The sequence below is a fragment of the Oncorhynchus mykiss genome, chromosome 4 (genome assembly GCF_057628025.1).
Source record: "Oncorhynchus mykiss isolate SJ-2025 chromosome 4, ASM5762802v1, whole genome shotgun sequence".
NCBI classification, from domain to species: Eukaryota; Metazoa; Chordata; class Actinopteri; order Salmoniformes; family Salmonidae; genus Oncorhynchus; species Oncorhynchus mykiss.
In genome coordinates, this window is record NC_143025.1 from 65,661,473 (window position 1) to 65,778,720 (window position 117,248).

Here is a 117,248-nt window from a genome sequence, read left to right on the forward strand (position 1 = left end):
CAAGTCCTTAGCAGAAATGGTCAATTAGGCCGACACAGATACACTGCGTTTATAAATTGCATGCATGCGTTTGTGTGTGGGTCTGCATGTGTGAATGTTTACTTTGCCACTCTCGACAGTCACACTATCACCCACTCAGTGAGAATCTGGATGGTAGCAGGTGTTATAGGAAAGCTGGGTTTGGTTTGACTTCAGCGGCCATAAACCCTTGGGACATGCAGGCTGATGGCCAAATGGAAGCAGCCCACAGACAGAACGTGGTGACTGTGGAAACCAGCCTAACATGGCCTTATTATTCCCAGCCTGTGTGTTGTTGCAGGCAGCAGCAGCAGCAGCAACATTGAGGGCAGTGTGAGATGAGATCAGCATACTCCATCTCCTTAACAACACCACCCTGATGTTCTGTCTCAAGGCGATGAGGCTGATGAACATGGAGGAGACACACACCACACATGAAGCGATGAATGGCGAAATCGTTTTTTTTTTCACCCCCAAATGACATTCCTCATCCGGTGGGATATGAGAACAGCCTGGTACTACACCTGGTTTGACAGCTTGGTTACTACTCACATATCTGTGGTTCTGTTTCTCTCTCCTCTCGTCATCACCAGCTTGTGACGTCATTAATAACACTGTGTGTATGCACACCCACAGCAATTAGCCCAGAGTTGTCACATCTGCACATCTCAGGAATAATAACCTTGTTTACTTTGCGACTGTAGTGTATTTCATGCAACTGGATGTTTTGAGCAGCAGCAGGATCTCCCTGCCCTGAGGGAAACCTTCCTCCCCCATTGAAAGCTCCCAAAGAGATGGAAGGCGGGTAGCCAAGTACCTCATCTCCTCCACGGAGTTGAGCAGAGACTAGAGTTTTTTTTAAAGGACTCCTTTGAGTCGCTATGCGTTGCTACTTAAACATTGGCATTTAAATCCTTACTGTGTACATACGTTTGTCTTCTGTTGTTGCGTGCCTTTCTATGTGTACTGAAATCCATACTTTTTAATAAAACGTTAATCAAATACATCCACCGACTGTTTCCTTGTTGAGATTCAATTGGCACATGCGCATTCGTACCCAGTTGCCATCTTAGAGTAACGGCAATGAGGAAACAGTCAATAGTTGTATTTGATTAACATTTTTTTTTTAAAGTACGGATCTCAGCAAACACGAGGCACGCACAAACAGAGGACAAACATAGGTACACGGTAAGGGTTTAAGAACGTACATTTTTTACGTTAATTTAAAAAATATCTCGTCTGCTCTCAACTCCGTGGAGAAGTTGTGGTACTTGGCATGAAGGAGGGTGAAAACCGGCAGCGTTTTACATCCTGACATCGTTTATATGGCTCCTTTGAACTGGTTTTTATAATAAAGAAAAGGGTGCAGGTGCCCGAAAAATGTACTATCATGTACTAAATGTACTATCACTAGTAATGTAGAGGTCTTAATTGACGGTGTACCATCTCAACACAGGGACACATAAAGACTATTACTAAGCATGTTGGAGTGTAACTATAACGTTATGTGGCTGACATCAGCAGTCTTTTGGGGTGCCCACTGACTGTAAATTAGCCCAACCCTGGGTCACCTTTCTCAGCACTGGTCAGGAGGAGAGAGAGAGTGAGAGAGATGGTGTACCATGCCGGCCAGATAGTTGTATTCATGCGAAATTATCACTGACTATAGATTTTTGGCCTTCGAAAGGGGTCTTTTTGCCAAATCGAGAGCTCGGGACTACGTTTCCATCTGCAAATCGAGAGCTTGGAACTTTTCGTTTCTATCTGCAAAAAGCTTTAAAGTTCCAAACCCTCATTCTTTTGAATGATGTCAGCAATTTGAGCTTGTGTTATTTTAAAACAACACAAATGGGGTATTTAGAGTACAATATAGGTAGAGAACATTGAAGAGAACAAGGCTATGTCAATAACTACACTTTGACAAAAATGCAAATAGAACCTTATGATCCCAATCTCTTGAATTGTATTTGGAGTTGCTGTTTTATTGGAGCCTTTGGTGTGATGGACTGGCTGTGATCGAGCAGGCAGCACCCGAGGGGGCTATGGTTGAAATCCCAGTTGAGTCACTATTGATATTCCCTTGGCTCCGAGGACAGGATTTTATGGATTACTCCTGTGAACGAGACCTGCATAGCGAGGTAACAACATTAGAGTGAGACAAGCATGAGGCACATGAATTATTCTGGGTAAGCGTCACCTGAAGAACAAGAATAAAGAATACATCAAACCAAAGAATAGATCGTCGCACTCACCCATTTGAATGTGATCTGAGCTTAGTCGTTCTACCTGTAGCCGTTAGAAATATCCTGTCAGGCGTACATCAAGTGAATGTGCACTTTGTATTCTGAGCATGACTTGATAAAAGCCCCTGCCGTGGACATAATACACTGCACGGCCAGTCAGCTATCCAATTCATCCCAAGGTGTTTGATGGGGTTGAGGTTAGGACTCTGTGTAGGTCAGTCAAGTTCTTACACACAAATCTTGACAAACCATTTCTGTATGGACCTTGCTTTGTGCATGGGGGCACTGTCATGCTCAAACAGGAAAGGGCCTTCCCCAAATTGGTGCCACAAAGTTGGAAGCACAGAATGTCATTTAACAGTTCTAGTGCTGACATTGCTTCCAGAGGCAGTTTGGAACTCAGTAGTGAGTATTGCAATCGAGGACAGATGATTTTTAGGTGCTACGCGCTGTTCTGTGAGCTTGTGTGGCCTACCACTTTGCGGCTGAGCCATTGTTGTTCCTAGAGGTTTCTACTTAAGTGATAATGCCCTCGAAGCTGGTATTGCTAGGCAAACCGTGCCAATATATCCTACAAACACCGGTTTCGAGGGCATTATCACGGGTTACCAACATATTTAAATAATGATTTACATATTAATTTATTCATACTATTTCCTCCTTCCACAAGAATTAGTCCCGACACAAATCTAGGGTTGTTACCCAAGCCGGCTGGTTGTTCGTTCTATAGGTTGACAGAGACGCAACCCAGTCATTCAGTCTTTTTGTTCTGTATCTATGGATGCGACCCAGTTGTTCATTCTAAATGCTCTTATCTGGCATAGAAAATGTGCTCACTCGTCAGGACACTGTTGTTCAGAGGAGCTAGCCAACAACACATCTAACAACACAATTCAAAATGAAGCTGGAAAGACTGCAAACTAGCTGCACTTCGTTTAGTTTGATCTTTTTTGAATGTACATTTCTTTATATATCTCCAAAAAAATGATGCCAGCTGATTCATGATTTCGACTGTCTGAGAAACGCTGCCGCCTGTCTGTCTCGTTCCAACTCGTTCATTACTATGGGACAGCTGGAGATTGAATTTGAATATTGAAACAATGTTGCAAATGTCGGAGAGACAGACAGCAAAGTTTATACAAATCTCCGCTGTTGAAAAATAAATGTTAGTCTAAAGAAATGTGAGATAATGTCTAGATGCTTTGTATAGTGGAAATCAAGTTTATAAATTGCCTGGCTGGGCTGATGAGACAGTGGATTGCGCAGTCAGATGAAACAGAGTAAATAGGCATTTTAACATCATAGATTTAGCCTGTGGTAGCTTGTGGAATATACACCGGCTGGAATGTGGTTTTACCAATCAGCATTCAGGATTAGACCCAACCGTTGTATAATTCACAATAACAGCACTTACAGTTGACCGTGGTAGCTTTAGTAGGGCAGAAATTTGACGAACTGACTTGTCGGAAAGGTGGCATCCTATGACGGTGCCACTTTCAAAGTCTCCAAGCTCTTCAGTAAGGCCATTCTACTGACAATGTTTGTCTATGGAGATTGCATGACTGTGTGCCTGATTTTATACACCTGTCAGCAAAGGGTGTGGCTGAAATAGCCGAATGACCTAATTTGACGATGTGTCCACATACTTTTGTATATATAGTGTATGTTTACCATATGTTGAGCTCCAGCCTGAGGACCTGTAGGGCACAGTCTTCAAAAAGGCCTGTACATTGAAAGATATTGGAAAGAATTGTCATAAAGCAGAAAATGCATCAGCCCACATTTTATAACCCTCTCAATCTGATTGTTGAAAGTGTTTACATTCTGGCAAACTCCATCAAATCAGCTTGCTTTTCAAACAAAGGCCTACTTCCCCTTGGTTTTATTTGCAGAGTGTTATGTGATACACAGTCATTTCTACAGAATGATTACAGTAGATCCATAGCCTTATTGTTGTCTGAGAGCGCAGTTGGCCCTTTGTGTTTTCAGATATTATCCCTGTAGCGCTAAGCTTGGTTGTTGTTTTCTTGCAGCGTGAATCCAGATGGCCACTTAAAGCTGACAGGACAAAATAATGATTTGGTTTGACATAGCCAAACTGTGGCCCAACACATTTGGAGCATTTTTGTGTGTGTCTGCTATGTTAATGCACAACAACATCATTAGATGTCATTGTGGTGTCAATTGTAAATCAACAGTTGCTTTTGTATCACCTTGTCTTTACCCCTTTCTCTACAATGGTCATTTAACGTGAGTAGTTCCTGCACTTGAGGCCTGCTGCCATTAAGTATTAATGACTACATTAGCAGCAGAGCTCCAGATGCCATTTTACTTGATCAGTTAGGTGTTTCTAACATTATGCTTCATCCACACAAACTCAGAAAAGCGAATGAATGTGGAAGTAAACAGTGCTTACAATTTAAACAGCCGTAGAAGGTAATGTGTCTCTTTCTAGCTGCCATTAGATGTCGTTTTCTTTCCCTTGAAGACTCGTGAGTATCTCATTGCTGGGGCTTCGCACAATGCTAGGTTAGTAATAACACGCTGATCAACAGAAGGACTTTTAGTGCCTTACATATTTATGTGACGATGGCAAGCTCTTTGCTTTGTCCTTTAACGATCGCATCTCAGAGTAAATTCCATGCATCTTGACAGAAAGCACCGAAATGATGCAATGCCTTTATTGTACCGTCCAGATCTAAACACATCTCAGTGCCTTTCGCTACTTGTATTCGCTTGATCTCAAATGTTCAGGTAGCCTATTGGTTCTGTCGCTCATCAGTCATTGAGGGGTTTGCTTGTAAAGTAGCTCCGGGCTAATATAATTCTCAGTTCTATATTATTAGCCTGATATGCCACTCAAAATCATTCATTGAGAGGTTTGCTCGTAAAGTAATTTCAAGATCAGTTCATACACCATTTTATTATTAGCCTCACTTCTAGCTTTTCATTTTTGGGGGGGGGCTTACTGCTATCTTTCCATGTTTGCAATGTTTGCATCTGTCACGCCCTGACCTGAGTATTCTTTGTTTTCTTTACATATTTTGGTTAGGTCAGGGTGTGACGAGGGTGGTATGTGTGTTTTTGTCTCATCTAGGGTTTTGTATGTCTATGTGTGTGTTCCTAGTCTAGGCATATTGTAGGTCTATGGTGGCCTGGATTGGTTCCCAATCAGAGGCAGCTGTTTATCGTTGTCTCTGATTGGGGAACCTATTTAGGTTGCCATTTTCCAGTTTGGGTTTGTGGTTTATTCTTTATGTGATGTTGCATGTTTGCACGCAATTGTGATAGCGGTCACGGTCGTCGTGTTATTTTGTTTAGTGTACTTTGTGGTTTTTCGTCTTTCATTAGAAAGATGTATTCACATCAGGCTGCGCTTTGGTCTCCTCACTACGACGATCGTGACAGCATCATCCATAGCTTTCATGAATTTCTTTAAAATTCCAGCTTCTACAAAACTCATGTATGGCAGTTTATATTATACTATGCTCTAACACTGATTGAGCTGTGAAACTAATGACCTAGATAGACTTGCGTGATCTCTGTAGGCAAGAAGTCATACCAAAAGGCTATACAGTTGGGGTCTATCACTACCAGTACATTATTTATAGTTCTCAAATGTTTTTTTAACACTTGAGGTTTTGTGTTGTAATAATGCCCTAAAGGTGTCATAGTAGATCTGTAAGAAAGGCAGGGACTGTGACCGTCTGCGTGTGCCATGACACGCTCTGCAGGGTGAGGGTTTTTCCCCCTGATTGCACACAATTTCATCAGCAGCCCTCTCTGTTTTATCCCACTGGAAGCTGCCTGTGCTGTGCTGCCAATGTAATGACTGTTACTAGTTATGGAGGGAAAACAACATTCCGTTTTATTTGTCTCGTCTGAATGCCTGCACATCCTAATCAAAAGAAAGAATGTCGTGAAGATCACAAAAGTAGATGTATTTCCATCTCTTTGTATAAAGCTCATAGGATACTCAGGGTTGGGTAGGTTACTTTCTAAATGCAATCCGCTACAGTTACTACACTGTACGAAAATATAAACGCAACATGTGAAGTGTTGGTTTCATGAGCTGAAATAAAAGATCCCAGAAATGTTTACAAATTTGTTTACATCCCTGTTAGTGAGCATTTCTCCTTTGCCTAGATATCACCTGCCATCCACCTGACAGGTGTGGAATATCAAGAAGCTGATTATAAATTATGATCATTACACAGGTGCACCTTGTACTGGGGACAATAAAAGGCCACTCTAAAATGTGCAGTTTTGTCACAGAACACAATGCCACTGATATCTCAAGTTTCGGGGGCACATGCAATTGGCATGCTGACTACAGGAATGTCTACCAGAGCTGTTGCCAGAACATTGTATGTTAATTTCTCTACCATAAGCCAACTCCAACGTCATTTTAGAGAATTTGGCAGTACATCCGACCTGCCTCACAGATGCAGACCACGTGTATAACGCCATGTGAGTGGTTTGCTGTTGTTAACACTGTTTACTGAGTGACCCATGGTGGCGGTGGGGTTATGGTATGGGCAGGCATAAGATAAGGGCAACAAACACAATTGCACAGAGATACTGTGATGAGGTCCTGAGGCCTATTGTTGTGCCATTTATCTGCCGCCATCACCTCATATTTCAGCATGATAATTCACAGCTCCATGTCGCAAGGATCTGTTCACAATTCCTGAAAGCTCAAAATGTCCCAGTTCTTCCATGGCCTGCATACTCACCAGACATGTCACCCTTTGAGCGCGTTTGGGATGCTCTGGATTAACGTGTATGACAGTGCGCTCCAATTCCCGCCAATATCCAGCAATTTCACAAAGCCTTGGAAGAGAAGTGGGACAATATACCATAGGCCACAATAAACAGCCTGATCAACTCTATGCGAAGGAGATGTGTCACGAGGATTTGTAGAAAATGCATCAACCTACATTTTATAACCCACTCATTCTGATTGTTGAAAGTGTTTATATTCTGGCAAACTCATACTCAAACATCCAATCAGCTTGCTTTTCAAACAAAGGCCAACTGGTCATATTTGCAGAGTGTTGTGTGATGCACAGTCATTTCTGCTGAATTAATGATTCGATCCATAGCCAGAAATGTGACAAACTGACTTGTTGGAAAGGTGAGGTCCTACGACTGTGCCACGTTGAAAGTCACTGAGCTTTTCAGTGAGGCCATTCTACTGCTAACGTTTGTCTATGGAGATTGCATGGCGATGTGCTCAATTTTATACACCTGCAATAGCCGAATCCATGAATTTGAAGGCGTGTACACATACTTTTGTATACATAGGATAAAATGGGATCAAATCTAATCTTTGTATATATAGTGTATCTGTGACCAACATATGCATATCTGTATTCACAGTCATATGAAATCCATAGATTAGAGCATCATTTATTTATTTCAATTGACTGATTTCTTTATATGAACTGTAACTCAGTAAAATCTTTGAAATTGTTGCATGTTGCATTTATATTTTTGTTTAGTATAGTAACCTGTCAACTTGTTTGCAGCAACGTAACTTTTGGATGACCTAAACTCAGTACTGTAGGCTACTAATATCCTCAGATGAAATGTGTCTTTTCAGCCCTTTATGTGGGTTCAGGGATTAGTCAGCAGTCCAACTGCTTTAGCTTGTCAGAAAGGCTTCTCAGCAGAGGTGTGTGGTTTCCGAGAAAGGAGGGTGGTGAAAATGCATTGAATTTCTTCCACTGAGGTCAACTGCATTACATTTTAAACATGCAATATTCTTCCTTGTGTGGGATTTAAAGGACAAAATCAAACAGCAGCATCAATTTTCATGGATTTCTGTGGTGATTTTGATTCATGTTTTGAGAGGTTCATGAATCTGAGATTCATACAATGTAGGTGGTTATATTCCAGCAATCACATCAGATATGCTTTGGCTTTACAGTTGTAAAGATAATCCAGGAATAATTGGAATAACCATGCCAAAGGCAGGCCTTGGTGGCTGCCAGGTGCCAGTCTGTTGACTAGGTACCTAGTAAGTGGGCAGTGACTGACCAGACTGGCTGGCACCCAGATAAGAATATGGGCACAGCTCTTGACAGGTAATGCTGGGAAGCAGTGGTGGTCTTTATCTTGTATTCCATGTTCACAAAGGTAAACACAAGGTAAACATGGCACTTTGGCTGCATCCACTTTGGCTGCTATCAGTCTGGCACCAAGGCCAGGCTAATAGAGGTCTGTAGGCCAGATGAACAGCTCCTGCCTGTGGCCATTTTCCTCCACTGTCAGTGACGTGACGTCTCTGTCTGCCAGTCCCAGGCCAGCAGATGGATACGGCAGTGCAGGAGAGCAGTGCTGATGCCCCCTCTGCTACCCTACTCGATGACAGCACAGGTCTGTTGGAGGGGGTCACGCCCCCAGCCTAAAAAGGCAAAGCAGAATGCAGCTGGTGCGGCTAGCTCTAAGAATAACCCAGGCAGGCAGGGCAGAATAGCCTGGGTTAAGGTTACCTTGAAGCCTCTGTCCCGTCCTAAGCTTCCTGATCTACACCAATCATGGGCAGGGGAAACTTTTAGGCTGGATCCCGAACTCTCCACTGGCCGGCCCTGGAACTTTTCCCCTCGACTTTTTGCTCTCTTCCTGGACATTAACTGAACCTCTTCAGAGATCCTGAGACTGTGACCCTTTGAATTATTTTAAATTGTGATTCTTTAGGGGGGATTTAACATCCAGTCCAGACACCAGGTGTAATATATTTAGGGTCTCTTTGCATGGTCCCATCCTCTCCTTGACGATCAGGACTCAAACAGGATTAGCCCTGAGGCGCTGCATGTATATTTTTCAACACAACTCTGTTGCTGAAATTACATTTTCAAAACTGCCATGACTGAGGGAGTCGAAGGTACAGTATCTACACAAGTCTAAGTATGTCTTTACATTTTACTTCCTTATTATAGGTCATTTCATTTGTCATTTTAAATGTTTAAAAACGTGACATAGTTCCGCAGACGATTTAGAAGCTTCTGAAAAATAGTGGATATCATGATAGCATAATTGGCTATTTGCTATGCAGCCTTGAAACACTTGTGACGTCAGCACGGCTTAAAGTATCTAGCACTTCACGTGCACAATCCACGTCCATCATCACTGTTACAACCGAGAAAAGTTGACGTTATCTTACTTTTGGGAATCAAACTTAATGATTCTGTCTGATGTACCTTGTTTTGCCTCAGTCTTACACATCAGTTCCAATAAGAAGGGCTTGATTTGAACCAACTTGAGCCTGGGTGTAAAACTTCTATTCAACAGCAATTCAAATAGACCTAGAAATGAATCAGAGTATATATTGAGGGCACCCAGGAGAGGATAAGATCATATCAGTGTTTTGTTGGCTGACTCTATCAGACTGTATTACTGGCTCTCAATTACGGTCCTGAGATTAGTTGTCATGGAGAACTACTTAGGGTTCCCATGACAGGGACGTCAACTTCAGGCAGCAAGAGGTCAGGAGAGAGGTAAAGTAGATGTGTTGAAGCGTACATTCTTTTTTTTCTTTCTTTTTTTTTTCTTTCTTTTTTTTCCAACACATTTGCGTGATGCATTCCATCACTATCCCCACTCCACTACTCCTGGATTCCAGGATAATACAACTCTGTAAATGCCATTACTGTAACCCTGGCAAACACACTCAAATGCACATACAATAACACCGTATGTCATATTGTATTTTGTTGAATCAAAGTGAGAAGAAGCAGGGCATATGGTGTTTGCCTGCAGAGCCTCTTGAGTCAGCATATTGAGGGGACATGGGGGCCCATAATCCCCCATTGCTGACAACAGGGTGCAGGCCATGGCGAAGAGATCCAACAGGTGGCCTGAGCCATGCTGGGCGAATACACACATGCACTTATTCTCTTTCTGTCTTTCTTTTTTCTCTCTCTTTCACACTCACGACATACATACATTCATAAACATGCAACACAAAAATCAAGGGGTTTGGAACAGCATTTCAGTCAGATACTATCTCTGTCAGGGGCCGGCTAATAAAACACACCAGAGACCCGTGCCACCAGCAACAGCTTGTCTGGTTTGCACCGACCTGATTTCACAGTATAAAAGCAGCAGATAATGTTTTAGAGACTGAACACTGCATTCTAACTATTGCACCTTCACAAGAATCAATGGCTTATTCTGACCTAGTCTGCCACATTCTGGTAAATCGATGAGCAGCCTTGTAAAATGAATTCCGCACATAAAGGTCATATGCTGTGTTTGTAAGGAAGCATGGCCAGCCCATCTCTCTCCATTTAACATCAAATCAAATTGCCACGCTACAGAGATTTATATTCATTTAGAGAGAGAGCTCTTTGATGGCCAAGTCAAAAGATCACAGAGACAACACAATCCACACAAAAAAAGTATATGGATTCCTTTGACACTGTGTACCATACAGTGTAGTACCTTCAGTGTATAGCTATTCCCCTGTCAAAAACTTGTCTCAGTGCAGTCTATTCATGAACTAACCCTTCACTGGGCCTTTATGGTTGGTTCAGCATCAGGCCAACAACCTATCCTTTGTCCTTTCTTCCAGCGCAATCCTTCACCACAACCATGGTCATTGAGAGCAAAAATGGAGAGGCAGGACACCCCCCAGCCAGGGTGACCAAGAGGACCGCGACTGACGACCTGTACACCACCTTCAGTTCACCTATGGCCTGGATCCTGGTCGTAGCCCTGGTCGTCACCTGGTCTTGTGTGGCCATCATCATGTTTGACCTGATGGACTACAAGGGCCTCACAGGTAAGTCCTGAACCTTTCCTTTCCTCCTATACTGTTCCTACCACCATGCATTGGGATGTTACTGATCTGTGTTAGGGTTACGTTTTTGCTTTTTACCTGATACATCATAGGCCTCTGTAGGTTAGAGCTAGGCTTCCTTTTTCCTTGTTTGGGCTCATTAGAATGCAAATGGGCAGTAGTTTTTATGATGCCTCATGCGTTGAGTAATCTTGGTCATTTAGACTCTGGTTTTTAATGATGTGGATATAGATTTGATCCCATTTTATACTATTTATACAAAAGTATGTGGACACCCCTTCAAATGAGTGGATTCAGCTATTTCAGCCACACCCGTTGCTGACAGGTGTATAAAATTGAGCACACAGCCATGCAATCTCCATAAACAAGCTTTGGCAGTAGAATGTCCTTTACTGAAGATATCAGAGACTTTCAACTTGGCATCATCATAGGATGCCACATTTCCAACAAGTCAGTTCGTCAAATTTCTGCCCTGCTAGAGCTGACCCGGTCAACTGTAAGTGCTGTTATTGTGAAGTGGAAAGGTATAGGAGCAACTATAGCTCAGCTGCAAAGTGGTAGGCCACACAAGCTCACAGAACGGGACCACAGAGTGCTAAAAATCGTCTGTCCTCGGTTGCAACACTCACTACCGAGTACCAAACTGCCTCTGCAAGCAATGTCAGCACACAAACAGTTTGTTGGGAGCTTCATGAAATGGGTTTCCATGGCCGAGCAGCCGCACACATGCCTAAGATCACCATGCGCAATGCCAAACGTCAGCTGGAGTGGTGTAAAGCTGGCCGCCATTGGACTCTGGAGCAGTGGAAACACGTTCTCTGGAGTGATGAATCACGCTTCACCATCTGGCAGTCCAACAGACGAATCTGGGTTTGGCGGATGCCAGGAGAATGCTACCTGCTCCAATGCATAGTGTCAACTGTAAAGTTTGGTGGAGTAGGAATTATGGTCTGGGGCTGTTTTTTATGGTTCGTGCTAGTTCGAGTGAAGGGAAATCACTACAGCATACAATGACATTCCAGACGATTCTGTGCTTCCAACTTTGTGGCAACAGTTTGAGGAAGGCCCTTTCCTGTTTCAGCATGACAATGCCCGAGTACACAAACCGAGGTCCATACAGAAATGGTTCATCGAGATTGGTGTGGGAAAACTTGACTGGCCTGCACAGAGCCCTGACCTCAACCCCATCGAACCCCTTTAGAATGAATTAGAACGCCGACTGCGAGCCAGGCCTAATCGCCCAACATCAGTTCCTAACCTCACTAATGCTCTTGTGACTGAATGGAAGCAAGTCCCTGCAGCAATGTTCCAACATCTAGTGAAAAGCTTTCCCAGAAGAGTGGAGGCTGTTATAGCAGCAAAGGAGGAGGACAACTCCCTAACAATGCCCATGATTCTAAAATGAGATGTTCGATGAGCAGGTGTCCACATACTTTTTGTCATGTAGTGTAAATAGTCCCTCTTCTAAGGTTTGTTTAATAATTTAGCCTTAACCTTTAGCTTGGGTGAAACAAGTTCATAGATAATGGCTAAAACAGGCGACAAAGGAATGCAGTGAGCTCAGTGAAAGCGATAAGGCCCAGTAGCTTGTTGTTTTCAGGCTGCCACTACTTTATCCAACGGCGTGTGGGCTCTCAGGGTAGCCAGGAGCTCATTGTCTGGTTACTAATAGTACTGACAGTGACAAAGATAGATAGGGCATAGCATTGCAGTTTACTGGGCCTAGGCCCTATCTGCAGCAGTTGCTGAGAGGGTTTGGCAGAATTAGCCATGCCTCTCTCCCAGTCAAACAGCTTTGAGTCAAATAGCCAAATAGATTTACTGGTAGATTAGTTTTGAGATGCATTGCTTCAGTCAGTAGAGATGTTATTGTATCACAGAATTATGATTGATATAGTTCATTACAACTGTTGCAGATGTAATGGTGAAAATCTCTGTAGAGGGAATGTGTAATGTATTGTATTCTTTAAAGTTGTTTTCAGTGTGATATTGTGGTTTAAAAATAAAGTTGTACAATGACAATTTTCAGTGTTTGAGAGTTTGCTGTTTGCCGATCAGTACGTGCGAGAAATTGTCATTGGTGTACATGGATTCTTTCTCCATTTTCATGTCATATGCCATTCACATTTCATTTCATGTCAAAGGTCTTCCATGTGAGACCTTGCACATACATTTTTGAAGCAAACTTCAAAAGTGGGCCACCATTGTCACGTACTGTAGATCCGATTAACTCACAAGTCACGATAGTTGTTGAAGGCTGACGTACTCTGGGGGCGGAGTCTAGTCTACCAACCCAAAGCCATTCTAGCCTTCACTGAAATCACATGCACCTCACTCCCTTCATTTATTCACTAGAGTTCCGTAGCGACGTTCACTCTCTCATTTCTAATCTAGTTTCCTCCTCTTTTCACCCTGTCCATCCCCATGTGCCATCCTGTTCCCATCCAATAAAAAGATCATACATTATACTGTGACGACCCCTGTTTGCCACCTGGTAAAGACTCTCTGCCTGCAGTGTAGTGCTCATACCCATCTGTGTGTTCGCTTCCGCTCTGCTACTAACAACCTGCATGCTTTAATTGCTGACAGGGAGCAATTGTCACACACTCCAGTCAGTGTTGTGGTGGCTTGATGCTACGCAATAATGGATTCATGTACACATGGTCCATCAAGTGTTGATTCTGGTTCATTCAAGGCTGCACAGGTTACATCTGGTACTAAGTGAGTCTGTACACCTTTTTCACACTAGTAGATTATCGCAATTGAAGTGGACTATTTTGCCTAATAAAACTCACAGTAATACAGAGATAGTGTCTCCGTTCTGATGCCAACCATAATTATACATACGTTCATAAAGTCAACCATAATCTCCCTATGTGAATAGTTTAGGGCTATAGCTTCCATGAGAAATCATTCACTGAACTGACTCATTTCTGCTTTGTGATTGGAAAGGTATACAGCCTATTTAGTAGTCACTTGATGTGTCATTTAACTAGCTACTATTTACCTTTTTTGTTTGTTTGTAGCTTAACAAAACATACTATAATAACGCTGTAGTGTGTAACGCCATAGTGTGTAACATTAAAGCAACATTCATTACAAGAAATGCATTTATATGTGTGTGCGTGTGTGTGTGTGTGTGTGTGTGTGTGTCCATGTGTGTCTTCAGTCATTACTTGATGTCCAGTGAAATGTGTTTAGTGTATGAAGTGCTCATTTGTGATGAATATGCTGTAGCTAACTGTACTATTTTAAATTGGCTGTAGCATTTCCTGCAGCAGCCAATTTCATTTGACCAATTATAACATAACCAGAAAGCTTTAGAATGTATTGAGGCTGTATCACAGGAGGTACTAGAAGGTTTTGTGCCAGGTTAAGCTGTAAAGAATGGCGCAACAATTTGAGTGTTGCATGTTTTTTGTGCCCTTTACATAATTGAGCAAAATAGGCCACCACGATTATAGGAAAAATAACCATTACATTCACCTGAAATCAGTGCTTGACTTGGACTGAAATAGGTGCCGGTACTCATTTTGGGTGCTGGTACCGTTTATATTTAGTTGCAGGAATTCCTCAATATTTTTTAGATAATATTCGATAAGAGGTGCAAGAACTCAAGCAGAAGAACATTTGAGGTGCCAGTACTCAGTTCAGTTGAGCTTCTGCCCAAGTCAAGTACTGCCTGAAATCACTATTATATTACTGTCAAGTGGTCAGGCGTGAGCTTTTTAGTCTGATTTATTTGACAGTGTTATTTAACCTTATTCCCTGGCAACATGATCCCAATTAATTGTGTGCCAATCGCTCCCATGCATCCGGCCTATGTTAACTTTAGTTGCCTTTCCCGTCTCAATTTATACACAATTGCCTTGATGCTAACATCAATAATGGCACATTGAGAGCATATCAGCTTGTGTTGGTGTTATTAACTGTGTGGTATTGAGTAATAACTCCTTCTGGCCATGGAGAATGCCTTTCTCTTTGATTGAGTTCTGCTTTTGAGAAGGATACACCAATCTGATGTGCTTTAATATTTATAATTTAATATTCTATGTTGCAGATAAGCCTGCAAGGAGAGATATAGATTTCCTCTACAATGCATACTACTGAGCATTGAATGTGGCCAATACCGAAGGTCATCTACGGAGGAATGACCTCCTGACCTCCTGAACCATTCCACATGGAATCATGGGAAGGAGTTGACGCTGTGGCCATTTCTATCAAAGCCTCTCAGCCGAGTCATAACAATACAAGAGTCTTTATTAGGTGTAGAAGTCAGACTGTAGCTAAACTATACCCTTAACCAATGTATTAAACAGTAGACATATTAATTGATAGCAAAAGTACTGGGGTCACGCATCCCTAAATTAGATTAGGGAAAGGGGGGTTATGGTTAGCTAAGAATATACCAGGGGATACTGTATGGCACCAGGACAACACATGTGGAATGGGAGGGTGAATCACCACACAAAACCATGGCACCATGGATAAACCCTTGAAAGGAAAAACAGGAGCTATGTACATATTAATAAATTACTAGATTTCCAAAAAAGAACAAACACGCACAGTATAATGTAAATACCCATATGATATAAATCTTATATACGGAAATGGCCTATGAAGCCACAATCTTTAAGGACAATGTGTAATCTGCACCACAGTAAATGTATGTAGCCAACATGTATCTTGAAAATAAGTTAATTATCTATCAGGTATCAATCTGTTCCAATCGAAAGGGTTGGTAAAATTGGTTTGTAAGACCACACAGTAATAGCAAAAGGAAGTCTCATGTTCTTGCTTTTTAAGAATCGGGTAGCTATGTATAGCACTAGGTCCTCTGTAGCGGTGTCACTCTGTCTCTCTCTATGAGGGATGGCTGTGGAGCTGGACGCCCTTTCTTAGACTGGTCCTCTCTGTTCGTTTGAACCCCTCGCTGTCAGAGAGGAGACTGCCAGAGACAGTGGAATTTATGGGAATAGCTAGAGTACCTGTCAGTCACCATTTCAAATATTTATAGTACTGGACCCAAGTGGATATACAACATGGAGTTTTGGAATTTGTATTATTAAATGTTTTGTATTTTTGTAGACAGTGGTTAGTGACAGCAGATGTCTTATTTCATCCCCATGTCATCCCCACGCCCATTAAATACTTTACTTTTTGAACACATAAAGATGTACAGTAACAGGGGAAATGCTAAATGATTTCACCAAGGTCACAAACTAATAGATGTGTGAAGCAGAAGGCTGTCTGCCCTGAGAAATTGGAAAATTAGAAATTACGAACCTGCCCATTACACAACCATTTAGTTGGACAGCAAATGGGTATTAAAATTGCACTTTTAATAAGATGCAATTTTTCCCACCATGACATTTCAATAAAGGGCGACACTGTGAAAATTAAATACTAAACCAACATTTTGGAACAATGGGCAAGAGTCCTGGCTGTGAGGAAATGGAATTCCCCTTGATGTGCACTGCAAAGCCTGGGAGGCGTCCAATTGGAGTTGAATCAATTCTATTGCCATGCCTCCATTGCTTCCCGTTAGAGAGAGGGGGGTAGAGGGAGAGGGGGAGAGAGAGGCAGGGGAGGATAGGGAGCGTGAAAGGGAGGAGAATGAGAGAGAGAGGGAGGAGAGGGAGCGAGAGAGAGGGAAAACAGTGCTTTCATTAGGTCCTTCAACTTCCTGCTAAAGAGGGACACCTGCAAACTGGAGCCTGACGGACGTAGTGTCAGAGACCTCCTGAATACAGGAATGAATGTGTTGCCAGGTGACATGGTGCTAGTTATACTGCCACCCACACTTCACCGGTTTCTCTAAACTAAACCCTCCAAAGTGTTTTGGAACAATCCACATTGCCTTTCCGTAATGAGGGACTTAGTTTGGAGGGTTGATTCCATTTCCACTCCCAAGTCCCTTGCCTTCTTTACCACTTCTTTCAGGTTAATATGTAATTTATTTCTGTGGATTTAGTTGCAGTCTCCATGCCAGGAATCAGTGTAGATAGACTACAATGTGAGGGGTTCAAATGCACAAGCATTGAGGGATATATTTTTTCTGCTTTATGACGTAGGTTGAAGTGCCATTCAAACAAATGCCACTGAATTAATCAGTATTCATTAGTATTCCTAGTTGGAGTCAATTTCACATTGTTACTCAATGCCATGAATTTTGATGTACTACTTCAAATCACAGTATTATGTTATTGCACGTAATGTTTTGGAACAAATTAACCAAGTCAATGAGAATACATTTCAAATAAAAACAGGCCAAGCACAGAGGAAGAACTGTTGTTATAGCAGATTCAATAAAGAGTGAAAGACATACTGCGTTTGCTATGGTTACAGTACAGCATGTTGCTGTTCTGTCCTGTTTCTCACTCCTATTGCACTATGGGTGTTTACTGTTCGTATGTTGATGTGTTCTCTACACTGCGGCCGATCTTTGTTTCCATTGTGATGAACGTCTATGTGATGACGTTGAATTCTTCTGTCACCATACGGTGGTTGTGAATCGTGAGTAAATTGTGTCTCTGTGCCATTGTTTCTTGTGGTAAGACTGTCCAGTACTTCCTCCCAGAATGCATCACTCTGGAGTCTGTTCTCCCCGCATTGATCATGTGCATGTGATGGAGACTGTTCACTGTCCCTGTCCCTGTGCCACTGCTTATATGTACCTCTCCTCCTAACAGGGGTCTCCCCACCTCCCGCTGTCAGGAAAGTAATTAAGGATGCAGGAAGGTCTAGAGGCAAGCCATTACACTATGCTTTCAACTTTGTCGTGCCGATTAGAGGCCTCTGAGGCCCTTAGTGAGTTTGGATTGACATACTGTAGCAACTAACTTTAAAGGAGAAGATAAAACTAATGAATTTAAAAGGAAAGATAATACAATTGATTATAAGCGACTAATATAGCAAGTAATCAGTCCGTTAACTCATGTTATGACAAATACCTTTGGATACATTTGAAATAAGCCTTTAGATATTGTCTTTAGCTGAGACATCTAATTGTTTTTCCGAATTGCATAGACAATTAATTCCCACGTGAATATTTTCAATTCCAAGAACCAAAATGTTCCTTTTGTTGAATTTGGCTACATCAACCGTGTTTCCTTAACCCACTCAGTCTGATTCAACACGACTATGGATTAAATAACTAACAATCACTCTCTTCTGAATATCGGTGATACTGCTTTGATAAATCGTCACTGAAGAGCACTAAAGAGTCTAAAGTGCAATCTCTAAAGACCAGTCAGTCATATTCTGCTGAGAGTCACTAACGCAGTGCTGGGGTACACTCCGCTGGCAGTGGTGTCTGACATGTCCTGTAGTGTGTTGCATGTTTACCTGTCATGAATGCCTATTGCCTTCTGTATGTCTCTGCCTCCGACGAAATGGGAATGTCTGTCTCACGCCGTTTGCCTGCACTGCACAGCAGAAAGCCGTAAAGAATGGCGCAACAGATGGTGGTCTACACCGTATACTCCAGCAGACATTTGAAGTTACCCATTGGACCATGGATGGACAGAGGATATGTTATACTACATCACATTGGTTCTAGTTGATTAGTTCCAAGCTATAGTTAATAGCCATGTACACAGTCATCTTCATATCTGTAGTCTATATTGCTGAATTTGTTTCTGGGTATAAATTAATTTGCTGTGATCTGCCTTTGTTCTCATATTGTTCTCTAAGTGCAGAACATTTGAACGGTGTGCAGTATAATTGCATTTGAAAGATTAAGGACAGTATATTGTCAAATGACTGTTTTTATCGTGTATAATATAATGCGGTGGTAATTCATGAGGTATTCCTTAAGTCTTTTAGTCCAGGTTTAAGTGTGTGTAAATGCATGCTGGCTATATTGTGCTATTAAATCTTGGCTCACACAGCCTGTTCACCACACTCTCAGGAAGCATTCAGCATATCAGCTCGGACCCCATGAAAGTGGTGAACGAGGCGGTGGAGGAGTCCACTGACTGGGGCAAACTGCTTCTGACCTTTGTCTCCAGCCTGGTAGCACCCGAGGAGGAGGAAATCGAAGGTATATTTTCACAAGTTGTCTCTTGAGCTACCCTAATAATAGATGAAACAACAGCAACAACAGTAACATAACAAACGAACCACCAGGGTATTTCAAGAAGAGAAAAAGGGCTGACCTGCTGTGACTTGACCAGTCACCTGGCAGGTCATGCCACATTCAACGTCAAGCCGTTTGATTTATTCCATTTCACTTCCACCATTTCACCTCTATAGGTTCACATATTCAGTTAATGGCTCGGCTGTAACAATTCAGCCCTTAAGTCTGTATGGCTTAGGGTGCGATGCAGGATAAGTCTGGCAGATTGAGAACCTGTGAACCATAGCCGAGCTTCTTTCCAAGGCTAGCTTGTGGTTTAATAAACACTCAACACACGACTGTGTGTACCACACATATCAACCCGACACTGTTTATCATATCTCATAGTAGATGATGTATTGCAATATTAAACACAGCACCACGTCCATCTGTCAAAGCTTAGACCAGAAACGTAGGAGGTGACATTCATTCCCAAACCCGAACTCCAAAACTAAAGAACGGGACACTGTTTTCCAGCCTTTCACGCGGAAGAATTTTGAAGCGGAAGAACAAGGCTCTCGACCTGCAGCGTGATACTTTTAACTCCTGTACCACATTTGTGTGTGACTGTTCTAAAAAAAAAATAAAGTCATCCAAAGAAAGCAGAAATCACCTCTCTCTCTCATCAATCCCTTGCTTGTGTCTTTTCACCACCCACTGTGCTCGCCACGCTCACTTTAATGTGCACATCTCATCTCCAAGCTTGCTCCAAACCATCATTATCAACATTATACTCAGCAGTTCATGTTACGTGTCTTTCACAACAACAACAGCTCATGCAGTTTACACCATGTTAGCTAAAGGATATCTGATAGAACCAAGGTGCTAATCTCAATTCCTTAGTTTAGCCTAAGATTCAGCTGGGTATTAAATGCATTTTTACCAGCCCTATTGAAACAGGAAGGCAACTTGACGTCAGGTATTCAATCTCAATGACAACCTAGCAATTTACTTTTATAAGAGGAGCTCTAAGCATACCACAGTGTGGAGGACAACTACTGTACGACAGTCCAGGGACAAACCTCCTGCTAAACAGTAATGATTTGTGGCAGAGGAATGAATGCACAACAGTGTGATGTTTTCAGTCAATTAATCAGCAGCACCACACATACAGTAGGCCTACAGCAGCCTTAACTGAATCACAGGACAGAATATTAATATGGGCAAACAAATGTAACTTACATTTGTTGTGCAGTAAAGGGAACGCATCATTTAGGCACTGATTTGAGTCCCAATGAAGAAACCAGTGTAGTTTTAATATGAACACACGCATGAAGTTAGAGCTGGAGTGAATCAATTAGAACCTACACAGACGGACTAACTTTATACAGGCATCTGCTGCATTAGTGTTGTTTTTATAAATCATACCACATGCCGTTCATTACCAGGATGCACACACACTGTTATTAGGTCACTTCTATAAGGACGTTATTTCAGATGGTAGTATTATGCCGTCTGGGGATCAACAGTACCTCTGGCCTTAGAGCAGTGACCTTCTGCCTAGGCCAATAGAGTGCGTTAAAGTGTAAAAGGTACAAGTAGGTATTGGGTAAAAACATGTATTAGGAAACAGGCACATAATGCACATTTGAGTTCATTAACAATACAAAATGAACATACTGTATTGTATACATTCAGTATGACAGTAGCTCATCATCCAATGGTGTCTGTCAGACAGACTAAAGTGTCTGCGTATCTTAACTGACCACTCTGCATCCCTCCTTGCCTCGGTCACATTACAATCACACACACACACACACACACACACACACGCACGCAAACACACACACGCGCACACACATACGTAACTGTGACCTCTGCTCCCTGTTAAATGATGGAGAGAGTGAGTCTGTGGAGGGGTGGAGGTGCAAGACAAAGGGAGATAATAGAGAAAGAGAGAAAGCAAGAGGGAATGGTCGTCCCCACAATGGCTATGCATAGCTCAGTGGACTAATGCAGAAAGATGCTGACCTGCCTGGCGGTTTGACAGCTGTCTGTGAGTTACAACTCAAAGGGCAGAGACTATTTCGGTCTCATTTTAGAGTAGCTACTCTAAAACAGGCACACTGTCTCACTGTAGCCTAGCCACTCTAACCACTCTCAGGGCACAGTATAGTTTCCAGGTCATGACACCAAAGCAATGCCAACTTCCTAATAGAGAGTCATAGCACTAAATAACAAATTATTAAATAAATGTCATCCCTGGCCTCAGGATAAGCTTTAAAATATTATTTGTTGCTTTAATTTATTTACACAACCTGGAAACTTTATCCCTCAGGCTAATGTGCTTTGAAAGGAGCTATATCTCAAACACATCCCCAAAACATCAAACACACCCTGGAGAACGAACATTTTCCTCTCACCCAACTTCTGAGGGGGAAAAAATTCATCATAGTGTGAATATCTGCTATTCATAGCTCGTGCCGGTTTAGCACAAATGAGGTTGGTGTATTTTCAAATCTCCTTTGAAGAATGGCTGACTAGTCCAATCATTTCACTAAATCCACCTTTGCTCTGAGATGCATAGTAAACCAAATGTAGCCTACTAGCTGTTGTTGCTGTTGTTGTGTAGCCTACAGTACTGCCTTTCATTGAGTTGACTTGTACTCTTTACTGATTTTTAGTGATTTTTAAGAGTGGAGAATAAGCTGCCTGCAGCTGAAGAAAAGCCTTTCTTCCACTCTGATCCACATTCATAATTTATTCTGCCTTCATCAATGTTTTATTAGATCTATTTGGTTGGTTCCTTTCTTAAGCTGACATCTTTTTCGCCCATCTGCTATTTAGGTGAGCTACATCCAGTTAAGAAAAAAGGTTTGTATTCATGCATCTATTCATTTTGCCGTTTACTTATTCATCAATGTATTATAAAAGCCGTCTCCTTCGTGCTCTTTATGCCACAGCTGTTAGGGAAAGGAAAACTCCTCTTTGTCGAGAAACGCTTCCTGGCTATGTGAACGCTAACTCTTCTGCCTGCTACTCTACATCCTGTTTCCTTAATTAAAGGACTGACACAAAGCTACAGGTTATTGTGAGGACGTGGGCTTGGCTTTAGAGTTTAGCAGGCGTCCGCATGACCTGAGATAACAAAATTCACTTATCCGGGCCACTAATGACGCTTTGGAAGTGAAAGCCTTGTTTCTTTCAGCAAGAGCTTACACATGCTGCGTGATTAGTCACTCCAAACCTGCTGCTGAAATGCAGGGTCACTGCATGGAGTCAGACCGACAAGACCTACACCATTTGTAATCTGCTGTACAGACGTAGGATCTTAATTTGATCGCCCAGTTGCAGGAGAACTTTCCTGCAATGCAGGACATTTTAAAACTTGTAGTGTATTTGTGGTTTTAAAAGGCTTCTGAAGTTTGTCATTTCCACTTGGAAATTTCAGACTTGATTTTCAACCCTTTTTCAACTCTTTAGAAGCCCTCACATCGTTGACAAAACGCACAAGCAAAAAAAAATAAAAGATTGACTAATGAAATTATGCGTGTTTTTTGTTTTTTATGACCTCATCAAATTGGAACATTTCAACATTGATTAATGTAGGTTAGCTGTTCCAAGTTTTAGGACTTGAACAGGTGATACAGGCTGAGGTTAATGGGGTAGATTTTGTGGAGTGTGATATTTTATGGGATATTCACCTTGGCACTTAACTGTAAAACCGTCCCAAAAGATATACGATGGTTCGTTGAAGAGGAACAAGCTGAGGCTGAAGGTACCATGGCCATGCTTTCCATGTTTATAGGTAAACATACACCTAGATGTTTACTATATGTAAACTACATTAGCTCTAATGTAGTTCAACTAGAATGACAACGTAGCAAATACACAAACCGGTAAGCACACTCAATGGTTATTTACTCTAATCATGCTATTGCGCAGTGCTAACAAATGGTTTTGTTGTTTTGTGGGTTTGCTAAAAATGCTTACTTTTCCTCCACATAACCATCGTATTAATTTGGCTACTTCCATCCATAGTCCCACGTTGTGTACTTGTCAAGGAAGGTGGATAGTGTTTTAATAATTGTCTTGTGTTCTAAACTCTTGCTGTTGGAATCCCCTTCCGTCCTACCTCATAGCTGCATTCCTACCGTCCAGAAAACAAGGTCTGTGCCCTCCTGTTCTTTATATGATGCTCAGATTGAAAACTCATTTTTCAGGAAATAACATCGGGCATGTGATGATGATTGATACATCTTTTTGATGGGATTGAGGCATTTTGCTGCGTGATGTATGTGGTCATTTGCGCTGTCGCCAGAGCAACTTTTGGGAAATGGGTGCTATCCTGTCAATAATTGCGATGTAATGTGATATTGCTAGCCTGTACCTGTGTGTAACTGCTGGCTCTATTTGTTCCCAGACACCGTAATTATACTCCCAGAAGCTACTCTAGACAACTTGTCCAATAGCCTTAATTCATGATCACTGTAATATATGGTCAGTACATGTCTTCTAGATGTTGATTTTGTTGTAGGAAAAATCAAATAGTACACTAAAATTCAGTGAATACACATTTCAACTGTCGTAGTCGATTGCAGTTGTTAAATAGACCACTACAGTTTCTCTCGGTGTATCTTATTATTTGGTAGTACTATGGTACAAATAGTATTAGTTAAGAACACAGCTAATTTGTGTGAGCATGAATTCACCAATACTGCATCTTGTAAACACATGTTTCAATGTGAATACTGCCCTGCAAACAATAATGAGTATTTAGGACGTCCCTGGGACATTATGAAATGGCCGTCTAAAGTCTTCACGGCGTTTTGTCATGGTCTTGTGGAGGTTTTGTCTAGTTCCCGGCTTGTTCCCAATGATGTTTATGTCCCCAATGATGTTTATAGGATTCTCTTAGAACATTTTGTCATGGTCCCCTGGATGTTTTTATCTACTACCTGGTTGGTTTTGGGGATGTCCTCAAGGACATTTATAGGATTCTCTTAGAACGTTCTGTCATGGTCCCCTGGATGTTTTTATCTACTACCTGGTTGGTTCTGGGGATGTCCTCAAGGACATTTATAGGATTCTCTATAGGATTCTCGTTCTGTCATGGTCCCCTGGATGTTTTTATCTACTACCTGGTTGGTTCTGGGGATGTCTTCAAGGACATTTATAGGATTCTCTATAGGATTCTCGTTCTGTCATGGTCCCCTGGATGTTTTTATCTACTACCTGGTTGGTTCTGGGGATGTCCTCAAGGACATTTATAGGATTCTCTATAGGATTCTCGTTCTGTCATGGTCCCCTGGATGTTTTTATCTACTACCTGGTTGGTTCTGGGGATGTCCTCAAGGACATTTATAGGATTCTCTATAGGATTCTCGTTCTGTCATGGTCCCCTGGATGTTTTTATCTACTACCTGGTTGGTTCTGGGGATGTCCTCAAGGACATTTATAGGATTCTCTATAGGATTCTCATTCTGTCATGGTCCCCGGGAGGTTTTGTGTAGTTCCCGGCTTGATCCGGGGACGTCACCTGATTATTGCAAAGAAACGCTCACACCTTGTTACTGTTTTTACTGTTAACGTCAATGTTTGTAAACAAAGACAATGTCAAGAAAACACTATAAATGTCCACAAATACTATATAGCCTCAAAACATTGTTAAAACCCCCAAAGGTTGATGTCCGTGCCCCTGCGGAAATTAGCATTAGCATTAATTAGCTTTTTTTTTTAAATCCCCATAACAATCCAACAGCTAAAGCTAGAGATATCTGTTTAGTGCAAAACATATATATCTGATCTTTCTTATACCTCTCAGATATAGGACAGACACTTCAGAACAAACTGTTCATATTCTTTGGGGACTATCTGTTGTTCCATGTAGTGAATCAGTTATTCAATGCATTTGTATGGGCTAAAATCAGTAAGGCCATAATATTTATTTTTTGATTCTTCAAACAGTAAGGCCATAATATTTATTTTTTGATTCTTCAAGCAGTAAGGCCATAATATTTGTTTTTGATACTTAAAATTCTAAATGAAATATCAAAATGATCCTTGGCACGACCTTCTTAAAACAATTCCGTATAGCTTAGTAGAACCCCCACCATGGATGGTCAGTCCTTGCATACATAGCTCTGTCTATGAATTTGAGAGTGATGACATTTCTCCAACCCCAACCCTCAGTTCTTTACTAAAACGGGGTTACTGCTGATTGCTGCTTTAATTGTTGACAGGACTTTGTATTGTTTGGTTTTTGTTCTGTTCTGTTCTGTTTGTTTTTTTCTGGTCTGGGGTTTTATATGTTTTGGATTGCTTTTCATACCCAACATCAGCATCATAACCATGAGAGTATTCTCCCTCACTACCACAGAAAATAACAACTCTTCACTGACAGAATTACTCTTTGTGAATTGACCATTTCTGAACTATTATTTTCCTCAAACAAGTCAACATCTGCAAGTATATCTATATTTGCATTTGTCATTTTGTATGGAGGCAGTATTTGACGTGTCCTGCATGGAACACTGTCATTATGTTTACGCCACTGCTGCAATGTACAGTAATGTAGAGAAAGCATTACATTGGCCATGTTTATGATATGAAATAATGATAACGGTAGCACAGCACATACACACTGAGATATTCATGTAGTGTAAACTCACTACTAGGTGTATATGGCTCAGATGAGCAGAGAGCAGCTTGTCAGGTGTAAGCATTATGAGTACACAATAAAGATATTGTGTTAATTGTGTGGCAGTGTGTTGTGTTGTCTTGAAAACAATGAATTATGGGCATTATTGTTATCTTTTTGTTTACGGCCCACTGGACTGAATGTCACTTTTACGCTGTTAATTCTGTAGTTGCAGGGATGTTTGCCGAGGAAAAGGAACCAGTTGCGGAAGTAGAGGAGGAGGAGGAGGAAGAGGAAGATGATGTAGATGAAGTGGAAGATGAGGAAGAGGATGGAGAGGATGAGGATATGGAAGAAGAGGATGAAGATGAGGAAGAAGATGATGAGGATGAGGAAGAGGAGGAAGAAGATGAAGAAGAGGAGGAAGAGGATGAGGAAGCAGCAGCTGAGGCCGAGGTAGATGAGGATGATGATGATGATGATGGTGATGATGGTGAAGCAGATGAAGAGGACTCTGCTGCAGCGACTGAAGAAGATGATGATGAGGACGAAGAGGTGGCTTCGGAGGCTGATGATGAGGAGGGTGATGATGAGGAGGAAGAAGTTCCTACAGAGGCTGATAAAGAGGAGGAGGATGATGAGGAGGAGGAAGAGGCTGCTCCACATGCTGATTATGAGGATGATGAGGAGGAGGAAGAGGCTACTCCACAGGCTGATGATGAGGAGGAGGAAGAGGCTGCTCCAGAGGTGGCTGCTGCCGAGGCTGATGATGAGGAAGAGGAGGAGGAAGAAGCAGCTGCAGCTGATGAGGTGGCAGAGGAAAATGAAGGTGAAGATGAAGCTGCTGCAGAGGTCATTGCTGAGATTGATGAGGATGAGGGCCCCATTCTGATTGATGTTGATGACACAGAGACAGACACTTCTGTTGGAGATATTGGAGAGGAGGATGACACCATAGCTGAAGCTGAAACTGAAGCAATTACAGATGAGGATGCCAGTGATGCTGCTGCTGCTTCCACTGATGATGATGGTGATAATGAAGAGGATGAAAATGCTGTAGCTGGTCCTGCTGCTGCCAGTGATGAAGCCACAGATGATGCTCCTGTTTCGACTGCAGATGATGATGATGATGATGATGATGTTGATGAGGAAGATCATAGCATAGATGTTGACCAAACAGATGATGATACTAAACCCATTGACCTAGAAGATGACGATGATAATCTTGCTGATAGTGAGGATATGGATATCTCAGACACATTAGCTGAGGATACAACTGATGACTCTACAGATTTAGAGGACACTGATGATGACGATGATGGCAAAGTCAGTGAGGACAGTGGTGCCGTCGTTGATGACGATGACAATGACAAAACAGTCGAGGATTCAGGAGAGACTGTTAGAGAAGCCGCAGACATTTCTGATGACACAGAAGACGATGATGATGATGATGTTGATGATGATGAGGTGAAGGATTCAGCTGAAGAGATCGGCAAAGAAGATGACGATGAGAATAATGAGATCATAACCGAAGCCTTTGATAGCTCAGCACCTGAAGAAGATGATCTATCCAAGGATGATGACGATGACGATGATGACATTGATGACCTTCTTTTGACAGGTACTGACCAATAACTTTCATTACAGTGATGTTTCATCATCATGCATAACCCTTCTACCTGTGTAGTAAATGAGAAAGATAATATCATTAATACATTGTTATCAACTAACTGGTCAGAATTCAAACGAGCTGTCTTTTTCACAGGGTACATTATTGATATTACCATTCATGACTAGTACCGGGACTGAAATCTGATATACAATATCGATAAGCGTTAAAATGTCTTAATATTACACACTTTTTACTGATCCATTATATAACAATATGTCTTAAAACAAAAGCTTTCTTAGAGTTACTGTCACATTATACAGCATCGCAAATATATATATATATTTTATCCATGAGTGATGGCTGGTGATTTATCATGGTGTTAGTCCAATAATTAATACATATTGTTCCTGGTATCAAGGCCTTCAATCATATTGATATATTTAGCATTTATTGTTACCTAAAGACTGCCCATGATATTTAAAATTATATTAAATTATGATATTTGACACAGATAATATAAAGAGTGTAAGGAAGCCTCATGATGGAAGGATGGAAGACATATGAATACAGTGATACAATAGTACAATTAATGAGTATAATCATTTTGTTATTGTCAACCACAGTGGCACAGGTAGATACAGTAAAAACAAAATATGATCTTCTGTTCCTCAGTACATAATGACATTTTACATTTCAATGGCAACCACCAAAGAAGATGGTGGTTGCCTGGGTAATCGGATTCTTTCTCTCTCTGTAACAGGGCCTGTGTAGATTGTATTTTTCCCAATATCGGGCTGATTAGCTACCACAACAAAACAGGAATAATTATAACACATTATTGTTTTCGTGACCAGTGGTGTAAAGTACTTAAGTAAAAATACTTCAAAGTACTACTTAAGTAGTTTTGGAGGTATTTTTTACTTTACTATTCATATTTTGAAGAAAATAATGTACTTTTTACTCCATACATTTTTCCTAAGACCCAAAAGTTCTCTTTATATTTTGAGTGCTTAGCAGGACAGGAAAATGGTCTAGTTCACCCACTTATCAAGAGAACATCCCTGGTCATCCCTTCTTTCTCTGATCTGGTGGACTCACTAAACAAACACAAATGCTTCATTTGTAAAGTATGTCTGAGTGTTGGAGTGTGCCCCTGGCTAACCGTAAAAAATGTACAACATAAAAAATAGTGGCGTCTGGTTTGCTTGATATAAGGAATTTGAAATGAGTTCTACTTTTCATACTTAAGTATATTTTAGCAATTACATTTACTTTGACACTTAAAACCAAATACTTTTAGACTCTTACTCAAGTAGTATGTTACTGGGAGACCTTTACTTTAGTCATGTTCTATTAAGGTATCTTTACTTTTACTCAAGTATGACAATGGGTACTTTTCCACCACTGTTTGTGGCACACATTTTTTTTATGTTCTGGTTTAGATAAATCGGAAAGAGTTTTATTTGGACGTATTTCAAGATGATACACAGATTAGGTTTGGCAGCGAACCCACCAAGACATGAGTATTAATTACATCAGGTGAGGAGATGTGTGTGGCCATGCATGTTCTGGGGGTTCTGATAGAAATCCCTGTATTTATGCTGTGTAGATCAGAGGACAGCAGCTGTTGTTGCTCTGTAGGGTTGCCAGCCCACTATCCCTTTAAGGCAGGGGGTACCAGAGTCAGCTTTCATGTGTGAACTTGCCACTTACCAAACTACTGTGGCTAGCTATTTTTTACTCCAGCAGTTGAAGTTGGCGGTGTATTGTAGTAGGTGTTCTAGAAACAATAGTATTTTTTAAATTTATTATAATTCATATATTTGTTTATCATAATTACTCACCACAGGCACATATTTTACTAATATATCCCCGTAGTCTAGCTTTAATTGTTAGTAATAGTGTAATAGTTAGTAATGGTTTAATAGTGTAATAGTTAGTAATAGTTTAATAGTTAGTAATAGTGTAATAGTTGGTAATGGTTTAATAGTGTAATAGTTAGTAATAGTGTAATAGTTAGTAATAGTGTAATAGTTAGTAGTAGTGTAATAGTTAGTAATGGTTTAATAGTGTAATAGTTAGTAATAGTTTAATAGTTAGTAATAGTGTAATAGTTAGTAATGGTTTAATAGTGTAATAGTTAGTAATAGTGTAATAGTTAGTAATAGTGTAATAGTTAGTAATGGTTTAATAGTGTAATAGTTAGTAATAGTGTAATAGTTAGTAATAGTGTAATAGTTAGTAGTAGTGTAATAGTTAACAATAGTGTAATAGTTAGTAATAGTGTAGTAGTTAGTAATAGTTTAATAATTAGTAATGCTTTAATAGTTAGTAAAAGTGTAATAGTTAGTAATAGTTTAATAGTTAGTAATAGTGGAATAGTTTAATAATTAGTAATAGTTTAATAGTTATCAATAGTGTAAGATTAGTAATTGTTTAATAGTTAGTAATAGTGTAATAGTTAGTAATAGTGTAATAGTTAGTAATGGTTTAATAGTGTAATAGTTAGTAATAGTGTAATAGTTAGTAATAGTGTAATAGTTAGTAGTAGTGTAATAGTTAAAAATAGTGTAATAGTTAGTAATAGTGTAATAGTTAGTAATAGTTTAATAATTAGTAATGCTTTAATAGTTAGTAAAAGTGTAATAGTTAGTAATAGTTTAATAGTTAGTAATAGTGTAATAGTTTAATAATTAGTAATAGTTTAATAGTTAGTAATAGTGTAATAGTTAGTAAAAGTGTAATAGTTAGTAATAGTGTAATAGTTTAATAGTGTAATAGTTTAATAATTAGTAATAGTTTAATAGTTATCAATAGTGTAAGATTAGTAATTGTTTAATAGTTTGTAATAGTGTAATAGTTTAATAGTTAGTAATAGTCTAATAGTTACTAATAGTGTAGTAGTTTGTAGTACTATAGCATTAGTATATTACTAATGACGCTGGCTTGAGTAAAGATACTTCATTTCTTCCCTCTTTGTAAAAATGTTGAACCTCGAATTTGCTATCTAAATACTTTTGGCTATACTTAAACGTTGTCATGCAATGTACCAGTGCTCATAGATTAGTCTATTCATATTCAAGCCATCATGATATTTATTGCCAAAAGATGCCATGAAATGCGCCACTTGAGAGGCCCCTGGTTAGATTTTCTAATATGACTTATTGCATGCATTACAGTAACACCGCCCATTGAAGAAAAGTAACCACACCTTCAGAAGAGGCTAAAGAGAGAGAAGTATAGGAGGAAAAGACAGAGGAGATCGCAGATGCAAATGAACCATCGTTTCATGCTTTTCTCACTCGTGGAGGTCAAATGTGTACCAAGTGTTATGTAACCTACTGATGTTAGTAGCATATTATTCCATTGAAAGTCGACATGACCCTTACAAAAGCTGGATAATATCCCCTAACGTTAAGTTTGGTTCTGCATTGATGCATTGAATCCTGGCAAAACTCTTTAGCTCCAGCTGTGAATATATTCTCAGAGATCATCCTTTCAGAAGCACCGGAGGAGGAGGAGGAGGAGGAGACTGAGGAACTATCTGCTGAACCAGAGCTGACAATAGAGGAAGCTCTGGAAGAGAAGGTAGTGGAGGAAGGGACAGCAGAGCCCAAACCTGAGGAGGAGGTAGAACCCATCACTGAATGAGAGGGGTTAGCACCAGTGCCCAAGAGGGAATTACCTAAACCCGAGGAGGTAGAACCTACAGCCGAAAGGTAAATAAAAAGAGAGGGTTGATGTTAGACACGGGATGAGAAGAGATAAGAAATAGGTCGAAGAAGAGAAAAATGTCATGTTCCATAGCAATTTATCTATGTCATGTGTTCAATTAATTGCTGTACAGATATTGAACAGAGTTGACAGCATACAGTCGGCGTGCTTGAATAGAGGGAACGAGGGAGTAGAGTAGGAGGAGCAGGGGGGTGGGAGTGGAGAGAAAGGCTTTAGGCCACTTCTTTGATCTCTCTCCATCTTCTACATTACTCATTCTCCCATCTGTTCTCTTCTATCAATATGAAATATATGTCTGGTGGTTGGCATGTCTGCACAGAAGACTGTGTCACAGGCTGTGCCACTAACTACCTCAGAGACCTGATCAATAACAGTGGTCTGGCTTTGATTTTTTTTTTTTACTTTACCCTTACGGCTTTAGTTCAGCACTCCATCTCTATTCCTGAATCATCTTATGGAGAAAGAAATGCATGGAGAAGGATGTTTACTCTTTTGGTACCTTTACTTTAACAGATTTGCAAAATGGTCAACAACATTCAAACGGGCTAATTAAAATATGACCAAAAAATGATCCCCCTCACAAAGACTTCAATCAAACCTTATTCAGAATGATATAGAAGCTATGCATTCCGTTGAGGTACCTCAGCTTGAAATTCCATATTATCTGACCTGGTAGCAGTGAGAACGATAATAATTTGATATGGTTGAGTTGTGATCAAAGGAATAGTTCTGCTGCTTGATGTGCCATGCTTACACTAAGAGGCTTGGCAGATGTTTTTCCCTCCAGTGATATCGGACCCCATATAGAATGGCCACGGTCACATTTAAACAGAACAGCTGAACCATCCACATCTGCTACAACATATTTGTTTCATTGTGATTTGACATTCAGGACACTCATCACACAGCCAAGATATAATTCCATTCTCAATGTTTGGGGATTGCCATTCCCATTTCTGTTTACATTTGGAGACACGCTGTGAATGAACTGATCTGCAATCGGAGGGAAATGTGATGTGACTGGAATGGAAATGTATAGATTTCTCTGGGTTTCAAGAGTAAAAGAGATGCCCAGATTACCTTGGGTAGCATACGGGAGTGCAACTGGAAATGACAGAGTAGCTCCCACAAAGCTAAAGGTTGTCGTGGCTCTGAGGTATACATCTAAACATCAAATAGGCTGGAGACAATTTCATATGATTGTACAGGAGCCATCGTCATCTAATGGCGATGAACAAGTGTTTGCATGAAAGACCATCATCTTCACTCTCCTATAGTCCCTATCGGGAGGAGGTACACTGCACAGCCAGAGTCCCTGTGGAGAGGCAGGACAGGATCGTCTACAGTATGAGAGGGAAATCATGATGGCCTTTGATGCGAACCCTTGTTCATCGCTATTAGATGATGATATAATGCCATGCCTCTCATTATATTTCAGGTCAATGGTATTGCTTCCTAGAGCTATTTTGAGTGATGTAGTCAAGTATGACGTGTAAGGAGGTCGAATTCTGACTTTTGATGAAGACATTTTTTTGGTTTTCAACAGAGCTTGCTAGCAGACTTCTGTGTTAGCATGACCACATTTGCATTCAGCTAAGCATCTGAATAATTGAAAAGTCGTAGAACGTCATCCATACCACCACAGCGTGTGTTATTGTCCGTGAGTCACAACCACAAGGCCATTCCACAGCAATACGAGCGATTCCACGATAACAGAATGACGCTATGACAGACGAATGACTTAGCTTTATCACTTTTGAATGTATGCCAAACAAAAAAAAACAATGATTGCAAAGTTAAACAAACCATTACAACTCTATGCACGAAGGACGACGTTTGAGAAATTCCACATCAAATTAGACACGTTTACTTGGAAGCACAGTGCAGATGAAACGTTTTGTAACAGAAGGACAGCACAAACAGCACAACCCTGTCCTTCTGTTATCAAACTTTGTGTCTGCACTGCTCTTCAAGTAAATATGTTTTTGTAACATTGTCAGTAGAGTTGTATAGTCTGGGCAATCATTGGTTTTTGTTTGACATACATTTTAAAGCGAAATATTGGAGTATCAGCATCATTCTGTTACCGTGGAATTGTCCATACGCTATTTTAGTGGTTCCCAGACTTGGGATCGGGAACCTATGTGGGGTTCCCTGATATTGAAATGGGGCCCCTTGAGAAAATGTTTTATAATTCTTAAACAAATTAAGAACATAGGTATATCCAACCAAGTCAACTAACTGTATTTTACACTGTTAGACTACACCTGGATGGCAGTATTATGTGTTGAGGCAGCCTGGGGTAGACTTGTATTGAGTAAATATAAACACACAGCGATAACAGGCAAGATAACATATTAATTGGGGTCCCATTATTTTATTTTTTTACATCAATTTGTGGAGCAGAATAAGATGGGGAACCCCTGTCCTATTTCCTCCAAAATGCAGTAGATGGGAATCTAGGTTCTGAATCCATACAGTGGACTTACAGGAGCGCCTGTAGGCTAGCCTGAGAGGAACAACTCCCCTTTGCCCCTGCAACTGTCTTAGAAACATGATATCATAAAACTGGTATGGATTCACTGTCCATTCTGATATGGCAGACACGGGGCTTTGTAAATATGTATTTATTGAATACTGTTCTGTTTATGCACTTGTTGACTTTGTCAGCTGTAGTGTTTGCCTGCACAAAGTTATCTTACATGCATTCCATACATTTAGATAATTTTGTAAACCAATCACTCCGATAGGCTACACAATACTCTTCTAAACTAAGTACAGATGTCCACTTACAGTGTACTGTATGAGTAATTCATTCTCTTCAGAATCCAAGGACACCTTGCCACGACAAAAAGTATTATGTTAAAGGGGAGTGGACACACTAGGATTCAGAACGCCAGCTAACATGTTTAGTATTTGTGGATTGAATAGATCTCTTGCTTAGATTTACTTCCGAAAGTGTTTCCATTCCCCTTTAATGTCTGTGGAACTTTACATTTTTCTTCTGTCTCGTGAAGTGGTTTGACCTTATTTGTCATGTCTTGCAAAAGGCTCTACTTAAACTGGAATGGAAAAAAGTTTCCATCAAATGAGTGTCTATGTAACGGCTGTCGTAGGTGGAAGAAGGAGAGGACCAAGGTGCAGCGTGGAACGTGTTCATGATCTTTTAATTACACTGAACACTAGAACAAAAATAACAACGGAACAAACGACACAGTCCTGTCTGGTACAGAGACAGAGACAGAAAACAACTACCCCCAACTCAAGGGCGAAAACAGGCTGCCTAAGTATGGTTCTCAAACAGAGACAACGATTGACAGCTGCCTCTGATTGGGAACCATACCAGGCCAACCACATAGAAATACAAACATAGAACAAAACATAGAATGCCCACCCCAACTCACGCCCTGACCAATCTAAAATAGAGACATAAAAAAAGGAACTGAAGTCAGGACGTGACAGTCTATTGTACACTAGATGTTCTGTTGTGTTTGTAGCTGGTTGAGAAAGAAGGACAATTTTCCGAACTACAGTTTGCGTAATAACATATATTGTAATATGATAGAAAGGGAAACTAGTATATATAAAAAATAAACAGCAAACAGATACATGAGCATATAGTGTAACGGATCAGTGATCGTGACATGATCTTATAGTTTCATTTGTCCTGTTTTGTCCTACAGCCATTCAGCATTTACCTGTTGATGATGAGGACGTACGCAGTATCTTCTCTAGCACGCTTGTTCAAACTACGAAAGTATAGTTCACAGAAGACAGAAACAAGACCACATGGTTGAGTAGTATTGTTTTGGGGCTAAAATCTTTCCAATGAGATCAGTCTCAATGTCCCCCGAAAGCATCTGAGAAGCAGCTCCAGATTTGATTTCTGTAGCATGATATTTGGATTTACACAAACGGGAAGTATTGCGTTATCCTGAAATTGTATCTCCCAAATGAAACATATGGCCTCAAACGCTATGGTAACCACCATTCTTTTCTCTGTTATCTGCAGCTACAGTGGGGAGAACAAGTATTTGATACACTGCCGATTTTGCAGGTTTCCTTACTTACAAAGCATGTAGAGGTCTGTAATTTTTATCATAGGTACACTTCAACTATGATAGACGGAATCTAAAACAAAAATCCAGAAAATCCCATTGTATGATTTTTAAGTAATGAATTTGCATTTTATTGCATGACATAAGTATTTGATACATCAGAAAAGCAGAACTTAATATTTGGTACAGAAACCTTTGTTTGCAATTACAGAGATCATACGTTCCCTGTAGTTCTTGACCAGGTTTGCACACACTGCAGCAGGGATTTTGGCCCACTCCTCAATACAGACCTTCTCCAGATCCTTCAGGTTTTGGGGCTGTCGCTGGGCAATATTGACTTTCAGCTCCCTCCAAAGATGTTCTATTGGGTTCAGGTCTGGAGACTGGCTAGGACCTTGAGATGCTACTTACGGAGCCACTCCTTAGTTGCCCTGGCTGTGTGTTTCGGGTCGTTGTCATGCTGGAAGACCCAGCCACGACCCATCTTCAATGCTCTTACTGAGGGAAGGAGGTTGTTGGCCAAGATCTTGCGATACATGGCCCCATCCATCCTCCCCTCAATACAGTGCAGTCGTCCTGTCCCCTTTGCAGAAAAGCATCCCGAAAGAATGATATTTCCACCTCCATGCTTCACGGTTGGGATGGTGTTCTTGGGGTTGTACTCATCCTTATTCTTCCTCCAAACACGGCGAGTAGAGTTTAGACCAAAAAGCTCTATTTTTGTCTCATCAGACCACATTACCTTCTCCCATTCCTCATGCATGGTCATTGGCAAACTTCAGACTGGCCTGGACATGCGCTGGCTTGAGCAGGGGGACCTTGCGTGCGCTGCAGGATTTTAATCCATGACGGCGTAGTGTGTTACTAATGGTTTTCTTTGAGACTGTGGTCTCAGCTCTCTTCAGGTCATTGACCAGGTCCTACTGTGTAGTTCTGGGCTGATCCCTCACCTTCCTCATGATCATTGATGCCCCACGAGGTGAGATCTTGCATGGAGCCCCAGACCGAGGGTGATTGACCGTCATCTTGAACTTCTTTCATTTTCTAATAATTGCGCCAACAGTTGTTGCCTTCTCACCAAGCTGCTTGCCTATTGTCCTGTAGCCCATCCCAGCCTTGTGCAGGTCTACAATTTTATCCCTGATGTCCTTACACAGCTCTCTGGTCTTGGCCATTGTGGAGAGGTTGGAGTCTGTTTGATTGAGTGTGTGGACAGGTGTCTTTTATACAGGTAACGAGTTCAAACAGGTGCAGGTCTGTGAGAGCTGAAATTCTTACTGGTTGGTAGGTGATCAAATACTTATGTCATGCAATAAAATGCAAATTAATTAGTTTTGTTTTAGATTCCGTCTCTCACAGTGGAAGTGAACCTATGATACAAATTACAGACCTCTACATGCTTTGTAAGTAGGGAAACCTGCAAAATCGACAGTGTATCAAATGCTTGTTCTCCCCACTGTATGTCATGTGCCACTCTTTTCAGCCAGATAGGTTTGCAGTGAAGATCTCATCTCTCCAGTGAAAGGTTGCCGTTTAATCAAAATGTGTCACATTAATTCTGACAAATTCAAGCAATCCAGATTTCTAATAAAGCTGTCATATTCGCATCCTGTGACTTACTGTCTCCACTTTTCAAATTAATTCCAGTCATAACCTTTTGATTTATGAATGCATAATGTAAACGCTACAGGAGCTCTGACTTTTACAGAAGGAAGCACGCTTATTGTTAGCTCTGAAAAGCACTTGTTTTGGATGAATATTGATTTTCCAAGGAGAAAAGAATCTCCCTCTTGGTTGAATAATTCATTCTATTAATTGTCTGTGATTCACCTACCTTTTCTTTCCCCCTGTTCTTGGAGCGTAGTACGACAGGTCTTTTATGAGGTGATATCTGTGTGACGTAAAGAAAAAGAGCTCCACCTTACGTTTGCATTGATTGATTATTTCGAAGAGGATTTAGTATACCAGACCATTTTGCTGTTTATATATTTATTAGTATTGATCAGTAAATCTACTTCTTTTTCAGAACTAAAGGTCAAGCAAGCTACTCCTCCTCCAGAACAAGGTATATCAGAGCAGCCTGGTCTGTAGTGATCTGAATATAAGTGAAAAAGAAACAATTATAAATAGGGAATTGCACATTTCAATGATCTATTCCGCTCTATGTAGTCTTAAAGCTATGCATTCCATTTTACAGTAGTGTGCCCTTGTATGCATTCGTCCAAGCCCAAAGAGGCCACAAGTGAGCCAACGGAGGGGAAAGGTATTTATATACCGATAATAGATCAATATCTTGCATGGTTATGGAGAAGTAAGAGCCATTCATTACTAACCCCTTTTTATCTTTATCATACCTTTGGCTGACCTTATTCTCATAGTAAGGGCTGTGTTCCCCTATGGACCAGATGCATTTGTATGACAAAATATTGGAGTGATTCTTTCTGCATTGCTTTAGTCTTGAATTCATCTTTGAATGTAGAACTGGCTGTAGAGAGAAGCTTTATAAATGTCAAGAAGTATCCTCTGACATTGAGAGGATCGTATGTGTAGTAGACTCAACATCTCTTTCTGTTTCTGACTTATGAGTCTATTGGCAATACTTAAAACTTTGGTTTGGCGATATCCGTGTTGTAAGTTCCATTTGTGGCTTAAATGGTGTTGTTGACATACTAACTCTCAAGTAATGCGAAGTCCATTGTTACAACTTGCAGTGTTTCTTCCAAACATTCATTTCAAGTTCAGTAATGACAATCCTCAGTGACTTCATATTGCGTTATGGTTGGCGTTTCCTTGGTTTTGCTTCTCAAAGTCGCCATCTAGAGGAAAAGTTTAGATAAGCCATGCATTAGGATGCATTTCACTAACTGACGGTATATCTGTGACATATAGCTAAAAGTGTCAAGAGGGAATTAGCCAGGGAAGGTATGTTCGAGTCACTTTATCCTTCGTGTGGTTAGGAATAGCAGCACAGTAGTGTATCTCTTCTTGCTCCCTACGGAGGGTGTTGGTCCCTGTTGAAGTAAGAGCTTATATAGAAGTAGAGGAACAGGAATGCAAAGTCATTAACAGGCCCAGAGCAGCACTCTCAATATATAACTCTCAATGTGTAACAATGTGTAGGGCAGCTGGTAGCCTAGCGGTTAGAGCGTTGGACCAGTAACCAAAAGATCGCTTGAATGCCCTATGGAAAGTATTGTAAACTGTGATGCATCCATGTATGCTGTAAATTATATGCGGCAGGAACGCTGGTCTCACGTTTTGCATGTTTTTGTAAGCTTTCACTTGAAGTGTTCAGGTGGAGTGTATTTTTGTCTTAATAACATGTTTGTAACTGGAAGTACGTTGAGACCTCAGAGAGCATGGCAGTATTGAAGCTTGCTGCAATAGGCACAATGCTGGCCCCTGCTGTTTGAAAAGAGGCACATCTACATTGGTGATGGATACAGTATGTCTATATCTATACACTGCGTCGATGTGTGTTCTGTTTGATAGCGCTATGCTAGATAGGAACATTATATGAGCATTGCATGATAAAGTATGCACTCTGAGTTGTTGACTTTGTAGGATCTCAAGTGTCCTATTGCTTGTCTGAAACTACCTTTTTCAGAGTAAGATAAAAGGTTAAAGACAATAAAAATGTAACACTGGTCTGTAAACACATTCATATTATATGTGTTAGCTGAGTCCGAACCTAATTTAAAATGTATTAATAATATAATTTTTCAAAACTGAACTTTGTGACATGTTTGACTATACCAATTTTGTCGTCCACAGTTAAAATGGCCACTCCCGAGAGGAAGAGCATGTGTTGTGAAGCTGAGATGTCATGTTGCTTTGAAAGTAGCTTTGAAAGTAGCATAGAGACTAGAGGGGACGGATGAACCAATTCAATCTTAGTGCAAATCTGTTGATCTTTATACTAGTGGAGGGTCTTTCATTCTCTTCCGGTTTGATCAGGTATCTTTTCAAAGTTAAAGATGGAACAAAGATCGAATTGTATATTCTTGATGGTTTATCGGCTTCACTTCTTTGCCACATTTGACATAAGTAGTTAGCTGTTCAATATAATAATGCCAATGATGATCTAAGCTATTTAAATGTTCACACATTTTTCATTTTCATACATTTTTTCAAAATATAATATGGTTTTATTATAAAACAGCAATACATGCCTGAACGTGTTCTCAAAAAACTTGCTTCCATCTTTTGAATGCAACTACAGTGCTAAGCAAGAATGTGGACCGAATGTTCCCTTATGTTTTGTATTCTGCGTTCATTTTCAGAGGCAGAGCCCCCTAAAAAGGAACCAGTAGTGAGAGCTAAGAGAGGTACTATGTGTTTTCTGTACTTTTACTGTGTATTTGAATTGTTGATCATACAGAATATTAGGTAAGGAAGAAACATGATATATGCTCGATATATGAGAAAGAACACCAATGACACGTATTCATGATTGATTTTCCCCTTTTCTGTCATAAAGAGCGTGACATGTGCAGGCCAGTTGACAAGCCAAAAAGGAGAGGTAGGAATCATCGCTGTTTGCAGCTCATTATCACATTTCTGAAATAGCAGATCAAAAATGTCTATGAGATGAACGGCAAGTGATCTTGTGCAATAGCCTACCATATTGCTGCATTTCAACTGAATAACAGGGAAAAGCTGTTTGCAAGTTGTTTGAATAAAACGAAACAAAATGAAACAATTAATAAATATAAATATTCTAAGATCACTTTGTGGCTGAATCTCTGTATCTCCAACTATGTAATTTAACCAGAGGCTGCAAGGAAATTGGAATTAGAAGCGGCGATCAGGAAGAGAGGTAGGACATTCTGAAATACAGTACAAGCCCAAGATGAATGACTTAGCCGTGTATATGTAAACATCTATTCAAATCTTCCTCAATGTCTTTTACACTGCAGAACAGTACATGCTTCTGTGTAGTTCGATGGAGGAAAGGGTATAGTCGATGATTAAAAGGTATTCTTTCTCAGTGCCTCCCACCATTCATCAGTGCTAGTGGGGAGATGAAGGTCTTTAGAGCGGCGGAGGTGGGAAAAGACTTCAAAGTCACCCATCAGATGTAACCCCATTGTACCGTACCGTTTCCCTTTCCCTCCTTTAGAACTAAGACTTAAAAAGGAAGCGAAGGCCACAAAGGAAGGTAACTCAGTCATGCAATAATCACACCGTGGTTTTAACAGTCCTTCTGTAAAGGTACTTGTGTTTGTCCAACACCTCTTTTTTTTATCACATTGCAGAGTCTCAACATGTAGATGCTGGGGTGCCTGCACCTGCACCTGCACCTGCGCCAGGTACATTTGTAGAGATAAAACGTTTAGGTACTGTAGCACTGTGTCATCTTAGGACACATTGCAGCAGTACAAGAGAACATGCAAGAATGAGAGAGAACATACAGTAGATACGAATCGGACCACCTTTTGAGCATGTTGTTTTTCTAACACGTACTTTGATAAAGCATTCTTTCAAGCAAAAGGTTATTGAATACATTAAACATATCGCAACGTATGTAGGTTCTGTATGAATGTGCGTTGTTGTATGTTGCAGTTCCCGCCTGTCAACCCACACCAGTCTACTGGCCATCATCATCTCCTGGCTGGTATTGTAAGTAGACACTTATGCTCTAAAGCACCTCCTGAATATACTGTACAATATCAGTGGTATTTGTTTTTCTGTATACTGTATGTCACTCTTCTATTGCAGTATAATACAGTCCTGTACATGTCCAGGGTAATATATCCTTCTCAAACTTGACTGAAAAGGTGTTGATTCCATTTATCTTCCAGTGCATCATATATTCACAGACAATCCATTTCCACCTACAACTATGACAGGTATTTGGTATTATTTTCATTCTTGCCAATCAGGCATTTCATGTCAACATTAACAATATTTAAATGTGCCTGACATTTTGTTTGCAGAGCTCTGTGTTGTTATTTGGGCGAGGAGTTTCTCTTGACCATGTGACTCAACCAGGAAAACCTCCAGGCCCTAGTTACTAGGGCTGAGTGATATTTGCGTCACAGCCTCTGTTTACTATATGTCCTTACGTCCTTATGGCCTTGTATAGGTTTCTAATGATTATATCTGGGTGAACATTTGAGTAGTGTTAGCAACAACCATTTTGAAAATACTAAAGATTTACATCTTTAAACTGTTCTGTACTATGTTCCTTTATTGGTCTGTCAGCTCCTCGAGTTGCAGTGGCTTTTCCCAGCAGTCTCTTGGTGTTTCCTGGTGCTTCTCACCTCAAAGATCTTGTGTTTACAAAAAAATAAATACATGTAAAAGCCCTTAATTATTTTCAATTACATTCTGTCACATGAATTACTTTTCGTGCACCATATTCTATAACTTCAGTACCATTTAAGTATAGTACATGGTTACCAAGTATGCAATGAAAAGGCATTGTACATAGAAGTCTAACTGATCTGTTGTCTTGCTGTTTAACATTATCTAACGTCCCTGGTTTAGTCCCTAGTTGCTCACCACCTCAGCTACTTTTTTCTCCTTGTCGTCACATACAATTTTAACTAGCGAACCTGTTTGATTTTATCTAGAGTTGTACGTGATACATGATGAGATATGTCATCTGGGTTCCATTTGAATTTGCCACTTCTTTCCATCATCTCCACTGCCCATTCCAACAGCTCATCCAGCTCAGCCATTTTACCAAGCTCCTCCAGCTTATCAAGCTCCTCCAGGTTATCAAGTTTATCAAGCTCCTCCAGTTTATCAAGCTCCTTCAGCTCAACCAGCACCAGCTCAACCAGCACCAGCTCAACCAGCTCAACCAACAACTCCAGTTCTACCGGCTGAACCAGCACCTGCACCAGCACCTGGACCTGCACCAGCTCCTGCACCAGCTCCATTGACTCAAGGTAATTATTATCTCAGAACGTAAACTCTAACTTAGTAGCTGATATTGGAACTAGGTCATCTTTCTCTAAAGGGACAGAGTGCTTGCAAATAATATGAATATTACTTTTCCACAAAGATAGAAACAATGCTTATATTCCCTCCATGTAAATTAAAATACTCATATTCAATTCAATATTTTATTTATTTATTGACCCTTTAGACTGTGCTTGAAAGGAAACTCTTAACAGACTGTTTTTGCATTGAAGAACCACAGGCTCCCAAAGAAAAGGCTGCCTCCACAAAGAAGGGTACGAACATATTGTGTTGATTCAAAGGGATACACTTACATAACTTGTTCATGTCTGATCGGAACACATTCTTCTTCACTCTTAGTTCCAAAGGAAAAGACCAAGGCAGCTGCCTCAAAGACGGGTAAGAGACTCTCTACATACCAAATCATCCTTCACACTAACTGAAAACTGTATATGTTCAGTACTTGTTATGTAAATGAACTCAATGGTAAGAGTTTCAGTGTTAGAAGTTACTTCAGGCAAAGGTAAGATAGCTGCTTATAAGTATTACACCATAGCAGACACACATCGATCAGATTTTCTACTTATATTTTGTCAATCATTCATTTTTTTCCCCAGAGTCTCCTAAAGGAAAAGTTAAGACGCAAGGTAAGAGTTTGTACAATTGAACGGGATCATTGCTTTCTGTATTTAAATACAGTCAGATAGTTTCTATTTCTTTCTTTCATTCTAGAACTTGCGGTGTCCAAAGGGAAGTTCAAACCAGCTGTTGTGAAGAAAGGTAAAGTTTTTGCTCCGTACATTGTTAATAACATGGTGCGTACTTGACTTTTATTTGAAAATGTTGACCATGATATTTTCATTCCAGGAGCTGTTGTCGCTGAAGAAAAGACAAAACCTTCCACGACAAAGAAAGGTACTTCAGCGTAGGTTGTAATATGTATACACAGGCATTTTATATATGTCTACCTTTTAGAGTTGTTCAGTGTGTGAATTTACGTTTTTTTTGGTCTGTGTTCTGAGTTTCAGAGGTTGTTGTTTCCAAAGATAAAGCTAAAACAACAACTGCCAAGAAAGGTAACAAATATATTTAGTTGCCATGGGATTCTCAGAGCAACATTGAGCTGTATGTATACTGTATTTTGAATGGTAAAGCATATTTTATTGTATTTTCCTTTGTCTCAGATCCTGTGGAAAAGGACAAGGACAAAATAACTCCTACAAAGAAAGGTAACATCAACTTAGATCAAGTTATTCCAGTCCACAAATTAACATATGTTCTAAGTGTGGATATATGTATATATTTTTTTAGAGCCTGCAATCTCCAAAGAAAAAGTCAAGGCAACCACTAGCCAGACAACCACACCCTCTACCAAGAAAGGTAATACTGTATTTCACAAATGTTAACCTGAGTAAATGCCCACCATGGGTTGTAGTTAGACACATATTACATGTATTGTTTCTATCAGAACCGTCTGCTGCAAAAGCCAAAGCCAAATGGTCGCTTGTAAAGAATGGAATAGCGCTTCCTACATCCTGCTTGGCTTAATTAACTTGTTCAATCAGGAGCCTTATTATCTTTGTGTTTTATTAGTATGTAATGTAATAAATAATAGAATCTCTGCCCTAGTTGTTTTCGAACCCGAGGCCCCTAAAGAGAAAGCCACTCCAAGAGTCCCCACTATGATAAAAGGTAACCACACAAATGTAGTGGTGCCAATGGCAAAAGCCACCGGAAGAGTTGTCGCTATAAGACCCACGTCTACGAGAAAAGGTAGCCACACAGCAATTGAAATGTTTTTTCACACTAAATACAGATTATTTTCAGTTAGATACAATGAAAATTGGAATCAGGCTGTCTAACTTTGCTCACACTTTTAGGCCCTGCAATGAAGGAGAAGCTAACTCACGCACCTGAAGCAGGCACAGTAAAGTGCATCAGTCCCATCTATTAGGGTGCAGAGCAGAAACTGAGTATTATGTCTTTCACTGTTTTCTCTTTGCATTTTTACTACGTGGTACATTAATAGAAACGTCTTCCCATCAGCAAAAGAGAAACCGAAAGTGGCAGAGAGAAAAAGTAAGAATGAGTTGACTATGCTTCGAGTGGACTTTTGAGGGTTTTTTTTGGAAACAAACAGGTTAACACTTCAAGGGAAGTTACAGGTAGTTGCGAGCAGACACCCATATACTTCCAGTCACGGCGCTAATGTTAGTTAGCACTGGCTGGCGGACTTCATTCATACTGGTGACCAGGACCTACAGCGGTTTAACAGCTCTCTCCCGTTATGTACTCTAGCACCTAATGGTTATGAAACCTACAGGATGACCCATATTAGCAGAGTGGGAGCTTGGTTTTTTACACAATATATAATAATATGTCACTTGCAAAAAATCCTTCAGAAGGATGCTGCAACATCTCTAATACATCCAGTTTTTCCTCCAGTTATCTCTCGATGTTAATAAGATTGTGCTATTCCATTTCCTCTGTTGGTGAATACCGTCATCGCGTGCTCAACCCTCCATCACATTACTATGGCAACCCTTCCCCGGGGCCCACAACATGGATGAGTTTATTTCCTCGCTCAATTATTGTATTGGCTAAACAAGTATGAACAACCTCTGAAATGCAGCATACCGAATAACTGAATACGTGTTCTGCGGAGCATGGAGCGATCAGGTCACGTATGTAGGTTTGAGTCTCTCATACAGGCATCCTGATTGTCTCCACACTCTCCTGAGCAGTTAAATGTAGGGTTCAAATGTTTACCTGGCATTTATTTTTTTTGTCTACCCTCAGCATATGTTCTGCTCCTTCCACCCAATGCCTAATTTCCTCCCTGTATCTAGACCATTACCATAGGATCCCTCTCTGAATTACCTCCCTGTATATCGCCTGCGGTTTGTCTGCATGGTAGAGCAAAGTGCCGATTTACTGACCTGGGTAATGGGTTTGGAAGAACTTCACTCCAGATGTACAGTAATTCCCTTCAAGGACTTGAACCCTAAAATCAAACACAAACAGTGGGACATCTGTGAAAACAAAACAAACATGGTTAACGCTATATGGCTTCGCTGTGTTTTGACTACATTGATGACAGGCATACAGTAGGGTGGAACAGGGTGTCATCTGGGTATTACATATCCTTTTGCATAGCTGATGAATCTATTTTCATTAGAATGAAGGAAGTGATTTCAACGGTTTTTAACTCCCTTGTCTAATTCCAAAGAAAGAACCTGGTAGCTTTGTGAGATTCTCAAAAGCTTGCCTTTAACCCTATAAAAAACACTATTCCATGCGATTTACCCTGGCTTTACCCTGAGGCTGTTTACACCAGCCAAAGACGAATTTAAAAAGTCCCCTTTGCATTCTTTTATAGAGCTTTATGCTGAAACGTATCTTGTAAAGGGTCACATGTTGGTGTTGTTGTAGAATGTAGATAGGCAAAACAGGTAGCTAATGAAGGAACATTTTATCTGTGGTGTTTCTTAGATTGGATTCTTATTGGGGTCAAAACCCAGACTCCTGTTGTATGTCTTGCTGCACTGCAGGCAATCCATTGTACAGCACTGAACCCGATTTATACGTTCCCACACAAGGTTAGGGAAAGAGTATGCGTAGAGTATGCGTAATGTAACATCATCAAAGAGTTTTTTTTAATAAAAGATGGGAATCTATTTGGATTTGTGATATAGATGGACCCGATGACTGCTAAGACCGGCATGTTCCTACCGTTTTTGACGTTTTCACAGATAGATTAGAATACATGTCACTCATATACATCTTTCCTCCTTGCATAAGAAGAAGACAAGGTGAAGGATGTGAAGGCATCAGGCGGTGGGTTCTGTTCATATAAAAGTATTAAAATGCTAGGATCTAGTTTGAATAGATGCTGCTACTGAATTCAAAACGGATTAGATGTTGTAAAAGCTAGCTACCGTAGCAACATCGACGCAGTATACCGTATCTGTTTACACAACTACAAACAGACTCTTCTTTTATCTTCCATTAGAGCGATCAGATATTACAGTCCTTGTTTGACTAAGCCTCATCCTTTAGCTATGGGATATTTGGGATGGGCTGCAGCCTTTCATTGCCAGGCCAACAACACTAGATTCCAGTAATGAACTGAGCTGAGGAAAAGTGGAAATCCGGTATTGACCATGTGAAATGCAGCCTATATCAAAGTGCGGCTGCCAAGACTTTTAATCAATAAACCTGAGGCAAATGGCTCAATTTAATGAATGACCTCAGGTCAACTAGAGTGATCAATCAATAGATTGTGATGCGGCATTGAGTTCTTCCATGCCATTTCAGTCCCTCCTCGACATAAATACGTAAAAGACTAGAATTGTTTACTGCGTGCATAGTTAATTCTCCAACTTTTATTGGCGGTCACGTGTCAACGCAAGGTGCACAGATTGACTTATAGTTGTCATAAAACGCTTTAAACGCTGTTCGTGAATGACTTGTTCAAGTTTCAACTAATTCAAACGCTGTTTACATAATTACAGTTAAATAATACATGTACATGGTGCAAAACCTTTATCTGATCCCGGCATACACCAAAATGCTTGTAAATGTGTCATTGTATTGTTATTGTAAATGTACTTAATGTTTTTTTTTTCTTTCAGCCAAAGCTAAAGCCACACACTCTGTGAAGACGGCCCAGCCCACTAAACCACGTAAGTAAATGTTCAATCCCGAAGCAAGACATCTCCTTTCTTTCGATAAGCAGGTCACTTCCTGTCTTTTGTTTGTTTAGCACGTGAATCCATGTAGGGCTTAATGCATTCCCTATCTTGCCTAAAAGTGGAGCAGCCACAAAGGAGGGGTTTCAAGGGTTTGAATATATCTGTCATGCTAAATAGCACCATCAAATGTGTTGTTTTTTTATTATTCATTGTTTTATTGAGGAGCTCCTTGTCCATGGATCAACCTTGTAAATGTCATATTATAATCACTGGATGCCCTCTTTTTCTCTATTATAGTGTTTTGTAAAGCGGCACATTTTTTATTGAATAGCATGCCACGCATAATGGTATAGCATTATAGTGATAGGTTAACTACATGCCAGCATCAGTTAACTTTCTCATGCTTATTAAACACAAAACACTAGTTGACAAGAAGAAATTGGATCTGTCAAACGCCATGACTTTAGACAAAGGCCCGGCAGAATTACTTTGGCTACTCGACAGCGCAGATCTGTATTGAATAAGCGTTGCATGATTCTCTTTCACATCAATCATTATGTACATTTCCCCGGAACAAACAACACATGAAAAATAAAACCAGTCTCTCGTCACTTGATTAGAGAGGACGTTTATGCATGGCAAAACTGCAATTACAGCCATGTCACTTTGTGTTACAGTTTGAAGAGAAAATGTTTGAGATTATAAGCAGAGTTTGAAGAACAGGTTAACTGGCATTTGTATCTTCTCATAGATAAAGCTGAGAAGGCTGAGAATACTAAAAAGACTGAGAAGGCTGAGAAGACTGAGAAGACTAAGAAGACTGAGAAGGCTGAGAAGACTGAGAAGGCTGAGAAGACTAAAAAGACTGAGAATACTGAGGAGACTGAGAAGACTAAAAAGGCTGAGAAGGCTGAGAATACTGAGGAGACTGAGAAGGCTGAGAAGACTGAGAATGCTGAGAAGTCTGAGAAGACTAAGAAGACTGAGAAGGCTGAGAAGAAATCTGTGAAAGAGTCTCAAGGTATGTTGGCTCAAAGTATCAAATGATACCTTTCCTCAAACAGTTCATACATTATTGATGTATTTTGATGATTTATGTTTGATTCTTTTTTCCTATGATTTCAGAAAAAGAAGTAAAGACCCCTGGTAAAGCAAGTGAGTAAATACCAATGCCTTGTGCCTGTGCTTGATTCAAATGAGAGATACGGATGTAGCATGGTGGTGCTCTGTCTAACCGTCTGATGCATTTACTATTTAGGATTATCTCAGTGTGTGGTCTCAGACTAGTAAAATCCTAATGTAATGCGTAAAACATTTACTGCTACGGTAGTCTGGAAGTGGGAATCATATACATGTGATTTTTTTATGATTTCATATGTACACACCATTTATACAATTGATGTGATGTTGATCATGTGCAAATATGATTTTTATTAATTAGCTACTGTAGCAACAGTTTCCCTTGCGATTTCACATTACAATGATCATATGTTTACCATTTCTAGAGATTGGGGCAGAATCTTCTTTAGCTTCTACTCAGGACTAAGGTAGTAGCTATATATTCCACTCCACTGGTCAACTCAAAAGAGAATAGGATTCTCTCTCTCTACTGTTAATTGCTCTGTGGTGATTTATTGGGAGTAAATTAATCGTGTTGATGATGTGCTATTAAACACTGTTCACGGAGCCAGCATTTAGTTATTGAGAGAGATTATGCCTAGTGAGAAATAGTAATAACACTTACTGGATTTTAAACCAAATGCATTAAAGACATTAGGGGGATGTTCTATTGAGTGAACCAGTGGATTCTTGATATTCTAGTCCCATCCCTTCCTGACCCATCTTCCAAGTCACTCTCTCCTCACGTCCTGTGTGATTTGCCTCACACCGTACCCTGAACCTTAAGCAATACGACATGTACTGTATGTATAATATTATAGCAAAACTGACTGATTTATATATATTTTAAGACCTGCAGCAGTTGCTTTCTTTTAAATAGGGGTTGTAGTCATGCTTGTGTTCCCTGCATGACCTTCCCTCTCTCTACACTTAGGTTATGGTAAACAAACATACAGTACAGGATATGTACCATGTACAGTGCCTTGCGAAAGTATTCGCCCCCCTTGAACTTTGCGACCTTTTGCCACATTTCAGGCTTCAAACATAAAGATATAAAACTGTATTTTTTTGTGAAGAATCAACAACAAGTGGGACACAATCATGAAGTGGAACGACATTTATTGGATATTTCAAACTTTTTTAACAAATCAAAAACTGAAAAATTGGGCGTGCAAAATTATTCAGCCCCCTTAAGTTAATACTTTGTAGCGCCACCTTTTGCTGCGATTACAGCTGTAAGTCGCTTGGGGTATGTCTCTGTCAGTTTTGCACATCGAGAGACTGAATTTTTTTCCCATTCCTCCTTGCAAAACAGCTCGAGCTCAGTGAGGTTGGATGGAGATCATTTGTGAACAGCAGTTTTCAGTTCTTTCCACAGATTCTCGATTGGATTCAGGTCTGGACTTTGACTTGGCCATTCTAACACCTGGATATGTTTATTTTTGAACCATTCCATTGTAGATTTTGCTTTATGTTTTGGATCATTGTCTTGTTGGAAGACAAATCTCCGTCCCAGTCTCAGGTCTTTTGCAGACTCCATCAGGTTTTCTTCCAGAATGGTCCTGTATTTGGCTCCATCCATCTTCCCATCAATTTTAACCATCTTCCCTGTCCCTGCTGAAGAAAAGCAAACCAAACCATGATGCTGCCACCACCATGTTTGACAGTGGGGATGGTGTGTTCAGGGTGATGAGCTGTGTTGCTTTTACGCCAAACATAACGTTTTGCATTGTTGCCAAAAAGTTCAATTTTGGTTTCATCTGACCAGAGCACCTTCTTCCACATGTTTGGTGTGTCTCCCAGGTGGCTTGTGGCAAACTTTAAACGACACTTTTTATGGATATCTTTAAGAAATGGCTTTCTTCTTGCCACTCTTCCATAAAGGCCAGATTTGTGCAATATACGACTGATTGTTGTCCTATGGACAGAGTCTCCCACCTCAGCTGTAGATCTCTGCAGTTCATCCAGAGTGATCATGGGCCTCTTGGCTGCATCTCTGATCAGTCTTCTCCTTGTATGAGCTGAAAGTTTAGAGGGACGGCCAGGTCTTGGTAGATTTGCAGTGGTCTGATACTCCTTCCATTTCAATATTATCGCTTGCACAGTGCTCCTTGGGATGTTTAAAGCTTGGGAAATCTTTTTGTATCCAAATCCGGCTTTAAACTTCTTCACAACAGTATCTCGGACCTGCCTGGTGTGTTCCTTGTTCTTCATGATGCTCTCTGCGCTTTTGACGGACCTCTGAGACTATCACAGTGCAGGTGCATTTATACGGAGACTTGATTACACACAGGTGGATTGTATTTATCATCATTAGTCATTTAGGTCAACATTGGATCATTCAGAGATCCTCACTGAACTTCTGGAGAGAGTTTGCTGCCCTGAAAGTAAAGGGGCTGAATAATTTTGCACGCCCAATTTTTCAGTTTTTGATTTGTTAAAGGGATACTGACAGATTTCGAGATTTAGGTCTTTTTTTTTTACTTACCCAGAGATTAACTCATGAATACCAATATAATCTCTGCATGCAGTTTGGAGATTATTGAAGTTAGCATGCCATGAGTGATGTCATAGTCTTTTAAAAATACCATGACTATACCCGCACACTGTCAAATGCTCATTTGAAATTGATGAACAAAAAAACTGCTCGGCAGTTATTGCAGTACCTTTTTCACTTTTTCTCCCAGTCTTCTCCCCTTTCAGCTTTGCCACCTAGAATTTTTTCAAATGAAATAAGTGTGTCATAAATAATTCTCCAAAGTCATAATGACACAGCCAGATATTCAAATGTGAGTTAGTTCTGAAGATAATGTTGTTGTTTTTTCACCTTTATTTAACCAGGTAGGCCAGTTGAGAACAAACTCTCATTGACAACTGCGACTTGGCCAAGATAAAGCAAAACAGCGCGACACAAACAACAACACAGAGTTACTGTCACAATCGCGCACTCGGACCAACGTGCAGCGTGATCTGGGTTCCACATCTTTATTTCGTGAAACACACAAAAACAATAAAGAAATACGAAATGTGACGACAATGGAGTGCTAACATACAACTAACCATAAACAATATCCCACAAAACACAGGTTGAAACAAGCTACCTAAATTTTTTTAGCCAAAACAGCCAAAACTATGCAGGAGTGGCTTTGGAACAAGTCTCTGAATGTCCTTGAGTGGCCCAGCCAGAGCCCGGACTTGAACCCAGATCGAACATCTCTGGAGTGACCTGAAAATAGCTGTGCAGCGACGCTCCCCATCCAACCTGACAGAGCTTGAAAGGATCTGCAGAGAAGAATGGGAGAAACTCCCCAAATACAGGTGTGCCATACCCAAGAAGACTTGAGGCTGTAATCGCTGCCAAAAGTGCATCAACAAAGTACTAAGTAAAGGGTCTGAATACTTATGTAAATGTCATATTTCCGTTTTTTTATGTGCAAAATAACTGTTTTTGCTTTGTCATTTTGGGGTATTGTGTGTAGATTGATGAGGGGGAAAAACTTTGTCATCCATTTTTGAATAAATGTAACAAATACGTAACAAAATGTGAAAAAAGTCAAGGGGTCTGAATACTTTCCGAATGCACTGTATCTGTTTAAGAGAACAAAGAAAAATATACAGGAAGAGAAACGGTTAGTTGTCACTTCTTCGAGTGTTGTTGAGGGGAGGGGGGACACAAACCACTGTGCTCCCCCGCCCCCTGCTGGTGGCAAAAGGAATTAACAATACCCAAAGGAAATCCTTGGAGGACTCAGGCCCAAATAAGCATGGATTTCAACGATATACAGTCATGGATTAAAACAACAACATCTAAACCATGTTTAATAAATACAATGTGATTCCATAACCTTGTGGGCAGCCACAACTATAGTGTACAAAAATTAACATTCATTCTTAGATAGGTTTTTGTGTGTTTTTAAAACTTATACATCACAAATCATAAACCTACAATAGTCTACGCCATCCCAATCTAATCTCAAAATGATTTGGCAAGTATCATATACAGTAGATACAAGAAACAACGAAGTAATAATATGTTTGCTTAACACTAAATGCAATTAGAAAATCATTTATTCCTACATGTAAAAAACTCAAACGTTTCAATAAATGCATTTAACAAGGCTTATATATGTTATTAAAATATAAGATCATATATTTTAAAATGGGTTTTAAATATATGATGAAATATTAAAAAAAATAATATGTCATGTTCTTTGATATGCAGTGCCAGTCAAAAGTTTGGAGACACCTACTCATTCAAGGGTTTTTCTTTCATTTAACTATGGTAACAGCTCTCCTTCCTGAGGTAATTGCGATGTTAATGCGTTCATCTCATTAGTTAAGAGTATCCAAGGTTCCAGCATTTAGCCACATTTTCCTTATTTGGCAACCGGTGTTGCGCTTTGGATTTATGCTGTGGATTCTCTGTTTTTCTCCCTAAGGACCAAACAATAAACCTGTGTCATATTTGATTCGATTAAAAACATTAAAAACATCTCTTTATAATGGGGAAATGATTCTACTTTCTTCATCCATCACAGTAGTTTTTAAGGTCATTTGTATCATTGAAATTCACAGTCCATTTTTCCCAGTGGACTACTATAGACTTTCTGATCAGAATTCCCCAGGAGAGTGAGCCTTTCTCATGTCAGCACAGCCGCACGCATTCCCTGCATCCCTCTAGTCTCCACAGGGCTGGATAAATCCCATTGGGGTTGAAAGGGTCTGCTTTGAAATTCCCTTAATATTCTCTGTAATGGATACATTAAATCTACAGTAGGGGGAAGAGAGACCCATCACATTGTGTATTTATACAAGGAGAATATATACATTGGGTACCTTGAGATAGTCTTTGTCCTCTCACTCTCATACATGTTCTATCTCTGATTCTCTGTGTTCTTATCCCACGTCAGAAGATTCTCAGACTGAGGAGAGTGCCCCGGACAAGAAGACGTCTGGTAAGATGACTGATGGAGAAAGTTCTGTCCATCATAAAGGGAAACTCCACTCAAAAACAGTCTTTTGGTATTTGTTTCATTAGTCCACTGTTGATACAGTCCCAAAATGTCAGCAGTTTTCAAGATATTGGCCACAGCCTCATGCTTCTTCTTCCTGTTAGCAAACACATGCAAAAATAACAAATCCTTAATTTATTCCTTATTTTTCCTCATTGTACCTTACAGGTCAAACATTCTTGCAGTGTGTTTTTATTGGTGGAAAGAGTGCCCACTACCCTTTGCTACCTTCCACCCCTGGTGTGACCCCTGTGTCGATGAGCCCAGCCATGCAGTCCATGATGATGCAGCAGGTGCAGCAGCAGAAAGCCCGATCAGTGGGACAGTAGACAAGCTCCTCACCCCTATGCTGCTCCCTCATCTCAGTCTGCACTTCAACCTTAACCAGCAGGTGGTGCTGCTTGTATTTACTGCTGGCCCACTGGCTTCTTATTAGAAAACGGATGACAATCAGGAACTAAAGGGGAAGGATGGATGGACAGTACAGTATTATTTATTTTTCTATGACCGGTCGAGCTCCCGTGAGTTTCTAAGCCCCTAATTTCCTTTCCTTTAGTTGTGGCTTTGCTGCTTTTTCAACACTCTTAGAAAAACGGTTACAAAAGGGATCTTTGGCCGTCCCAATAGGAGAACCCTTTTTGGTTCCAGGTAAAACCGTTTTTGGTTCCAAGTAGAAACATTTTGGGTTCCATGTAGGACCCTCTGCGGACAGTGTTCTACATGGAACCCAAAAGGGTTATACTTGGAACCAAAATGGTTCTACCAACAAGGGTTCTTCAAAGGGTTATTCTATGGGGACAGCCGAATAACCCTTTTAGGTTCTAGATTACACTATTTTTTGTAAGAGTGTAGCACTCAGTGTTGAATTCTTTGTGATCTATGTTTTCCTGTATTTCTCTGTGTTCTGATATATTTATTATGAAAGGAGTGTAGGTTATGGATACATCACCTTCAGCAGCAAATGGAATTGATCATTTCTGTACATTTCAACCAAATGCAATGTACACATGCATATCATTTGTATTTTAGCTGAAGTTCAATGTACTGTATATAATGTACATCTTGATGTTACATCTTGTCATTTACGTTTGTCGAATGGTTACGTCACACCATTATTTTTGTTACATCACAACATTCATCAAGTTAATGATTTCAATACTTGTGTGTACATTGATTTTTGGGCCATACATCTATGGCACTCGGATATAAATGGAGTTAGGAGTTTCATTTCATGTTTTGATTCTATTTTGTTGAAGGAAACTCACTGAAAATGCTGTGCAATAACAAATGAACAATGTTACTCACTTTGGCCGAACATGTCCATGTTTGTAGGTTTCTGTTGATGTGTGTCATACCCTGCTAATATTGCACTCTGTGCCTGACCTGTGTCAGAAAATCCTAAACCATATTTTGAGACACTATTGTAGAAGTTGCGCATCAAATCCAGAGTACAAACGATACTGCAAATAAACAATGACCCACTGGGCAAAAACAGGTTGAATGAACGTTGTTTCCACGTAATTTCAACCCCCCAAAAAATCTATGTGAAGATTGTGGAATCGACGTGGGAAACTGATTCGATTAAGTCCTCAACGTAAGGGCATTTCATATTCTTTTCACCCAACTTTTAACCTAAGTCTAATGACATGGTGACATTTGTCGTTGATTTCAAGTTGAATTCACGTTAGTTGACAATTCAACCAAATGTAAATCAAAACTAGACGTTGAACTGACGTCTGTGCCCAGTGGGGAAGATCTTCAGAAAATATATATGTTTTAATTGTGTGGCTTTGTGCATCATAGTTTGGTCAAGAAAGAGGATAGATATTTGTTTTTGCCTAAAAATGGCCCTAATATATATTTTAGATTCAGACATAATATCATTAGTTAATGAAATAAAGTTCAAATGTAGTCCCCCTTACAAAAATGACCAGGAGTTTTCACCTACAGTAAACGTGTCCACTCATTGTCAGACGTTATAAAATATGGTTCACAGGCATGCTAACACCTACTGTATACATCTGCCCAGATCTACATACACACATGAACATGGCCTTATCACTCATCACTTACACTGTGATGTTGTTTTATGTATTGTATGTTTAATGTATTGCTTCCATGTAAATAACTGCATCCGCTTGTATTTTGCTGCTTGGCATGTCGGTAAAGGATTGTGGGATATTGAGTATGGTAGAATTACTCATGGGAGCTCCCGTTGTTAACCAGAAGAACCTCTTTCTGGCTCTCTCTCTCACTCTCGCTCTCGCTCTCTCTTCCTCTGAGGAAGTGTGTGTAATGAGAATGCAACACTAGAGGAGGTCAAGTCAATGACTGTCCACACGTTTTTTTTTTATGACCAACAATGATTATCGTGAGATGGCGTTATGATGTTATCCTGTGATATGTAGGTGTGGGTGACTTCATCATCCTGTCATGTTCCTATCATGGCGCTTGCTTCTATGCGCAGCAGCCCGACTGCTGAAATACAGTGCCCTCCATAATTATTGGGACAGTGAAGCATTTGTTTCTTATTTTGGCTCTGTACTACCACAAGTTTGGATTTTAAATCCAACAGTGACAATGGGGTTAAAGTGCTGACTGAGAGCTTTATTTTGAGGGTATTTTCATCCATATCGGTTGAACCGTTTAAAGATTACAGCACTTTTGTGCATAGTCCCCCCCCCATTTTAGGGGACCAAAAGTATTGGGACAAAGTAGTACAAATGTAAGTATTTTGTCCTATATTCATAGCACGCAAAGACTACATCAAACTTGTGACTCTACAAACTTGTTGGATGCATTTGCTGTTTGTTTGGTTGTGGTTGTGCAGTCCCTTTTATTGTAAATAAGAATAGAAATCACTTATACATCAATGTAAATGGTACCATATGATTACGGATACTTTTTTAATGAATCGTGAAATTGTGAGTGAGTTACAGACAAAGAATTACAAACACAAGAATATCATACCCCCAAGACATGCTAACCTCTCACCATTACCATAACAGTGGAGGTTACAATTTGTGTGCGTCTGTAACTTTCTCACTCATCATTATTCACGATTCATTCAGGATTATCCGTAATATGGCAACATCCACATATTCTCATTCTCAATAAAAGTGACTCCAAAATGACACAATACATTATTTACCATGAATTTCTATTGGGTACAAAATAATCTGAAATTAAAAGCAAATGCATCCAACAAATGTGTAGAGTTACAAACTTCATGTAGTCACTGCGTGCTGTGAATATGGGACCAGATAATTAACTACTTGCAAGTATTTGCTTTACTGTCTCATAACGGAGGGCACTGCATTTTCAAGTAGGTGTACCTTTTTCTGATAATGGTGTTGCTGAGCTGAGTCCAGCATTTAACTGGGCTCAGCTCAGTACGAGACTTGATGTCAGGAGTCCATGTTTCAAAACCATGTGAAAGAAAATATTGGATCTGAGCTTAGATGTCCTCGCTACAACAGAAGGGACGATAAGTACAGTTGACGTCGGAAGTTTACATACACTTAGGTTGGAGTCATTAAAACTTGTTTTTCAACCACTCCAAAAATGTCTTGTTAAAAAACTATAGTTTTGGCAAGTCGGTTAGGACATCTACGTTGTGCATGACACAAGTAAGTTTTCCAACAATTGTTTACAGACAGATTATTTCACTTAGAATTCACTGAATCACAATTCCAGTGGGTCAGAAGTTAAGATACACTAAGTTGACTGCCTTTAAACAGCATGGAAAATTCCAGAAAATTATGTCATGGCTTTAGAAGCTTCTGATAGGCAAATTGACATCATTTGAGTCAATTGTAGGTATACCTGTGGATGTATTTCAAGGCCTACCTTCAAACTCAGTGCCTCTTTGCTTGACATCATGGGAAAATCAAAAGACCTCAGAAAAACAATTGTAGACCTCCACAAGTCTGGTTCATCCTTGGGAGCAATTTCCAAATGCCTGAAAGTACCACGTTCATCTGTACAAACTATAGTACGCAAGTATAAACACCATGGGACCACGCAGCCGTCATACCGCTCAGGAAGGAGACGCGTTCTGTCTCCTAGAGATGAACGTACTTTGGTGTGAAAAGTGCAAATCAATCCCAGAACAACAGCAGAGAAAGTTGTGAAGATGCTGGAGGAAACAGGTACAAAAGTATCTATATCCACAATAAAACGAGTCCTATATCGACATAACCTGAAAGGCCGCTCAGCAAGGAAAAAGCCAGTGCTCCAAAACTGCCGTAAAAAAGCCAGACTACGCTTTGCAACTGCACATGGGGACAAAGACCGTACTTTTTGGAGAAATGTCCTCTGGTCTGATGAAACAAAAATAGAACTGTTTGGCCAAAATGACCATCGTTATGTTTGGAGGAAAAAGGGGGATGCTTGCAAGCCGAAGAACACCATCCCAACCGTGAAGCACGGGGGTGGCAGCATCATGTTGTGCTTTGCTGCAGGAGGGACTGATGCACTTCACAAAATAGATGGCATCATGAGGAAGGAAAATTATGTGGATATATTGAAGCAACATCTCAAGACATCAGTCAGGAGGTTAAAGCTTGATTGCAAATGGGTCTTCCAAATGGACAATGACCCCAAGCATACTTCCAAAGTTGTGGCAAAATGGTGTAAGGACAACAAAGTCAAGGTATTGGAGTGGCCATCACAAAGCCCTGACCTCAATCCCATAGACAGTTTGTGGGCAGAACTGAAAAAGCATGTGCGAGCAAGGAGGCCTACAAACCTGACTCAGTTCCACTAGCTCTGTCAGGAGGAATGGGAAAAATTTACCCAACTTATTGTGGGAAGCTTGTGGAAGGCTACCCGAAACGTTTGACCCAAGTTAAACAATTTAAAGGCCAGGCTACCAAATACTAATTGAGTGTATGTAAACTTCTGACCCACTGGGAATGTGATGAAAGAAACAAAAGGTGAAATAAATAATGATTTCTACTATTATTCTGACATTTCACATTCTTAAAATATAGTGATGATTGTAACTGACCTAAAACAGGGAATTTTAACTAGGATTAAATGTCAGGAATTGTGAAAAACTGAGGTGAAATGTATTTGGCTAAACTTCCAACTTCAACTGTATAGACAATACATGGTGACTTGAGAGCCCATACTGTGAATCCCTGAGCGTAAAGGCTGAGCAATGACTTTGTTTTGACTGTAGCTGTCTCAGCCTGCTGTATGGTATCTATCTACTATCTATCCATACATTTTGCAGTGGTACAGTAAACTGTCTTTTTCCAAGGACACGTGCATCCACAGTCAGCAACAACAGCTCGACAAAGTGTTGAGAAGTAGGCCAGAGAATAAAAGAAACTTGACTTTGAAGTTCCAGAGTTCCATTTCCTGTTCCACCAGAGGAAATGCTGCTGTGTGCTGTGTGTTGTTTTCTGTGGATCTGACTAATGGCTGGGGGCAGAGTCCCCCCACCATGAGATACACTCATCAACGATAAACATCAACAACAACAGCAGTGAATAATATTTTTTCATAATAATAACTATGTCTTACCTTTCTATTCTTGTATTTTTTTGTCAGGGAAACTTGTTTACTGGTGGTGGAAAGTACTTGTTGGTTAACTGCTCTTCATTATGAGCTTGGTCATATCATCATACCTTTCCCAGTCACTAGGTATAACAAAGCAACGACAAAGACAACCATACCGTATGAGGTTTTAATACCTTAAGTTTACTTGATTTACAACAGTGCTGCTGGCACATTTCAGTGAATTTATTCACTTGTGGAATGTCTTGACAGAGTACAGACCTCAGATATACATGATTCATAAGCACTGAGTATGTGCCAATTATGTGAGTTGTAACAATGTCATTTCAAAAACATTATTCAGAATTGAAATATGTTTTGGGTTGTTTTGTTCTTTAAGACGATTCAGTTTTGTTAATTGCCTGTATTATGCATGACTGTTATTTGAACAAAGACAACACATTTTGCAGTTGTTGTCCCTTGTTTTCAGCAACACTCTGGTGCACTACTGTAGGACTTGAAATATTAGCTATTAACAGACCTGTCAGACATCAGTTGAGATACATGTAATGGGTGGATATAGATTGCACTGCTATGAGATGTGAACGCTCTGTTGATTTCCTGACATGCACGGAGGAAAACAAACTCTACACCTTATGTAACAGCAACAATATTAGATATGTTCCCAAATACTAATTTCAATGTATTTTCTTGCCAAATATACACAAGGGACATTTTTTATTTTGGGCTATTCCTTTTTTATAGCCCTTTACCCTGGGTTACCTTGTCAGTGCTCTATTCCTACTTTGTGAGACTATTGCTCAACTTTCTCCCTGCTCTGCTGTAGCTCTGTCCTGCAATTAATCACAACAGGATGTCACTGATATGTTTAATGATACTGTTCTTATGTTGTAGTTTTCGTTTTTGAACAGTTTTAATGAAGTCCAAACTCTTATTTAAACAACAGCACATTATTTATTTTAAATCCCCCCCAAAATATATTTTCAAAGTATGTTGTACATGGAGCATAAACCAACTGGTAATACAGTACTTATATAGCTTTGCAGTATTTATATGAATTCTTATTTTTTCATTTCTTTGTTTTGTTTTCAGAACAATGTTCACTTGGCGTCTTTTTTTGTCAACCTTGTTAAGTTTTTAGTATACAGTACTTTAAGCAAAACGTGGCTCTGGACAATGCAATGTAAGCATTACGAATTGAGTAAACAAACATGTTAACATTTAAAGGTCTTTGTGTTTTATTTTGGTATGGGCTAACTTCATATTATAGATATAGATGTCTTTAATATCTTCTAGTCATGGAAGGGATAGTTCGGGATTTTGGCAATGAGGCCCCTTTTATCTACTTCCCCAGAGTCAGATGAACTCATGAATACATTTTTTGTGTATCTGTGTTCAGTTTGAAGGAAGCTGCTAACTAGCGTTAGCACTGTTACTAACTAGCGTTAGCACAGTTTCTAACTAGCGTTAGCACTGTTACTAACTAGCGTTAGCACAGTTTCTAACTAGCTTTAGCACAGTTTCTAACTAGCGTTAGCACAGTTTCTAACTAGCGTTTAGCAAATCTTCAGTAATCTGTCCTTAAACTGTTGTATTCTGCACAGCACATTGTCATGCCACCCAACCACAAAGTTATCTGAACCTTGGGCACAACAGTGACTATAAAGGCAGTTGTTTAGGCCCAATCCTCTTATGTCCATCTTCCCCTGTGTAACAGCAGTCCTTATAGACAGGGAATAAAACAGCAACAATAATACTGTTTCTGCAACAGAGGGGTAATCCTACCTGACATTTGTATTGCTTTTTATTTTACCCCAGTTATGAAGCAGGCAACCTTATGTGCTGCTGTAGAGTGCTTCCATCAATTGCCGCTGTGTTTTTATGACACTTTACCAGCTAGAGAGCCTTTAAGACTCCCAGGACGGTGTATATTCCATTCCCAGGCCTGAGAGGGGAACTACAAATAAGACAGAGTACTTGAGGTGTGTTTGCCTAAATATCATGCAGTGCAGAGAAGTGCTGTTCTTAACATTGAGTCAGTTCCACAGATACTGTATGAGTGGAGGCTACTGTATGCCAAAGGACCTTTGTGGCACTGCATAATTTGATTATTGGGTCCGTCCTTTCTATTTTCTCTCAAGGCTCCTCCCAAACTGGCCCAACAAGAGGAGTCAGTCAGCCCAGCCCACGCCTGGGCCATTCATAAATCTAATGGAATCGAATCAGCTCAGGACAGGGCAGGGAACAAAAATAGAATCCAGTGAGTCAATCTCTCTCTTACATTGGTTTCCTGCTAAAACCATGTTATTTTAATGCATGTTTTCTGTCCCCTAAAAGCAGGGCACTATTTACTGTAAATGCTTAATTCTCCATGGTTCTTCAGCTGCGAAATAAATCAAATCCAAGCAGAGGAGAGATGTTGGTCCTGAGGTCCCTATGTTCCCCGGGCTACAGTAACAGGGTACCACAAAGCGAGAGAGCCACGCTAGGCCTCATCATCAGCTGATGAGCCAGGAGATCTGGGTCAGCCAGAGCACTAAATTAGTACATTGTTCCTCATGCTCGGCAATGCCATCTCTTGCAATAAATAATACAAGGGACTTTTTTTTTTTAAAACAACCGCTTGTTGTTTTAGGTTTAGAGCTACCGTGGAGTTTTGGGTGAAAACAGAGTGAAATCAAGGATGCTGTGGGGGTTGTTAGAATTCCTGATATAACCACTGTGCAGACAGATACATTAAAGAGAATATTGCTCCTTGCCACGTAGTCAGAGCGGGTGAGTCTCATGCGTGTGATGGTGAGTAAGAGACCTGAGGTAAAGAGGTGTGATTCATCTCTGCCTATTTGGCCACAGCATCCTCCACAAAACAACTCCCTCCAGCATCAACAGCCTAAACACGCAGGCGGCAGGCAGGCAGCTCACAGAGGCCACCTCAGGCCAGGATTAGACCTCCAATCTCCATAAGAGACTTTCTGGGAGTGAACCAGGGCAAGGTAAGGCAATATGGAAGCTGTTGGTTCTACCTCTGGCTCCTCACACTCTCAGCAGAGTGACACAGCTATAGAACAAAGAGTGCTACATTGATACATTGAAGTCAATGGGGAAGACCAGTAGACTCAGTCAAGGTGGAGAAAGCCATGTGAAATCATAAATCACACCACGTCTGTTGTCTCAGTCAGTATGGGCCTCCTCTGACTGGGTGAACCAACTAGCCAAACAGACTGCACCGTGATGGTCATGTCGGAGGGAATAACGATGGCTTTCTCAATGAATAATTCAAAAAGCTGATGGGTTTGCTGCTGTGTGTGTTCAGTAAGGGATTGAGGTGTGTTCTCTTCTTCACACACACTGCAGTAAACCCAGGGTGGCTCAGTATGGCTCAACCTCAGGAGGCTGAAGAAATTTGTCTTGTCACCCAACACCCTGACAAACTTTTACAGATACATAATCGAGATCATCCTGTCGGGCTGTATCACCGCCTGGTACAGAAACTGCACCGCCCGCATCCGCAGGTCTCTCCAGAGGGTGGTGCGGTCTGCCCAACGCATCACCGGGGGCAAACTACCTGCCGTCCAGGACACCTACAGCACCCGATATCACAGGAAGGCTGAAGAAGAAAAATAATAATCCAGGACATTAACCACTCGAGCCACAGCCTGTTCACCCCACTATCATCCAGATGGCGTGGTCAGTACAGGTGCATCAAAGCTGGGACTGAGAGACTGAAAAACAGCTTCTATCTTAAGGCCATCAGACTGTTAAATAGCCATCACTAGCCGGCTTCCACAACCCTGCACCTTAGAGGGTGCTGCCCTATATACATAGACTTGGAGTCACTGGCCACTTTAATCATGTTTAAATAATGTTCACATACTGCTTTACTCATCTCATATGTTTATAAATTATTATATTCTACTGTATTTTAGTCAATGCCACTCCGACATTGCTCAATATAATATTTATATATTTCTTAATTCCATCATTTTACTTTTAGATTTGTTTGTATTGTTGTGAATCGTTGTTAGATACCACTGCCGTTTATAGATACCACCGCACTGTTAGATACTACTGCCGTTTATAGATACCACCGCACTGTTAGATACTACTGCACTGTTGGAGCTAGGAACACAAGTGTTTCGCTACACCCGCAATAACCTCTGCTAAATATGTGTATCTGACCAATACAATTGATTTGATTTATAGGCAAGGATGGAAAAATCCTCCTGCTGCGACAATTCCTCATGTTAGCTCTCTACACAGACACCAGCCGCTTGCATTTTGCTGAAACACGGCCTAGAGGTATTCTGGGGGTAATTTTCCACCCGACCAATTACCCTGATCCCACAGCTTTTGATATCTTTCAGAGCTTTTCATGTATTCATCGGCAAATTTGCCAATACACGTGTTTAGTGGAGGTTAGTGGAGGTGCTCTCATTTGAATGCGACCTGCTTACTGAATGCTTTGAAGGTCTCTCAATTACCTGCTGTTATCCTAATGTATCCCGTTCAGTGGTCTGCAACTCATACTTCAACAGCAGAGGTCCGTCTAACAAAAGTGCCCATAAATACAAGGTCAGTTTATCCTTCAGCATAACGTTGGTCTTGACACGGTTTGGCCCACACTCTTATGCCTTACTGCCAAGCTGGAATTGGTGTGAGTCAGGAGTATGGCTTTCCATTATAGGATAGTCATTCGGCGTAAACATAGTGCAAAACAGGTAAATAAGAGAGCAGAGTGATACCAACCTGTGTGTCCATATTTATTGGTTGCTCATGTTTGATTAATTTACATAATTTAATTCAGCAAGTTGTTTTCAAGGACATTTAAACATTAAACACTCTTCCCAACACGTCTGCTTTGAATAATCTGTGATTTGACGAGACCTCTAATTTGAGTTTCTCTCTTATCTGTCCCTACATGTACACTACCGTTCAAAAGTTTGGGGTCACTTAGAAATGTCCTCGTTTTTGAAAGAAAAGCAAATTTATTTTGGCCTGTGCACTATTCAGATCAGTAGTGTACAGTATAGTGTACAGTATATACAATCAAATTGACATGGAAACATGAAACCAAAGGATTAACTCGAAGCAATAACATGCATTCATTTCATGAACAATTATTAACTGTCATAAGAAGTCGTTACTGTACCTTGAAGCCATGGATGAAGTAAAGCATTACACAATAAAGACGTTGTTTTGTCAAAGGGGGGCTTTGGTTGAAATGGCAAGTCTGCATACATGAAAACAGTCGGAAGAATATTACAGATGCTTAACATGTTCAATTCTCAAACGTGTGTTCCAGCCTCAAAACAGCTGCTGCTGTTGTTGCATCATCATCCTGTATTGTAGGATGATCTGAATAGTGCACAGGCCAAACGAGTCATGGATGCCTTCAAATACTGACGAACATCACATAAAAACATGAAATACTTTAAACCTGGGTGAAACACACAGACAGCAGCATCCGATCAATGAGGCTTCGGACAACAATACCATTGTTCAGCTATCGGGTTATTGCAACGCCTCTCACACATCGCTACCTGATGGTCACTACAGACAGACTGGGTGACACTGACAAGCTGTAACGGCGCCCTCCCTTAACCAAAGAAACCAAAGAGGTTCCTGGGTCTGCAGCAGCTGAGAGCATAAGTTCCTCGGTTATCGAGCTGGAGATGATATTGCCTGGACCGTGTGATCACTGGGTATTAGGACTGTCGATCTGTCTGGCCTAGTTCTGGGCAGCCAGGCAGCCACGCCAGAGTGAATCCATGTTAGTGGCATAGCAGGAAGGCAGCACTGTGTCAGGGCTCAGAGGCTCCAGAGCTGAACACTGCCTCGAGGTTCACCGCCATGCAGGGAGAAACAAAGGAGCTAGCAACGGAAGATCACACAGTGGCATAAACTGACTGTACCCCTGCAGACATCACAAAAGCTTGATATCATATGTATACATTATACTGTATCTTAACTTCCAGCATCCTAAAATAAGATATGAGGTATTCTAATAATAATAATATCTATATATTTTAAATAGTGTATCTAAATTGATTTTCAAGTAGGTGTGTGCAGTAGTGGGCAACATCTCCTATGGAAACAGATCGTTTCAAGATAATCCTTGAACAGGAACACATTTTTGGAATCACATGACACAGTGACAACACTGTTACCTCTTCTGAGCTGAACCAATAGCTGATACTAAATCATTTCAAAATATGAGACATTTGTCATGTTTTCATGGTTACTGGCAGTTAACCCACTGATCTCCGGTAGGCCGTCATTGTAAATAAGAATATGTTCTTAACTGACTTGCCTAGTTAAATAAAGGTTAAATGTAAAATAAAAAATAAATAAATAAAAACGTTATTAGAACAAATCCCGAGCTGCACTTGCCGGTTTGGAAATGTTAAATACTGTACCAAAAGCCCCCAGCTTTCAATCCCCTTTAAGCGTGATTTCCCATCAACCTCCTGTGGTACCACTTTTATCACAAAATATTTCACGAGAAGCACATACAGAATATTAACAGCAGTCTTTGCATGTTTTCCTGTCACAATGACTCCCCCATCCTCCTAGTGTTTAGATCGGAAGTGTATTTACAGTTTTGAATTGGCACTTGACAATAACATTTGGACCTCCGCCATTAGCTTCTCTTCCCTTTTTGTTTTTAGAAATATCTCTCAAAATGCCGGCGTTGCTCGTCTTTATGATGCCAGAAGAGGTTCTCCTCATGCTCCGATCTCTTCCCTCGCATCGTTACGTCTCTGTGTTCTTTTTTTGTTGTTGGAGGGAGCATGGGGATTGTCTCCCCTCTGTCTTTCTGTCTGAGGGCGATGTTTCCTGGTCTGCTTGTGTTGTCACGCTGTACGTTAGTCCAGCGAGAGCAGCGGCTGCATGTTCTCCTCCTCGCTCTTCACTTTTTCTGGCCGTTTAAGCACTCCGGGCTCCACCACCGACTGGGACCTGTGGATATGAATAAAAGATGACTGGCATCAGAGAGGCCTGTGTTCATTGAAGCACTATCACTGAGGACTTCTCACCTAGTACAAGGGAGTGGGATGAAAAGGTGCGCTTGCACCAGAGAACCCTTGCATCCTGCAGAGCAGGTAGCACACAAAGGAATCGTACAAGGTCATAGACGATTGGTTTCATAAATGCATCCCAAAATCCCCCCAGCATGAATTGTTTAAGGAGGCCTCGGGTCGCGTGCAATACCCCAAAAACACAAAAACGTACACACACGTGCAAACGAAACATTAAAAATTCTCTTCCCCTAGAAATGTTGTTGTCTTGTATAGTACATGAGCCCGAAAAGGTCATTTAATCACAAAATGTCACCCTCAGACACTGCTCTAACCTATTTCTGATGTATTTCTCCGATAGAAACCTAAGCTGCTTTTGGGAGAACGGGAGCGACCATTCGTCATGCAGACGTCTGGTACACGTTGGTCTCCTGTGTCTGCCGTGACGGATAAACATTCATATGACTGATGAGGATTACTAAGAAAACAACCAGTGCTTCAACAACCAATCACCTGTGGCAACAAAAAAAAACTCCCACAAACAAAAAAAAAGAGATGATTGTACAGTATTTACACAGGGGCTCAAATGGCCTTTGGAATAGTAACTAGTAGGATCCTGTCAGCCTCAGTGAGCTTAACATTTACAAGTTCATAAAGCTACTGCTGCTACCAGGGACCTATGTAATCACTGCAGCAGTGAACAGTGACGTAAAACAGATCTCGGAGTCAGTCCACCACTCACACAGACACATCACAGTCATACAGTTCAGTATGGCTGTGTCATTATGGGGTGGCCATGATACAGCGGCTCATCATTCAGAGCATATGGTTCTCCAACAGTGACTCATAACCAATTTTGACATTTTTTTTAATCAATTAATGGATAAGGCAAATGTTGGCTTGACCTTTGTGGAGCGTATAAATCGCAGCGTAAAGTGGGGAGCTGAAAGCCACTGACTAAAATAAGTCACTTCAGATCATATGGCTGCAGGTAATTTACAGCATTACGTTCGCCATATATCAGGCCCCTGGCCAAGATGCTATGATACACCAATCAAATGCTTCTGTCACAGATACAGGCCAGATCAGGGTAAAAGAGGGCTTAGATAACAATAGGAATAAATACATTATTAAATGCTTTTATGTCCTTCATGAATCAATGAAAATCCCATACAGTACCTTATCTCTCATTGCTTCGACTGCTGCGTCAGTGTATTGTCTTGGTAAGCAGAAATGTCATTCACAGTACATTTCACTGATAAAAATCTGCTGAACCAAAACATTTTTTTTTTACTAAGGATACTGTGCTGTGCATGGGGGAAGTACAAGTTCAGTCAGAGGGTTGTGTGAGGCAGCAGGATTGGAACTGAGCTTATTGCCGAAGGTAAAACTCCATCACTTCTGTTCATGCTCCAAAAGGTAGCTGGCACACTCCATTGAGTGCAGATCAGAGCATCATATTCATCTATTTTGCCTAATGCTCATTTCATGAGCCAGTAAGTGGAGAGAGACAGCCCTGAAGAAACTCACCGAGACAAGGGACTGTCACTAAAGCAAACTAATGTCACCATGCCTAATTTATTATTTCTATAAAACGTACAAAACTATCCGCTATGGAGGATTTCAGAAACTAGACCACTAAATTAAACACTGAGATCGATTTCTCGGAAAAGGTTTCGCATTTTGAATAGTGAATACATATTATAATATCCAAGTATACCATTTCCTATGATTATGTCTAGGAGCTACCCCACTGAATAATGTTGGTGAGAGGCCTTCAGTACACAACACACAAAACAGAATCTTTTTTTGTGCTCTGTGCTCCCGTGTTGTGCAATTTAATGAAGGATTACTCCTACTGTAGAAAATCAATCATGTGTTTTCCATGTATCTTATAGGTCTAGGAATCTCTATTTACGTCCAATTTCTGCCCTATTTCTGTGGTTATTACATGAGCCATATACAGTTGAAGTCGGAGGTTTACATACACCTTAGGCAAATACATTTCACCTCAGTTTTTCACAATACCTGACATTTAATCCCAGTAAAAAATCCCTGTCTTAGGTCAGTTAGGATCACCACTTAATTTTAAGAATGTGAAATGTCAGAATAATAGTAGAGATAATTATTTATTTCAGCTTTTATTTCTTTCATCACGTTCCCAGTGGGTCAGAAGTTTACATACACTCAATTAGTATTTGGTAGCATTGCCTTTAAATTGTTTAAATTGGGTCAAACATTTCGGGTAGCCTTCCACAAGCTTCCCACAATAAGTTGGGTGAATTTTGGCCCATTCCTCCCGGCAGAGCTGGTGGAACTGAGTCAGGTTTGTGGGACTCCTTGCTCGCACACGCTTTTTTAGTTCTGCCCACAAATTTTCTATAGGTATGAGGTCAGGGCTTTGTGATGGCCACTCCAATACCTTGACTTTGTTGTCCTTAAGCCATTTTGCCACAACTTTGGAAGCATGCTTGGGGTCATTGTCCATTTGGAAGACCCATTTGCGACCAAGCTTTAACCTCCTGACTGATGTCTTGAGATGTTGCTTCAATATATCCACATAATTTTCCTTCCTCATGATGCCATTTATTTTGTGAAGTGCACCAGTTCCTCCTGCAGCAAAGCACCCCCACAACATGATGCTGCCACCCTTGTGCTTCATGGTCGGGATGGTGTTCTTCGGCTTGCAAGCCTACCCCTTTTTCCTCCAAACATAACGATGGTCATTATGGCCAAACAGTTCTATTTTTGTTTCATCAGACCAGAGGACATTTTTACAAAAAGTATGATCTTTGTCCCCATGTGCAGTTACAAAGCGTAGTCTGGCTTTTTTATGACGGTTTTGGAGCAGTGGCTTCTTCCATGCTGAGCAGCCTTTCAAGTTATGTCGATATAGGACTCGTTTTACTGTGGATATAGATACTTGTGTACTTGTTTCCTCCAGAATCTTCACAAGGTCCTTTGCTGTTGTTCTGGGATTGATTTGCACTTTTCACACCAAAGTACGTTCATCTCTAGGAGACAGAACGTGTCTCCCTCCTGAGCAGTATGACGACTGCATGGTCCCATGGCGTTTATACTTGCATACTATTTTTTGTACAGATGAACGTGGTATTTTCAGGCATTTGGAAATTGCTCCCAAGGATGAACCAGACTTGTGGAGGTCTACAATTGTTTTTCCGAGGTCTTGGCTGATTTCTTTTGATTTTCCCATGATGTCAAGCAAAGAGGCACTGAGTTTGATGGTAGGCCTTGAAATACATCCACAGGTACACCTCCAATTGACTCAAATTATGTCAATTAGCCTATCAGAAGCTTCTAAAGCCATGATATCATTTTCTGGAATTTTCCAAGCTGTTTAAAGACACAGTCATCTTAGTATATGTTAACTTCTGACCCACGGGAACTGTGATACAGTGAATTATAAGTGAAATAATCTGTCTGTAAACAATTGTTGGACAAATTACTTGTGTCATGCACAAAGTAGATGTCCTAACCGACTTGCCAAAACTTTAGTTTGTTAACAAGAAATTTGTGGAGTGGTTGAAAAACAAGTTTTAATGACTCCAACCTAAGTGTATGTAAACTTCTGACTTCAACTGTACTTTATGATATACCTGGAAGAAAATGCATCAGCTATGACATATCTGACAGAGTAACTTTTTTTCCATTTCTTAGAAGACACCTCTACTTTTATCTCGTATGAAGACATCACATTGACACACGTGAATAACATGAGTCTAGACGGACCTCTTCATGGTTTTAGGAGACAGGTCTTTCTCAAGGTCTTTGACAGACAGGGTGTAGGACTCGGGGCAGTACTCAGTCTCCTCGTCATAGGCGTGGTCCAGAAGGGTGCGGGCCCAGGTGCCCATGTCGTAGGGGGGCATCATCCCACCCAGTTCAGAGGGCAGGATCTCAGGGTGCATGAGCTGGTGAAGGCTGTTCAAGTTATTCCCATGCATGAAGATCTGCAGAGGGATGGACAAAACAACAACACAACATTGACACCGATAGATAAATGAGCATATACAATCTAACAGCATGCAAAAGTCTACAGTATGTTAGAGAGTATAGGTTCACCATTGTGAAAAGCTGACCTGAACACTGTTTATATGAGCACTGCTCTTCAGAAGGCTACCATAAATGATGTTGAACAATACATTCATTGGTTATACTGTACAGCAACACAGTTGACCCGGTGGTCTCTGTCGAAAAGATTTTTCATTATGTTCCCTCAACAACAAACTCTTCTCCTACCCGTTTTCTCGTCTTGTCCTTCAGAAAGGGGCGTATGACGGTGTACAGGGCGTGGATGTACCACGGCTGGTTCACAAAATGGATTCCTCCGAACCTGGCAGGGAAGCTGTCCTGTGGGCAACAAAGAGCACAAATACACTCACTATTCTGCCTGTTGGTATGGCTACTAACTTAATCCTATTTTGCTTTGTTAATTTTATTCTATTCAAATTACAGTATGTCAGAGGAGAGTATGTTTTAATGAGAGTGGAGTTGAACATTGTTATGTAGAATGTAAATTGAACATCATTAAGTGATTTTTCCATTCCCTTTTCCATCATCTTGATGGGTTTTCATGTTGGGTTTATGTTAATGTTGCTCATCGAAAATCACCCAGTCCGTTTATTTTACTAGCTACTGTATACTGAATTAACATTGAATTGTTCAGTGCTGTTGTCTTCTGGGCAATGTTGCATTGCCATGCAGGTTGGAGACTGGCAGCCAGGGAATTTCTCATAGGTTGGACACTATTCTCATAATGGTCTAATCTCTATGTCATAATTTGGACACAGGGAGTATGCTGAGTTTGTATCCTGATATAACAGGGTTGGCTGGCGAGCACCAGAACTGGATCCCTGGGGAAACATTTATGTAAATGAGTAATCTGATGATTTATGGGACTGTCTGTGAGGTGGACACAGGAGGAACACCCAGAGTGCACCATGTAACCTAGTGACACAGCCTGGGGGAAACTCAATAGTCTCACATAACATTTAACGAGTTGGTAATGCCTCAGTTTCATATGTAAGTGTGGTTTCCATCTGTTCTGAAGACTTTACTGAGGTTTAAGACCGGTGTAATGGTGACCTGTATCATTCGAATTAGCTAATGATGGTGTCGCTAGCTTACTGCAGCTCTCCCTCTTAAATCTGTCCGTTATTCATAGATATTCATCAGGCTCGACATTTAAGATCACAGACATGACTGTCATTATGGAGTTTTTCCCTCCCACCCTGTTAATTCTTCATTAACGCAAGCCGTGCTGTACCTTTCTACCGAGCAAGAACGTACACCTCCACTGACTAAGCATGGCAATCAACTCATATCACAATACAGATACAGGGGATACTAATTCTTTCTATCACACTTTCAGACAACAAGTTGAAGTGCCAGAGGGTGTTCTTGCCGTGGGAGATAGCTCTTGCCTCTTGGCTATGCAGATGGATTTTTAGAACGTTTGCAGATAAGCAGATGGCTGTTATTTTTTAAAAACAGGACAGTAATGGCTTCATGTGCACATGTAGTCCTGGAAACCCGAACAGAAGGATCCTTACACCTTAATCCTTTTACACACAGGTACTGTGATCACAGGGACAAGGGTGTTAAGAGTCTATTGTTTGTTCAGGATACTCGTCATCACCTTCAGTGGGGCTAGCATGTGTCTGAGAGAGAAAAGAGTCATGTACTTTGATGGCAAAGATGACAGAACTGAGCTTTAAGGCCGCTTTCCGTCTCAGAAATGGACAGCCTCTGTCGCCATGGTGATGCTGAACAGCTGGGTTAGCGTCCCTTGGCCTGGCTGCAAGGACACTGGGCGGTCCAGAGTCTGGCACCAGCGGAGCCGCTCACAGTTTTCTGGCACAAGATCTGACACCAACGAACAGAGACAGCTGACAGTGGACAGGAAGAGGGCAGAGGTCCGAGTCGCCTCACCCGGCCAAATCTCCCAGGCTGCCACAGCATGTATGTTCCTGAGAGCAGCATCAGCCTGCCTAATATTTGTCCCTCCTGCTTTGTGATCCATCCGACAGCTTTGACTTGGATGCATTATACATGAAACACAAATCAGAATACATGATGGACGCTCTGTCTTCCTCCTCTGGTTGTTGGTAGTGGAAGTGGATTGATCTGTACCCCTAGTGTGATGTCGATAAAGTGAGGAAGGGGGAAGAATAGAAACCACCTCTGCTATCATGTATTTATTTATTCAAACTACAAGATACTTCTGCTGCTGCTTAATTTGGGGAGGACAACCTCCAAAAATGTGAGAGCATGAAGCTCAACTGTGATCATCTGTTCATGTTCCATGCTGTTGGTCTCAGACGTTTGGATGTCATCTGCTTTTTTCAGCTGATCCGTTTCAAGTGACATTAGCCACCTAAGATGGATGTCCGCATACCTGGGAATCTTTTTTTTCACCTTTATTTAACCAGGTAGGCTAGTGGAGAACAAGTTCTCATCTGAAACTGCGACCTGGCCAAGATAAAGCAAAGCAGTTCGACACATACAACAACACAGTTACACATGGAATAAACAAACATACAGTCAAAAATACAGTAGAAAAATCTATATACAGCATGTGCAAATGAGGTAGGAAAAGAAAGGTAAGGCAATAAATAGGTTTTGGGGGTGAAGTAATTACAATATAGCAATTAAACACTGGAATGGTAGGATGTACAGAAGACGAATGTGCAAGTAGAGATACTGGGGTGCAAAGGAGCAAGATAAATAAATAAATACAGTATGGGGATGAGGTAGATTGGATGGGCTAATTACAGATGAGCTGTGTACAGGTGCAGTGATCTGTGAGCTGCTCTGACAGCTGGTGCTTAACTTCTTTGGGACTGGGGGGCAGTATTGGGTAGCTTGGATGAATAAGGTGCCCAGAGTAAACTACCTGCTACTCAGGCCCAGTTGCTAATATATCCATATTATTAGTATATTTGGATAGAAAACACTCTAAAGTTTCTAAAACTGTTTGAATGATGTATGTGAGTATAACAGAACTCATATGGCAGGCAAAAACCTGAGAAAAAATCCAACCAGGAAGTGGGAAATCTGAGGTTTGTAGTTTTTCAAGTCATTGCCTATCGAATATACAGTGTCTATGGGGTCATATTGCACATCCTAAGGCTTCCACTAGATGTCAACAGTCTTTAGAACGTTGTTTGATGCTTCTACTGTGAAGAAGGGGGAATGAGAGCTGATTGAGTCAGGGGTCTGGCAGTGTGCCATGAGCTGATCACGCGCGCTCACGTTAGAGTTAGCTGCATTCCATTGCATTTCTACAGACAAAGGAATTTTCCGGTTGAAACATTATTGAAGATTATTTATAAAAACATCCTAAAGATTGATTCTATACTTTGTTTGACATGTTTCTACGAACTGTAATATGACTTTTCGTCTGAACTTTCGCCTGGACTTGCCCGCGCCTCGTGAGTTTGGATTGTGTACTAAACAAAAAGGAGGTATTTGGACATAAATAATAGAATTTATCGAACAAAACAAACATTTATTGTGGAACTGGGATTCCTGGGAGTGCATTATGATGAAGATCATCAAAGGTAAGTGAATATTTATAATGCAATTTCTGACCTCTGTTGACTCCACAACATGGCGGTATCTGTTTGGCTTGTTTTGATGTCTGAGCGCTGTACTCAGATTATTGCATGGTGTGCTTTTTCCGTAAAGTTTTTTTGAAATCTGACACAGCGGTTGCATTAAGGAGAAGTGGATCTAAAATTCCATGCATAACAGTTGTATCTTTTATCAATGTTTCTGTAAATTGATGTGGCTCTCTGCAAAATCACTGGATGTTTTGGAACTACTGAACATAACGAGCCAATGTAAACTGTGATTTTTGGATATAAATATGAACTTTATCAAACAAAACATACATGTATTGTGTAACATGAAGTCCTATGAGTGTCATCTGATGAAGATCATCAAAGGTTAGTGATTAATTTTATCTCTATTTCTGTTTTTTGTGACTCCTCTCTTTGGCTGGAAAAATGGCTGTGTTTTTCTGTGACTAGGTACTGACCTAACATAATCGTTTGGTGTGCTTTCGTCATAAAGCCTTTTTTAAATCGGACACTGTGGTTGGATTTACAACAGGTTTATCTTTACAGTGGTGTAAAGTACTTGTACGTTTGAGGAATTTTAATTATGGGATTTCTGTTGTTTTGAATTTCGCGCCCTGTAATTTCACTGGCTGTTGGCGAGGCATATCCCAGAGAGGTTAAAGCTAGGGAGGGAGGTAAGAGTCTCCAGCTTCAGAGATTTTTGCAGTTCGTTCCAGTCATTGGCAGCAGAGAATTGGAAAGAGAGGCGGCCAAAGGAGGAATTGGCTTTGAGGGTGACCAGTGAGATATACCTGCTGGAGTGCGTGCTACAGGTGGGTGCTGCTATCGTGACCAGTGAGCTGAGATAAGGCGGGACTTTGCCTATCAGAGACTTGTAGATGACCTGGACCTGGCGACGAGTATGAAGCGATGGCCAGCCAACGAGAGCGTACAGGTCACAGTGGTGGGTAATATATGGGGCTTTGGTGACAAAATGGATGGCACTGTGATAAACTGCATCCAATTTGTTGAGTAGAGTGTTGGAGGCTATTTTATAGATGACATCGCCAAAGTCGAAAATCGGTAGGACGGTCAGTTTTACGAGTGTATGTTTGGCTGCATGAGTGAAGGATGCTTTGTTGCGAAATAGGAAGTTGATTCTAGATTTAATTTTGGATTGGAGATGCTTAATGTGAGTCTGGAAGGAGAGTTTACTGTCTTGCCAGACACCTAGTTATTTGTAATTGTCCACATATTCTAGGTCAGAACAGTCCAGAGTAGTGATGCTGGACGGGCGGGCAGGTGCGGGCAGTGATCGGTTGAAGAGCATGCACTTAGTTCTTCTTGCATTTAAGAGCAGTTGGAGGCCACGGAATAAGAGTTGTATGGCATTGAAACTCGTCTGGAGGTTAGTTAACACAGTGTCCAAGGAAGGGCCAGAGGTATACAGAATGGTGTAGTCTGCGTAGAGGTGAATCAGAGAATCACCAGCAGTGAGAGCGACATCATTGATGTATACAGAGAAGAGAGTCGGCCCGAGACTTTAACCCTGTGGCACCCCATAGAGACTGCAAGAGGTCCGGACAACAGGCCCTCCGATTTGACAACCTGAACTCTATCAGAGAAGTAGTTGGTGAACCAGGCGAGGCAATCATTTGAAAAACCAAGGCTGTTGAGTCTGCCAATAACAATGTGGTGATTGACCGAGTCGAAAGCCTTGGCCAGGTCGATGAATACGGCTGCTGTCATGCCCTGACCATAGAAAGCCCTCGGTTCTCTATGGTGTTTAGGTCAGAGCGTGACAAGGGGGATGTTCTAGTCATTGATTTTCTATGTGGCTGGGTTGTATGGTTCCCAAATAGAGGCAGCTGGTAATCGTTGCCTCTAATTGGGGATTATATTTAGGAAGCCCTTTCTCCCACCTGCTTTGTGGGATATTGTTTTGTGTAGGTGCATGTAGCGCTACGTTACTTCACGGGCGTTGGTTGTTTATTGTTTTGTTTAAAGTTTCACTAAATAAAATATGTGGAACTCTAATCACGCGGCACCTTGGTCCGTCTCTCATAACAACTGTGACAGCTGCACAGCAATGTCTCTTATCGATGGCGGTTATGATATCGTTTAGGACCTTGAGTGTGGCTGAGGTGCACCCATCACCAGCTCTGAAACCAGATTGCATAGCGGAAAAGGTACGGTGGGATTCGAAGTGGTCGGTAATTTGTTTGTTGACTTGGCTTTCGAAGACCTTAGAAAGGTAGGGTAGGATAGATATAGGTCTGTAGCAATCTAATTGGCATAATAAAAAAACATCCCCTAAACATCCATCAGTTTAAGCTAGAGATATCTGCATTGGATGCGTCTCAATCCACCACATCTGCCGACGTCGCACTTCCGCATCTGCGGTGAAAGGTGACAGAGCTAGAGAGGTGTTTGTCAGACTATGAGACATCCCGAAAATCGGTCTTCTCACAAGATTGTCTGTAGCATCCTAACAGTTAGGCCTACAAAACTATTATGGCCCCTCGAAGAAAGATGAGACTCTCCCAAACACGATGGTATTCTCCGTTTTGCTCTATGACCACCACAAGCTTCTGGAGAATTGGCTGAAGTCGGTACAGGCAATCTGCCAACTTCTGTCTGTAGCACCCAAACAGGGCTGCAAACTAATATGACCCCTCTGTGGAAAGGTGAGACTCTCACAAACATGTACAGTACCAGTCGAAAGTTCGGACACACCTACTCATTCAAGGGTTTTTCTTTATTTTTACTATTTTCTACATTGTAGAATAATAGTGAAGACATCAAAACTACGAAATAACACATATGGAATCAAGTAGTAACCAAAAAAGTGTTAAACAAATCAAAATAAACAAAACAAAATATATATTACACTTGAGATTCTTCAAAGTAGACACCCTTTGCCTTGATGACAGCTTTGCATACTCTTGGCATTCTCTCAACCAGCTTCATAAAGTAGTCACCAGGAATTAATTTCAATTAACAGGTGTGCCTTTTTAAAAGTTTCAATTGAGGAACTTATTTTCTTCCTTAATGAGCCAATCAGTTGTGTTGTGACAAGGTATACGGAAAATGTCAAGAACTCTGAAAGTTTCTTCAAAAACCATCAAGGGCAATGATGAAACTGGCTTTCATGAGGACTACCACAGAAAGGATAAGTTCTTTACCAGCCTCAGAAATTGTTTTCCATGAAAACATACACGAATTGGGTTGCAAAATGAATAGGAAATATAGTCAAGACGTTGACAAGGTTAGAAATAATTACTTTTAATTGAAATAATAATTGTGTCTTTGCTTTCTTCAAATAATCCTCCATTTGCAGCAATTACAGCCTTGTAGACCTTTGGCATTCTAGTTGTCAATTTGTTGAGGTAATCTGAAGAGATTTCGCCCCATGCTTCCTGAAGCACCTCCCACAAGCTGGATTGACTTGATGGGCACTTCTTACGTACCATACGGTCAAGCTGCTCCCACAACAGCTCAATAGTGTTGAGATCTAGTGACTGTGCTGGCCACTCCATTATAGACAGCATACCAGCTGACTGCTTATTCCCTAAATAGTTCTTGCCTAGTTTGGAGCTGTGCTTTGGGTCATTGTCCTGTTGTAGGAGGAAATTGGCTCCAATTAAGCGCCGTCCACAGGGTATGGCATAGCATTGCAAAATGGAGTGATAGCCTTCCTTCTTCAAGATCCCTTTTACCCTGTACAAATCTCCCACTTCACCACCACCAAAGCAACCCCCGACCATCACATCGCCTTCACCATGCTTGACAGATGGCATCAAGCACTCCTCCAGCATCTTTTAATTTCTTCTGCAGATTGTTCTCCTTTATGATTCGAACACGTCAAACTTAGATTTGTCTGTTACACTTATTACACTTATTTCCAATCTTTGCCCATCTTAATCTTTTCTTTATATTGGCCAGTCTGAGATATGGCTTTTTCTTTGCAACTCTGCCAAGAAGGCCAGCATCCCGGAGTCGCCTCTTCATTGTTGACGTTGAGACTGTTTTTTTGCGGGTACTACAGTGCCTTGCGAAAGTATTCGGCCCCCTTGAACTTTGCGACCTTTTGCCACATTTCAGGCTTCAAACATAAAGATATAAAACTGTATTTTTTTGTGAAGAATCAACAACAAGTGGGACACAATCATGAAATGGAACGACATTTATTGGATATTTCAAACTTTTTTAACAAATCAAAAACTGAAAAATTGGGCGTGCAAAATTATTCAGCCCCTTTACTTTCAGTGCAGCAAACTCTCTCCAGAAGTTCAGTGAGGATCTCTGAATGATCCAATGTTGACCTAAATGACTAATGATGATAAAATACAATCCACCTGTGTGTAATCAAGTCTCCGTATAAATGCACCTGCACTGTGATAGTCTCAGAGGTCCGTTAAAAGCGCAGAGAGCATCATGAAGAACAAGGAACACACCAGGCAGGTCCGAGATACTGTTGTGAAGAAGTTTAAAGCCGGATTTGGATACAAAAAGATTTCCCAAGTTTTAAACATTCCAAGGAGCACTGTGCAAGCGATAATATTGAAATGGAAGGAGTATCAGACCACTGCAAATCTACCAAGACCTGGCCGTCCCTCTAAACTTTCAGCTCATACAAGGAGAATACTGATCAGAGATGCAGCCAAGAGGCCCATGATCACTCTGGATGAACTGCAGAGATCTACAGCTGAGGTGGGGAGACTCTGTCCATAGGACAACAATCAGTCGTATATTGCACAAATCTGGCCTTTATGGAAGAGTGGCAAGAAGAAAGCCATTTCTTAAAGATATCCATAAAAAGTGTTGTTTAAAGTTTGCCACAAGCCACCTGGGAGACACACCAAACATGTGGAAGAAGGTGCTCTGGTCAGATGAAACAAAAATTGAACTTTTTGGCAACAATGCAAAACGTTATGTTTGACGTAAAAGCAACACAGCTGAACACACCATCCCCACTGTCAAACATGGTGGTGGCAGCATCATGGTTTGGGCCTGCTTTTCTTCAGCAGGGACAGGGAAGATGGTTAAAATTGATGGGAAGATGGATGGAGCCAAATACAGGACCATTCTGGAAGAAAACCTGATGGAGTCTGCAAAGGACCTGAGACTGGGACGGAGATTTGTCTTCCAACAAGACAATGATCCAAAACATAAAGCAAAATCTACAATGGAATGGTTCAAAAATAAACATATCCAGGTGTTAGAATGGCCAAGTCAAAGTCCAGACCTGAATCCAATTGAGAATCTGTGGAAAGAACTGAAAACTGCTGTTCACAAATGCTCTCCATCCAACCTCACTGAGCTCGAGCTGTTTTGCAAGGAGGAATGGGAAAAAATGTCAGTCTCTCGATGTGCAAAACTGATAGAGACATACCCCAAGCGACTTACAGCTGTAATCGCAGCAAAAGGTGGCGCTACAAAGTATTAACTTAAGGGGGCTGAATAATTTTGCACGCCCAATTTTTCAGTTTTTGATTTGTTAAAAAAGTTTGAAATATCCAATAAATGTCGTTCCACTTCATGATTGTGTCCCACTTGTTGTTGATTCTTCACAAAAAATACAGTTTTATATCTTTATGTTTGAAGCCTGAAATGTGGCAAAAGGTCGCAAAGTTCAAGGGGGCCGAATACTTTCGCAAGGCACTGTATTTATTGAAGCTGCCAGTTGAGGACTTGTGAGGCGTCTGTTTCTCAAACTAGACACTCTAATGTACGTGTCCTCTTGCTCAGTTGAGCAACTCCTCTTTCTATCCTGGTTAGAGCCAGTTTGCGCTGTTCTGTGAAGGGAGTAGTATACAGCATTGTACAAGATCTTTGGTTTCTAGACAATTTCTTGCATGGAATAGCCTTCATTTCTCAGAACAAGAATAGACTGACGAGTCTCAGAAGAAAGGTCTTTGTTTCTGAACATTTTGAGCCTGTAATTGAACCCACAAATACTGATGCTCCAGATACTCAACTATTCCAAAGAAGGCCAGTTTTATTGCTTTTTTAAACAACAGTTTTCAGCTGTGCTAACATAATTGCAAAAGTGTTTTCTAATGATCAATTAGCCTTTTAAAACTTGAATTAGCTAACACAACATGCTATTGGAACACAGGAGTGATGGTTGCTGATAATGGGCCTCTGTACGCCTATGTAGATATTACATTTTAAAAAACCAATAGTCATTTACAACTTTAACCATATCTACACTGTATTTCTGATCAATTTGGTGTTATTTTAATGGACAGAAACAAGAACATTTCTATGTGACCCCAAACTTTTGAACGGTAGTGTATATTTAACACTTCTTTGGTTACTACATGATTCCATATGTGTTATTTCATATCTGTTGTTCCATGTAGTGAATCTGTTATTCAATGCGATTGTATGGGCTAATTGCAGTAAGGTCCAAAATATTTTTTTTATCAAATACATTTTTTTGTTATTTTTTTTATACTTCAAGGGGTCTTAAAATTCTTAATCAAATAGCTAAATGATCCTTGGTATGACTTTCTTAAAACAATTCATTATTGATTAGTAGAAACATCTTCCCCTGGTTCAGACAGGGCTTAGACTCCTATAGGTTAAAACTTGAATCTGATGAGCTAAAAAGGCAGATGACATCCAAACATCATCTGAGGCCAGCAGTGAGGAACATGAACAGATGGATATTGGCGTACATGGGCCATTTTGCATGGCTCCAAAGCTCTTTTATCACAAGATCATTTAAATTGATTTATTAGCTTATTAGCTTATGTTTGGACATATTAGTTAATAGACACATGTCATTGCTTTGATCTCTTGGTGGCTGTGATGTCACAGCTTAGCCTCCTGATGTCCTTTTGTTGGATATCTAGAATTTTCCTGATGTTACATCGCAGATTTTCCCAAGCAACTAAAGCTAGAGACTAGAGCTGAGGTTCAAGGGGAGTCCATCTAACCAGGCATCGATTGTTGATGGGACATTCCCTTGCATTGCAAAGAGCCATTTATGGCAATAGAAGCCTATAAAGCCAAGCTGTCAAACTCATCAGTGAACACTGACGAACACATACTGGCAACATCCCAGAATGAGGAGCTTACAAACTGTGTTGTTCCACAAGGAGTCAACGGTATACACTGATGACATGTTATTTGTCTACCAAAACATGCTGATAATCCGATTACAACAGTGACTATCATTTGATCTTGGCAGAGCCCCACCTGTTTTGAGCCCCCCCAAAAAACAAGATTTACATGCTAAAAACGCCACTGATAGCCTATAATATGTAAGTAAATATTATTTGATTTTTCAATCTGGGCTTCTTCCACTAGTGTCGATGTTGAACATTATGGCATGCGGCTCTCATGTCTCCCCGTTCTTTTTTTAGAAGCTGATGAGCCCATCTTTTCCTGGCTTGACGAGCTCTCTAAATTCTGCTCTGCTCCTGTCAGGAGTCATTGATAAAGGATGAGTGAACTCATCCTGCGGTGAAAATGAAAAAATAATACGTACATATAGCAGAGCCCTTTTTAAAAAGGAAACGTAGCCTGAAGTGAAGATGCTACTTTGTTATCTCTTCACTGGAATCAGGCCTCTTCGTGTGCACTAGTTTAAAAGCAGATTACAGTAAGCAGCAGCATTATCCTCTGGGAAGGCTTTTGATTGAGAGCCACATTAAGTACATTTAAAATGACAACACCATTGCACATTCTCTGTTTTCTTTGAAGAGATACACCCTGGAATTAACACATTCAGCCGTGGTAATTAGAGAGGAGAAAGGAGAGACAGAAGAGAGACACAGTCAAAAACGATAGGTCACGTCAATAACAGGAGACACTTTATCTTCACAAGCCAGATACGGCCTGCTTTACTTAGCAGTGCGAGTGAGGGGTGAAGCTCCACTCATTGGATCGTCCAATCCTGTTGCAGACCAGACCAGCACAGTTCTGCTGCAGGAGAAACAACAACACAACTCCAGAGTGAATCGGAATCTGAGGCAAGCAGACTAACAATTTGTTTTCCTCTGCCTTGGTCCCAGGTATGTCTGCTGCTGTTTCCTCAGCCAGCCGAGAGTCTCCTGGATGGGGCTGTGGGATAGGAGCCAGTGGAGCTGAACATCCAGATGGGAGATTCACAGTCAGACAGCCAGATGGAGGGAGTACTTTGTTTGGACTTGTTACAAGTGTGTAATGCACTGTTGATCACAGCATTGAATAATCCCTGACCTCTCATGAGGAAAGGTTCTCTTCTTCTGAATCACACTAAATGTGTTAACGGAGCAAATCTGTGAATATTATACAGACTTCTTGCCCTCGATAAAAGTCCAGACTTGACTGAGGGAGGGTAAAATCCATTTTTCACAGATTTTGGGGATACTTTGACTGTGGGGATAAACACATTGGAAAAGGCTCTAGTTCATGACTGGATTCATACGACATAAATACAATAGAGCAAGATCCCCACGTTATCGACAAGCTTGGAGAACCATGTCGAGCGGTGTACTGCTTTCAACTCATCCATCCTGTGGGTGGGCCTAATAAAACATGCAATCGATGGGATACAGTACATCAGAGCTCAATGAGGTATTCATAGAATGGCATTAGGATCCGGTCAGTGTTCTTCTTTCTGCTGGCCTTTTCACCACTTCAGTAGAAAAGGACGGACACTTTGTGTTAACCCCTTCAAAGCTCAGTGGGTATTTTATCGATCTGTAATGACATTACTGCCCATGGATGAATCAAACCTTCATAGCTCCCATCCAAACAATACAGAAACACTGAGTTGGCTAAAGGATACTGACCAATACAAAAACGTGTCTTCTTTCTTTTTCTGGGTGGATTGTAAGAAACCTTTGTCTAGGAAAATGTTTTTCTCCCTGCAGTACTACCTACACATAATGTGCACACTAGCTACAGTATGTAGAAGAGAGACTCTGACTGGTACAGCTAAGAGATATGCAGTCCGAGGGATATGGATGTTAGATAACAAGGGGAGAAGACACATACAGAGATAACATATTGTTATAAATCAAACAAGTCTCAAGGGCATTCAAAGATCAGGCAAAGCCCAAGTTAAATCCCAGCAACAACAAAGCAAAAACTCGAATAAACCGTGTGGTCAAAATAGTCCATCAAATTATCCAGCACTTTCATTCTCAAGCATAAAGCCATAAAACCTATTTATACTACATCACTTCACAAAAGTACTTTGCTAATCCCAAGCCTCAGACAGAACAGCATATAATGTCGGGCATCAATGCACAAAACAGCCTTGTCTGCTGCTACTGAAACAAGTCTATTAGCCATATGCAGGAAAAAAAACACATTTGTGAAATTCATCTTTCTACGTATTAGAAAGAAATGTCAGTGCGGTATGAATACTTTATAGAGTGTTAATAAACTGAGCTCTGAAGAAAGCTCCAAGCATGAACCTCTCGCAGTTCCAATTATTTCACTGACAATGTCCTACTATCATTATTAAAAGTAATGAGAATTTGGCCACATTAAATCTTGTTGCACAAGAGCTTTTGAAAAATGTGTTGCCCTCACGTATAATTAAAACTGATGGATTGAGCCTGGCTAAATGGTTATAAGCTGTCACCTTTTAAGATGTGAATTAGCACCATTGCACCATGTTACATAATTATGGAGAAACAGGCCAAATCGACAGAGGGACTGACTACAGCCCTACATCTGCAGAATTAGGTTAAAGGCTCAGTGCAGTCAAAAACTTGATTTCCCTGTGTGTTATATATATTTGCACACTATGCGGTTTGAATAATACTGTGAAATTGTGAAAATGATGATGTCATTTTAGTGTAAGAGCTGTTTGAAAAGAATGCCTGAAATGACAACCTGTTTTGGTGGGATTGAGTTTTGGCCTAACGTGACATCACCAGGTGGTAAATTAGTTAATTGACCAACCAGAAAGACGGTTCCAATCCTCTCTGCCAATAACAGCTAGTTTTTCATTTTCCCCTCCACACTCCCAGACAGAAATTGCTATTTGCTAAAAAGCTATTTTTTTTCCTTCTTTTTAACCATTTTAATTGAACTCAATCACACTAAGTTACTTAATTGTTACCCAGATATGATTTGATATTGAGATATATAAAAATAAAAAAACAGCTGCATTGAACCTTTAATGTAAACAGGTTGAAAAATAGATTATCCCCCACTCTGTCTAAAACCCACAGAAACAATGTACACATCATCACCCACACCGAGGGAGAATGGCAGAAGTGTTTTTCTCTCATCTAGCAGCACAACCCATCTGGAGAGTACATAGCATGGCGGATGGATAGGTTGCCACGGAAACTCAGTGTGGGGTGGGATGGGGAGGACTGGTCTGTTGTGATTGGCTGCTGAACACAAGTTATTTCTCTAGACTGATAGGGACAAAAGGCATCGGTAAGACAGAGAGAGAGGGAGCAAAAGGAAACATCAGAGGCTCTGAGATAACAAAGTATAGCTTGGGGAAACCAAGGCCAGCATGATGTGTTCTACTCATTCCAAGCATTTTTTTTTCTTGGAATTGATTTGCCAAGAATATCTGCGCTCTGAACAAGTATTCATTTCTTTCGCCTCTTTTGCCAATACGCAATGAAATCTCTACTGGAGTTTGTGCTCTCTGTATTAGCCATTCCAACAACAATAGATGTGACTGTCAGTTTCGGGAATAAGGAACTCAATTACCACACAGTTGAAATATCCTTATGGGCTATCTTCACATTTTCTTTGAATTTCCATTTTTCTGTTCAGCCTCAGAATATTCCAAAGTCTCTGTAAAAAAAACTGCCAGCAGAGTGTTGTTATTGTTGCCAGTAGTAATGTTAAACGGTTTTCATTGTTGTCAGTAGTATTGAAATTCTTCATGGTATTCTGAACACACCACCCAAGTGCAATAACAAATGTACTGGCAGGAAATGATAAACAACCTGAACCAAGATCCTGAAGATCACACATGTACGCACACACGCAGGCAAATACACACACATAGCAACACACACACACACACACACACACACACACACACACACACTGGTGGGCAGCGAACAGTGAGCTGCACCTGGTACAAGTACCAATGATATGTAAGATGGATAGATCATCAGCTACTACATGTCCTTCACAACATAATATAAAAAAAAAACATCTTGACATGTCTTGGTATTTTCAAAAATCAATAACCATACAGGCAACGAGTGTTAACCTCAGCTGAGGGTGAAACCCTTATGTTGAAAGTGCTTCTGCCCTTAATGACAGGCATAGTGACACATGAGGTGTGCTGGCACACACATGAGACCCTTAATGTCATTACAAAACCCACCAGGGGGCCGCAACACCCAGAGATAGTCGCAGTGCTCAGTGTCAAGTGGGCTCACAGATAGGATGTCACCACTATTGATTACAATAAGAGAAGCTTTTCTCTCTGGCGTTAGCATTATGAGGAGAGGGGTCACATGGTGTCTGAGGTGGAAAATCCATAGTGGTATACCATACCATGTAATAATATCCTATATACCTTATGAAGTACCTACTATTGTAGAGCTGATGAACATATATGAATGACTGTAGATAAAGTATAAACTCGATCGAATGGAAACAGATTCAGTTGGGGCTTTTCAGTCTCCGACTGAGGAAAATGTGGCTGATTCCATTAGTTATACAATGTTTCTGTGTGTTTTCTTTTGTTTCCCATTCAAGTGTGTTCCCACATGATTTGGTAGCGGGCACATTGGGAGACTGAGATACTAATAGCAGTGATCAATTATTCACAGTCTATTCTGTGTCTGGAGAAGCAACGGAATGTGCAACGGCCTCGTCATGGTCCTCCGTTGATATTCAGTCAACAAACCTCTCTGATGGTAACTGCCTATGCTCTACATGGTACATTATACACAGCTGCACGGTTAGCCTATCTAAACTTGTCATACACTGGAATTTGAATAATGGGTTACAAGAGGAATTGGCTGACATTCACAAGGACGTTCAGAAAAAATGTCTGTATGCATGTTGTTATTAGGCTATAGGCTTAGGCTACACATCATATTTATATTTTAGTTGGCCAGCTACCAAAGATGCACTTGGCCAGAGATATTGTATGTTTTTATCTTCCATTAGAAGTGATTGAACAGGGTCAAAGGAATGCTGTCTCTATCACAGGCCTACACTGCCGGCAATCAAAATATGAATATCATTATTTACTTCTTATGGAAGTCTTTGATTGTAATGTCGTTTCTGAGAGTACAGAAGAGTGATTATCGAGTGAAAGTGCTTTTACATTTAAACAGTTTGTCACATAACCAAGAGATTGATAAGATAGTTGATCCGAAACAGTTTCTCATGAAGATTTCGAGATGTTTTCGACCTTCTCCAGTAGGTATGCAGGACCATGTGTGGTAAGCGGGTTGAAATAGAGCCTGTCTCTAATGCTCAACGCATATAAACTTGCAACAGTAGTGCTATACTTCCGTAAGAACAACGGAGATCTGCACTTAAAAAATGCAGCACCTGACAAGTGTCTGCTGTATTCAAAATCCCAGGAGGACAAGATCCCTGTGGCAGGCTTGACTAAGATGATTAAATGTAGCAAACCCCATGTGAATTAGGAGTGATCTGGGTAATCTCAGTAAATGGGAGACAAGTGTCAAAAGTAGCTAAGAACTTCATCTGAGTGATGTGGAGCCCAGCAATGAGAAAGGTTCGAGAAATGTTGAGACTTACCTGTAGACCTTCTATGGCCAGTCTCAGCATACTCGGTGTTAGTTTGGAGGCTTGCTTGAATGTGAAGTTGCTCCAGTCGATGATCAGGACAAATCCATTCACCTGTAGCTCTGGGTCTTCTATCATGGACTCCAGCGACAACAGGATAGCTCGAAGTATGTCCACAAATGTATACCTATAGATGTGAGAAAAAGCATTAGAGGAGTAGCCTAAATTACAAAAATAAGACAATGTAGTGATTAAGTGATTATTGTGTAATTATTACGTAATAACAAATGTACCAAATAATCTTAGTACTGTAATTCCAGTTAAAATGAAATGTAACCAGCATACCCTTGTTTGGCATTATATACAGAAAGTGACTCTCCCATTTTCATTCAGGAGAGTAATACAAAGAATCAGATTGGAGAGACAATTTGACTTGTGTGAGTGCTGTTATTGATTAAGTTAATGGCCATTCCTGATGGCATTTAGCTTGTTCATCACATCCTGCTATTGCATGAGGTCTGAAAAGGCTGTTTTAAATGACTCATGTAATTGTCATTGTGACTATGGAGATCACATGAGTGGGCCCCTAAAGTCAAATCTCTGCAATATAGTAATTTGACTGTATCTGATTTAGTCCTTAAATTCAACATTCACTAGTGGGGTGATGATAGCATTTCTACTGGCCTGTGCAGCCTAAAGTTTTCTAATTTCCTGGCCTACATCCATGATACTGACAGGGATTGCCTTTGGGTTCATAGTTCAGTTTGTGGGGATTATGTTTCGATTATGTTCATAAGACTAGGCTCTAACAAATCCAATAACACAGATTTGTGAAAAATAAATAGAGGGTCGACAGCAAGCAAACTGTCAAGTGGTGTTAGAGTAGTTCTGAATAGACAGCTCCCTAATATCAGACGGACATTACCTGCTCTGGTCCCAGTTAGCAGCGAAGAGAATCAGTATTTTCCTGCCATATCTGTCCAAGTTGGTCAACACCCCCGGAAATCCGTCTTTGAGAGCTTGCTTGATGCCTGGATCGGTTGCTATGAGGTTTTTGAACATATCCAGATTTTGCTGACGATACTCAAAATACTGGGCCAAGAGGCGGAACGCCTCGAAATGGTTAAATTTCCGAGCTCGGAGAAAGCGTAGGATGAAAGCATCGTCTGTCCTAAGAAAGCCAATGTCTGGGCGCGTGATAATCATGTCCCTCACCTCCTGAATGTCCTGATGTGCAGTGTCGGGGTTCTCCTTTAACTCCACCTTGGCTTTCTCCAGTGTTTCTGGGGACAAACCGGATTGTAAGTGAGTCATCGTTCTTGCTTCAACGTCCACGGCCAATTTTGAATGGTAGGTAAAAATGTTACCGTAGATAGAGCCAAAAAGTCGCCAACAATGAATGCGTCACGTACAGGTCTATTGGACCTTCTCAACCAGGACCCTAAAATCAAAGCCTGACTTCAGATATCGTCCTGCTTCCCTGAGTATGATGGAAGGTGCTAGCAACATTGACTGTGTTCACTTTTTGGACAGCTCCATTTGGTTTCCACCTGTACCGTACATTTGACTTCTGTTTCCAAGTTTATTTTCATACGTCGACATTTGTAGCTCTCAATTCAGTCACAACACTGGCTGTGGCTGACTTCCCAAATAGGTCTAAATATGTTGCTGGCTATGTTGAAAGCCTAAGCACACAATTGTAAGACAGCCATTATCGTCCATCCCCACCCAAAATGCCATTAATACAATTACCATAAAAGCGTTACACTATCCAAGCGGGCAGGCAATGCGGCACCCTGCAGCAACTCTTGTCATAACTCTCCTTACCGAAAGCATTTAAATTCAAAATCAGAGAGATGCTGTCACCGACTGCTAGAAATTACAGTCGAAGAATCAAGGCGACATATTCCGTCGACATCCTCACTCCATCCAACCTGCAGTCTATTTCCATTCTGTGTGTTTGGTACCAAAATTGTTTGGATGTGGGACCAACTTCATGTCCCGTTGTTCTGAGCGCCGTGCTGCTCCGGTTCTGTGGTGGAGGCTTTACGTCAAGTGCTACTGTTGCCGTTTAGTTGCTGTTGAAAGTGACTAAAACCATCGCTCCGGTGATACAGTCAGTCTGACCGTCATCACATGGTGGAGGGGGGAGAATCACCCACTCTCCTCTCTCTATTCATCGCACCCAAACACCTACTCACTGGCTGCTACCAGACCGCATATGGGCTCCTCACTCTGATTTTACATCCGAATTTATGCTGATTTCTACTCTATCCTCGTCTCAATCTGTCTCTCATAATTTTGTGTGGCGTGCATTATTCATTTTATTTCAGGCTGTTCTGGTGCTGTCGCTTATGAAATACATTTTTGAAACGACCGCCAACCTATGCAGTCCCATCATGTTGATGCCATTTAGCATTTGCATTGGGGGACCAAATCTGCATGAGGCTATACATTTTCATATGGCTATGGCCTACAATTAGAACGGAAAAATAAGTGTCCTTATGACTTATTGGTTAATTGTCTTTCTCTTTACATGTTCCCTCAACTAACGCGAATTCAACGTGAAATCAACGAAAAGTCGGGTGAAAAAAATATACAAAACTCTTACATTGATTACTTTTCCCCAGGTTGTTTCATTATTGTTACACTTCGCATCAAAATGCGTACAATGTTGCTACAAATAGACGACACAATTGGTTTGATAGATATATTTAACTGATTGCAGGAACATCCCGACATGGCCTTTGTTTCAATAAGGCAAATTCATTGTCTTGTGGTGCCCGCTGAACTGAATACACCAACCTGTCCGGTCCAACATTTGTTGCGTTTGTTGCTCTCTCCCCCTGGACAAAAAAAATGTATCACAAGATGTGCTACACGGTTGCCCACATTCTGCCAAGCTCTGAGAGCGAAAATCAACGGTGAACACTGAAGAGGAAGACTTTGACATGCGCACAGTTGCACGCACGCACGCACACACACACACACACACACACACACAGGGACCCCGTGGCTTAGTTGACAGAGGTCCAATGTGATTGTTTTAGCTAACATCCGCTTCGTGGCTGCTGATTTGAGCCCTTACAATGATGCGTAAACCTCCCACTGGGCACAGACGTCATTTCAACGTCTATTCCACTTTCAACGAGATTTCCAGGGAGCTCTGTGTAGACATTTAGGCTATTCTAATTGCCAACCTGCATGTTGTTTGAACAAATGTTCTCCTATTCACTAAAACTGGAACCAGTTATGCATTGCACCTTGTGTATTTTCTTCAGATTCAGTCACACATTCTTCAAAGCTTGTGTGAGGTTTATTAATTGGTTATTTCGTTTAGTGAATCACAGTGTTAGTTAGCAATCAGGTATGCAGGACCGTCACTCAGTTGCTCCCAAGCTCGAGCAGCCACTGGTGACTCAGTGGCGGGAGATAAGGCGCAGCGCGTGGATCATAATGTCATGTAGCGTAAGGGGCCAGAGAGAGCAGACTGACTGACAGCTGAGCATCGTGAAAGGAAGGAAAAACAGACTCCCGCGGGAGGTGGAAATGGGCAGCCGATAATTACATTCTGTTCTGACGGGTGTGTGGAGGAAATCAAATGAATGGACGGACCTGCATAGGAAATTACCTTTGTTGCGAAGGTGCAGCTGTCATTTTGAGGAGCTCGCTCACGCTCTGTGAAAATGTCATTTAATCTTTCGATGGTTGATTCCTTGATTAAAAAATGGGTAGCCTAAGATGACCTTAAACTCAGTTTTCAGAATCTGTATTGATGCATGGTATTCAGAATGACATTAGGCTATGCTTGAAAAAAATTACCCCCATCTCCCCCAAAATATATATTTGTCTTGAGGAGTTCTCAGTTAAAACAAGTTAGATATTTAAAAAATTCTTAATGGGGAAGAAGACACATGTTACAGAGCGTGATCGCAAAGGTGTCATTAAATTAGTCACCACAGCGACCGAACTCCTACGCTGCCCGTGGCCGTTTCAGCACCATGTGAGTGGACAGCGCCTTGTTGACTCAGCACTAGCGCTGCCGGGTACTTTGAAACTACTGGTTTCACTGGTATAAATGAGGGCGATGTAAGATAACTCACACATTATTTTAGATGTTTACGTTGGGGTGTAGATGAAAAGATCAAAACATCCCAAATATATAGTAGTGAGACGAAACAGGCTACTTACTAAACAGCACAGCACCATTAGGCCTGAACACGGTCAGATTTTGACAATAGACGCTCTTTGGCATGCTGTGAACTCTCCATACCTAAATGTACGTGTGAGTGAAGCAAATCCACCCCTGCATGGCAAGATGCCATGAGTTGCAAACTAGCCTATTTTGTGAACTACATGATTTAAACAAATAAATAGTGTAAGGCTATTCACCTCGAACATCAAGTGGTGGCGTGATTCAATTGCATATCTGAATGCAAAGACAGTGCTCTCAGATTGAGTTGTGATTTTTCTACAGTCCAGCTAATGAATTACATAAATTCATCGTAGGCCCGGGGCTTCAGCCTCTGACCTTGGCTGGTCCACAAGCGTGTTTGTGTGAAAACAACTGGTCTGGTGCTGCTTCAATATTAGACCGGGTGAGCGCCCACCAAGGCAATGCCCAGGAGCTTATCTCAATAGCCAGATGTTGGAGGGAAAACTATCTCTGAACAAGTCATGGGAGCACGTAGCCTGTTATGCCTTCAACTGAAAATGGAGAAAATTACCAGAAGTGCCGTTTAAAGAATCTCGATAATTGTCATGAATTATTTTCATTAAAACATGTTTTTATTCTTAGCCTTCCAGTTCCCTGTTCCAGCAAGTTCAGAGAAATGGATAAGTGGGTTCAACATGGCTGGCTCCCAGTGCCGAGTAGTGTCAGTGCTGCCAGGCCGGATGTGCTCGCTCTTCCAGACAGACAGTGATTCAGATGGCACTTAATGGACTCGTGTTGTTGGTTTATCAGAGGCTTGCCCAGGGGCGTCGCTAATATGGTCGTTGCGTGTGCACTAATGTTCAGATGGAGCAATATGCTTGAACTGCTGTATAAGTCATGATAAATTACACGCCATATGGCGAGCCGGCCCGTGGTTTAGGACTGACCCAATCTCACTATTTTACATCTGGTCAAACGCAGCCTTCATGGTGTTATCAGTGGCGACAGACAGGTTCAATTAATAATCCGGGAATTGAGGGATTTTGTCATAACTGGGCTCAGGTCCAGGAGACCAATAATGTTATGTTCACTGATTATGTTACAACATATAGGCCCAAAAATCTGTTTGTAAACCATGGTTATCTCTGTGGAACATTATGATTATATTTTTTTAGGTTATATGTCAGTATATCTACATTTATCTCGTAATGTACGTATACTATTGTATACTATTGTTAGAAAGGTGCTCTTTCAATGAAACACACACACACACACACACACACACACACACACACACACACTAGGTTGGAAAGGCTGGAGCAGAGGGCTGCCACAGTGCAGAGCCCAATGAGCAGATCAGAGGGGTTAAATTCCTTGCTGGAGGGAACATCGCCATTAGGTATGATATGAGGAATGACATTCAATTCCGTCAAGCTATACACATACCATCCTGACATGTTTATTGTTCTTATAATTTATTTAAAATGTCAGTCTGGTCACATCACACGTTTCCAATGGCAAATCATGTAGTTAAGTAAAAAGCACACCACCACTATATAAACAGATTACCCATGCACTCCACAATCAGTGCAACATTTTGGCAGGATTTTCTTCAGAAGGATGCAATGCACATACAATGCCAGAGGATGGCACTGTTGTAGCAGTTAATCTTACAGTCTACCACACTTTGCCATAGGTGCATAGCCTATTGCATTTTGGGTCAGAAGCTATGGATAGTTTGCATTGTTTGAATGATAATATGATAACACTGAAGATGATCATAATGAAGGTTTTAATAGCCAGTTTAAAACTAAACCTACCCTGTGGGTTAATTGTCGCAAACTACATAAATCTTAGTTTTGTTGGCCTGTATCAGTAATATGTGCAGTCAATACAGTGGTCAAATGACTGTAAGGTCATAGTCACATCATATTGATTGTCTGTGTCAAAACTGAGGTGTCAGCAGACATCCATTTTCCACATGAGCAGAATGCATGGGCCAGGTCTGATTGTGTTAAAGTATGCCCTGGTAACCTTCACACATCACTTCCTCTCCAATAAACAGCACAATCCCATATTCAAGATTTAGCTCATCATGCCATAGCAATGAAGATGGCAATATACTGTATCATGCATCCAACAGTGTAAAGTAAGTGCGGGGTAAAAAAGTATCTTGGGAATTGAAAGTCAACCTGATAATATTGAGGTTATCAGAATAGTATTTCTACCAGTGGGGGCTCCCCAGATGAGGAAGTGGAGGACCATCCTCCTCATTTAATTTCCTAAAATTGAAAAATGTTAAAACATTTAAGAACGTATAATTATTAGATAAAATTATACTAAATATAATCACATCACCAAATAATTGATTAAAACACACTCTTTTGCAAAGAAGGTCTACAGTAGCCTTAACAGCATTCTGTAGGGTAGCATCATGATGTAGCCGGAGGACAACTAGCTTGCATCCTCCTCTAGATAAATTGACTCCAATACAAAACCTATGAGGCTCATGGTTCTCACATCCTTCCATGGACTTACACAGTAATTATGACAATGTCCAGAGGACGTTCTCCAACCTATTAGAGCTCTTGCAGCATGAACTGACATGTTGTCCACCCAATCAAATGATCAGATAATTAATCTAGTACTGAAAGCATAAGCTACATCTAGTGCAGTGCATAAAATGTGGTGAGTATTTGACTAAAAGAGAGAGAAAGAAAATAATTGAACAGTTTTGAACAAATTAATGTCTTCCTAAATGAAGGAGAAGCAAGACAGAAATAGAGAGAGAGATAGATTTCATAATTTCTTTTCACTTTCAGTTTCACTTCCTTAGCTAGCAAATGCAGCTAGCTAGTTTATCCTACTGAAACACACTGCTCAAACAGAGGGATGCTATGTTAGCTAGCTGGCTATGACTATCCAACACAACACTGGAACTCTTCCAAGTCAAGGTAAGCTTTTGGTTCAACTAATTTAATGCCACTGGGGCCCGCCGGTGTAACTGCTTACTGACTGTACACTGTAACGTTACTACATCACCGTAACGTTACTGCATAATGCATTAGTTCTATTAGCTATGCTGACTATGACGTTACTTTACTAGCTAATATGGTGACAATGATGTAGGGTATGTGCAGCGGTTTGGCTTGGAAAGGTTTTTTCGCCTGGTCACATACAGCTGAATTCCACAAGCAAAGGGAAGAGGTGAAAGGAGGAGAGTGCATAACGTACTGTAGATGCGAGAAGGAATACAACGTGGCTGCTATGAAACTGTGAACTGTGTTTACGCATGATCAGGGGTGTATTCATTCTGCCGATTCTGTTGAAAAGTGTTTCTTAAACAGAAGCAAATGGAACAAAATGGGGATAAACATACCATAATTTGTCCAATAGAAACTCTCGTTTGAACTGTTGGACTAATGATTTTACCCAATATCAGCTAGATGCAGGCAAGAGTGTGCAAGGCGGTATTGAATGTCCCGGTCTGTCCATGTGTCATTGTCTGTCACATCAAATTTGTCTCTCAACCTGTGTGCACCTACGTTGTAAACTTTCATTCCTTGGCTAGGTTGCAGCAACCTCATGATGGGTATAGGGAAAATTTGAGTATCATATAGTAGCCTAAACTTATCGCTGTTACATTTATCTGGGTGAATGGAATATGAATGACAGTCCTCCAATATGCTGTCATAGAAATAAGGCCAAGCTTATAAGGCCAAGCAAAAAAATCATCCTCCCTCGTCTGAAACGGAACTGACAGCCACTGATTTCTACTGTGAATTATTTCAAGGACTATTTGTACACTGTTTCTCAGTTAGCAGGGCCTAAATGCAATGAGCAAATCTGCCTTTAGAAATTAACCAGCACTGTGCCCGACAGTGCACTAAGCTGCGGGAAGGGTCATCTGTTGGCCTATGTGTGTTTCCAAATGGCACCCTATTCCCTACATAGTGCACTACTGTGTGCCCTGGTTAAAAGTAGTGCACATATTAGGAAACAGGCTACCATTTGGGATACATTCATAGTATCATGGGTCAGTACCGTTGTCATCATGTGGAATAAAAGGGGCCATGACCCCCAGGCTCCACTATGATCAAAGACCTTGGCCAACCTGTTCCATCCTGGGCAAACCCATTGACCCTGAACTAATCTGCCTACTGAGGCCCAGCACAAACCAAGAATAAACCCCAAGGGAGAAAACGTGCAGCAAAGACACAATTGGCTTCGGCCTGTCTTCAGGAAATCATTATTGACTGTCCTTCTGTTCACATATTTAGACAAAGCCACAGGGCGGTAGACGGAACGTGATCCTAAGATTTTAGTCTGTTATTTATGAATGGAAACATTGGATGCCAGACGGATGCAAATCCCAAGAAGACAATATACCTTCATCAAGGATTTGGTCATTTCTACTATGGTTTGTAGGTCATTATTTATTAATATCAATCATCTTGTTCACAGCTACTGTCCATAGTCTCACAAAATGTTTGGGGAAAATTCTAAGTGTGATGATCACATCGTGTCAGTTCTTCACTTTTGTCTAAATCCGCTGAAGCAATAACAATGCACAAATTGGTTCAATAACTATTCACACTCTCTGTCAAGCAAAAATACTGTCAGTTGGATTCTTTCCAAATGACGACTTAATTCACGTTATTTTCGTTTTGTATATTTCTGCTGACCACTGTCTCTTGCACGCATACAGTACACTTCCCACTTCCACAATCAGAGCTCTGTGTCTGCAGACAATACATTAACCCTAGTGTAACATGAGAATCTCCAGCCCCAGCACAGTGGGGTACATTTTAATTGGCAGTAGTCACCATAATGGTGATTTTCCCTGTATGTTTGGCCCACTTCTAAACACTCCCTCATTCACTACTACAAGCCACTTTGGAAAATATGTCCCTGCAGAAATGGGTCTTTTGTTCTCTCTACACTTTGTTGTGTATTCCTAGAGAGAAGTTCTCATGGAAGGCCCGATGGAGTTCCATTCTTTTCCCAGAGTGCCTTTCTTCCTCTCAAATGGGAAAAGAGGGAGTTTTTAGTGTGCTTGCCATAGACATCATCTGACTGTGAGGTAATAGCCTAGCTGCATACCCATTGGCTGATGGGGATCAGGCTATGCTCGGCCCACAAAGGACAGGGTACAATCAGATCTGAACCCCGACTTCATAAAGGTGGCCATTCATGCTGGCTGACAAATTGCCACTGAAGCATGAGACGAAAGGACCACCCCCCTCCTTTCCCCCTTCAAGACACCCTCTCCTACCACCATATTGGGGAAACAGGCTGAATTGCACAATCACCAAGCCTCCCTCAATGGCTGTCTGTGCTAAGTTTGGCTTTGAAAATCTGTGCACTCACTCTCTTTATATTCTGCATGAGAAGGAGTAGGGTGTGAGAGCTAGCACCACACAAGGCTAGCTCTATGACTAGAACATTAACATTGTGTTTGTCTACAAGGAAATCTGGCCATGCCAAAAAGTGATATTAAACTTCATACCGGGTTTTTGATTTACTAAGTGCTTGATGAAGTAGCAATGGCCATCTTTCATTTCACCACATATAAACAATGCAAAACACTTGCCGTTCCTGTGAATCTACAACGCTGAACATTTGAATTTAAATGTCTAATCTCCTGTAATGTAAAAAAAAAAGGACTACGTGTACATGCCCATGCGTCTCTTCGTTTCACCTCTCTGTGAGTTAAGTTACAAAGGGATTCATCAAAGTCCCTACTCAATAACATTCTGGGGGGGGGGGGGGGGGGGACACAAAGCTGGGAGTGAGACAGAGTGAACTGGCCAGTCAGCAGAAGTTACAGTAAGCAATATTTACAGACCAAGGGCATTTCCCCCAGGGGGATTACAGAGCTAGGTTAGGGGGATAGGTTACTAGAAGTAACAGACCAGACGACTCATCTCCTTGTTGACGCAGATTCAGCACCAAGGCCTTGCATTGAGGAAGAAGAACCTAAAGATGACCCACAATTGAGAGGTGTGACTGAAAAGTATCTCTCCCGGATCATCTACACTTTAAATAATACAATACATCTCATGACTCATAGGGTTGAAGGGTTCGTATAGGTCTTGCCCAGCCCTGCAGCCATACTAGCTATAATAGGATCCTATAGGCCTACTGCACAGTTAAATGGAAGTAGCTGCATTTTAGCTGAGTCTGCAATGTACCCTGACATCATCCAAAATGTTGCATCATTCATTGTCTACAAGCACAAATTACTTGTTGCATGAATAGACCCACTGGTGTTTTGGCTATTCTGTGCTGTAAATGGCATCCTTTTAGGTTTTAGTTGCTGCATCAAAAGACCTTTAAAAGCCCAGATGTCAGATATTCTGACATTGAAATCAAGTGACAGAGAGGAGGATATGAGGACAGGTATCACTGATACGCACTACTCTTCACCAAAATGGCTGACGACTTCATTAGACTGAAGCTGTGAAATATTGACTCGGGGTATGAGACTCGTTCACACAACATCTCCACGTAACTATCATGCACACTACAACCATGCACCACAACTGTTACTAGACAGTTTTATATATATAAATACAGTACCAGTCAAAAGATAACACACCTACTCATTCAAGGGTTTTTCTTTATTTTTACTATTTTCTACATTGTAGAATAATAGTGAAGACATCAAAACTATGAAACAACACATATGGAATCATGTAGTAACCAAAAAAGTGTTAAACAAATTCAAATATATTTTATATATGAGATTCTTCAAAGTAGCCACTCTTTGCCTTGACAGCTTTGCACACTCTTGGCATTCTCTCAACCAGCTTCATGAGGTAGTCACCTGGAATGCATTTAAATGAACATATGTGCCTTTTAAAAGTTAATTTGGGGAATTTCTTTCCTTCTTAATGCGTTTGAGCCAATCAGTTGTGTTGTGATAAGGTAGGGTTGGTAAACAGAAGATAGCCCTATATGGTGAAAGACCAAGTCCATATTAGTGCAAGAACAGCTCAAATAAGAAAAGAGAAATGACAGTCCATCATTAATTTAAGACATGAAGATCAGTCAATGTGGAACATTTCATGAACTTTCAAAGTTTATCCAAGTGCAGTTGCAAAAACCATCAAGCACTATGATGAAACTGGCTCTCATGAGGACCACCACAGGAATGGAAGACCCAGAGTTACCTCTGCTGCAGAGTATAAGTTCATGAGAGTTACAAGCCTCAGAAATTGTCAAGTAACTGCACCACAGACTGCAGCTCAAATAAATGCTTCACAGAGTTCAAGTAACAGACACATCTCAACATCAACTGCTCAGAGGAAACTGTGTGAATCAGGCCTTCATGGTCGAATTGCTCCAAAGAAACCACTACTAAAAGACACCAATAAGAAGAGACTTGCTTGGGCCAAGAAACATGAGCAATGGATATTAGAGCGGTGGAAATCTGTCCTTTGGTCTGATGAGTCCAAATTTGAGATTTTTGGTTCCAACCGCCGTGTTTAGAATTCAAGGCACACTTAACCAGCATGGCTACCACAGCATTCTGCATTGATATGCCATCCCATCTGTTTTGCGCTTAGTGGGACTATCATTTGTTTTTCAACAGGACAATGACCCAAAACACACCTCCAGGCTGTGTAAGGCCCATTTGACAAAGAAGGAGAGTGATGGAGTGCTGCATCAGATGACCTGGCCTCCACAATCACCCGACCTCAACCCAATTGAGATGGTTTGGGATGAGTTGGACCGCAGAGTGAAGGAAAAGCAGCCAACCTCATGAAGCTGGTTGAGAGAATGCCACTTGAATGAGTATGTGTGTCCAAACTTTTTACTGGTATTGTACATACAGTGCCTTGCGAAAGTATTCGGCCCCCTTGAACTTTGCGACCTTTTGCCACATTTCAGGCTTCAAACATAAAGATATAAAACTGTATTTTTTTGTGAAGAATCAACAACAAGTGGGACACAATCATGAAGTGGAACGACATTTATTGGATATTTCAAACTGTTTTAACAAATCAAAAACTAAAACATTGGGCGTGCAAAATTATTCAGCCCCTTTACTTTCAGTGCAGCAAACTCTCTCCAGAAGTTCAGTGAGGATCTCTGAATGATCCAATATTGACCTAAATGACTAATGATGATAAATACAATCCACCTGTGTGTAATCAAGTCTCCGTATAAATGCACCTGCACTGTGATAGTCTCAGAGGTCCGTTAAAAGCGCAGAGAGCATCATGAAGAACAAGGAACACACCAGGCAGGTCCGAGATACTGTTGTGAAGAAGTTTAAAGCCGGATTTGGATACAAAAAGATTTCCCAAGCTTTAAACATCCCAAGGAGCACTGTGCAAGCGATAATATTGAAATGGAAGGAGTATCAGACCACTGCAAATCTACCAAGACCTGGCCGTCCCTCTAAACTTTCAGCTCATACAAGGAGAAGACTGATCAGAGATGCAGCCAAGAGGCCCATGATCACTCTGGATGAACTGCAGAGATCTACAGCTGAGGTGGGAGACTCTGTCCATAGGACAACAATCAGTCGTATATTGCACAAATCTGGCCTTTATGGAAGAGTGGCAAGAAGAAAGCCATTTCTTGAAGATATCCATAAAAAGTGTTGTTTAAAGTTTGCCACAAGCCACCTGGGAGACACACCAAACATGTGGAAGAAGGTGCTCTGGTCAGATGAAACCAAAATTGAACTTTTTGGCAACAATGCAAAACGTTATGTTTGGCGTAAAAGCAACATAGCTCATCACCCTGAACACACCATCCCCACTGTCAAACATGGTGGTGGCAGCATCATGGTTTGGGCCTGCTTTTCTTCAGCAGGGACAGGGAAGATGGTTAAAATTGATGGGAAGATGGATGGAGCCAAATACAGGACCATTCTGGAAGAAAACCTGATGGAGTCTGCAAAAGACCTGAGACTGGGACGGAGATTTGTCTTCCAACAAGACAATGATCCAAAACATAAAGCAAAATCTACAATGGAATGGTTCAAAAATACACATATCCAGGTGTTAGAATGGCCAAGTCAAAGTCCAGACCTGAATCCAATCGAGAATCTGTGGAAAGAACTGAAAACTGCTGTTCACAAATGCTCTCCATCCAACCTCACTGAGCTCGAGCTGTTTTGCAAGGAGGAATGGGAAAAAATGTCAGTCTCTCGATGTGCAAAACTGATAGAGACATACCCCAAGCGACTTACAGCTGTAATCGCAGCAAAAGGTGGCGCTACAAAGTATTAACTTAAGGGGGCTGAATAATTTTGCACGCCCAATTTTTCAGTTTTTGATTTGTTAAAAAAGTTTGAAATATCCAATAAATGTCGTTCCACTTCATGATTGTGTCCCAATTGTTGTTGATTCCTCACAAAAAAATACAGTTTTATATCTTTATGTTTGAAGCCTGAAATGTGGCAAAAGGTCGCAAAGTTCAAGGGGGCCAAATACTTTCGCAAGGCACTGTATATATATACACACACACGTATATATAATTCATATGCCATTTAGCAGATGCTTTTATCTAAAGTGACTTACAGTCATGCTTGCATACATTTCACGTAGGGGTTGTCCTGGGAGTCAAACCCACTACCCTAGCGTTACAAGTGTCATCCTCTACCATCTGAGCTAAAGGACCCTTTTTAATGTCTGAACACGTTCATTACTGGCTACTACCCCTCTTTTCCTCCCCAATGCAACCCTGTAGTGTCTAAGAGACACAGCCAAGATAAATGGGACAACAAAACAATGCACAGCTGCCTCTAACACATAACACCATGGCCATAGACGGAAAGACTGTGTGGGCACGGTGAAGTAATTTAAGAGACATAAAAGAGGATGTTTGGCTGTTAAAAACGTTTTAAACAGAGCCTTTGGATATGACTCGGATAATCCAAGTCACTGAACAGATGCTCTAAGTTTAGGGATCGTAAGACTAGGTATCACTCCCTTATTAACTAACATCGTGTCCTTGCTCTCCATGTTGAATAAAAGCCTCCCTGATCAAAGTAAGACATTGTAATCTCTACTTTTGCTGTGCCGTGTGTGTGTGTTCTCTGCTCTGCCGCCATCCCTTGAATTTAACAGTCCTATTCCACAGATTCCAGTTCCCCAGGGGCCTGCCCAGTTACAAAATCTTGACAGTAATCCACAGTGTTTTGCGGCATCAGCCCAGCCAGCAGGAACAAAAGCGCTGTGAGGAGCGGCGACTGATCACAGTCTGCTTGACCATAATGAGGCCTGGTGTTTAGCGTAGACTTGACCTACTGGGGTCCCTCACATTGACCTCATAACTACAGCTCTTAAGGTTTTCAGGAAGCATAGAGGGCCTAAGGATACGTGACAGCATTAACCGTGTCGTATTACCCACTTAATTGGCTACAGTTCAGTGCAGATAAAAGGAATTCAACAAAATCCTATTCAGACAGTGAAACATGGACATGTCGAGCTTGTGTTCTGAGTTTTTACATCTTTAAAACATAGATCACTGATATCACAAAGACATATAGCAATACTCTCCATTACATAAGCAATGCAGGCTGTTGAGTTCTTAGTATTGCCCTAGTTCACTCTGTAAGGAGATACAAAAGGGCAAAGGGGGTATATAATGGCATTAAGTCCACTAAGGCTTAAGAGCTTGGCCTTCTGTCATTATTGTCTGTGTGGATTATTGGTTTGAAATGTAGAGGCTTGGTGTCTTTCTGAGAAAATGTGCTTTGCTTCTCATAAGATGCCTAGAATACTGCTGATATTTAGGAAAGTGTCTTTAATGGGCTTTGCCACATCCCTCTCTCACCTCAGTTCCACCCTACCCAAAACATTTTTCAGAGGGTCTACAGTGCCTTCAAAAATAATTCACACCCCTTGACTTTTTCCACATAGTGTTGGGTTACAGCCTGAATTGAAAAATAACTAAATTGAGAAAAAAAAATTGTCACTGGCCTACACACAATACCCCATAACGTCAAAGCCGAATTCTGTTTATTTTTCAACCCCTTTATTTATTTATTACGGCAATCCTAAATAAGTTCAGGAGTAAAAATTGTCTTAACAAGTCACATAATAATGTATATAGACTCACTCTGTGTACAATAATAGTGTTTAACATGATTTTTGAATGACTACCTAATCTCTGTATGTACCCCACACATACAATTATCTGTAAGGTCCCTCAGTCAAGCAGTTAATTTCAAACACAGATTCAACCACAAAGACCAGGGAGGTTTTCCAATGCCTCGCAAGGAAGAGAACCAATAGGTAGATGGGTAAAAATAAAAAGCAGACATTGAATATCATGGAGCATGGTGAAGTTATTAATTACACTTTGGATGGTGTATCAATACACCCAGTCACAAAAAAAAATACAGGCGTCCTTCCTAACTCAGTTGTTGGAGAGGAAGGTACCGCTCAGGGATTTCACAATGAGGCCAATGGTGACTTTAAAACAGTTACAGAGTTGAATGGCTGTGATTGGAGAAAACTGAGGATGGATCAACAGCATTGTAGTTACTCCACAATACTAACCCAATTGATAGAGTGGGTATGCTTGTCATCAGCAAGGACTAGGGAGTTTGTGTTTGTTAGGGGTAAAAAAATATGGAATAGAGCTAAGCACAGGCAAAATCCTAGAGGAAAATCTGGTTCTGTCTGCTTTCCAACAGACACTGGGAGACAAATTCACCTTTCAGCAGGACAACAACCTAAAACACAAGGCCAAACATACACTGAAGTTGATTACCAAGACGACATGAAATATTTCTGAGTGGCCTAGTTACAGTTTTGACTTAAATCGGCTTGAAAAACTTTTGTCAAGACTTGAAAATGGCTGTTTAGCAATTATCAACAACCAACTTGACAGAGCTTGAATTTTTTTTTAAAGAATAATGGGCAAATGTTGCACAATCCAGGTGTGGAATGCTTTTAAGAGACTTACCCCAAAAGACTCACAGCTGTAATTGCTGCCAAACGTGTTGCTGACATGTATTGACATAGGGGGTTGAATACCTACGTAATCAAGACAAAAAAATGTTTTTGTTTTTTACAAATGTTAGAATTTTTCTTCCACTTTGACATTGGAGTATTTTGTGTAGTTCATTGACACATGTTTTTTTTTTAATCAATTTTAATCCCACATTGTAACAACAAAATGTTGAAAAGATCAAGTGGGGTGAATACTTTCTGAAGGCCATATATAAGAAGTGGTGTGGAGGAGGCCAATCCAGGCATTCACTTCTACTGCCCACTGCAGGAGGATCACAGTCTCCTGCTAGATTTATACTGTTGTTTAAAGCCTGGCCTGAACCCAGGACAACTCAGGGAGGCTTGCGGGTAGTGAAGACTGAAGAGCAAGAGACCCATTCTAGTCTCAAACAGAGTCACATCGACAGGGCAAATATTGACCCATCTCTCTCTCGCTTGCTCCATCAGTAGCTGGTCCTTTGAGGGGAACCAGCCCATCTGATTGGCAGTCCAGTGATTCACGCTTATTAGTGCATCACAGAGTCATTAGTGAGGCCTGCCAGAGTTCTGCTGCAGTTACCCCGGAGTCGTCTTTATCACCATGTCAACCACTAACCTCATTTCCACAGTCCCTTCCACCAGGCATTGTGACTCTCCCAGACTCTCTCAGCCCCTGAATGCTAATGTTAACCCCAGTTGAGGGCATATGAGTGAAAAGATTTCGTCCCCAAATCCAAAAGGCAAGGGCAGATAGTCCTTCTGGACTGTGGGGAGAGGGGGAGAGAAGTGGGGAACAAGGGGAGAGGAGGAGAGGGTTGAATAGGGTTGGGGCTGTCTGATCCCCCCTCCCCCGCAGAGCGGTTTGGTCTAGTGTGGCATTTGCTAGCTTTTCATTTTCTCCAGCGAGGTCATGAGTTAACCTCTCTCACAGTACAGCTATAGAGGGGACTGGGGAGCAGGTGAAGAGGATAACTGTAGCATGACAGCTGGGAAAACAATCTCCAAACTAGGGCCACTTTGATCCAGAGAGTTTGATCTCTGCACATGAGAAACTGATGGTGTCTCAGAGAAAAAAATATCACAACTTACAAAATGCAGAGAAAATTGTCGTGCCATCTTTCATTTTTGGGAAATAAAACAAGTGCATTGGAAAAAAATAAATAATAATAATAATGTTTTTCTCATGAATGCCCTCCCCTTTTGTGCAACAGTACCACTTAGAGGCCATTTGCTTTATACTGCAAGCAAAGCAATTCACAGTTTACAGTTTATTCAATAACTGCCAGACATTTTAAAAGCAATAACCATACAGTGTACTTAGCAGTTAGCGATCGATTTCTCTTTGATTTCAACATGTCAAAGAGAAATCAATAAAAGGTCCAAAAAAAGTTGGACACAATATTTGGCCTTTTGCGATTATATAATCATCAACATTCTCATCTGGTATCGTGTCCTTATTTCGACCTCAGAGATGCTTAAATTGTCACCATTAAATTGAAAGTATTACATTATACATTTATATTTCATGGTCATGTGAAAACATATTGGGGCGGCAGGGTAGCCTAGTGGTTAGAGCTGTTGGACTAGTAACTGGAAGGTTGCAGGTTCTAAACCCCTGAGCTGACAAGGTACAAATCTGTCATTCTGCCCCTGAACAGGCAGTTAACCCACTGATTCTAGGCTGTCACTGAAAATAAGAATTTGTTCTCAACTGACTTGCCTAGTTAAATAAAGGTAAGAAATATCTGTACAGCATTAATAAAATCCCTGAGTTTTTACATTACAGTAGTTCACAATAAAAATATCCCTGTTTTAGTGTCCCTTTTCAATATGTTTGATATAGGAGGTATAGTCCAAGGGCTGCACCGCAAAGACCTGAGTCAGCTTGCAGGCCCCATCACACACATCATAGTTCACCATAAAATGGCAAAAATACTTCTGAAACGTTTCACTTTGCCCCAACTCAAAACTCAGGGCAAGTTGAAACAAGCTGTGTGGTTGAATATCCTTTCATCCAAGTGGTTCAGTGATTACGTATTCAAGTTTCCAGTCAGATCTTTTTTCTTGGTTTGCTTCGATGAGATTCAAGTAGTACTGCCAAATATCCTTCAGAGAGAGAAAAATACTATTTCAAAACCATGAAAAGCCATGTAAAAAACCTTGCTCTGAGAGAGTACCTTGATTATAATTAGATTTGTTATGAATGACAGCAACATTAATCATGAAGGAACAGCATTGCTGTGGGTCTAGGGTAGGGATCATCAACTAGATTCAGCTGCGGGCCGATTTTTTCTTGAGCGGATGGTAGGGGGGCTGGAACATAATTACAAATCATTTGTAGGCAGCAAATTGACAGCAAGAAGCCCAAACCAATATAATATTTGACTAAAACATAATGATTTTCCTCCTTGCTTGCTTTTATATAGATCAAGTGTTTCTCTCTCTATTATGCGTGGAAACACTAGGGAATAGACTTCCAAAATGTATAATCATTTGGAGCTGATTTCCAGGGCTTTTTACAGTCTTTTATGTCCAACAATGAAAATCCCCTCGCTCCCTCCCCCCAAAATGACCGACAGTTGGGGAACCCTGGTCTAGGGATTTGTTAAGCTGTTGAGACTGAATGCGCCCTGTTTGAAAAAGTGTTGTCAAGATGTTTCTGATTCGTTCTCATTTTCCACATTGCTTTTCTTAACAGATTACCCCAGGAAGTAGAGCTACAAAGAGACTAACAGTGATTTTCAAAGGCTGGGCCCTCCCCACGGTTACATGTTTGAGCTCCCGTCTTTGGGGCATGCTGAAATCACATGTAAGCTAGTCTGAGCTCTATGCTGTATGAGCGAGAATCACATTGGGATTGCTGTTGAAACTGTACTTTAGTAAACCAAGCCAAGGACAGATCAGTGCTGACCTTATGAAAATAATAGGAGGGAAAGTGACAAAGCAGAACTGAAATCAGCCTCTGCATGGTAATCATGAAATAAGTTCAGCTTAACTACATCACCTTGAGAGGGTTAATGTTAGACATGAGGAGGATAATACACCATGAATGGATATTTCCAAATGAAAGTAGATTGTCCCAAACCCCTGGATAATGGTGGTTCACAAGTTAACTGAGTTCCCTACTTACCAGCAGCCCGTAGTCCTATGGGTCATAATGCTACATGTGGAAGGCTCTATTGTTGGAGTACGGCTCTTCTGCCTTTTTGATTGGAGTAACAGCCGGTGTGACAAACAGGGAACTAACCGGCTCCCCTTCAAAGCAAACAAATGATAATTTGGGTAAATAAATAGATGACTAAAGGCATTAATTCCTTAGTTCCTCCTCCATTGCATTAAGCCAGCTAATTATACAAACAAGCATTTTTGTGGCTGTGGGGATTCTAGCCAACACTGACAGTCAGGATAACACTGAACCCACAGGAGGTGAATGGGTCACATTGGTGGATGTCGATTGTCTGAGTAATTTGAGGTGGAGTTGAACACGATCTAAACGCGTCATTATAGTTGGAAAGGTACAAAAGGTCACTTAGCGTATGATGCCTCGTTCACACAATGATACTGTATGTAGGAAGTAGAGTTCAGAATTTGATGACAGATACAAATAATGTCCAAACCTCATCCTGACCCAGGCACTTACCAGACAAAAAATGTACTTTTACAAAAGAGTCTATGATTAAGTTAACAGCATATGATCTATTGAATACTATCGAATGCTATCAATACTATAAGTTAATCAATACTAGTTACTCCTTGATGACAGTCACTTCTCCAACGCAGAGCCTTGACGCTATCCAGTGACTCACCTTGCTGATCCTGCAAGAACTTTATGCTGTCTCTGTGAGTGTGGCCATAGAAATGCCCTGAGATGATCTCCCTGTAGTTGTGAATTATCTTCACAAGTCTCTCATTGTAGAGTTCTCTGACGACCTTGGTGTTCCTGGCATAGGGCAAGTAACCCACTGGAACATGAGCAATGACAATCTACAGAGGGATGACAGGAGAAATAGCATGCTTAGGCATGATAGGACTGGTTTGGAGTCAAACCTTGCTTTAAAAAAACACGTGTCAGTCTTCCATGTTATATCCTGTATAAGCAGTCTTCTGGTGCTTAGAATCCATGCAGGACAGAAGCCCTCCGCACCTTCATACTCGTCGCCAAACCCACTGGCTACAGGTTATCTACAAGTCTCTGCTAGGTAAAGCCCCGCCTTATCTCAGCTCACTGGTCACCATAGCAGCTCCCACTCGTAGCACGCGCTCCAGCAGGTATATCTCACTGGTCACCCCCAAAGCCAATTCCTCATTTGGTCTTCTTTCCTTCCAGTTCTCTGCTGCCCATGACTGGAACGAATTGCAAAAATCTCTGAAGCTGGAGACTCACATCTCCCTCACTAGCTTTAAGCACCAGCTGTCAGAGCAGTTTACAGATCACTGCACCTGTACATAGCCCATCTGTAAACAGCCCATCTATCCACCTACCTCATCCCCATACTGGTATTTATTTATTTATTTTGCTCCTTTGCACCCCAGTATCTCTACCTGCACATTCATCTTCTGCCGACCTACCATTCCAGTGTTTAATTGCTATATTATAATTACTTCGCCACCATGGCCTATTTATTTCCTTAACTTACCTCATTTGCACTCACTGTATATAGACTTTTTGTTTTCTTTTGTTCTACTGTATTATTGACTGTATGTTTTGTTTATTCCATGTGTAACTCTGTTGTTGTATGTGTCGAATTGCTACGCTTTATCTTGGCCAGGTCGCAATTGTAAATGAGAACTTGTTCTCAACTTGCCTTCCTGGTTAAATAAAGGTGAAACAAATAAAAATAAAATTTAAAAAAAACCTGGCTAGATATTTTCTTTTCTTTAACCTTTATTTAACCAGGAAGGGCTCATTGAGAGTAAAATCTCTTTTTCAAGAGCGCCCTGGCCAAGGTAGGCAGCACCAAGTCATTACAAAAAAATTACAGACAGACAACATGAAAAACTACAAGTAATCTAGTAAAAACCATTGAATTCACAAGAGTATAAAACAGCAAATTAAAAACATTTGCAGGTCAGGGAATCAGCCTCAAAATCCTTCATCAGTGATTTAAAAACACCAATTGGGACAAGTTCTTCCAGTTTAAAAGTATTTTGTAAGGTGTTCCAAGACGATGGCGCAGAGTACATAAAAGCCCTTTTTACCAAATTCAGTTTGAATATATATTCCTTCTACTAAGTAATGTAGCTATTGTGCTTTCAGAAGGTATTCGCGACCCTTGAGTGTTTCCACATTTTGTTGTGTTACAAAGTGGGATTAAAATTGATTTGTCATTCTTCGGTCAACAGTACTCAAAATACTCTAATGTCAAAGCGGAAGATAAATTCTAACATTTGTAAAAGAAAAGTAATGAAAAATAAAACACATATATCTTGATTAGATAAGTATTCAACCCCCTGAATCTGGCTAGAACATGAGAGAACTCATTTTAGGCCTGCTGATCAGGCCTCTTGGTACTTTGCAATTATTTTTTGCATTGTTTTTAATGTCCATAAACATTATATATTGATAACCATTGTAAAACTCACAATAACTTGACCCAGCACACAATAACCTTACCTGACCGTCAATTTATTGTCATGTGTGGCTCAGTTGGTAGAGCATGGCACTTGCAACACCAGGGTTGTGTGTTCAGTTCCCACAGGGGACCAGTACAAACAGAAATGTATACACTCACTACTTGAAGTTGCTTTAGATAAGAGCATCTGCTAAATGACTAAAATATATCTTCTGTGAAGGAGGATTTTACTCTCAGTTGGTGCAGCCCAAGCTATGATTGATAAGCCTGAACACAATCCTATACTATATCCCCAATAAAGTGACAGTGAATTTGAGTAACCCTGCAGGACACCCTGGAAATATCCTCATAGAGAATGGAGAAGGTCAAGAGGTCAAACAGTGCATTCAGAGAGTATTCACACCCCTTGACTTTTTTCCAAATTTTGTTGTGTTACGAATTTAAAAATTATTCGATTGAGATTTTTTTTTCACTGGCCTACACACAATACCCCTTAATGTCAAAGTGTAATTATGTTTTTCATTTTTTATTATTTTTTATTATAATAAAATGAAAAGCTGAAAATGTCTTGAGTCAATAAGTATTCAACCCCTTTGTTATGACAAGCCTAAATAAGTTAATGAGTAAAAAATGTGCTTAACAAGTCACGTAATAAGTTGCATGGACTCACTCTGTGTGCAATAATAGTGTTTAATATGATCTTTGATTGACTAACTCATCTCTGTACCCCACACATGCAAGGTCCCTCAGTCGAGCAGTGAATTTCAAACACAGATTCAACAACAAAGACCAGGGAGGTTTTCCAATGCCTCTCAAAAAGGGTACCTAATTGGTAGATGGGTAAAAAATTAAAAAGCAGACATTGAATATCCCTTTGGTCATGGTGAAGTTATTAATTACACTTTGAATGGTGTATCAATACACCCAGTCACTACAAAAATACAGGCGTCCTTCCTAACTCAGTTGCTGGAGAGGAAGGAAACCGCTCAGGGATTTCACCATGAGGCCAATGGTTACTTTTAAACAGTTTGAGTTTAAAAGCTGTGATAGGAGAAAACTGTGAATGGATCAACAACATTGTAGTAAGTCCACAATACTCACCTAATATCCAAGATGGAGTAGCACCCAATGTGGTGTGGACCTGCTTTTTCTCTAACGTATTTTTCTTTGCCTCTTACTGGAATCTCTCCAACATAAACTAGCCAGCTAACTAGCCAGCTAACGGTCATCAGCTAACCTTAGCTAGGAAAGCTCTCGCCAGTTTGTACAACGCGATTCAACCAGAGCATACCGGACCTATTTTTTTTTCTCTCCATATCCCTGGATTCCTATTGCAAGCTCTGAGCCTTCTCACCTTCCAACCTTCGCAGCTAACGTCCCCTGAATGCTAGCTGTCTAGAGCACAACGGACTGTTGGCTTACGAGGCCCATCAAATACATTCCGAAGCCACTAGCTAGCAGTCAGCTATCCTTTGCTAGCGGTCATCAGCTACCTTTATCCTGGACAACTCTCGCCAGTCTGTACAGCGTGACTCAAACCAGAGCTAGTCTGACTTATTCTTCTCGATATCTCCGGATTCCTACCGCAAGCTCTGAACCTATTTTTATTTTATTTATTTTTAAACATTTTTATTATGATTATTATTATTTTTTCACCTGGAATTATAGCAGCTAACGACCCCTGAACGCACAGCCGCTGATTTGCGGCCTGCTAGCTATCTTAAGCACATTGGACTGCTGATTTAAGAGGCTCTTCGGACATATTTCTTCGGCCACTATACATATTTTGCCAATTGGCCCGGATTACCACACGAAACCCTGCTGATCCGTCCGTTTCTGTTAGCCTGCTAGCCACGTGTCGCTAGCTGCTTGAAGCCACGCACTGGACTTGTATGATCACCCGGCTATGCATGCCTTTCCCTAACGTCACCATGCCGTGTCGATTGCTGTTTTGGTTTGTATGTATTGTTTAATTTCACTGTAGAGCCTCTAGCACTGCTCAACCTGCCTCGGCTAACAATTTAGTTCCACCCCCCACACACACAGTGACATCACCTGATTTAAATGCTATTTCTAGAGACAATATCTCTTTCATTATCACCATATGCACAGGTTTACCCCCACTGTATTCACATCCTACTATACCTTTGTCTGTACATTATGCATTGAATATATTCTACCGTGCCCAGAAATCTGCTCCTTTTACTCTCTGTTCTGAACATACTAGGCGTCCAGTTCTGTTAGCCTTTAGCCGTACCCTTATCCTACTCCTCCTTTGTTCCTCCAGTGATGTAGAGGTTAATCCAGGCCCTGCAGTGTCTACCTCCACTCCCACCCCCCAGGCTCTCTCATTTGTTGACTTCTGCAACCGTAAAAGCCTTGGTTTCATGCATGTTAACATTAGAAGCCTCCTCCCTAAGTTATTCACTGCCCTAGCACACTCCACCAATCCGGATGTCCTAGCCGTGTCTGAATCCTAGCTTAGGAAGACCACCAAAAACCTTGAAATTTCCATTCCTAACTATAACATTTTCCGACAAGATAGAACTGCCAAAGGGGGCGGTGTTCCAATTTACTGCAAAGATAACCTGCAGAGTTCTGTCTTACTATCCAGGTCTGTACCCAAACAATTTGAGCTTCTACTTCTAAAAATGAACCTTTCCAGAAACAAGTCTCTCACCGTTGCCGCTTGCTATAGACCACCCTCTGCCCCCAGCTGTGACCTCGACACCATATGGGATTTGATTGTCCCCCATCTATCTTCTGAGCTCGTGCTGCTAGGTGACCTATACATGCTTAACACCCCGGCCATCTTACAATCTAAGCTTGATGCCCTCAATCTCACACAACTATTCAATGAACCTACCAGATATAACCCCAAATCCATAAACACGGGCACCCTCATAGATATCATCCTAACTAACTCACCCTACAAATACACCTCTGCTGTTTTCAACCAAGATCTCAGCGATCACTGCCTCATTGCCTGCATCCGTAATGGGTCTGCGAGCAAACGACCACTCCTCATCACTGTCAAACACTTCTGCGAGCAGGCCTTTCTAATCGACCTGGCCGAGGTATCCTGGAACCACATTGACCTCATCCCGACAGTAGAGGATGCCTGGTTATTCTTTAAAAGTTCCTTCCTCACCATCTTAAATAGGCATGCCCCATTCAAAAAATGTAGAACCGGGAATAGATATAGCCCTTGGTTCACTCCAGACCTGTCTGCCCTCTACCAGCACAAAAACATCCTGTGGCGTTCTGCATTAGCATCGAATAGCCCCAGTGATGTGCAACTTTTCAGGGAAGTTAGGAACCAGTATACACAGGCAGTTAGGAAAGCTAAGGCTAGCTTTTTTAAACAGAAATTTGCATCCTGCAGTACAAACTAAAAAAAGTTCTGGGACACTGTAAAGTCCATGGAGAATAAGAGCACCTCATCCCAGCTACCCACTGCTCTGAGGCTAGGAAACACTGTTACAACTGACAAATCCACTATAATTGAGAATTTCAATAAGCATTTCTCTACGGCTGGCCATACTTTCCACCTGGCTACCCCTACCCCGGTCAACTGCCTAGCACCCTCCACAGCAACCCGCCCAAACCCCCACCATTTCTCCTTCACCCATATCCAGATAGCTGATGTTCTGAAAGAGCTGCAAAATCTGGACCCCTACAAATCAGCCGGGCTAGACAATCTGGACCCTCTCTTTCTTAAATTATCTGCCGAAATGGTTGCAACCCCTATTACTAGCCTGTTCAACCTCTCTTTTGTATCGTCTGAGATTCCCAAAAATTGGAAAGCTGCCGGCGTCATCCCCCTCTTCAAAGGGGGAGACACTCTAGACCCAAACTGCTACAGACCTATATCTATCCTACCATGCATCTCTAAGGTCTTCGAAAGCCAGGTTAACAAACAGATTACTGACCATTTTGAATCACATCGTACCTTCTCCGCTATGCAATCTGGTTTCCGAGCTGGTCATGGGTGCACCTTAGCCACGCTCAAGGTCCTTAACGATATCATAACCGCCATCGATAAGAGACATTACTGTGTAGCTGTATTCATCGACCTGGCCAAGGCTTTCGACTCTGTCAATCACCACATTCTTATTGGCAGACTCAAAAGCCTTGGTTCCTCAAATGATTGCCTCGCCTGGTTCACCAACTACTTCTCTGATAGAGTTCAGTGTAATAGATAGAATACCTGGGGACAGTAGTCGTGGTTCCCGAGGGCGGGGTACACCGGCATGTCTAGGAGGAACTCCCTGATGGTTTGAGTCATGTTGCTGATGACTTGGATCACCACGTCTGTGGACAGCTCCCCTGATGGGACATGTGGAGGGCTGTCTCTGGTGAGAGGAATAAGCTCATTCAAATAACTTATTAGAGAGAGCCCAGGGCAGAATTAATGAAATAAAACAAAGATCTGCTAATCTGTTACCCATAAATCCCTGTAATCCAGGAGTTGTCTTTTTTCACATTTGAATCTAGGTGCAGTGGCAGGGCCTTTCACCAAAGCATCTTAATTATGCTTAACAAGCATTATACATGCCAATAAAATGTCAGGCTTAACCGATTAACTGTTTACACATGCAGTACAAGTCCTTTCGTGTTATGTGTGATTAAAATGTTCAGGCCTTAGCATTTAGTGCATTTTTAGTAGCCTTTGCTATGCATGGCTCTTCATTCATATGCACACCTATCTGATGCGGAGTTGTCCCCACTGGTTGAACGTTGGCATAATGACTTTATAGCACTTGGTTTTAATATCAGCAGAAGTTATTGTATGGATGATTTATGGCCTATTAGGCTGCTGTGGAAATTACTTATTACATTTCGGTTCGAGACAAAGCATAGAGCTGTTTCAAAACGATACACTATACAGACATTGTTCATGCTTCAGTGAGCAAATCACTGATTGGTTGCTTATTTTACAACAATTCCATCAGTAACAATATCATTGTTATTTATCCAATGACAGGAAGGAGGAAGCAATATGCTTTTGTTAGTTGTTTAACCTCTCAAAAGGTGCACAGGCTACTTCTCCATTAGCGTTGTATATGAAACAGGAAAAAACTAATACACATTAACACCACATGTTGTTTTCCATATCATATAAAGCTACAAACCTTGTCCAGATCATAAACTCTGGCTGTGGAGCAACTTGTTTCATGTGCTGGAAGCTGACAGGATGAGCTGGTAGAGTCACACATGAAGTTTCCAAAAAGACCAGGGTTTGAGGCTGGGACACTCTTAGAGGAGAACACACTTTGGTGTATTCATCAGTCACATGGTAGGGGGGATCAAAATGCAGGTCAGAGATGTGCCAGAATCTCCCTGAAATTGAAATATTATTGGGCATGTTATATCAATCTATTTTATTACATGTAGGGGATTATGTAATTCATGCTAGTCAGGATTTGTTAATTATAGGTAACACATCTCAGTGGCCAGTTTATTAGGTAAACCCATCAAGTACCGGGTCGGACCCCCCATTGACTCCATAACATCCTGAATTATTTGGGGCATGGATTCTACAAGGCATGGCATTCAAACATTGCTTAATTGGTATCAAGGGACCTAACATGTGCCAGAAACATTACCCACACCATTACACCACCGCCACCAGCTTGTACCGTTGACACCAGGCAGGATGGGGACATGCGACTCCTGCTGCTTAAGCCAAATACACAAAATTCTAAATCACACAATCAGTATCATACAATGTACAATACATGTATAGATCTAGGCATTGGGGACTGTCTAATTTTGTTATGATGTTTTAAAATATTGCGGACAGGCAGAGATATAGAGAATGAAGTAGGGTTAGTACTGAATCATTATCTTCAACATTGTTACCTTCCATTACAGAACTTTGCTTGTGTGTGGATTGAGGCCTATACATTCAAATCATTGGTTTCTCCATTGTATTGACATTTCCTTGTTTATATTGTGGATGGGGTTTCTGTGGACCAAAGGAAAGTCTACAAAACTATAAGCAAACCAGCATTTGTATTGGATACATGAAATTGTGATGACACTGATTAATTAATCTTGCACACTGTCTATTAGATTTTTAAAAATCCCCTTATTTTACCAGCTAAATTGACTGAGAACACATTCACATTTACAGCAACAACCTGGGGAATAGTTACAGGGAATGAATGAGCCAATTGTAAACTGGGGATGATTAGGTGACCGTGATGGTATGAGGGCCAGATTGGGAATTTAGCCAGTACACCTGGGTTAACAACCCTACTCTTACAATAAGTGCCATGGGATCATTAGTGAGCACAGAGAGTCAGGACACCCGTTTAAGTCCCATCTGAAAGACAGCACCCTACACAGGGCAATGTCCCCAATCACTGCACTGGGGCATTGGGAAATTAATTATTTTTAGATCAGAGAAAAAGGTGCCTCCTACTGGCCCTCCAAAACCCCTTCCAGCAGCATCTGGTCTCCCACCCAAGGACTGACCAGGACAAAACCTACTTAGCTTCAGAAGCAAGCCCACAGTGGGATGCAGGGTGGTATGCTGCTGGAATGTATATTAAATTGTTTGGTAAAATATGCTTAACCTTTTTAGTAATTACCCATAATTCTACACATTTGAATACTTGTACTTCCAATTTTGATCATCATGATTTAGCGACTGTAAATAAAATGTGTTGATCTACCGGGATTTGTTTTTTAAACGTTCTGTTCTGTCTACTTGGATTCAAGAGATTAGTAGCCTATGGTTGCCTTAATCTTTCGCAGGCTGTTATGTTCTTTTGTTAAAGTATTTGCAATTTTGATGGTATAATATAGTTTTGATAAATATAAACTCAGCAAAAAAATAAACGTCCTCTCACTGTCAACTGCGTTTATTAAAGGCAAACTTAACATGTATAAATATTTGTACACGGGCTTAGTAAATATTGCAAAAGAAAATCAATGATTTTTACTTAAAATAATAGGTTTCTGGTTTTACTTACATTTTTGAATATAGTACTTAATTTATATGTGTTGTAAAAGACTGGCATTTGCAAATAAAAATCCAAGGTAATATGCTGCTAAATTTGAACGAATATTTCTAAGTAACAACCATCAACTTAAAAATATGATATTCAAAATATCATTATTATGTTGGACTAACATGCTAGATCAAGTTCTGAACTTATATTGTGCTTGGACCAGCTCAATGGACCTCCTCTTGATCTTTCTCCTCTGGAAAGGCCATGCAGCAGGTAAGGACCAAATTATAACTTGGAATGTAGTTTGGATCTCTCTACACATATTTTCGACGTGTGTCGAAGTGTCGAAAATATTTGTGGAAAACTTTAACTAATATTCTTCAAGTACGAAAAGCTTCTAGCTGGCTATATTGCTAGAGTACGTTATATTTTGCAAGTTGATAAGCTAGCTAGTTAACGGCCGTGATGTCTGTATAGTTAGCTAGTGGTGGGCATGCTACTAGCTAGCTGTATAGTTAGCTAGTGGTGGGCATGCTAGTAAGTTGCAGGGCATTTACTCGCCTCGGCGCTGTTTCTAACCTTTGTCATTTTTGTGTACGTTATATATTGACCGAAATCGCTATGTGACATATTAGCTACCTAGCGTACCAAAAAGTGCATCGTCAGCAAACATTACAGTAGATTACGTTGACCTGCAATGTAATATTTGTCTGCTAGTCAAGCTAGCCAGGCAGAGACAGGAACGAACCATACGTACTAACTACACTGTCTAGCTACACCTGTCCTTGCGGAAACATTGTTGTTCATATATTCACAACATGTTCAAGGCAGCACTGCAAACGTTGACCTTGTGCAGTAGTTATCTAGCTAAATGAAATAACTGGGCTGGCTAGTAAGATGGATAACAAGCAGCTCTTCCAAATCAGCTAGGATTGCGATGTTTCTGCTAGCTATCTAAAGCTGAAGTCATTCGAGTTTTATTTTCCTGACATTGTCATAGATTTTAATACAACTCCTCTTCTTTAGTGTATAGGTATTCAGACGTTCCTGGGTACTGGACAGACCATCTTTTCCAGAATACATTGACATGGTATGTAAATATTGTAATGAAACAGCAGGGAGCAGGTCTCGAATCCTCTCGACCTTCGAGCCCGAGGTCCGGCGCGCTATCGACTGTGCAGCAAAAGCATGCTCGTGCGGCCGGGTCGATTTCCGCGCTTATAAACCCAGGGTCGTTACAATATATTTCTGTTGTCATTGTAGCTCATATAAGGGCTTGTAGGGCCCTATGATTTCCGCAATGCCGAAAACTCCGACGGAATCCAGAAATGTAAACAGAATACACGGTACCCCTCGGACAGGATACACCATTTTTATTACAGTAACCCAACATTAGTGTGAAGAATAGGGATTAGATATATACTGTATTTGTTTATCACCCAAATGGATTGAACACATTAAGCAACAAAAAGTTATAATGGAATTCCGGACAATAAAACGGCATTTGGGGGAAAAAAGAACTAAAAAAGAAGGATTTTATAGGCCCTATTAGTGTTTTACACAATGCGTTGTCACCCAGGCAGGTATTGACAATGTGTGTCTTCCTTATTTTAAAAGGAGATGATAGCATATGGGATGTGTAAGTAATAATGTTTTAAGCTTATGTATACACAAAAAAATAATGGATTTTATTTTAATTCTGTAGGGATCCGGCGGCACATGCAATATAAGATCTGCAGTTTTCCTGCATTCAAGTACAAATATGTGACAACCACAACATTGTGAGTGTTAAAATGACAAAGACCTTCTCATATCGAAGACAAAATGTCGTTCCGGCCCTTTCTGTGAAGGACTTCAATGAAAGATGGCCAACCCTGTTTGAACCCACTCAGGTACAAAATACAGCCGAAGGAAAATAGTCAATGTAGGTATACATTTTTATTTATTTAAATATTTTGTTGTCTTGACCTAGTATTATAATCTACAATTCAACATGCATTAAAGATTAGTCTGAACATTCTCACTCTACACAAGCTTTGGGAGGGGTTTCCCAATAGCATTCTGGCTCTCGGATCATCTTTTGTACTTATCTGTTCAGAAGATGTTTTCTCTCTCTCTCTCAGATTAAGGAAGAGTTCAGAAGAATTACAACTGTTTCTCTTGAGTCCACCTTTATGCAGAAGCTGGACGAATATACACCAGCATGTTTTGACTTGTTTAAGTCAAAAGGAGGTGCTATAAAGGCGGTTTGTAACAGTATAGACTTTACGTCCGTCCCCTCGCCCCGACCTGGGCGCCTACCAGGGACTCTCTGCACACGTCAACAGTCACCCTCGAAACATCGTTACCCATCGCTCCACAAAAGCCTGTCAAAATAATATGTGCATATGGAGTCAGGTTTAAGGGAGAATTTGGCATATATTTTGTAACAAATGTGCAATGTATGTTTTGAAACCCCATGTTTTGATTAATCTAAAACAGTTTGAATGAGGTTGTATTTGAGCTAAGGTTCATATTGTGCTTTGTGTAAAGTATTTAGACAAATCGTTAATTTACGTTTCTGTTAAAATATTGCTTTGTTGTTAAGGGGCACACAGACCACCAGAAAATCTTTGCCAATCTGTACACGATGTGCGGTCAAAGTGCTAATCCCAAACTATCACATACAACTTTATGCAGTTGTGAAGATCTATAATTATTTGTAGTTAGGTGCAAGCTATCTGGATGTAACTTTACCTAAGGAGGCAAGGTGTAGTTATACCCAGAATGCTTACAGATGACAAAATATGAATGCCTAAGGAGTAAGGTTTAAAGGGCAATTTGAGATTGAAGTTTGAAGAAATGATAAAATTATAACATTTA

General features: G+C 40.8%; 2 protein-coding genes and 1 pseudogene across 52 annotated transcripts; 1 reads left to right on the forward strand and 2 right to left on the reverse strand.

Annotated features, from left to right (window-relative positions):
• The first annotated feature begins 8,652 nt into the window (after positions 1-8,652).
• trdn (triadin) lies at positions 8,653-59,661 on the forward strand. 50 transcript variants are annotated; one of them, XM_021600377.3, is made up of 32 exons: positions 8,680-9,173; positions 10,840-11,049; positions 13,523-13,561; positions 17,760-17,816; positions 18,980-19,111; positions 21,974-22,000; positions 23,269-23,295; positions 25,996-27,387; positions 37,198-37,236; positions 37,369-37,434; positions 39,455-39,499; positions 39,652-39,693; positions 39,946-39,990; positions 40,294-40,332; positions 40,430-40,483; positions 40,737-40,793; positions 40,976-41,023; positions 41,840-42,070; positions 42,317-42,358; positions 42,444-42,482; positions 42,701-42,730; positions 42,816-42,863; positions 42,951-42,998; positions 43,106-43,159; positions 43,268-43,312; positions 43,395-43,463; positions 43,713-43,856; positions 46,718-46,768; positions 47,529-47,798; positions 47,903-47,932; positions 52,807-52,851; positions 53,077-59,661. In XM_021600377.3, the coding sequence occupies exons 2-32, from the start codon at positions 10,860-10,862 to the stop codon at positions 53,235-53,237; spliced, it is 3,606 nt and encodes a 1,201-aa protein (XP_021456052.3). In that variant the 5' UTR covers positions 8,680-9,173; positions 10,840-10,859; the 3' UTR covers positions 53,238-59,661. The 50 variants fall into 50 exon arrangements, with proteins under 50 accessions (XP_090088860.1, XP_021456052.3, XP_090088833.1 ...); XM_090232707.1 differs by having other exon boundaries at positions 43,112-43,159; positions 43,713-43,775; XM_021600373.3 differs by having other exon boundaries at positions 8,700-9,150.
• A 3,519-nt stretch (positions 59,662-63,180) lies between these two features.
• clvs2 (clavesin 2) lies at positions 63,181-88,778 on the reverse strand. The gene is made up of 5 exons (XM_021600391.3): positions 86,661-88,778; positions 85,748-85,922; positions 69,714-69,824; positions 69,204-69,424; positions 63,181-65,394 (listed from the first exon to the last, which is right to left on the reverse strand). The coding sequence occupies exons 1-5, from the start codon at positions 87,047-87,049 to the stop codon at positions 65,301-65,303; spliced, it is 990 nt and encodes a 329-aa protein (XP_021456066.3). The 5' UTR covers positions 87,050-88,778; the 3' UTR covers positions 63,181-65,300.
• Positions 88,779-103,561: 14,783 nt separating this feature from the next.
• LOC110522196 (cyclic GMP-AMP phosphodiesterase SMPDL3A-like) lies at positions 103,562-111,875 on the reverse strand (annotated as a pseudogene). Its single transcript, XR_005051472.2, has 5 exons — positions 111,872-111,875; positions 111,635-111,753; positions 105,658-105,835; positions 104,982-105,106; positions 103,562-103,957 (listed from the first exon to the last, which is right to left on the reverse strand). The product of XR_005051472.2 is annotated as a cyclic GMP-AMP phosphodiesterase SMPDL3A-like (transcript).
• Between the last annotated feature and the right edge of the window lie 5,373 nt (positions 111,876-117,248).

What these genes read in the sequence shown, in the direction of transcription:
- trdn (XM_021600373.3), top strand. An exon ending in CGAGGAGGAGGAAATCGAAG is followed by an intron (nt 19,112 to 21,973) that starts GTATATTTTCAC and finishes TCTGCTATTTAG; the next exon opens with GTGAGCTACATCCAGTTAAG. An exon ending in ACCCACGTCTACGAGAAAAG is followed by an intron (nt 43,857 to 46,717) that starts GTAGCCACACAG and finishes TTTTTCTTTCAG; the next exon opens with CCAAAGCTAAAGCCACACAC.
- clvs2 (XM_021600391.3), bottom strand. Translation starts at nt 87,049, where the DNA reads ATGACTCACTTACAATCCGGTTTGTCCCCAGAAACACTGGAGAAAGCC. An exon ending in TGGCCATAGAAGGTCTACAG is followed by an intron (nt 69,825 to 85,747) that starts GTAAGTCTCAAC and finishes TGTTGCCCACAG; the next exon opens with GACAGCTTCCCTGCCAGGTT. An exon ending in AGGACAAGACGAGAAAACGG is followed by an intron (nt 69,425 to 69,713) that starts GTAGGAGAAGAG and finishes ATCCCTCTGCAG; the next exon opens with ATCTTCATGCATGGGAATAA.